Source organism: Mustela putorius, unplaced genomic scaffold, assembly GCF_011764305.1.
Source record: "Mustela putorius furo isolate JIRA1106 unplaced genomic scaffold, ASM1176430v1.1 tig00003834_pilon_pilon_pilon, whole genome shotgun sequence".
Classification (NCBI taxonomy): domain Eukaryota; kingdom Metazoa; phylum Chordata; class Mammalia; order Carnivora; family Mustelidae; genus Mustela; species Mustela putorius.
This window is the reverse complement of record NW_025421987.1, coordinates 110,943,989-111,066,510: the sequence shown is the minus strand read 5'-3', so window position 1 is coordinate 111,066,510 and position 122,522 is coordinate 110,943,989. Positions and strand designations below refer to the sequence as shown.

Sequence of the window (122,522 nt, the reverse complement as noted above, 5' to 3'; positions counted from 1 at the left end):
CACTCCATATCACTCACTAAAACCCGAGCTCCTTACCTTGTCATGGCTCTCCCTGGTCTAGCCACCTGCAGGTCTCGGATTTCGTGTCCCTGGCTCTCCAGAACCAGAGGCACGGTTTCACCTGGGGACCTCTACACACGAGGCTTCCGTGGCTGGAGCGCTCTTCCCATGAAGGTAGATGGGGTTCATTTTCTCGTTTCTCTCAGGTCTTGGCTCAAAGCGCCCTTCTCGAAGAGGCCTTCCCTATGACAAGGACCTCCACCTTGGTATTTAGCTCCAGTGGATTTCACTGTGACCTCAGTTTTTTCCCTGCTTCGGTTCCTATGCATTTATGTACCAACAAAAAAAATACAGGGAGTAGTACTATGATTTATTTCCCTTATTTTAACTTCTGAACACTACTGGGATTAACACTTTACCTGGCCCAGGTCTCCTAAAAATACGATAACAAAAAAAAGCCTACATGGATGTTTTAGAGACGTTTCCCCGTGTCCGTGGTGGCATTCTGAACCACTCAACGGCTCTTAGATCTGCGCTGAAATGGAAGCTCATTGGGAGGTTGTGGTTTATCTACTGAGAAGAGTCAGGGCTGACCTCACTCTTCTTGTTTTCGACCTCTGTCTCTCAGTTTATTCACAGCTAGGATAAACCTGCTCAGTAATAGGCTTCATCCAAGCCACTGGGGAAACACTGGTGAAAAATCAAACGCAGCTAGGTTTTTAGCAAGGGGTTTTAGGACCTTGCTCAGAGAATTGCAGGCTCTCCCTTGACTGTAAGTACGATGACTGTTTCCAAACCAAACTCAATGTGTGTGCCTGTGTTACCTCCAGGTGACAGAACGAATCTCCTTTCACAGTGGACCACAGTGTCAGCATGGGAAGGGGGGACCTCGCTGGGGGAGTAACTCACATCCCTCCCACCCCCCACCACCAATGTAGCCTCTAATGAAGCCAGGGTAGGCAGGTTTCCCAAAGGTGGCTTTCAAGATAGGCTCTCAGAAAGCTTTTTCCTCAAGTGAGTTTGTTCTCCCAACTAACAGTTGATGAGCCACAAGCCTGTGTAGAAAGTGTACACATTCTGCATTTTTGTAGTGGAGACATTAGTGATGGCCGCTGGCAGTGTCCTTGCCTGCTTGGCTAAGGTCATCTGAATTTGTGTTCACTTGACATCACAGTGGCCCTGACATTTCATAAAAGCACTTTGGCCTCCAGATGTTGAGTTTGCCAGGCAAACTCTGGCTCCCTCCTTATTCAAGGTGGGCAGGAAACCTTGCCAGTTCAGAAATCCTTGGACAGAGCCTGCCCACCACCAGGGGTTACCTCCGCTCTGGCCTGGGGAAAGCTGTACCCACTCAACCACATCCCCGATCACCAATGGATTGTCCTTGCTTCTTGGCTATTCAGTTAGGACCATGGCACAGCTATGAGAGTGTGGGTGTTTGGGTATGGAGCTCTGTCCAGCAGGGACCACCTAGCCTCTGGCCAAGGGCTCCAGGCGCAAAGCTGCACTCAGCTCCCCTCTTTGTACTTCTGGGTCTGTGTGAGCATGTTTCACTTCCCCGTTTTGGGGGAACTCTTCAGGTAGATCCATTTACCAAGGTTCACCCAAGGGGAGAAAGGTGTTTTAGAGGCATACAGGGATTTGAGGATCTTGAAACTGGTCCAGGGTCACTGAGTCCAAGCTTCTCAAGGTGACTTCAGACAGTGGAAATGCCCCAAACTTTCCTTCCATACAATTTGCTCTGGTTCAGGAGGGAGAGAGAAAGCTACCCCGAAAGCAGGGGGCCAAACGGTGGGTAGTTTGTGATCTGGCTGCTAAGTTGACAAAGGGAGGCGGCTCTCCTGGTTCAACCCCTTGAAGGTGTTCGCGGTGCTGGGGTTTTTGTGACGGAGACCTGGGTGGCTGACTGGGACTGGCGGCGAACAGTCACAGCGCCAAGGGCGGCCCGGCGGGGCGAGGGCGGAGCGGGCGCCGCTGCGCTGACAGCCGCGGCAGAAAGGGGGCGGCCGCGCCCATTTCCTCCGCTCAGCCGGGGCCGGCAGGATCCGCATCGGCGAGCGGCGACTCCGGACTGTGCCGGACTGGGGCGAGACGGCTCTGGCCGAGCCCGCGGCGGCTGCCTCCCCTCTGGACGCTCCGAAGTCTCCCGCGCCGTTAGCGTTCTCGCTGCCCCTATGGACGCGGCGCTGAAGCGGAACCGCCCGGAGGAGCCGGCAGAGCTCCCGCCGTCCGCCCGGGACTTGGAGGAGGAGGACGAGGAAGAGGGGATGGAACAGGGGCTGGAGGAGGAAGAGGAGGTGGACCCCCGGATCCAGGTAGGGCTCACAGGGGGAGGGGGGACGCCACCGAGGCGGGCATCCGCACTTACACCCGCCTCGCGGCCCCAGTGCCTGCGGTCCTGGCGGTGGTGGCCACATAGGTCCGGGGGCGAGAAGAGAGGGTCCGGATTTCCAGTTTCACAGGGTTCACGGGGAGGTTGCAGTGCCCGCGTGAATGCGGCCTGACTCTGTCGTGGGGAGCCCCTGCAGACTCCCGGCAGGATCTGGGGGTCGCCGCAGCATGCCCAGTGGTTCGGGCGGATGTGCAACAAAGGGAAAAAGGGGGCGGGGGCGCCATGCGTGTGGCGGGGTCCCCCCCGTCAGGCTCGCGGCGCAGCGGGCATCCCGCGGCCTCCGGGCTAGGGGCGGCGGGGTCGACCGGGCCGCTTGGGCGCTGGGCACTGTGGGCGTTGTCCGCCCCTGCAGCGTGGGCTGGCACCCGTGCCGGGATTGCGAGCCCTCACCTGGCGGAGGTGCTCGCCTGAGCCTTCCATCTTCCTCCTCGTCTGATTCATTGTTAGCGAAGGGCTTATTGTCGCCACTGGCTCAAACCTCCGCTTGGCTTCTAATGGTGGAAAACCCAGCTTTTCCTTGTTAGGAGGTCGGGGTGTGAACAGAAACCGGGGACAACTGATGCGCAAAGCTCATGCGGGGAGAAGGCGAGGGGATTGGCCTGGCTTTCTGTGCCTCCATTTCTGAGAGATGATTAAAAAACAATTTCTAAGCCAAGATCTAGGAGTGACAGCTTAACCTCCTCACCCTCCAGGCAAAAAGCACAGCAAATCCCTTTCCGAGACCCGTTTTTCTACCCTTTCCATAAATCATTTATATATCTATATATATGTATTCACACATTGCTTTTAATCGTGCTCTGCAATTTCTAGAGCCCTAATTGGTTTTTCAGTGCGCAGATCAATTAAAAGCCCATTTTAACTCAGCTGTTGCCATTTAAATGAATTGTTTTGGCAGATTAGCAAGATAAAGATCAGGTGGAAAAATCTTTGCATTAGGAATTCTATTAATTAAAATCACTACTTCAGACTACTAAATCTTGTTTTCCTGGTAGGGGAATTCTGCTTACCAGATCCTTTGTTCGGAGAGTAAAAAGAGTTAACTTCTCACTGGGTACTTTCTACAAAATGTCAGTTTATAAATGTTTATTTAAAGGATAAGGATTAAAGCTAGTTTTTGTTTTGTTAAAACAGGTAGTTTTAATTGACAGTGTGAAAAGATTTTCATTTCTAGAAAAATAACTCAATCACGAAGGAGTTAATGTCAGAATTCTGCCCTTGATTTAAATAATTTCACTTGGGTTTCTAGTTTCAGCTCGGTCTTATTTTCTTTTATTGTCTTTTCTGCAAAGTTCTTGCTTGGAGGCAGGAGATACTATTTTAATTTGACTCCTAAACCATTTGTAACAGGTGGCTTTACCTGAAGTCACATACCTGCAATAAATACTTGACTTTCTAAGAAAAAAAATTCTGGGACCTGACAGCATTTTTGAGAGACACCATCAACATCAAGAAAAATACTTCAGAAATACCCTACATTCATTTGCTCTTCAAGCCAGGGCTCAACTGTTGTCCTTGAGAACTAATAGTGACTCATCCCTCTTCCTACAAATTGTGCTGGAATACTTCTGCAGAGAGTGAGCTCAGTCGTATTGGAAACAAAAGACGAATCCCTTAAATCTTTCTTCCCTCTTTTTTCTTCACTAGGGAGAACTGGAGAAGTTAAATCAATCCACAGATGACATCAACAGACGGGAGACTGAACTTGAGGTACTGGAGTCTGGGTCCCTGTTTTTGGTGAGGTGGTGTCAATCCTGCTGACACCAGGCAGCTTGACCTTGTTTTAATAGCTGGAGGATGACTGCTGGCGTCCCCTCCGTGGAGTTGAGCAACAGCCCGCTGTCTGACGGAATGAAATATGCTGCTGAGCCCAGCGTGTGGGTGGAACACATGTGGATCCTATTTCACATGTTTTTCATCATGGGAGCTTGGTGGGGCCAAAATCAAGGGCTGTATGGAGCACTAAAGTTCACGCGTCTGCGTAAGAGCTTGGAAGGATTGAGGGGAGAATTAGCTGTGCTCTATAATGGAGAAAGAATGAATAGAGTTTACAAAAGCTCTCCAGTATCTTAGGGTGGCTCCTTACATTTGTATTTGGAAACACTGAGAATTTCCTTAGACTTATACAGTTTTTGACTTTCTGTCCTAAAAATTCACCCTCCTTCCATTTCCCTGCTCATTTCCTTATTGTCTGTTTGCGTGTCGAATGTAATGATCTTAATGGTAGCAGAAAGCTGTTTAGACTGGAAGGGCTTTCCTGCTGGGGAGAGGCACTTGAGACTAGAACTTGATTTGAATTTCATGAGCATCTTCCAACGTGAGTGTAAACAGATGAGCATTCTTTGCAGCTACCAATTAGTCCCCATCCTTCTTTAGTGGTGGTGGTTTTTACCATCCGTCAGCGAATCTGAACAAGCCCTACATGGGTCTGAGAGCCCGTGAATGACTCAGAGAACCGTAGGACTGCTTGGAGCAGTTGGGGAGGACCTGTTTCTGTAGCAGGAGAAGTAGTAGGGAAGGTCACCAAAAAGGGCAGGAAACATCTGGTCCCTAAGAATGAGGGTGTGGGAGATAATAATCTGTGCGGAGGACACTGGCAGCCTTGATTTCTGACTGCATGGTTAGGCCCTGGAGGCACTGAATCTGAGTGTGTGGGGGGGAAAAAAAGGATTGAAAGCATGTTTTCTGAGTTGTGTGTGAAGGTTATCGCTCACCCTTCTATTCTTATTGTATATATCCATGAACACTGGCTGACCTCTCCCCCAGGTGAAGTAAAACCTGCATATTTATTAAAAAAATTTTTTTTGACTTCTAGTGGATTGAGTCTCTTGGGACAATTGAAATCTCTCAGAATCTCGTATTTCTAATACATTAAACAATAGAACCCCTGCCATTTCTCTAGGGCTTTGGAGTTACAAAGTGATTTTTACAAGCTTTATCTCCTGTCATGGGAGCCTAGAACTGTGCTGTCCAGTATGGCAGCCATTGGTCATGTGTCACTCTTTACCTTTAAATTAATTGAAATAAGATGAGAAATTCAGTAGTCACATTTCAAGAGCCTAGTAGCCACCATATTGGACAGAATAGAGAACAGTTCTGTCATTGTAGAAAGTTCTGGAGAGCACAGTTCTGGAAAGTGGGCTCTGCTTCTTCTCCAGATGAGGTTGTTAGAGGCACATGGTCTCATGGTTCAGCGATGTGCCAGGGCCAGATCAACTTTCCACATCCCTTCTAGCTCCCTTCTAGCTCATGTTTTGCCATTTCAACTCTGCATAGACAATTCAGAAGTAGGCTTTTGGGCGGGGGAGGCATGAACAAGACGGCTCCACAGGGTGCTTACCTTCTGAGTCTGGTAAACTTTTAGCTCTGATTTCACAATCCTTCTTCTGAATACACTTAAGTGTGCGTGTGACAGGAAGCTGCAGGACAGGTGTTTCCAGCCTTGCTCTGGAGAGCACTAGGCTCTGCAGAGAGGTAGTCAGAGCGGGCTTGTGTTGCTGGCTGACCTTTTCTTGGTATTATTATAACCAAGGTGGACTCACAGAGGTATGACACAAGCTACCTAAGTCATGAAAACTTCCCTTGTGGCCACATTAAAAAGTAAAAAACAGCTGATATTAATTTTAATCTATTTTGTTCAGCTCTGAACACCCAACATAATATAATTTCAACATGAGATGAATACACAAGTAGTAAATTAGATGTTTTATGCATGTGTATATATATATATGCATATGTGTGTGTATGTATATTTTTTTAAGTCTTCAAATTCTTGTGCATATTTTACACTTAGAGCACATCTCAACTTGGACCAGCAACGTTTGTGTGCTGAATAGCACCATGTAGCCCCCGGTCTAGTATATGTTTCCTGTCAGACTCAGGAGCAGTGTCTTTCACCCTCAGTGCCAGTGCCCCCACGCTCGTCACACTGCCCAAGCCCCGAGGTGGGCGGTGTCCCTGCGGTCAAGCACCAGGCACCCACCTTGGGCTGGGCACTGGGTTGGCCAGTGCGGGTCCGTGGGTGAATAAGACAAAGGCCTGCCCTCAGGGGAGTTATGATTTTAGTTGAGGGTGAGGAACCAGGAGGTAGATAATAATTGCTGGTTGTCATCACTGCAGCCGAAGAGTGAGGTGACAGGGGTTCTGGGGGAGGGGTCACTGGAAGACACCTGAGCAGAGGCCCGCTGTGCGAGTGAGCGAGCGGGAGAGTCCCCGTGCAAAGAGGAGCAGATGGAGTGAGTCGTGGGGGTGGCGGAGGGGAGTGTGCCAAAAGATGTGGGACAGGAAACAGCCATTTTAATATCGGCTTGTTTCTCTCGTTATTTGTGGTGACAGTTTTCTGTAAAGTCACTGTGAACATTGAAGTAGGGAAGACGGAGCCATTGCTAGGCCTTATATTACGTCTTCCTCTGGGCCTCAGGTCATACTACTTTCATCTGCTGAGCAATCTGGTACCTTGTTTTATGCATGTTTCAGTTTAGAGCCATTTTCTTTCATAGACATCCTTGATTCGTTAATGTTGAACTCGCAGGCCAGTAGCCTGTGACTCAGGCCTGAGCCAAGCTTGCCTCGCTACCACCGCCCATTCTCTGTAAGGCCCATCCCAGCCTTCCTGGGCTCAGCAACGTTGGCCAGCCCTTCAGCCCTGGGCTTGGGGCTGCCTCCAACAGCCGACTCCCCAGCACAAAGCAAAAGTGCAAAAAGTGTGGCACTAGCTGGCCCATGAAAGGACGCTTGTTTACAGCACCAGAGCTGAAACAAGGCAGAACATGTCTCTTTGTTCTGCTTCACTGGGAACACGCGTGTGGGGCAACTCACATTTTGGCCATTCTCTGCCTGTCCGTGAGGGATTGGAGAAGCTCTGGAACTACTGATTTTGGAATTACACATACATTTTAGTGAGTATGGAATCTGCAAATAATGAGGATGGTTTGGCTGTAATTTCGGAGCCTCTAGAGGGGGGTCTTTTGCTTCTGCATTTCTTTTCCCTTTGCTTTTTAATTCTGACCTGGAGTGTCCAGTAGCCCTCCTGACCTTGACTGTGATTAAAGCATGGTGGTGATCAGGTTTGTGATAGCTGCTCCCTCCCTCAGGACATGGAATAATTGTGTCTGGGGTAGGCTGGGGTGCAGGTCTGATACACCTTAGGATCTATCCCTTGTCTCAGTTCTTTAACTTGGAGACACCAAAAAAGACTTTTGGATGCCAGCCACCTTCCATGTTGTCAGTTGGAAATCTGCCCCTTCCTGTGACCTCGGTTTGCCTCTGCCATTGTTTAAACAATGTCGTATTCCCTTTGCACTCTGATTTATATCAGAGGGCCAGTCCTTTCAAACTGCTGACAGGAGTAACCTTTTAACCGGAGAAGCCCTTGAATAGAAGTCTGATATTTCAAATTAAGAAAATAAATATTTTCTCACAGATGTGTGAGTTAGTCAGCTTTAATCATTGAGTATTGAGCACCAACTGTGTGTTGAGAACCATGAAGGGGAGAGAGTAGGGCAGAGAATGGGCAGAGAATTATAATTAAAGGACACACTAGGTTATGTGGTGATGTGCCCTAAGGAGGGAACCATGGCCAGGAGGGGCTAGCAGTGTGGGTGTTTGGGAGCCAGGAGGATGCAGCGTTACACGTAGTGGGTTTGAAAGGCTTCCCTTGCACCTTAGGGCCATGTGGGGGACAAGCATTCCAGTCAGAGGGAACAGTCAGTGCTAAGCTGAGTAAGGCCTGACTGAGCCCCTGCAAGAGAGGGCCCAGTGTCCCGGGGGGGGGGGGGGGGGAGCCATGGATAGAGGAGAGGAGAGGAGTCAGAGAAGTGTGTCATTCAATGTGTAACAACCCTGCCAAAGAAGTAAATGTGCTAATATACTTTTACAATACGTGTTCTATAGAACTAGCTTGTTTTTAAGTGTTCAAATAAGATGCGGCACAGGATTTCTAAAACATTGTAATCAAGATTGCAATATTTCCATGGCAGTTACCTACTTTTGACGATGATGTGCAGTGTTTTCATGGTCTCCCTTGCTTGCCTGGAAGGCGGGCTGTTCTAGATCCAAAAAGTGGTCAAAGAGAAGGAGGAAGGGGAGGAAGGCCACGACCAGGGCTAGTTACCCATGGACAGCCTTTCTGGCTCTGAGTTGTCAGAAGCGGACTTTTTCAGTCTGCCCTTACCCAGGGAGGGAAAGCCGTTAATTGTCAACACTCAAGCTCTTTCCCTCACTGCTTAGGTGGGGGTGGTTTGAAAAAGCGTTTGATTCTGATGCCAGCTGTGTTCCCTAAACTTGTGTAAGGCCTATACCCAGAATCTGCCTTTCTCCCCCTCCAGAAAGCAGCAGGCACTTTCTGTTTCAAAACAAAAACAAAACCAAAAAATTGTTTCATGCTTGGAACCTCGGGTGGGGGAGGAACAGCGGGGGTGGATTGGAAGTGGCCCCGGGTGACATGAGCTGCAGCCACTGCTGTCCTCACGGCTTTGGCCTGAAGTTTGGCCATCAGAATGGTAGGACTTAGGACTTCCTGCTTCAGTGATGCGCCCCCTCCTTGCTGCTGGGATGTCAAGCGACAGCAACTTTTGACCCAGTGGTTGCACAAATTTACCCAAAGGAAATAAGTGGGCAAGGGTATAGGTCCAATAATGCTCATTGCAGCATTGTTTAAAAATGTTGGAAAATTACGAATCCAAATGACTATCAAGAGGGAATTTGAAAAGTGAATACTGTGGATAGGAAGTGGCCGACAGCCTAGGCCTTAAAATGATGACATGGCCTGTTCTTAACCTAGAAAGATGTCTGAATGGAAAGAGATTCCAAAAGAGCATACAGTATGGTCTTATCCTAAAAAATATGTTTATGTGCATAAAAATGTCTGGAAAAGATCAGACACATTCTATCTGATGAGAGATGAGGAATATTTATTGTCTTTATACTTTCCTATAGTGTTTTGAGTTATTTGCATTGAATTTGTATTACTTTGTCATCAGGAGAAAAAAACCCCAAACCCAAAGTCACAGGGAAGTAGTGGGTTGAGGGAAGAGAGTCTTGGTATCAGGTGACATGGGTAGAACCTGAGGTCTGTTGACTTTTAGGGGCACTTGGCTCTTTGGAACCTGAGTCACCTCATCTATGAACTGGGGCAGTGATTCTTGCCCATGTCCTGGGTGGACATGGAGGACAAGAGGGAGTGCTTTGATAACCACCCAGCCTGGGAGAAGGAGAGGCCTCGTGCCTATGGGGCACCAGAAGCAGAGACATCTCTGATGGGATGTCCACTGAAGCCAGGCCTCTCACAGTCTCTGGCCATGGCTCCGTTCTCTTCCCCCACACCCCACCATGACATTTCTTTGTCAGAGACTGGCTCTGGGCAAGGGACCAGAGAGAGGGCTTCTACAGGTGGGCTGGACTTTGAAGTCACTGGAGCAACAGGGCTTTGCTCTGTGGCTGGTCTGCTGGGGTGTGGAGATCAGTTTCCTGAGCGAGCCCTCCTTTGTTAGTGTGTGTCCTCTCCTGGGATCTGTCTGGCAGTTTGTGGTGCCCAGTAGCCATTTGAGTGGATGAATAATAACAGATTGCCCTTCATGGCTTTGGGCAAATTACTTAATGTCCCCAGGCCTTGGTTCCCCCATCCCAGTGATGGTGCATAGTGAGCCATTAATAAGTATTATGGCTGTTCATAATGAAGCAGGACAGCTGTGGGCTGCTGTGTGGCCCCTGCTTGTAGGGGAGACTTCGGTCCATCCTGGGATGTCTTCCTTGCCTGTTTTTGTCTCCTTTAACTGCTCTTCGTGTCACCATGACAGCTAACATTAGTACCCCCTACAATGTGCCAGACCCTGTTCTAAACACTTTGTGTACATAAGTCCCCGAGACCTTGGACCAACATTGTGCAACAGATATTATCATCTCCATTTTGCTGATAAAAATGGAGGCACAGAGTTCAAGTGTCTTACTCTAGAGCAGTTGTTCGACTTCAGCTCTGCTTACATGGTGGGCTGGAGAATTCTTGTTTGCGGGGGTGTGGTGAGGGGGCTGCCCTGTGCACTGTAGTAGCATCTGCTCGCTGGATGCTGGCAACAGCATGCATCCCACCCCGAGCTGTGACAGACTAGCCACCCTGGACTTGCGAATTGTCCGCTGTGGTGCAGAATTGCCCCTGGTTGTGAACCCCTCCAAGTATGGCCGTTGTTGCACCAGCTGCCTCAGTGTGACATAGGATTTTGTTAGAATTGCCAAATCTTTTACTTTTTCTTTTTAAGTTTTTGTTTTGTTTTGTTTTGTTTTAGTAACCTCTGCACCCAGTGTGGGGCTTGAACTCATGATCCCGAGATCAAGAGTAGCTTGCTCCTTTAACTGAGCCTGCAAGGTGCCCCAGAGTTGCAGGATCTTGGGCCCTGCCCAGAAGTAGGGAATCAGAATTTCTGGGGGGGGGGGGGGGATGTGTGTGCCCAGAGCCTCTCTTAATCTTAATCTGTGCCTGTCTCATGCATATTCATAATTCCTATCACTTATTTACTTGTCTGGCTACCCCACTCACCCAGCCCAACGGGGAGGCAGGGATGGGGCCTCCTACCTCAGTGCCCCAGCATCCCCTGCAGTGCCTGAACATAGGTGCCATGCATGTCCGGATGGGTGGATGTTGGTTTGCAGCTAGGATCAAACATTCTTGTGGACTCCCGGCTCTTGGCCTTGTCATACACACAGGCAGTTCTCAGGTGCCTACTCTGGAATTGCATTTATCCCCGGGCTGTTCCTAGGCTGACCCTGTTACAGGGTCAACACGGGTAGAACACAACCTGTGTTCTCCCCAAAGTCCCTGGTTCAGAGAGGTCTTAGCTCACAGAGGCAGAAGATTCTGCCCTACTTGGAGATGCTACAGGTTGGTTGGTTTTTATTTGAGACACAGATGGTGAACAATATCTTGTTAGTTTTGGGAGTAAAATGCTAGGGTTTCAAGAGTGGCTTTTCTCATTAAAAAGAGATGGAATATGTGCATAGAGACAAAGGGTCGTGATCTATTTAGTGGGAAGAAATTAGGGAATACAAGTTAAAGTATACGTAAAACTATATGTAGACTGTATATAAAATGATACACAAAAACAGAATCTGTGCATCTGAGAGACAAAGGGTCTAGTGTGGCCCACAGACTATGAATTGCTTTTTACCTGTTTAGGTGAAGTAAATATAGCAATTGAGAGTAAGACTTTGGAAACTTTTTTAAAAATGCAGTTTGACCTTGCTGAGACTTCCACAAGGCCTTTCACTTTCCTAGCTTATTTTTTATTGTATTATAGTGTTGATTCACAGTGGGTGGATTATGGGGGTGGAAGATCCATTACCATATAGTTTGAGAAGCATGGCTCTAGAAAAATGTATCCTCAGATGTGACTAGTGGCTGTTGCTAGTTGCTAAAAATGTGGGTGACTTTTAGGTTTCATTTTTTTGGTATTTTCTGAATTTTTCACAATGACCGTATTTTATCATCTTCATAAGCAAGGGATGGGGGTGGAGAATGAAGCACTATAATAAAGAGATGTCTTTATGAGTCAAAGAAATGAATGTCTATGGAAGGAATTTTAGCAACTACGAAGGCTGGTGGGAAAAAATGTTCTGATTGGTAGTCCCTGCCTTCATTGTAGACCAACCCTGGTGTTAGTGGGTTTGCTTGGTGAATTACTGTATTGTTAGATAGTCATTGTGGTAATTCCTGGCAGCACAAAAAGTGCTGTGAAGGCATTTTAGGATTGTCTGTAGCCAAGAAGCCCTCATTTGTACACTTACTATAAACACAAAAATCACCAAGATACAATAGTGAGAAACATTTCAAGTATTAGGAATATTTAGATACTGAAACTTAGTTATGACATGAATTTGAGTTACTATATGAATTTTAAGCGGATGAGGACTGAGGGCACAGAGAGGCTGCCTTGCACCGTCTCACTCACTGGCTTTTCATTAGCAAACTTCTCTTAGTTTGGGCTGTTGGCAAGAACACAGAAATAGCTATCTATTGCCTTAAAAAAACAAATCAGATCGGTCTTCCCTTGAAGCTGTGAAGACCAGTGAGATGCTACATAGTCATCTGGAACCCATCTTAGGAACATAGGCACTTGCTGTTATGGTGCAAATGGAACTTTTCTGTTGTGATGTGACCGGATCCTCAGGTTTATCCGAGATGCTATCCCTCTGACTCTGAGGTGCCCCAAAGTGTCCCCGCCTCAAAAGACGACAGGCTGTGGGGTTGATGGATTCGTTGCTGTCCCGGTGGTGGATAGAAGCTTCAGGTCACCAAATTGTCAGAGCAGTGGTCCCCAGGGACTGCTGCTTTTTCCTGTAGAGCTGCTATTTTCCCCTCTGAGCATTGACTGTAGGGACTGGCAATGTAGTGGGGGTGTGTATGTGTTTTGGCTGAATGAATTAAATATCTACTGAACCTTATCCTTTGGCAAATATCCTGGTTCTCTTTGCCCAGCCCTCCTCTTTTGAGAGTGACTTAATCTGCCTAGCCTCACTTGGATGTGTCCAGCAGTAAAGCAGTCTATGTGGTGCGGGTCTCAGGATAATTCGCAGAGTACCTCTTGTAGGGCCCGGCGCATCAGCCTCTTTCATTTCCTTAAAGGAAGATGGAAAACAATTTTGTTCTGTTCTTGCCTGGTTCTTTCCCTTTGCTCTGTTTTTCTGGATTATCCAAGAGATATTAATATTTGCTCTGACAGAGAGAAACCGCTAACAGGGAGACAGTGAGAGGAACATCCGCTATTTGTTGTAACCGCAGACAAGCCCACTTCATGTAAACTCTTCTGTTGTTTGGCGTGAGGCTCAGCTGAGGCGTGACGAATGGGCTTTGGTCGTCTTCGTCCACCCTGTCCTTCTGCTGCTAGAATGCAAGGGTTCTGCTGCTTCCAGTTTGGTTTGAAGCCTGCATATTTGATATTTTCTTCTCCAGTTTTTGGCTTTATGGGAAGAACAGTAAAATGGGGGGTGTCGTCCTGCCTGATTGTCCTGTTGCTGTTTCTACCCAACAGATTGTCCCACAACTTCATTGCTCAGAACAGTGGCATTTTGCCCAGGACTGTGGGTCAGGAACCTAGGAGAAGGCTCAGGTGGGTGGTTCTCCCTGGCAGGGTCTATGCAGTTGCAGTCCAGTGTCAGCTGGGGCTCTGTTCATCTGAAGGCTTGGCTGGACAGGACATCTGAGGAAGCCCACTACAAGGTCTGGGAGCTCAGCCAGGGTCCTCAAGCAGAGTGCTGAATCTGAGCTTTCTGGCACGATGTCTCCGGCCCTCTGACCTCTCTATGGTGTCTGGCCCCCGCACTGTGAGCATCCCAGCATGACCCTATGGAAGCATCATGCGTGGCTTTTTCTCTCTAAGCCTTGGGAGTCCCATACCAGCACTTTTGTCACATTCTGTGGTCCAAGCAGGTCATGAGGTCACCCTCATTCAAGAGGAGGGGACAGAGATTCCATCCCTTGATGGGGAGCATTGCCAAAGAATCTTGAGCGACATTATTTTTTTCTTTTAAAGGTTTTATTTATTTATTTGGCAGAGAGAGACACAGTGAGAGAGGGAACACAAGCAGGGGAAGCGGGAGAGGGAGAAGCAGGCTCCCCCCTCCCCCAAACCCCGCAACAGGGAGCCCCACACAGGGCTTGATCCCAGGACACTGGGATCACCATCTGAGCCAAAGGCAGATGCCTAACGACTGAGCCACCCAGGTGCCCTGTGAGCTGCATTTAAAACTGCCATGCACATGGTGGTAGGGTACAGATAGGGACTCATTGTGAGGCCTGCAGGACATCCGTGTGCATTTACTTGGTAAACAACCACATTTCATAATGCCTGTTGAGTTGCTTTAATGGTTAACCAGCTAGCCAAGCAAGGACTTTAGTTAGCATTCTCTGTGACCCTTAAGCCAGCCAACAACAATAAAAGCAAAAGGGAACAGTTTTGTTTGTTTGTTTAAGCAATGCTGTGGGTCTTGTTCTAGGGAATTCTTTGCCACTGTGTCCATTTCTTAAAAATTGTGTTTAAGAGAAAATGATGCCATGGCTTCAGGTCCTATTAGGAACATTAGGGGAGCCTAAAGCTGAAAGTGCAGTGGCTAGGCTTTGTAAATTCGGGGGTGGGGAGGGAGGTTCTGAAGCTTCTTGGGCAGCTCTGGACATGCTGTTTCTTTCCTCGTCCCCAGTTTTGCTTGCATCCCCACTGGGGAAATAGACTCTTGGTAACGCATGCACTTGCTAGAAATTGGATCTGCTCCCCGAGCTGGAAGCAAACCACACTTTAATGTTATAAAACTTCGGGTCAAAAATGGATAGGGGAACTTGTTTTGGAGTCAACAGATGCTTACCAACTAGCACGTGATGGTGGCAAGCGTGGGCTTTGGGGTTCAGGAGGGCTGGATTTGAATTCTGCCTCTGCCTCTTCATAAGCTGAACCGTCTTGGCAAGGTTTTTTATTTTTGTTTTGTCTTGTTTTGTTTGGTTTGGTTTGGTTTTGCTCTTCTGGGTTTGATTTTCTCTCTGAAATGGGAAGGCAGGGCTTTCAGGGCTATTAAGGATGAAACAAGGGATGTTTATAAAGTGCCCAGGACGGTCCCTAGCACATAATGTTCAACTGTTGGTCCTTTCTACCTTTTGTCATTTATTGAGTAAGGGCACCTATATAAAAGACATTATTTATTGAAAGCTTACTACACATTCAGTGTTGTGGCAAGTGCTTTATATAGTTTACCCTGGTCTCACAGCAGCTCCTGAGGACATTGATGAGAAGCAGAGGAGCTGAAAGGTTGAGTCCCTTCTCCCAGGTCAGCAGGTTGGGGAGCCAAGATGTAAATCCAGGAGTCTGAGGCTGGAGGTCATGGCCTTAAGTAGTCTGGGATATGTGTTCTGGATGCCTACTCTGAGGTCCCCACCAAGACTGTGGGGGAAAGAATGCTGGTGTAGGATTTAGGAGACAAGGTGTTCAACCTCTGTTCTGATTCTCACCGGGTATACATCCTTGGGAGGGGAATTTACTTCCTCAGCTTTCAGTTACCTCATCTGTGAAATGGGAGCATCTGAGCCAAATGATCGGCCAAGTCCTGAGATCTTGACTTTAGCTATATGCAGAATGAATTATGAATCCTCCTTAGTCTTGATAATAGGGGTAATATGGAAGCTCTTTGGTCAACCTGTGCTGCTGGAAACTTAAAATTTTATTTTTCCTGAAGCACTAGTTGCACAGTGGTAAGGAAAAGCCCCTGAGAAAGTCATCTGCCCTCTTCCTTCCCATCCCCCTGTTTTATTCCTAGAAACAACCACATTTAATGCTTTTAGCTATTTCTTCTGGTGGATTCTTCCGTGTCTCTAAAGTGATAGCAGTGAATTTTGACTTTGGCTCTTTTGCAGCCTGTGCCTTCCTTTCTTTCCATTCTGATGAGCTGCAGGCAGGAGAAAGGTTATCCGAAGGAGGTAGGACAGCCAGCTTGCCTGGAATGCTGTGGTGGGTGGAATCATGCTTCTAGTAGAGGCTGCCCAACCTGCTCTCTTGAGCTTTCCAAGGTTACCTGAATTTACCATATTGCCCTGATTCTAAAACTCGTGTGAACTATAAAATGGACCTTGTATTGCATTCCAGCTTGGGTGTTGGTCAGAACACTACCCCTGAGAAACCTGCATATCAATAGTATAATCCATCCAAAATGTGATATATGCAAATTTTTGGAAAAAAGTGGGTCTCGAAGTTGAGCAAATGTGTTAAGCCTTTGGTTGTAAGCACGGAAATAGTTCACTTGTGGTTGAACTCAGAAAAATGCCATGGTTTCAGCAGTTCTGCCTCCTCTTACACAAAGAATCCTGTGGGTTTAAAAAAACCTATATCTGGCCATGAATAAAAAAGCAGTGGGGTCTGTCAGTCTTTCTAGGGGTGTGTGTGTGTGTGTGTGTGTGTGTGTGTGTGTGTGAGAGAGAGAGAAAGAGAGAGAGAGAGAGAGAGAATGAGAGTGAGTGAGTGTGAAAAATGTAGGGTTGTTATGTAACTTTAGTCTTTCCTCTAGGACTATCTAGGACTGACCCTTGTACCCCAAGATTTGAAGGGCCATGGGTTTTTTCCTTTGTGGTGCTTTGGACCTTGGGCTATTTAAATGTTCTGTTTTACAGTTGGTTAAATTCCATTCTCGTGGCTCGGGCACATGGAACATCAACAAAAAAAGATGAATTGAAAGTGAGTCTTTTCCAAAAGGACATTCTACAAAGTAACTGGCTCATATTATTCAAAAATATCAAGGCCATGAAAGACAAAAAAAGACTGAAGGACTGTTCCAGATTAAAGGAGACTAGAGAAACACGGCAGCTGAATGCAAGCTGGCAAGCCTGGATTGGATCCTCAAAGATTGTTCTCCTTTACTATAAAAGACAATAGTGAGACAGTTGATGCAATTTGAATAAAGTCAGAGACTAGTTTAATTGGTTGTGTTAACGTTCTGTGTAACTATCCGTGTTAACATTCAGATTTTGATCATTGTCCTCTAGTTATGTAAGAGAGTGTCTTTATCTTTAGGAGCTATGTACTGAGCTGTGTCAGGGTTAAGGGACATCATGTCTGCATCTTACCCAACCTTTTTTCCAAGTCTGAAATTATTTTAAATTAAAAATTTGAAAGGAGGATGCTTTTCCTCATTCCCAGTTTTGCCAGCCAGTTGCCTTCCTCAGTTTCCAAATGGCGGGACCTCCCTCGCTGATGGGATCTTTCACCTTGGCCAGAGCTTCAAGGGAAGCCGCGTGATCTGGGCTGGCGGGACAGCTCTGGTGGGTGGTGATGTCCTGTGAGAGGTGTTGGGTATCACCTGTGTGTTTGGAAACATTCTAGAGTCACATCAGAACTCTCGAACAGCCTTTCTGTATAGGAGGAACTTGGTTTTCTTTGGGCCCAAAGAAAGTTCTGAGACCTCTGTTAACCTCAGAAGAGGAGTACTTGTAGCAGGAAACCATACTGACCACCATCTTTTAGTACTTTCCTTTTTCCCCTCTGGGTGGATAATTGAGAACCGGGGCAAGTGGTGTGGTGCTGTGAAAAGAGGAAACAGCACCTGGCTTTGTCTCTGAGGCAGTCAAGCTGCACAGGACTTGCCCCAGGGTCTGGAGCTGGGCAGTGCCCAAGCTGGGTTTAGAACCCCCTACACTATGTATGGCCCACAGCCACTCAGCTTTAGTAGAAGGGAGGATATTCTGAAAGGTTGAAGGAATCTTTCATGGAACTCAAGGGAGGGAGGCACCATAGAGCCTTAAGCATAGGGAGCCCAAACATGCCAGTTGGCCGGACCTGTCAGTTTATGCCTCTTGTTCCAGCCTAGTTATTAATAGTGTTCCATCTCATGGTCAGAACTGCCTTGGTTTGACCAATAATTTATTTGGCCATGTAATTGCAGGATTAGAGCATGGGACCCAGCTAATCTCCCACAAGCCTTCCTCTGCCACCACCTCTGTTTTCTAGTTGGCCTTGGCTCACTGTCTGCCCTCTCTTTGTCTTTCTCCTCTGGCTTCCTCTGTTCCCTGAGAGAGGGTTTTTTTTTTTTTTTTTTAATATATTTTATTTATTTATTTGACAGACAGAGATCACAAGTAGGCAGAGAGGCAGGCAGAGAGAGAGGGGGAAGCAGGCTCCCTGCTGAGCAGAGAGCCAATGCGGGACTCGATCCCAGGACCCTGGGACCATGACCTGAGCCGAAGGCAGAGGCTTAACCCACTGAGCCACCCAGGTGCCCCAAAGAGAGAGGGTCTTGTAGCAGAAATCTGATGGCAAGGTTTTGCTTGATGAAGAGGAGACAGTGCGGGGGGACAGTCCCTGTGGAAGGAACTGGTGGGTTTGGCAGACCTCGCAGGAGGTCTCTGTGACTGAAGTCAGAGGCTGAGATGAAAAAAGAAAAGGAGTCAGAAGGGAGAGGGTTAGGCACCTGGCTCCCAGCAATGACTGGCTTCTTCCAGCTGGAAGGCCCAACGCTTGTCTCCCCCCCACCCCACCCTCATTCTTTTCCATGTATGTCGTCCTTCCTTTGGAGCTGTTCTAACCAGGTTCTCCTAGTTGGATGACACTTGCTGATGTGGAATTGAGCCTGCATGGTGATGGGGGATGTCTCAGGGCGGGTCTGGAGCCAGCTCCCTGCTACTCCGCTGCTGTCCCCACCTCCCCTCTCTACTTCTGCTTCCTCCTGGCTCCTGCGCACTCAAACCTTGGCTGGCTGGGTGGTCTTGGTAGGCCCGGGCTCTATCCTGGAGGCTTCTTTCCTGTTCTGCCTCTGCTGCAAAATTCCTGAAGGCGAAATGAAATCGTCCTGCCCCCCTCTTCTCACAGGGCTATGAAAGTCACTCCCTCCACAGGAGCTGGAACTGAGGAAAGGCGAACTGGGCCGCTGGAGGGCCCGAGGAGCGTGGCGTGACCTCGGAGTGGAAAAGTGGACTGAAATGCAGGGTCAGGAGCTAGCTTTGTGCCGTCCTGGGTAGCAACCATGAGCCACCATGTGGCTCATTAAGTTATAATTTAAACATTACAGTGTAATTAAAAATCTGGGTAGTTGCTCTAGCCACCTTGCACGGTTTCATTTAGCCACATGTGGCCAGTGGCTTCTGTGTTGGACAGACAGATATAGAACATTTCCATTCTTGCAGAGAGTTCTGTCAGACAGCCCTGGAGAGCTCTTACAGCTTTTCACCCTAGCGCTATGTCAAGTGTTTTCTTGAAAAACCACTATATCAAGTGTTTTCTTTGTGTGTTTTACTAGCTGCTACAAGTGCTTTTAAGAGATTGGAGGGGTGAAAGGAAAATGCGGTCTATAGCAAACTTAAAAACATTCCAGTCACCTTATAACTGGTCAGTAAGTCAGACAGTTTCCAGTGGTGCCTTTTGTCATGGAATTCTAGAACATTCATGCAAACGGAGACTTTACATGTCTAACTTAAGTTATTCTTCTGCCATTATCATAATTTTTGTCATATCCCAGTTCTGTATGTACTGTTTATTCCATATTTCCCTTTAAATCAACTCATTTTTATTTCACCTTGTTTGAAATGGAGACTTCATGACTGTAAGTGGAAAGCCATCAAAAGGAAATGTGTTTTTTTTAAAGTGAGCTTTTTGTTTTATTACATTTTAAAATTTTAATTCCAGTGTAGTTAACATAGTGTTAATTTCAGGTGTACAATATAGTGATTCAGCAGTTCTATACATTTCTCAGTGCTTATGATAAATGTACTTTTTAAAAAAAGATTTTATTTGACCAAGAGAGGGACAGTGAGAGAGGGAACACAAGCAGTGGAATGGGGGAGGGAGAAGCAGGCTTCCCACTGAGCTAGTGCTTGGTGCAGGACTCGATCCCAGGACCCTGGGATCATGACCTGAGCTGAATGCAGAGGCTTAATCCACTGAGCGACTCAGGTGCCCCTATAAGTGTACTCTTAAAGCAAGCTTTTTTATTGAATAATTTTACATGTATGTACAAATGCCCAACTCGTAAGGACATAGCATGGTGATTTGCAAATCAGTGCTGTTTCAATTCTAGAGGATTTATTATTTTGCTTATCAAATTCTAGCAGATCCTTTTCTCTGTGGAAGGCTCTGAGCTAGACTAGCTACCCCTTTCTTAACCCACTGAGCCACCCAGGCGCCCTAGCTACCCCTTTCTTAAGAAGGAGATTAGTGGGGCGCCTGGGTGGCTCAGTGGGTTAAAGCCTCTGCCTTTGGCTCAGGTCATGATCCCAGGGTCCTGGGATCGAGCCCCACATCGGGCTCTCTGTTCAGCAGGGAGCCTGCTTTTTTCCCCTCTCTCTCTGCCTGCCTCTCTGCCTACTTGTGATCTCTGTCTGTCAAATAAATAAATAAAATCTTTAAAAAAAAAAGAAGGAGATTAGCAAATATAAAGATGTGGGAAGGTGCCATAGAGACATAGTAGCACCCAACAGGGCCTTCTTGGACCAAACAGATGGATTTAAGAAAGACCTGAAAAGGAACAACAGTTTCACTGTTACTGAAAATACACTGGTGTTTCTAATTTGCAAGAGGTCTTTGCAGGGCAAGCCCAGGGGGAAGAGTGTGGCTTAGTCTACACAGCAGACTGGTGCTTTTGGCCTTAGGGTTCCCTTTACATTCTTGTAATCCAATCACCAAGGATTCCAGAGAGCTCTGGATTTTTGGGTAATGTCTATATTTGCTGTGTTAGAAAAATTAAAGACTTGTTTTATAGTCTTATAAACTTGTCTTAATTCATTAAAAATGATGCTAACAGACTTATTACATATTGATACATATTTGATTGGAAATAACTGTTTTTCCCAAATAGAAATTCATAAAAGGAAAGTAATCACTTGATAGTTTTTAGTTTGTTTTGTTTTTATAAGTATCTTCCAAGTTTGGCTTAATAGAAGAGCTGAGTTCTCTGCTACTGCATTCTGTCTCTCACAATGACATATACTGAGTAGTCTCTGGAAAACTCCACTGAACACTTATAGGAGAATGAAGGCAAAAAGGCAAATAAGTAAACTTGATAATGAAAATTATTTTGACCTTGATAATGAAAATGGTTTTGACCCAGTAAAGGCCTCAGGGACCCCCATCAGTGTTTCCTGGACCACTCTTTGGGAACCACAAGTGAAGTGAACCACGTCAGATGAAAAGACTCAAGTGTGTGCTTCTGTCTGAAGCCTGACATGCACTGGTGTGTGATCTGAGACACCTGCAGCCTGGGGACTATCATTCTTGCTAAGCCCATCTTACAGAGTCATTGTGAAGCTCAGTTAATGCCTGTGGTATCTTTCTACAAGCAGCAGTGTATTTATAAATGGCATTATTAAGGATCTTTTGAAGCATGGCAGCATCTGTAATTAGTAGGACAGAGTTTTTGTTTTGTTTTGTTTTGTTTTTGACAGAAGTAAGATTTATTGGTAGGCATAAATAGGGAGGGGGCAGTTGTGAGGTTCTCCTGAGAGCAGAGCCTGCCATTTGTCCAAGGGGCCATGATTAGGGACTTTTTTTTGACTCCACAGCTATCTGGGATGAGTGATTTTTTTCATCCAACATGTCTTTAATTTCATCCGCATTGTACATGGTAAGCCCCACTTCTTTGAAATGTGGATCTCCTCGTGGCCAGGGAACTTGGCCCTGCATAGAGCCTCAATCACATGCTCTTTGTTCTGTGGCTTGGTCCGGAGGGACATGATGATGACTTGGCCGATGCACCCTGGGGCTTTCCAAGGGCACCCTGCATCCCTGCCTGGAGCCTAGATTGGAGATAGCATGAGATCAGACATCATTGTCCACTAGAAAGGGCTGTCTCCAAGGTCCCTTAGGGCAACCCATACAGTCACCAGGCTGCACACACTACCAAGAAGGCTACTGTTGGCAGCCATTGCACACTGGGTCCCCACAGGGAAAGAATAAGATGGTTATTTTAAAAAACTGATGTCCTGTCTTCATGCTACTTGGTTCTAGAGACACCTTTGTGAAGGGGAAGGGCTGTCATTCTCAGCTTACAGGCACCATAACTGAGGCTTAGATGAGGGGACTGGCCAGAGAATAGAGGTTCATCCCCAGTGTGGTGACGCTGTTTCCAGTGCATTGGCGCTGGCTATTTTGCTTTAGCCAGAGTGCTTACCTGATACGGGGTGTATTTCTGACACACTGACACATTCAGACAGGGTTCTGTGCCGCCCTCAGCAGTCCTTGCTTGAATAAATTACCCTCAGTCTGAGTCACCTAATGGAAATGACACAGTTTTCAGATTTGAAGAAGTGAGGGATCCAAGCAGAGGGAGCCCTCCTAGAACTTCCTTGCCTGCCAGTCTAAAAAATTAGCTGGTAAATAGCCCCGGATGGTAAATGACTTGTTTTTCTTGACCGGGGAAAGGTTTGCTCATTTTCGGGAGATAAGTTTTTACGGAAGTGCATGGATCATTTACTGTAGGGAAAACAGTCAGTTCTCTCTCCTCCCGGGGTGTTTCTGGAAGCAACCCTTCACTCTTGTCTTGGGAAACACATTTTTCTATAATTGTAGGAGTTAGGAGAACCACGGTCCAGTCTTTCCTTGAACTAGGAACTAAGGCAAAAAGCACAAGTTCAGTTGCGGCAAGCTGTCTTTAAAGTTACAGCCAACTGGCATTATTATTATTTTTTAAAAATGTATATTATTTTTATTTATCTAAAGCCAATTCTTTTTTTTTTTAAGATTTTATTTATTTATTTGACAGGCAGAGATCACAAGTAGGCAGAGAGTTAGGCAGAGAGAGAGAGGAGGAAGCAGGCTCCCCACTGAGCAGAGAAGCCCCATGCAGGGACCCGATCCCAGGACCCTGGAATCATGACCTGAGCCAAAGGCAGAGGCTTAACCCACTGAGCCACCCACGTGCCCCGCCAACTGGCATTATGATGGATTTAAAGAAATGCTTTAAACAGGTTAGGTTGAATTAAAGTTCCAGATTCTGCTCCATAGAAGCATGGCTTTGCTGTCAGGAGAAAGAACCTTCAGTAGTTAACCATATTACCGTGCTTTGCCATGGTATGGACTATAGATTGGCCCATCCTTCCCTGTCTACTTTGATGACTACCTTAAGGCATCTTTCTCAATCTTTCTTTTCTTTTTTTTTTTTTTTTTAAGGTTTCATGGTATTGCAAATGACAAATCTATTTTCATCTAGCTTGAACAAAATATGAAACGGTGGTGACAGCTGGGTGTGTGTGTGCTGTGTTGGCCCTGGGGAAGGTGTTGTATAGGGTTAGACTGTGAAGCATTGCTGCGTCCGGAAGCTCAAGTGTTGCTGGGACTTCCTTCTCTCAGAGTCTCTTCTCACGGTGCCAAGATGGCTGCCATCTGCTCCACACTTTCATTCCATTCTCGCAGCCATCTCAAGGGAAAACAGTTCCTCTCACAGTTTCAGAGAAGTCCCAGGCTGAAGTCTCATTGGTTCTGATGGGTCACATGCTCTTCCTCCACAAACACCGAGAGGAGTATCTGAATCTGATTGGCCAGGCCTGGGTCACATGACCACTTCCAAGACCTGGGTGAGGTCCAAGAAAATCAGGGCTGTTAACATTGGGCGGGCAGGAGAGATTTTGGTTTTGGGCCCTCACGCTCCAATATTTGTGGAGAGTTGTTACTCAAATGGCTATGATTCTCTGTGGAATGGTAAAAGAACTGGGTCTGCTTTATCTTCTCAAGGAGAAGGCTGGCTTTGTGTTCAGCTTTTAATGCGTCTTGGATGAATAGGCTTGTTGGGGGTTGGACGCGAGCCAGTCGTGCGTCACCGTCCCCACCAACACAGCCTCATTGATAGGAACGATGGTGTCAGAGCAAGTCTCTTGGGTGCGATACCCTTTGGCCACACACTTACCCAGGCTGGTGGTCCCTGAACCTGTTGACCGGAATCACCTCAGGAACCGTGTTCGCCCTTTGGTAAAACCCAGCTCTGATCCCCTCCTGCCTCTGCTTAAAAATTCACCGTGGAATTTTACCACAATTTTTTAAAAAGGGGGAAACAAAGCAACAACAACAAAGAACCCTGCGTTAGTGTCCCATCCTTCTACCCTACTCCTATTTTTTTCCTCCTTTAGAGGCAGTGTAAGAGATAAGCTTAATGTACTTTTGCTGATTAGTAGTAACTTCCAGGGCTCTAAATAGTGGGCTCCGTGCTGCAGCTTGTTGATTTGTCAGTTTTAGTTACCATCTGCGGGCGTCCGACTTGGAAGATGAGATTTTAATCTCTTTCCTCCCTCTGTCCCCCCACACACTCCCCTTTCCAAACACTTCCTTTCCTCCCAACAGAGCCATGGTGTAGTCGGTATATGGCATTCACGTGATCCTGATCGCGGCTGTGGAAGTGCTTCACACTGGAGCCGTCCAGAAAACTACCATTCCTTTCCTTTGTGTGGTAGAACGCATTCTTTGGTCATTTCTGACAGGGGCATGGGAGGTCAATTGAGACTTATGTTTAAATAAAATCAATCCACCGTGTCTCCCACTGTGCGTGGGATAAAGTTCCAATGCCTTACCCTGCACACGTGCCTCCCTTTCTTCCATCCCCCGCCTGCCCCCCGCCCCCGCCTGCTGTTTCTTGCTCATGCTCCTCCCTCTGCTGCTAATGCCCTTGCAGCTCTGTCTGGGGGAAATGTGCAAATCCCCTTTCTTGGCCGCGTGCTTAGATGACGCTTTGGGTGGTCTTCACGGTTGTGTGTGTGTTGCACACGCAGTGTGTATACTGAGGTCTTGGTATTTTTTCATGTGACATTACACTTTACTGCTTGAGTTTAAATCTTGGTTCTGCCATTTCCTAACTCTGTGGCCTCAGGCAAGCTACCTTTGTGCCTCAGTTCTCCTCTTTGTAAAATGCAAAGTACAGCAATAGCGCTGCCTGCTAAGGTTGTTAGCGATTGCACAAATTGATGGAATGGAAGCATTTATAATAGTGTCTGCCACATACTAAATTGCCATCTGCCCTCTACTTCCCTCTCCCTCACAAAGACAGACTTGGGTGGGTTCTAGTCACCAGGGCCCAGAATAGCTCTTGGCAAATTAAGTCTCCAGGGGCTGGGCTGGGCACCTAAATGAGTGATGCGGCCCGGTGTGATTCAGGCACAGGGGTGCTGGGGACTGGAAGGGGCAATCTCTTTCTGAGGGGCATCTCCTACTCCACTTCCAGGCGGGTGTCAGGTAGGAATGAGGGCCCCGGGTTGTCAGATTATCAGATTCTTTTCCTTTACGAGAAGTTTTGAGAATCCACTTCTTTTTTTAATGGGTTTTTCTGGCATTCAGTACACACAGTATAGACCGAAGGCACTAAGCCTACTGGCCCACAGGTTGCTGGTCTGCGGCCCAATTCTCATTTTGCAAAATAGGTCCAGAGAGACAATGTGATCTGCCTTGGTTCACACACCAACTGATTGGGCACTCTGTTATCTCATTTGTCTGGTTGGGGACTGGAGGTGGGAGGTGTGGGAGGAGGATGGCTAGTGCTGGCACTGCCTCCCACGGTGGGGACTTGGGATCAGTCATGCGTGCCAGCGCATTTGCAAAGTCTCTGCCTACACTGCGTAACAGGTTGCACCTTCCATTCTTGTCAGCCCCACCTGCCTCAGAGAGATCTCCCTGGTGTTTTTTTTAAATGGGATGTGGGTCCCTTTTTATGCCAGGTGTTGGTAGGGGGAGGATTGGGTGCATTTACCGAGCATCTGCTGGGTGTCCAGGAACTGGTGGTAGTTTTACATTTGCATTCTCCTTTATTCCTTCTAACTGCCCTCCCTATGAGATGCAAAGTAGCTATTTAACTGGCAATAAAAATGATTAATAAAGAAGTTAGCTGATTAGAGCCTCACAAAGGTTTGGATGGGATTGGATTTATCATATATATATATATATGAATATATATATATATTCATTCATTCCCAGGCTTCAGACAATGTGCTACCTCCTACATATTGGCAGTTAACTCTGAAAGAAGCTTGGTGGGGCTTTGCGAGTCCCTGGATGGCCTTATGCACTGGTGCGTCTTTCTCTGGAGGACAAAGCTCGTGATGTTCATCTTTAGAAGCTGTAGCAGGTGGCTGTGGGCCTGGCTAGATAGAAGAGAAGCCAGAGAAGATGATGAAGATGACGACAATACAGGCCTGGGGGAAGGGACCAAAGCCAGTGTCAGCAGTGGGCTGGGGCTCAGGACCTGAGAAACTGACGTCCAAGGCAAAGGCGGTATCATCATATGTTGGGGGCTTGGCATCCTTTTCAAAACCATCTAGCAAGCCCTGGCACCATATGATAGAGGGGAATGAAATAGAAGTGAGGAGAGCCTCCTTCACTCCTGTGAGCCATCCCATTGGCCCAGGAGGCCCCCACTATCCGATGTTTAGAGATTTTAGATGGTTACTTGGGAAATGGGCCCTTTGCTGCTGGTGGAGCTCATGCGGGCACTATCAGCAGGGTGGCTGTTTGGTCTTGGGACAGCCCCACAGCTAGTGTTCATGTTTTGTTCCTTCTCAGAGTATCCATTTCCCCTTTTAAATGCAAGCCTCTCCCTCTGCCACCAACCCCCCCCCCCCCCCACCACCAAACATGCAAATGCTGAAGGGAAAGGAGTAGAGGGGTGGAAGCTCTGGGAAGTACTGATCCAACCCTTCAGCAGGTCTTCCTAGACATTGAGCTAAAGTCCCTTTAAAAAAAAAAAATTATTTATTTGACAGACAGAGATCACAAGTAGGCAGAGAGGCAGGCAGAGAGAGAGAGGAAGGGAAGCAGGCTGCCCGCCGAGCAGAGAGCCCAATGCCGGGCACTATCCCAGGGCCCTGGGGTCATGACCTGAGCCGAAGGCAGAGGCCTTAACCCGCTGAGCCACCCAGGTGCCCCTAAAGTCCTTCTTTATAATTGTATTTCCTCCTTGTAAAGTCCGTGGATCTGGGTTTGTTGACTTTCACAGCATGGTTAAGCTTGGAACGGCCCACCTGCCTGTTCCTCCCTTCCAGACTCTTACTGGGGGCCCAGGTTGCTCTAGCTGTCTCCAGGGTGGGTGGCCACCCTTATCTCTGCCATTCTTCACATTCCAGACTTCCAGCTTCTTTAAGGTTTTTTTTTTTTGGAAACCCCAAGCCTCTCCTTCTCTACTCTCTGCTGAATATGGCTCTTTGGCTAGGGGCTGGGTGTTTCCTCTCCCTCCCCCCAAGAGACCATTTGCACTTCTGGCTTCTGTGTAGATGTTACCCCTCTGGATGTTTTTTGCAAGTCTCTCTCTTGCCGCTCCCTCACGCCTTACCTGGCCTGATGAGGTTTTCCGCCGCTGGGTTCCGCAGCACCAGTTTTACCTTTCTCATCCTGGCACAAACTTTTCTGGAATGGGCTATAATGCCTGCCTCACCCACCAGACTGGAAGAGCCCTGGAGACAGGCACCAAACCCAAGGCCCAGCACAGGGTCTGGCATGTGGGAAGTTTCCACTCAGTGTTTAATGTGGACTAAATCATATGATTAAGGACCCCCTGGGAGTATAGGGAATGGGGCCATCATTATGGACTGAAGCTGCCAGGGGTGTCTTCCTCTGAGGACCCAGATGGAGCTTTTAAATCAAAACCTAAGGGATGCCTGGGTGGCTCAGTCGGTTAAGCATCTGCCTTCAGCTCAGGTCATGATCCCTGGGTCTTGGGATTGAGCCCCACTTTGGGCTCCTTGCTCAGTGGGGAGTCTGCTTCTCCCTCTCCCTCTGCCCCTCCCCTGCTTGTGTGCATGTGCTCTCTGTCAAATAAATTTAAAAAATCTTAAAACCCTTTCTTAGTAGTCACTAGTCACACTTATTTTTAAAATCTAAATAGATTTATTTAAAATTAAACAAATTAGAAACACATTTCCTCAGTGCCAGCCAGTTTTAAGTCCTCAATAGCCAGATGTGGCCAGTGCCTACTGTACTGGGCAGTGCAAGTGATAGAACATTCCCAGTATCTCAGAATGTTTCAGATGGTGCTGCTCTAGACACTGTCTTGTAGAAGTCTTAATTTCAGGGCCTGAAGGTTGTGTGCAGGCCCCCCTTGGTGCTTTTGGTTAGGGGAAGTAGATTTTCGTGGATTCCTTCTGATGTGTGAACTGTGTCCTCATTTTCTCCTCGGTGCAGGATGCTCGTCAGAAGTTCCGTTCTGTTCTGGTGGAAGCAACGGTGAAACTCGACGAGCTGGTGAAGAAAATCGGCAAAGCTGTGGAGGACTCGAAACCCTACTGGGAGGCACGGAGAGTGGCGAGGCAGGTGAGGTACCCTGCAGATCGTCTGCCCTTCCTGCTGCCCCAAACCAGGTCTGGGGTGCATCTTCTGACTTCCGTGTCCACCGCCAGAGGGTAGAAGCGTGAGCCCCTGGGATGCGGATGCAGAAGGACCGTGACTTTGTAACCATCTGCATATGAAGACAGCCTTTATTTTCCCCTCCCCCCATAAGCTGCTCCATTCCAGCTCTTGATGCTGTTAATAGAGTGTGGGCGGTGGCATTTGGAGGACCCTGTGAGTGGGTGCCGAGTTGGTGCCCAGATCCAGTCCCCAGGCAGCTGGGCCGTCTTGTGCGGTGTGGGACCTAGTTCTGGCTTCCCAGTGTATCTTCCTTCTCACTACTGATGTGGTACCGTGTTGTGCTTATGTCCCTCCCAGCCTCTGATAGCAAGGTCCCATGAACAGGGGGAGGAAAAGACCCCCACCCCCACAACTTAACATCCAGCAGGCCTCGGGGCTGGGGACTTTCGCATACCTTTGCCCACCCTAGCCTCCTAGTCCTGCGTCTCTTTAGTGTGACTCCCCACCTCAAGCAGACCTGAGCAAGGGGTCCAGAGTATGGGTTCTGTCCCTGGTGTGTGTTTGTGTTGGAAGCTGTGGTCTCTACTGGTATAAAAGTGTGAGTGACAGGTGTTTGAGCACCTGCTGTTCACAGGCAGGTGGTTGGGTGTTGAATGGGAGATCACGGGAGGGTGAACGCTTGGGCGGTGAAGCCCCAGAAATTGAGGAATGTGTTCAGGTCAGACCCATCGAGGGTCAGGGCCAGGAGTTGGGCATTCTTCCCCTTTGCCCTGTCTCCATGCACCTCTCTAGTTTCTCATCCTGGGATTCCCCTTGATGCTTTTGGTGGTTCTGGTGAGGTCCTAGGTATGTTTTTGGGTTTCACACTGTGAGCCCTGACTGAGATTTCTGTTCGGAACCTGCCGGATATGTTGCCTTATTCCTAGACAGAATGGCTGCCTGAACCCTGCCTCTTTCCCTGGCCAGCTGAGCGGGGTTGTACCACATCAAAGTGCCAATTATTCATTGGTCTGCAACCAGCTCTGAGCAGCCACCCCCACTTTCTACCTTCTCTGGGCCCCGCCCAGGCCTCTGGCTTTCCAGGGAGATGGAAAGGTGCTGGCCGGTCCCCAGAAGCTCCAGAACCCCAAGGTGCTGTCTATCAAAAATGCCTGTGGCCCACTAGCCTTTCAGGCACACCCCAAGTTGGGGATGTGTTGTTCGCCTTACTCCCCTACCCCTCGCCGCCATGTGGCCCAGAGTAGAAGTATTCTTGAAGTAAAATTGCAGAATGAAGGGTTTGGGTTGGGTTTGAGGAGAAATTTTGAAAATTTAATGTAAGCATTGATGAATACTGAGCAGGTTATAAACTCTCTTTTCCTGAAAGTCTTTAACACTTGAATTTATTGCCCTCTGCCTTTTTGGAGCCCACAGATATTTGTTAAAACCATCCACATGCTCAGGTCTCGGGATGATTAAGAGTGGATTATTAAAGCAAGCCTTCCCTTGGAGTTGTGGTAGACATTTTCCCACCTGGTCCCCGGAGCTTAGGTTTCAGCACAAACCTGGCTAAAGGATCTCTGCATTCAGGGGCCGGTGGAGGTTGACCCATCAGGTCACCAGCCCCAGCTGGTGGGACGTGTCCACCTTTGGCTGTACTCCTGTCACATGCGCTCTTAACTCAGAATCTTTGAACTTTCTGGTCCCTCTGCTTGTCCCTGTCTTAACCCTTGAACCTGTGTGGTCTACTCTCTTTGTCTTCAGGTTTCTGCTCCAGTGTCACTGTATCAGCAAGGCCTTCCTGGGCTACCATTGACATAACTGCCACTTGCCATCTTTAGCACCCCAGTCCCTCATTCCTTGATTGGCCATTTCTCCATAGCACTCTCTCCAGCTGACTTGTTATTGTTTACTTGTTTATAGTAGCGCAGCTCTGGGAGGAATACCCGCACAGATGCGTGGATGATGAGTTGGCAGGCCACCAGAAGAGCCTGTGCTCCTCCTGGCCTGCCTCTGGTGTTCTGAGCGTTTCCTCCATTGTCCCTTGACTCCCAGCTTACCTGCATGTGGCTGTGTGACCAGAGGGGTAGGAACACGGGTGGCAAATCCAGCTTTGTCTGGGTGGGGTTCCTTTAAATCTTATATGCTGGGTTGTCTGTGACACATATGGGATAGATTTCACACCACTCTCTTCTGTTCTGTACCCAAATCCTCTTTGATGGGGAAAGAGGTGGGAGGGAGCTGGCTTGGCAGGGTCCTGCTGCTGGGCGTCTGCGAACTGTGGCATTACTCCTTCCTCTCGTCCCTTCTTGTGGCTGGTGAGGACAATGATCGTGACAGTCGTGGAGTTCTGTGGGTGAGCCACTGAGTCATCAGGTCTCTGGAGATTATACCCAGACCCTGGGGATGACTGACTCACTCTCAGCTAGCAGAGGCCAAGATGACTGTTAAGGGAACCGCTGCCTTCTTGCAGGTGGGGCAGGAAGAAGAAGGGCGGGGAAGGCCCAGAGTGACCCCTGCCCCTCAACCCCAAGGGACCTTGTTGGTCTGTAGCCGAGGAACTGGAAGGACGCTCAAAGGCTAAGGCTGGGTGCGGATGTCCCATTTTGTCTGTGCACACGGCGGGCTGTTTGGGCTTGGGCCAGGTGGCGAGTCTGTTTGTGCACCCGCATCCTCTGACCTTCCTGATGGTGAAGGGGGTGGGGCACCCCTCCAGCGGCTGCCAAGTGGGCCTTCCTGTTTTCTTCCTCTCTTTTATTCCCACCCCCTTCCTGTCTGTATTTACGGACCCTCTGGCTCTGTACAGCAGGGATGGTCTCTGAGAGCTGGCCTGCTGAGCATCTGCTCCACGTGTGTATCATGCACGGAACCTGCACTCCCAGAGCCCCTGCACCCTTGTCTGTGCGACGGGGATGGTTTATGGGAGCAGCCCTGGCTCTCTCGTGATATTGCCTTTGGATTTAACTGAGGTATAATGTGTGTTTGACCACAGACTCCCTGCATAAGCTTAGGTTTCAGCTCTGAAAAAACCTTTGTCATAGAAAATTTTGAAAAGAAACGAAATGAAGAAAATAAGTTCCTGTTGTCTTCTGTTAGTATTTGATGTTTATCTCCTATTGTTATTATTATTTTTTTTAAATAAGAGCTCATCCCGTAGTGGTGGTTTTATATTGTCTGAATGCCAGTGTCCATCCATCCAGAGTCCCAGTGGAGAGGGGGACTTAAAGAGCTTGGTTTTCCAGGAGATTACGAAGGTTTATAATTGTTGGGCCAATAGAACTTCTATTTGCTTATCAAAATTTCACTAACTTTATTATTCCTGGTGTCATGTCAGATCAGGAATGAGTCAGATCCAGTCCTGTGAGGGTGAAAATGCAGCCCAAATTCTCCCAAGAGGAGGTAGAATCCAGCCCCCACAACGGCCAGCTGGGGTGGGGACAGGGAACTGGCTTTGATGGGTTTGAGGGTTTTTGTCCTTGAGCTGGCACTTGTTTGTAAGGCTCTGTCAGCCCATGTGGCCTTCAGTGTGTGGCGGGGGATATTCTGGCAAGGGGGTGGAGCTGTGTGACTCAGTAAAGCCTGAACAGCCAGAGTGTTTCTTGGTTGCTTTGCTCCCTGGGCTCTAACTTGTCTAGCAATGACCCTGAGCCTGTCATTTTTAGCGCTGCCACTCTCCATGCTTAGTATTACTATTTTTTAAAGAGGTGTGGAAACTGTACAGAACATACATTTTGCCATCTGAGCCATTTGCAAATGTGGAATCCCGCAGTATCAAGTACATTCATGTCATGGGCCCATCGCCACTGCCTTCCATCTCCAGAACTTTCTCGTCTTCCCAAACTGCAGCTCCATACTTACGAGATGTCCATGCCCCATTCCCTCCAATTCCTGTCCTTGACAACCATGGTTCTACTTTCTGTCCCTGTGAATAAGTACCCCATGGAAATGGAATCAGGCAGTATCTGTCCTTCTGTGACTCGCTTATTTCTCTTTGCCTAACATCTCCTGGGTTCGTCCATGTTGAAGCATGTGTTAAAATTTCATTCCTTTTTAAGAGGACCCACCACATTTTGTTCGTTCATCCATTGATGAACATTTGGGCAACTCTCGTTGGTTTTACATGGTTGCAGTGTGTCAGAGGACTTTGCAAGTCTGAAGAGTGACAGAAATGCAAAATAGGGTTACTCCGTGCTAGATGTTGCCTGTTTTGTGTTTATGGGGCTATGTAAGTCTGTGCCCCACATGTAAGCTCCTTCAGGGAAGTAAGGTGAGTGGGAAGGCATTTGAAACTTGTGGAGTGACTTAGCTGTAGGACAACTGGCAAAGCCTGGCCTCTGAGCCAGGGGCTATTGGCTCTGAATCCTAACTGAGATTATTTTTTTGGACACCAGAGGGGAGGAGCACTTCCTGGCTCTTTTTTTTTTTTTTTTTTTTAATTTATTTATTTTTTTCAGCGTAACAGTATTCATTGTTTTTGCACCACACCCAGTGCTCCATGCAATCCATGCCCTCTCTAATACCCACCACCTGGTTCCCCCAACCTCCCCTAAGGCACTACCCCCCCTACCCTGCCCCTTCAAAACTCTCAGATTATTTTTCAGAGTCCATAGTCTCTCATGGTTCACCTCCCCTTCCAATATCCCTCAACTCCCTTCTCCTCTCCATCTCCCCTTGTCCTCCATTCTATTTGCTATGCTCCACAAATAAGTGAAACCATACAATAATTGACTCTCTCTGCTTGACTTACTTCACTCAACATAATCTCTTCCAGTCCCGTCCATGTTGCTACAAAAGTTGGGTATTCATCCTTTCTGATGGAGGCATAATACTCCATAGTGTATATGGATCACATCTTCCTTATCTGTTCGTCCGTTGAAGGGCATCTTGGTTCTTTCCACAGTTTGGCAACTGTGACCATTGCTGCTATAAACATTGGGGTACAGGATGGCCCATCTTTTCACTACATCTGTATCTTTGGGGTAAATACCCAGTAGTGCAATTGCAGGGTCATAGGGAAGTTCTATTTTTAATTTCTTGAGGAATCTCCACACTGTTCTCCAAAGTGGCTGCACCAACTTGCATTCCCATCAATAGTGTAGGAGGGTTCCCCTTTCTCCCCATCCTCTCCAACACATGTTGTTTCCTGTCTTGTTAATTTTGGCCATTCTAACTGGTGTAAGGTGGTATCTCAATGTGGTTTTAATTTGAATCTCCCTGATGGCTAGTGATGATGAACATTTTTTCATGTGTCTGATAGCCATTTGTATTTTAATAGCCATGGGACTTTGATGGGTTATGGAACCTCTGTGCCTTAGTTTCTTCATCTATAAAATGGAGTCATTTATGTCCTCTTTTGCTGGGACATAAACCACCCCAAACTTAGTGGCTTAAAACCCTTATTGAGCTCATGATTTTGCTGGGCAGTTTTTTTTTGTTTGTTTTGTTTTTTTACTTCAGGCGTTGCTGATGTCATGCATATGTCATCAGTTGGTGGGTTGGCTGGGGGCTGGCTGATCTCCCATGGCTTTATATGTCAGGCACTTGGCCCGTGGTCAGCTAAGACTTCCCCGGGTGACTAGACCACATGTGTCTCATCCAACAGGCCAACGAGGGAGTCTTCACGTGGTATGGGGATTCCAGGAATAAAAAGGACAAGCCCTTTTCAAGCCTCTGCCCATGTCACATTTGTTCATGTCTTATTGGGTAGAGTAAGTCAGTCCAGACTCAAGAGGTGGGGGGAAGAACTGCAAGGTGCCCGCAAAGTATTGTAGCCATTTCTGCGACTTAACCACAGTGATAAAACTAACACTTGTAAAGCATTTGGATCAAAGAAAAAGAATCTAAGTTGTTATTCCAGATGTACTTTGCTATCAAATATTGTGTTTCTATGGTGAATCTGCTGCCTTAAAAACAAAACAAAGACCACGGCACTAGAGACTGCTGGATGGCAGAGGCAGGCCTGTGCCGGCCAAGAGGAGACATGTCAAATGTCAAGAATTTGAGGACAGGAGGGTGTCCCCAGGTACCTGAGTAAGTACTGAATTTCTTATGGGGGTAAAGTGTGCCGGAGGCTCACAAATGATGAGGGGGAGGGGTATCTGATGGACTTCTCCACTGATCGCAAGCACTCTGAGCCCTGTCAGACAATAATGTGGTAAGGGCCTTCAGTAATGGAGAGTCCTGTTTTCCATGAAATGAGACAGGTCAAGTGCATCAGATAATCCCTTGAGTTCTTATGTTAATCATAGAGTCACAGAATGTTGTAGGCTTTCTTTGTTGGGAAATTCTAGACATTGGTTTCGTTTGCAGAAGGCCCTCTGTAAGTGGAGGAGGAGAGGGCTAGGTTCCACAAAGTTGGGACATAAACTCAAGTATATGTCGGGCATGGGTTATTACTTTGTTTACCTGTTTGGGTATTTTTTTTTTCCCTCTGAATTTATCATTTTCTTTTACTCAATAGATATTTACTGGGTTTCTACTCATTGTCAGGCCGTGTTTTAGCCACTTGTTGAGAACAGAACAAAGAGCCTAACTGTGGAGCAGGCATTCCACTCTTAGTCTCATAAAGGAATGTGGGGTGGCGTGTTTTGGGCAAAAGTAGAATCTTGGTACTGATATTTAACGTGTGGGTCCCCTGCCATTTGAGATATAGAGCAAGACTGTGGATTACAGTGGGCTAGTGGATTGGTGAGTTGAAGTGTTTCTCAAAGTATTTTCTAAGTATCTCCCCTTTGTGCTGGCCATTGTGGAGCATAAAATGTCTGTATCCTCCAGGAACCCCTTCAGCACGTACAAGCAAGGTAGTTTTAGGACATAGGTAGTCTGTTGTCATTATTCACGAATTAGAGAGGCGTTCTATTGAGACATTGCTCCTAGGGGAACTAGAGTGTCGGGATCCTGAGAGCCTCTGGTCACATTTTCATCAACTGATCCATACATAACCTTCTTTCACGTACGTTTGTCTTTAAAGACACCTTATTTAGGGGCGTCTGGGTGGTTCAGTCAGTTGAGTGACAGATTCTTCATTTCAGCTCAGGTCATGAGCTCAGGGTGGTGAGATCAAGCCCCGTGTCAGGCTCCATGCTCAATGTGGAGCCTGCCTGAGATTCTCTCTCCCTCTCCCCCTGTGTGTGTGTATGATCTCTCTCTCTCTCTCAAATAAATAAGTAAATCTTAAAAAATATAAAGACAAGCCCTTTTCAAGCCTCTGCCTTATTTATTATATATTTCTTACAAGTAACTAGTTATGTATGGTATTTCCTTATAATAAGACACTAGCCAAGGAGGTTCGAACATTTTCCTAACCTGGGGTGACATCATACATTTGTCGCCTTTCAGCATCACACAGTGTTGCCCACTGTGCTTTTTTAACTGGTCACCATCTCCCATGCTTTGATAACAGATGGAGTCTGCAGATTAGCCACTTTTCTGTGGCTTCCTCATGCACTGACTATGGACTTGACTTTAGCACTTACTAGAGCAGCCGCTTGTGGGGATCTGCAAATTTCCTCCTCCTTTTTCTGGATGTTCCGCATTGTTGATTCACTAACATTAAACTCATGGCCAACAGCACCGTGACTCACGCCTGAATGAAGCTTCCGTAAAACACATATTTTTTCCATACGGCACATACATCGTAGCCTTCTTGCACTTTGGAACACTAGCCAGCACTTCAGCACCAGGCTTGGGGGCCAATTTGAGCAGCTGAATCTGACAAAAAGCACAGAAATGTGAGAAATGTGGCACTGAGTAGACAGGGATGGGCAGTTGTTTCCTGGGTGAGACCTTCAACAGGAAGGCAGAGAGTTGCCTTGTTAGGCTGTGGCTGGGAAGGCACACGTGGAGCGACTGAACTGCTTCGCTATGGTACTTGCTGTACTGTATTTATCCAGACACTGCAAGTGCTGTAAATACTGATTTGGGGGTTACAAAGAAGTTTTAGTGAGCAGGCAAATCTGTAAATCAGGAACCCGTGAATAATGGGGACTGTTTGTACTCACCCAAGGGGGAGGCTCATTTATTAGAGAACTGAACCCCACGGCCCCTGGGTAGACATCGTGTGGAAGAAGCCAGTGGGGTGAGGTCACTCTAGGGGGTGGGGGTGTGGGGGAAGCCTGGGCAGAAAGGCCCCCCGGAGCCCCAAAATGCAAGAGAGAGTCTGGGTAGAAAGAGGAAAGAGTCAAGATCTGAGGGGAAAGTCCATGTGGGTGTAACCTGGGATAAGTGTGTCAGCTCCAGGGTGGTGGAAAGGGAGCCTTATGGGAGCTGAAGGCCCAGATGGGGAAGGAGTGGTGGCCAGCTGAGGGAATACTGCCAGACTGGGCTGAGAAGCTGCAGAGAAACCACTGGGGGCTCTTCCGTGTGGGAAGTTACCTTGTTTAAGATGGTAATTAGACATGGTTGCTAAATATTGTGTCTTTGGTTAATGGCGGCACCATTGAGATCTACCTATGTCTTAGGCACCGTGTGTACTGCTGAGTGTGTGGATGGGTGGGGTGTGTCTTTCTCTTTCCTGTTCGTTCCCCTAGTACAGATGAGGAAACTGGTCTTGGAGCCCAGAGACCATCACTTGGGCCTTTGCATAAGCCCTTTTGGTGTCATGGCTTAATCTGAGAGGATGGGAAGGGAAGCTTTAACAGACTTCGTGGTTAACCAGTGGTCAAGAATGAGTCATAGGGAACTCCAGGGTTTTGACCTGGATACCCAGAATGCCAATAGGATGTGGACAGTGGGCACCCAGCTTTGGGAGAAGGTGGTGAGCTCGCCCTCCTGAATGTTAAAGCTGTCACGGGGTACCACAGTGGGAATGTCACAGACGAGGATGCAGGACCCGTTGGAGGTGGGGAGCTGGGAGTCAATATGGAGGTTACAGCTTACTGGGAGCCTGTTGTGTGGAGAGAATGGAGTCAGAGATTCAGGATGGAAGGAAGGAGGGAGAGGAGAGGAATTTGAGCAGTCTTTGTGGACCAGGCACTTTTCTAAATGCTTCACAAGCAGGAGGGAGGTCCTTTAAGTTCTGCAGGGCTGGAAAGTGAGGTTTAGAGAAGCTGAGTTCTTCAAGTGGCCCTCCATGTCCTTCCATATTGAGGATCTACAAGGTCCCCAGGCCTGTAGAGTTGTAGGTCCATTATGTACATGCTCTCATGTCTCCTTAGCAAACTTGAAGGTGGCATTCCTGTCACGATCAGATGGAGGGGATACTGAGTGAGGCTCGGCACCCCACATCACTCAACCTCGGGAGGAGAGGAGCAGAGATTTGAACTCGCGTCTGCCTGGTTCTGGATGCCGCCCAGTGCTTCCCCTTCCTGAGGCATCTTGTGACCACCGGAAAGCCTGAGCCACACCCTGACACGTCTTAGGGGGGCAGGTGGGAGCAGTCGTGGTTGTGGAGGGCTCAAAGGAAGAAATTGAGCTCATCTCTGTGGTAGTTTCCCTGCCTTTTCTGCCCTGGGGTGACTGTGAGGCTCTTTTTCCAAGCAGCCTGGGGCCCTTTGAAACTCCTTCCCCTGGTGGTGCGCCCTCCTAGTTCTCCTGGGACTTGAGCACAACCATCGTGCTCCTCCATGCATCCTCCATCGTGCCTCCCTTCCTCCCAGTCACTTTCATTTCCGCTGGGCCACTGGCCTGCCTGGGTGGCAGCTCTCACCTGGGACTCGGGTGAGGAGGTCCGGGTCAGTGACGTCCTTCCCCGTGGCCCTGAGCATGTTCCCACTGGGGGGCCCCAGGCCGGTTCCTGGGAACCGCGTCATCCCTGCTGCCCATGGTAAGGGCAGGCAGTGAGTGATGGGGCTCCTGTCCCAGAGCAGGGCCCCCGCTGATTTATGGCAAGAGAGGGCAATGGACAGTTAACTCTCCCTTGCCTGTAAGACTTTGTCCTGCCTTGTAGTCTTGCTTGGAGGTCGTGGCAAAGAAGCAGCTGCATTTTGGAAGCCTAGATGCCTGATCAAGTTGGAGTTAATGGAGGGGGTGTGGTTGGTGGCAGCTTCTGACCCAGGTCAGAGGCTCCTGACATGGGGGAGGTCTTGAGACTTCAATCTGGAGGGCTCACCTCGATGGAGCCTCTGCACTTCCTGCTTGGTTGGCCCTGCAGGGGGCATGGTCTGCTGGGGCTGGAGCAGGAGTGTTGTTGATCTTGAGGTTTTCTCTGCTGGCGGTGCACTGGGCCACTTGCTTTGACCCCTTCCTGCCTGGCTAGCAGTGGGCGATGGCCTGCAACAGGGTGTCAGCCAAACAGCATGGAGCTGGAGGTATTACTACCCCCCCATTACCTTGTAAGGTCGGGGTTTGTCAGGGTGGTTCCCTGTCCCTTGTCCCCTTTGCCTTTCACTGGGGCATGTCTAATGCCCAGTATGTGCCGCTTGGTGGGCCACATGCTGCCCGAAGCTGACAGACATGGTTTGTCACCGTAGTTTGGTGGTTAGTGGGGGATGTGGGGAGTTCTGTATCTGAAACTATGAGGCTCCTTGGATGTGTCTCTTCTTTTCTCTCCTTCCATCTTCAATAAAATGATTGCGTTATTAAGGATCATCCCTTCCTTCCCCCTCTGTAAACCAGCCTTGTTCCCCAGAAGGAGTGGCAGAATGACCAATTTCGCAGCTGAAGAAAATCAGAGTGCGGGGGGTGTATTTTTGTCACGAGTGTTGTCAACATGGCTAAGCCTTTCTATGCTGTCAGGTAGCCAGGTGTGTCCCCGACAGGTGGTGACATTTCTCTTGAGCTCTGTTGGCTTACCTTTCCATTCCCTCTCCTCACCTCGGGGATCCACCTTCTGCCCACCCTGCTTTCCTTCTTTTCTCTTCCATTTACCCCTCCCCTGCCCTCCCAGGGTGACTTCATATTCTACCTCCTTCCTTCTGTTAACATCTACCACAAAGAATTGGGTGGCCTTATTCACACTAAAAACTAGATGCGTGATAAGGCTTAGCTATTTACGGACTCTGGAACTTTGAGTAGTTCTGCTTTAGAAACCTTCTCCTGTCTTGGGATATTCTGCTTCCTGTTGTAGAATGCGGGTCCCTAGCTTGGTGTTTGTGGCCCAGCAGGAGCTTCTGGACAGGTGTGTGAAGGGATTGCACCCATTCCTGAAAGAGGGAAGTGCAGCAAGTTCAGGCGGTAGCCAGGGTGTTCGTGTGTGTGGTGGGATGCCCTTGTGGGGTATACATCAGAGCTAGGGGCAACAGATGGAATACAGGGTGTTCAGTGAAATTTGAATTTCCGATCATTTTTTTTCAAGGCTGTCTATGTCTCACACGATATTTGGGACTTACTAAAACTAAAAAAAATTGTTATGCACCTGAAATTCAAATTTAACTGGGAGTCCTGTATTTTTATTTGCTAAATCTAGTGGCTGTGTTGAGTCATCAGCCAGTTGGATAAAATTGTTTTGGAGTCTGCCGCCCCCTCTCAGGTTCCTGCATTTATAGCATGTGTTGTTGTGGAGGGAAGATTCTGGTCCCTCTGTGCCATTCCTTAGCCTGTAGCCTTGGGCTACAGGCAGGTACAAGTGAATGAATATGTAGGAGTATTGAGTACAACTGAAAGTATTCAACGTCTCACACCACAGTTCTACACTCCTAAGCCTAAACACTCCTAAGCCTGGAAACTCCTAAGTGTTTCCAGGAAGAAATGGAGTTTTTTAGAAAGAGAGTGCAAGCAGGGGAAGAGCAGAGGGGGAGGGAGAGAAGGGGAAAGGGACTCTCAAGCAGACTCCGTGCTGCCTGTGGAGCCTGACGCCAGGCTTGATCTCATGGCCTCATGAGCCTGAGCCTGATCTCATGGCCTGAGCCTAAACAAAGATTCAGACGCTCAACCGACTGAGCCACCCAGGTTCCCCAAAATGGGGTTTCTAAGAAAAGTGGTTGAGTCTGATCACTGCTCCCCTCAACCTTACCACCTTGATGGCTAAGAGCTGGTTGGCTCCTGACAGAACTCTGAAGGGCTCCGTGGACAGGCACATGAACTAGGTCTCTTCTGAAGGAGCTCCCTGACTTTGGTACCTCAGCCACTCTGCCCTGACTTATCCAGGCACCAACTAATGTCTGCCTCCCTCAAACTTCTCCCCTTCCCCCCATTCTTGAGTGGCTTTAATAGCTTGATCATTTACTCATGTTTATTTATTTAGTTTTCCATTTCAGACTTTGCCAGGCACTAGGGAGCTTACATTCTCCCAGCGGAAAGAATGCCTCTTTGCTGCACTTAGGGCAGTGATCAGCTATGTCTAGGAAGCCTCACTTTGTGTCCTTCACTTTGAAGAAGTTGGTAAAATGGAGGTACAACGAGGATACCATCTGTTCATCGGTTTGTTAGTACCCTAAAGCACATTCCCCAGCCCTTAGGCAAAGCACTGTAGTGCAGAAAGGATTCATGGATTTATTTCTAAAAGTCATCATGTATCAATCTCCTGAGTTTCTTTCATTCCTTGAATTCATGTTTCTTGGTTTCAGAGTCAGGCCAACTAAGTGAAGATTTTCTTTACACAGAGGAGGCAAGGCGGTCTGTTTTTACACTGACCTGAGCACTCAACCAAGGTGGTTGAAGGGACCTGTAGTGGGTTCTTGAAGAGCAAGTGGAAGGAAATCATAAGAGAAGGCACTGTATTGGGTTTCTGTCCATTCCTCTACTGTGTGGCCTCATCCCAGCACCTGAGTTCTACAGCCTGAAATTATGAAATTTACAATGCACAAGATGATGGCCTCTTCTAATATCAACCAGTAGTTGCATTTGGTTGCAAGCAACCGAGGACTCAAAAACAGTGGCCTGTGCACACTAGGATGTGTTCTCTCACCTGGAAGAAGACCTGAAGTAGGCAGTCTAGGGTAGTCTAGTGCTGTGACTCTGTGGTCACCTGAGACCCAGTGACCTATGTACTGCTCAGTCCTGTGAGTTCCAGCTCAAAGCCACCTCATGGTCCAAAATAACAGCAGGAGCTCCAGCTGTCACATCTGCCATTCAGAGCAAAAGGGACAAAAGAGAATGGGGAAGGGACATATGCCCCGTCTCTTTTTTTTTTTTTTTTAAAGATTTTATTTATTTATTTGACAGAGAGAAATCACAAGTAGATGGAGAGGTAGGCAGAGAGAGAGAGAGGGAAGCAGGCTCTCTGCTCAGCAGAGAGCCCGATGCGGGACTCGATCCCAGGACTCTGAGATCATGACCTGAGCTGAAGGCAGCAGCTTAACCCACTGAGCCACCCAGGCACCCGCCCTGTCTCTTTTGAAGAGTCTAGTTGGAATTCTCAGACAACACTCTGCTTCCATTCCATTGCTGGAACGTGGGTAGCTGCACTGGTGGCTTGGCTTAGAGTTTTTTTTCACTAGCGGGGTTGTTTCTAAGGATGAAGGGAGGGGAGGTATCAGGAGGCAGCTAACTAACTGTGCCATATGTGGGCTGTAATATCTTCTATCTTTTAGTAAGGCTGTGGGTTGGAAGGAGTTAGAGGCGGACAGGTGTGACCCACAGAGCAGGCCAAGGACTCCTCGGAGTAGGGAAATGCAGTAAACCCTGTTTCTCTCTGCTAGGTCACTTCCCTCTCTTTATGGCGTGTGGAGAAACTTCCTGTCCTTTATCTTGTGTTGGAGACCTATGAGGAAATCGTAGCTTCCCATGAAGGTGTAATTGTGTTGTGTGTGTTTTGTCAAGTCACAGAATCCATTCATACTTTCTTTTAACAATGCTAATTAAATGACTCATTTCCCATTTCCACCTCTATGGTAGAAGCCCTGACGTCAGAAGGCCTGACCTGGATGACTGAAATAGCCTTTCCATTGGTATTCCTGCCTTTTAGTGCCCTTCCTCCACCTGTCCCCACTGCCTCCCAACTGAATATTGCCAGAATCAGTTCTGACAGTTCTCCAAAAACTTTAGTTCACATAATGGTTAATTTTATGTGTCAACTTAGCTGGGTCACACAGAATGTTTCTGTGAAGGTGTTTATTGGATGAAACATTTAAACTGGTGGGATCTGAGGAAAGCAGTTTGTCCTTCATAATGTGGGTAGGCCTTGTATAGTTAGTTGAAGGCCTGAATGGAAAAAAGAGTGACCTCCTCCAAACAAGAGAGAGTTATTATTATTTTTTTTAAATATTTGTTTATCTGAGAGAGAGCAAGTGAGTGGAAGGGAGGGGCAGAGTGAGAAAGAGAGAATCTTTTTATTTTTAATTTTTTTTTAAAAGATTTTATTTATTTATTTGACAGAGGTCACAAGTAGGCAGAAAGGCAGGCAGAGAGAGAGAGGGGGAAGCAGGCTCCCCACAGAGCAGAGAGCCCAATGCGGAGCTTCATCTCAGGACCCTGAGATCATGACCTGAGCCGAAAGCAGAGGCTTTAACCCACTGAGCCACCCAGGTGCCCCGAGAGAAAGAATCTTAAGCAGACTCATCGCTGAGTGCAGAGCTTGACATGGGGTTCGATCTTACAATCCCGAGATCACAGCCTGCCTGAGCCGAAACCAAGAGCTAGACGCTCAACTGACTGAGCCACCCTGGTGCCCCCAAGAAAGAATTCGGTAGCAGATGACCTTTGGACTTGAGAAGTATCAGCTGTTCTCTGAATCTTTGTCCTGTTGGCCTACTCTTGCAGGTTTTGGACTTGCCAGCTGTCATGATTACATGAGCTGATTACTTAACATAAATCTCTTTCTCTGTGAACAGACATACCTTGGAGATCTTGCAGATTTGGTTCCAGACCACTGCGGTAAAGCAAATTCACAATAAAGCAAATCAAATGAAATTTTTTGTTTCCCACTGCATATAAAAACTGTTTCCCATATATTGTAGTCAATTAAATGTGCAATAGCATTATGTCTGGAAAGGTATATGCTGTAATTAAAAAATACTTCATTGCTAAAAAAAAAAAGTGCTCACTATCATCTGAGTTTTCAGCGAGTCATAATCTTTTTGCTCACTAGAGGGTCTTGTCTCTACGTTGATGGCCCCTGACTGATCAGGGTGGTGGTTGCTGAAGGCTGGGGTGGCTAGGGCAGTTTCTTAAAACATTTAAAGTTTGCCACATTGATTGACTCTTCCTTTCACGAATGATTTTTCTGCAGCACGTGATGCTGTTTAATAGCATTTTACCCATAGTAGAACTTGTTTCAAAATTGGAATTGATTCTTTCAAACCCTGCGGCTGTTTTATCAACTAAGTTTATGAAATATTCCAAATCCTTTGTTGCCTTATCAGCCGTGTTCTCAGCATCTGCACCAGGAGTAGATGCCGTCTCAATAAACCACCTTTTTCGCTCATCCCTAAGAAGCAACTCCTCACCTGTTCAAGTTGGATCATGAGATTATAGCAATTCAATATAGTTATGACAACATTTGAAATACGGTGAGAATTACCAAAATGTGACAGCGCTATGGAGTGAACAGATGCTGTGGAAAAATGGCGCCGGTAGACTTCCTTGAGGGAGGGTTGGCACAGACCTTCAGTTTATAAAAAACCACAGTGTCTTTGAAGTGCAGTAAAGTGAAGCACTGTAGAATGAGGTAGGCCTGAGTACATGTCCTTTGGACTGTTTTCTCTGGAGGACCCTGACCTGTACAGCCCATCTGTGTCCAGCGTGAGGCCCAGATCTGAGTGTAGCATGCAGGGCTTTTCCGTCTGGCTTTGCGCTCATGCTTTGGCCTCTGGGTACTCTGTGCCATGCCCCCGTGCGCCCCCTCCCTCACCCCACTGCCACCCCAGGTGCTGGGTACATCCTATCGCTATGCTCCCAGCTTCTGGAAACATCTTGGAGTGTTTTGCGTTGCTGTGTGTTTCTATTGGCCTGGGATGTTTCCCTCCCCACCCCGAGCAGCTCCGTGATGTTGGGAATGGTGGCCATTAGCCACATGTGGCTACTTCAAGACCAAGTCCAAAAATCCATAAAACTGGAAGTTCATTTCTTTGGTCTCCCCAGCCACAGTTTTAAGCGCCCAGTAGCGACACGTGGGCGATGGATACTATTTGAGGACAGTGCACTTAAAGAACATTTCTGTCATTTCAGAGAGTTCTCTTGGGCAGTGCTGCTTGGTTCTTACCCTTTGCGTGGTTGAAGTGAGGGCATGGGTCCGTGTAATTTCTGCCCTCGCCCTGCGGTTCCCTCACCTCACGGAGCTTCCCACCAGCTTTGCTTCTTGGAGAATGTGATGAAGGCTACGGACATCATCCTCCGAAAACCTGGGATGTGGGTGCATAAATCATAAACATGATCCAAAGGTATTCATCAGCTTCCCTTCAAGGTCACCCATGCCCTGTGTTAATAACTATGACTGAATAATGCTCATACTGCTTACAGCTAACGCTTCTGTGCGGTCTACTGTGTGCCTGGTCAAAGCACTTTGTCTGTGTTCGCTTGCCCCTCAGAGCAACTCCACACGGTAGCTTCTGTCATTGTCTACATTTTGTAGATGAGGAAACTGAGGCACAGAGAATTAAAGCACTTAGGGTCACCCAGCTGGTGAGTGGCGTGGCCACGATTTGACCTAGGCTATCCGAGTTCCAAGTCTTTGTTCCTAACCTCTACACCAAGGGCTAAAAACCCTGCCCTAGAAACCTGAGCTTCTTGAGGACAGAAATTGCTTCTTATCCTTTGCAGACCTTCACGGTGCACAGTAAAGGTGAAATGAATGCTTGATGAAAGGAGGGATGCTTAGGATTGAGTTATACAGGCTTAAGGCATAATCGTCTTGGCTCCAGGATGTTGGGATGAGACACTGAGTGTCTTTTTTTTTTTTTTTTTTTAAAGATTTTATTTATTTATTTGATAGAGAGAGGGAACACAAGCAGGGGGAGTAGGAGTGGGGGTAAGAGTGGGAGAAGCAGGCTCCCCGCTGAGCAGGGAGCCCAGTGTAGGTGTCCCAAAACACTGAGTGTCTTATGCTTTTACTTTCTTAGTTTTATTGACCGCAGTTTGTTCCTGACTGCTTAGAGCTGGGAGAGGCCCCGAGTCCGCTGAGCAACCTTGCTTGGCAATACAGGATGGGAAGGGGAGGGGGTTTGCCAGAGCCCAGGCTGCGTCGGGGCACCCCTGATGCACCAGTGGGTGCTGCCTCTGCCTCCCTGAGCTGGACGCCCAGCTGCCGCGGAGGTCCTGAAACAAGGCAATTCCTGTCTTTTCCAGAAACCCCTGGGTGACTCGAAGTGGCACGGGCTCCAGTGGCCAGAGGGACACCCCCTGTCTTGTCATGCTTCCTGACAGCCTGCTCCTGTGGGGTCTGCTGGGCATGGCCTCTGGGACATCTTTGTTCCATTTCACAGCTGACCCTCCGTCTTTTCCATATACTGAGCTAAGCAGGGAGCTATGTTGTGCTAATTCTTATTTATGGGAAGCCCTCCTTTTTGTTTGCATCCCCTGACCTTGAATTCCTTGGGAGATCTTACTACAGGTAGAAGTCAAAATTAAGCCAAGTCATGCTGCCCCAGAGGCAGAAGATGGGCTGGAGGAGGGGGTTTGACATTTCAGTGACTTGGTTGTTCCTCTGGCTGTACTTAAATGGGCCTGGCAGTGAATAGTGCCAAGTGACCCAGGAAAGCCTGGAACTCAGAGAAGGTTGCCCGGGGCAGCCAAGATCTTTGGCTTGAGCAGGGCTTGGAATTGTCCCTATTTCTAAGGGCACATTCTTCATAGTCCTAGTGGTAGTGACTCCCAGATGTACGGAACGTGATCACTGTCATCAAGGAGTTTGTAATCTCATTGAGAAGACCAAGTGAAGAGCAAAATAATTTGAGACGTGTCATCTGTGTGTTCAAATGTTGGGCAGTTTTCAGGGCATTTTTCCACATGCACTGTCTTACAATGTGGCAGACGGCTGAAATAAGTAGAGAAACGTGGTCCCGTGAATTCAGAGAGGGTAAAATTCCATCCAGGAATGCATTTTCTGAAGACCCGCTGGGACGGGTCTATAGCTTTTAGCTTGGAGGAGGCAAAGTAGAGTGGAAGGGGGTTTAGGTCTTGAGAGAATGGCATTCACGCCACACAATTGAATATAGACCATTAGGTCATTGTTCAAGTGAGTTTTCACATCACGTAAATGGGCATTTCCAAGGATAATTGTGCCCAGAGAGACATTAATCTGATTGTGTGAGCCACAGAAGGAAAAAACAATCACAAAGCACATTAAAGGATTGACCACGAGGGAGCTATTTGTGGCTTATCATTTGTAGCCTAGCTTGGTACACTAATTAAACACATATTTCTTAAACATCTGTAGTCACGGGGCACTAGGCTAGGTTTTGGGAATTAAATAATTCAGTAACACAGTCCCTACTCTTTTAAGTCCTGGATCACGGGTGATGCTGCTGTTGAGGTCATAGAAATTCCATGCACTATGCAGAGAGGAGACACTGTGGTTCCTGGCCCTTTTCTGCTGTTGCACCAACTTCAGGGGTCCTGCGTCTGGGGGACTGGCCAGGTGTCTCTCATCGCTTAGCACGTGGTGGTGGCTCTGGCGTTGAACTGTCCACTGTTTCCTGTCCTCCTTCATGCCCTTCACAGCCCCTCGGTGGGTTTCTCCTAGGCTTCTGGACAAAAATTGAAAGCTCTGAGAACCTTCTTCTCAGCCATCCATTCCAGGTTGCCGAGTGAGTTCGGGTTAATGGAGGTCACTTAGTCTAGAATGAGCGGGTCCTCTGCCGGTGTTAACGGCAGCCTCATGGGAGTGAAGCCAAGGGCTGTGGGGTGCTGGCTGGTGGGAGACCAGAGCTGGCCAATAGAAGGAAACTCTTCAATTGAGAACCTCTTTTTATGGATCCCAGCTGAGGACGAAGGGACTAACAACAGATGTTCCCATTATTTCTTTTATTCTGTGTCTCAGGGACGAGAGGGATGTTAAGGACTTTCAACCCATTTGTCTCAGTGGTTTAAGAAAGCAGCCTCCAAGTGGAGACAGAAGGAGCACAGGTAGCTCACGGAAGTTTGGCCCGTGATCCGTGCAGCAGTGAGGAGGATGCTGGAGCCCTGGCCAGCTCTGGAAGCCAGAGTTTGCCTCCCTGTGGTGATCAGTGATGTCTCTCTTTGTCGTGGGTTGTGCAGGTCACCTTAGATTTGTTTCTGAATGTGATTTGGATTAGTTCTGAATGCGATTTGCAGGAACTGGAGTCATTATTGTTTTGGCGATTTTGTGGGTATTTTGGGAACTGGTCAACAGTTCACAAAACCCATGTCAGCAGAGGACGGTCATGGCCTTCCTTGGCAAAAAGGGGCTACAGGAGCCAGCAACAGGTGATATAACCCAAGTGCCTGGGAGAGTGGCTTTGGGCTGGGATGTGTGTTCATGTCCGTGCTGGTCTTTGTGAGTGGTAAGGTATAAACCACAGTTCCCGCCCTCAAGAAGCTTGTATTTTTAAAACTTTTGTGTGCCCTGCTGCTGTTGGGCAGTACAGCTCAGTCTGAATGAGTTCTCCATCAAGTTTTGGGAAACTTATGAATGGGGGTTGAGAAGAGGGGGGAAATATGGAAGTTCTAGAAGAATAGGACTCTTCCCTCCAAGGAAGAGGCTGAGGGATGACAAGAACTTTTTTTTTTGCCTCTGAAGTGCCCTAAGAAAAAAGTTATGATTGTTTAACCAATGAACTTGGCATGCTATAGTGAAAAAAGAATTCACAGAAGATGGGGTATTTGAGATGGGTTTTAAGGGATGATTAGGAGTTCCATTGGAGAGAAGGAGGAAGAGCATGTTGCCAGTGGAGGGAATGGGACATAGAAGAGTGAGGAGTGTTGAAGGAATGGTGAGGGGTTGGGCCTCAATGGGTCGGTAGGAAGTGAGAAGCTGGGTCACTGATTGTGGCCTGATTGTATTGGGGGTGGGGAGAGTGTTAGGGAGTGACATCATCAGATGTGCTCTTCAGAAAGATTACCAAGTGTCCTGTATGCAGTTGGGTAGTCTAAATCGGTACCAGATGGAGTTTCAGTTGGCTCTGTGAGATTGGAAGCTAGGAGACGAGTTGGGAAGTTTGTAAAATAATCAGGGTAAGAACTGAAGCTGAAAATGTCTGCTGAGGTTTCCTTAGGGCACATTTGTTCCTTGGTGCAGAACTGGGGGAGGGAGTTTGGGCCAGGGCTTGTCAAGCCTTTGGGTGCTCTACAGAGAAAAGCTCTTGGCCATGGGGCTCGGCAGACTGGGTGTGCAAATGCGGTGGTAGAGATTGTTTTCCGAACTGAGAGTGCCCTAGAGGGTCCTGTGGTTTCTCATCCAGACCTGTTTTGTCAGCTTTATCACTGGAGAACTGGAACAGTATGGGACTCTGTGTGTTTGCTTTTCCTCCTCAGGTCACTAGAGTCAGAGCTTGAGCATGTGACCTTGGTTTGAGCAAGTGACCTCGGACCAGTTCCCTAACCTCTATTTCTTTGGATGAAAAATGGGTACAATAATAACTTAACCAGCAGGGCTGGCTGGAGTCCCAGATGCAGGGAAACCTGGCACACAATAGGATTTAATAAACTCACCTGCCCCAGTGCCTTTGTTCTTCCTCTCTCAGGGCAATAGAAGTGAGATGCAGGGAGGGGCAGGACTTAGGTCCCTCCAGTTGGGTTTCAGACCGCCTTGCAAGTGCTTTGTGGCAAGTGAGTATATGTGTTTTTTTCCTTCTCTGTCTCTGCCGGAGACCAAGAAAGCTGAGGGCTTTAAGTCATAGCTGAAGAGACTTATTGTTGAGAACCTATGGACAGCTAGAGTGCTTTGGCCACTAACAGGGTGTTGGGAAGTCAGTGTTGGACCCCCATGTTTTGACATATCTTAAATATGGGCAGGGCAGGCACCCTTTCCATGGAGACCTGTTCTTGCTTGGACAACATGCTGACTCAACTTTCCCTCCTTGGCAGTCTTACTGGTGGTTTTTTTTTTTTTTAATTCGTTTAAATTTTGCCTTTAGTGAGGACAACTTTTAACAGATACCTTTCCTTCCTCTGTCCTTTCAGTGAGTAGCATTTTCTTGAGTTTTGTGATTTTGTGGCAGGTAAATAGCCAGGTCTTCAAAAAACATTTCTTGACCACTTTTTATGATGGGATATTACAAATATATAGCAAGGTAGAGAGAATAATCAGTGACCTCTCCGCACCATCACCAGCATCAGCAACCAGCATCTTGCCAATCACGTGTCTCCTGTTTTAAAACTATTCAGATATCGTATAGCTTCAACCATAAATACTTACATATTTTATTTCTCCTAGATAAAAACCCCCAAGAAATCACATTTAAATTGAAGTTCTTGTGATATCCTCCAGTACCTAGTCCTTCTTCACATTTCCCTGGTTGTATTAAAAATGTGTTTCTTGGTATCGGTTTAAAGCATTTGACCTGACAACAGCTGTTCTGTGTTGACTTGACCGTGTGAACCTCCCCTCTGCCCTTGCGTTATGCAGTTGCCCAATCCAGGGACATAGTTTTGAGTTTACAGAAAGAACTCTCTGGTAGATAAGGAGCAAGATAATAGCTGACTGAGAAGCACCTCAAGAAGCGATTTTATTAACTTTATATTTTGGAAGATTTGCAAGCAAACACAATAAAAATGCTGATGGCAGAAGTGAAATAGCTCAGTGGTTAACTTGCCTGCTGACTGCACCTGTTGAAGCCAGACACAGCGTTCCAGGATGACCTTGTGAGCCCTGCTGTAATTATGTATCCTCAGTGCTGAAAGCAGGGCTCTCTGGGAGTTAGCAGAGGCCTTGGCATTCCAGACCGAGAAGTCTAATGACTTGTTCAAGGCTGTAGACCCAAGACAAGGGCCATCGTGGGTGCCAGGAATAGACCCTATTGCTCCCTGTTCCCTGCACGTAGCGTGCTGCCTCTCAGCGGCTCTGCTATGCCCTTCAGTCAGCTCTGGTCTGGGCAGGGCTCCGGAGGGTTTCTTTTGTTGGCACTGTGGTCTGTTAAGAGTTGGGGTCCCTGGGCATTGGAGAGCTGCAAGGGGGTCCTGGTGATCCACCTGGTTTCGGAGGCACAGCTCTCTGGAGAGCAGTCCCTGGAATAGCTGGCGACTCTGCGTGCAGCTGCTGATACAGAGGGCACCTGCAGGGACAGAGCCCAGTGTGATAGCCAGTCAGCCCCCTGCTCCTCCCCTGGAGAGGAAGGGGAAAACTCAGGAATCAGAACTTTGTTCCAGGAGCGCCTCATGGCTGTTAGCCTTTGACTCCCTGGCTGTGGCTGAAGGGAGGGAGATGCTGTCCCCAGTTCTGGCATCGCAGTGCTTCTTATGCCCACCTCTTGGCTTCTCCATCCTCTTCGCAGGAAACAGCTGCTCCCGACTAGCACAGAGAACTGTCAGGAGATGTAGTTACAGAGTCCGTGGAGTCCCCCCAGGCAGGGCATTCTGGCTCCCCTCGCCTCCCCACTGTTCCTCAGTGTAAGACAGCACTCTCCACCCCCTCGAGAGACAGGCGGTGATCTGCCCCAAGTCATGTCTCCTGTCGTGGCCCAGGTGTACCTTGTGTGTTTCCCTGGAAGGGATGGAATGGCTTCCCTGGTTGGTATGTGTCTCTCTGGCCTTCAGACTGGCCGCTGCTGATGCTTTGTGTGTCCTGGGAATGACAGTGTGGGGACCAAGGCAGGGAGGGAGACACATTTGAATGGACTCACGGAGAGGAAGGTACAGCTGTGCCGAATGTGGGGAAACCCTCCACAGCACAGGAACTCTGCGTTTGCACACGTTTGAAGAATTTAAGAGATGGGGTATGAGATTTATGCCCTTGAGCGGGCCATCCTACTCTGAATTTCCTTCCATAAAAGAAAACGATTGATTGACATTGTTTCCATCTTTTCGAGTCCTTACACTTGGTGATTTGATTCTGTGGTACAGGGATCCAGGCGGCTCCTGGAATGCTATTGGGTCCTGCAGGCCTTGACATTGGACACTGCTGCTGTCCCCCGTGAGTCAGGCCTCTGCCTCGAACCCGGCCCCAAACTTTTGCCAGCTGGTGGTTCTATAGCCAGCAGCTGCTGCACCCACCCAGTCAGTGTGTGTGTGTGTGTGTGTGTGTGCGCGCGCAAGAGGAAGCCAAGGAGGAAGTGGGTGTCATCCTTCTAGCTGGGGTAGATGGGGAAGGCTGGGCACCTGTTGTGTCCTTTCCACAACAGAATGGATTTGATCTGGGGGCCTGCTGAGGTGTGCCATGCATGGCTGGCAGACCGTGTGAGCTGCTGATAGCTGAATGGGGTAGGAGTGCATTGGAGGGGGAGGGATCAGAGAACTGCGCTCACGGACAGGCTCTGACATGCTGATTTGGATGAAATAGCCCCCGTGCCCTGGGGAAGTACAAGGCCTGTGCCTTCCTCCTGCCAGAAGTTTTCGGCCAAATTGGGGAAATTTGGGAGGGTGACAGATGGTGCCAACCTACAGCAGAGGGACAGTGGCCTGTGAGTGGGTGGGGATGCCCTTGGGTCCAATGTGGCTGTGTATGCTTGTGTCCCGAGGTGAGCTGTAGGGTGATGCCTCACAGAAGACCAGCCAAGGTGGACTCAATCCTGGATGAACCTCCTCAGAGCCCCCAACTGAAACCCTGGAGTTGGACCCCACCCCAGTCAGTGTGAGGTCCTGGATGACCACGGGGAGTGGGAGAGGGGCCTCTAGGAACAGAGTCACAGCATCCTGCTTGGTGGCTGGGCCTTCCCCACATCCAGGGTCTGGCCATAGTGTATCCTCCAGGTTCCTTTATGATGGGTTTTTAAATGCATGATTGTTAATCATCTAAGGTAGGAATGCAGGTGCTGTTTTTTTTTTTTTTTTTTTTTTTTTTTTTTTTTTTTTTTTTTTTTAAAGATTTTATTTATTTATTTGACAGAGAGAGATCACAAGTAGGCAGAGAGGCAGGCAGAGAGAGAGAGGAGGAAGCAGACTCCCTGCTGAGCAGAGAGCGCGATGCGGGACTCGATCCCAGGACCCTGAGATCATGACCTGAGCCGAAGGCAGCGGCTTAACCCACTGAGCCACCCAGGCGCCCCTGCAGGTGCTGTTTTAATGAGTGCAGCAAGTTCAAGACTCTGGTTGGTAGCTGAGATCTTTTGTTGCCCTTCATTTCAGGGTTGCACAGTATCTAGGCCAGTGCTGTCCAGAAGGACTTTCCGTGATGTTGGAAATGTTTTATATCTGCCTTGTCCAATGTGGAAGCCACAAGCCACGTGTGGCCGTGGAGCACTAGAAATGTGGCTGGAGTGACTGAGAAACTGATATTTTAATTTATTTCATTGTAATGAATTTGAATGTAAATAGCCACATGTGGCCTGTGCCTCCTGTACTAGACAGTGCAGTTCTAGAAAACCCTAAGGAGGTAATTGTAAACGATAACATTTTCCTTTTTACTTTGTATTATAAAAAACTTCAAACACAAAGTAGAGTGAAAAGTGTAACAGAGCCCCATATAGTCTTCATCCAGTTTCTAGGGTGATTAAGCCTTGGCAAATCTTACCCACGCCACTGCCCCCCCACCGCACCCATCTCTCCTCCTTTCTTGCTATGTTGTTTTAAACATTGACAATAGCTTTTTACCTTTTAATTTTAAACAGCTCATATTTAACCTCAGGACAGAACTTGATCTGATCTTGGTTTTTCTAATCCCAGGAGGTTCCTTTGACATTGGGATCTCCTAAAGAGCTCTGTGGTCTGTCCTCTGAAACAGCTGCGGGCCCGAAGTTCTGTCTCAGAACCGCGCACAGTCTTGTCATGATTTTCACAGATACATACTGTGGACCTTTTGTTTAATTTAGAATCTATATCATGTACTATATCCTGCATTATGCAGTTTACTGTTAACTGATTAGGGCTCATCCTATACCTGAGAAGAGTTGGGACTGAGTGAAAATTGTCCCATAGACTCAGCAGATTTTTAGGTGTGTACAAAGTTGCTCTAGGAAAGTTGAGTTTGAGAGAAAGAATGAAAAGCTGTATGGCACAAGCTGTAATTAGTAAAGTGTGACATGGGTGAAACCGTTCAGTGAATCAAATTTATTGATCTGAAGTAGAAAAGAATGGATTCTGATAAAAATAACTTTGACTAAAGAAAAACGAACAAAATTAGAAACACTGGAGATGAAAAATGATCAAGGAACTGAACGGGCCTCATGGAATTTTTTGTAGAAAATGCTTTCAAATGAAAATGTATCAACTGGGGTGATTCTGATGAAAATGTTTGTATCCAAAATGTCCTCGGGAGCTGAATGGCCTCGTCAAAAAGGCTGGCTCCTATCTCCGGCCACCCTTTGGTTAACCTCAGACTGAAGTTTGGTTGGGTGGGGGAGGGGGTGGGTGGAAGGATTGGAAGTGTTCAGAATTGAGAGGTTCAGACTGTCTGGCAGCTGCTGATGTCTAGGAGTGCCCAGAATACATGCAAAACAAACTAGAGCTTGAATCACACAGAGAATGGATGCCTCTGTTAGTTGTCCTCTTTGATGTTCGTCCTGGACATGCCTTCGTCACCGAGGCCAGTGAGGGTTTTGATCATGCCTTCAAAGGTTTTGTTTTTCTCAGATGGCCTAGAGAGGAATCTGGGACTTTTCTTCATGAGCTTCTAGATGGAAGATGGGTTCTTTCCAGCAGCGCAGACAACATTCACTATAAAGAGGCAAGGACAAAATCGTATCCAATTTACAAAGAAAAAAGTTGGAAAAGCAAGGACAGAGGCAGACAACACTCACTATGAAGAGGCGAGGACAAAATCCATATCCAGTTTACAAAGAGAAAAGTTGAAAAAGCAAGGACAGAGGGTCCCCTGCCAATGGTTGCTCAGTGCAGTGACCGTGTCCTGATGCCTGTGGGCGTCAGGGCCAGTCCAGCCAGAGCATGGACCCAACAGGAGAAGCTGGGCCTCCCTTTCCTTGGTGCTCTGAGACCCTATGTTTGTGGAAGGGTCGTCGCTGACCTCCTACTCTAGGCAGCCTGTGCTTCCCCTCAGGTAGGTGACTTTTCTACCCTCTTTAGAAGAAAATGGGGCATTCCCATATCTTCCTTTTCATGCACAGCACCCAGGGGTTTCTGGAAGACCGGTTGCTCTGTAAGTGCTTCCACTCCCAGGAGGGCCTAGACCTGGAATGGGTGTGTGTGATTTTTTTTTTTTTAAGATTTTTATCTATTTATTTGACAGAGATCACAGGTAGACAGAGAGGCAAGCAGAGAGAAAGGAGGAAGCAGGCTCCTTGCTGAGCAGAGAGCCTGATGTAGGACTCGATCCCAGGACCCTCGGATCATGACCCAAGCCGAAGGCAGAGATTTTAACCCACTGAGCCACCCAGGTGCCCCGGGTGTGTGTGATTTTGACACATGCTTCCCTGTGTCTCTTCCTTCTTCCTCGCTCCTCTGTGAGTGGGACCCAAATTGTTCCCAAGAGCAGATAAGGAAATAGCACTGGGCAGTAGGAGAAGTTCAATTCAGAGGGCATGCAGGATGAGCTTCTGGACCCTGCTGTCTGCAGGCCGGCTCCTCACTGCGAGCGCTGTGCTCAGACAGCAGTGACCCGCTCCTTGCGTGCACTCTGGGGGGAGCAGTGTGCTGTCCTTGTGGTTGACCTCTTTTCTCACTGCACGCCCCCTACCTATTTGGATCTCTCTAGCAGTGGCCTGCGTGGCCTTGATTTGGGTGTAGGGGTTAAGACCAAACTTAACTTGACATCTTTGTGAGGAGTTTGTAGTCCCAGCAGGTGGTATTTAATAGAAGTCCAGAATGAAGCCTCAGGCTTTGAGGCTTGATCTCACCCTTGTTAACTGTGTGATTTGGGGCAATTTATTTAACCTTTCTGAGTTTTGGTCTCCTTTATAAAGTAGGAATGATAACTGGACTGAGCTCACAGTGGAATTTTGAGATTGAAATGAGGCCCTGTATTCAGAATACCTCTCCTACGTTATTTGAGTCTGGGTCAATGCTCAAACAGCAACTACTGTCATTACCGTCTTACAACCATCTGTGTCCATCCTTTGGGATTTGCTAGTACTCAGGTACAAGACTGGTCTCATCGTGGGGGCACTCTCCGTGACTTGGAGCAACTCGCAGCTGGAGCATGGCTTTGAGAAGCCATGTGTGAGAAGACTCCTTTCCCGTTTCCTTAGCTGATGTGCCTGGTGAGCCACAGGTGGGAAGCAGCAGTCCCACACACGCTTTGAATTCTCATCTCATCTTTGCCCCCCTGATCATCTCCTCTTGATGTCTGTTAGTTACAGGTAGACTGTCTGATTGTCTGATGTTTATGTCCTTGCCAAAGTTATGCAGGTCGGAGGTAGAGTGATGGAGAGATACTATCTGGTTTCCATGGGTCAAAGGTAGACTGAAGTCTCCTATTAGAAGTAGAGCATAAATAGCCACGGTTAGGGGTCAGAAGCTCTGGTTTCCTGGCTGTGGCCAGGCATAAATAGCGGTGGGACATTCAGCAAGTTGTCTTGCGTTTTGGGTCATCTTTTGAAAAATGAAGGCCTTGAGCTGCGTGATCTTTAAACTTCCTTCTACCCTGACCCTATGTTGCAACCACTGCAAAAGTCCAGATGCTCTTGGTCTTTCCTGAGCCCAAATATGGACTGTGGGGGAAGTCTAGTAGCAGCTGGGATTGTGGCCTCTCCCTTCTCCTGGAAGCCTTGACACTGGTGGGCCTCTCCACTCTGCTCCCCTTTCCCCTTGTTGATGACACTGTGGAACACCCACACATGTGAGGCCTTCACAGTCACAGCTGACCCCAGGCCAGAGTCTAATGAAGGTTACTAAGCTAATTCATTTTTTCCAGCGAGCTATTTCCATGAAAGTTGTTAGTATCCATGAGTCATGAAGATGTTCGTAGTTGTCCTGTGTTGCACCTTGTAGCTAAACCCCAGCTCCCCCAATGTTTACCACATCAGTACTCTTCTAAGCAGAGCCTCAGCCCTTCACTTTGCTAACTGGGCTTTCTGCTAGGAGAACCACCACCTGATTTGTGTATACCAGGAGTAATCTATTAATACTAGGGCTTGGGTCCTTTCTTAGAGTTTGAAAGTAAAACTTGTTGGCATTGGTTGTGCCCAAGATTTCTGGGTGTCCTCCTTCATACATCAGTGAGAACCTGTTAACCAGCTCCTGTTGGGATTGCTAAATCAGCTTCTGATTTTGAGGTCATATGTCCCATTGGGACACTGGGAAACAATCTCGGACACTGGGAAGCAATCTCGGAGCTAAGTCCCTTCCGGTTAGATGTGTGTGTAAACTCATGGATGCCTCCTGTATTATCATGACCTGACCGGGTCCCTGACACCCTCTCCCTTGATGGGTCTTCCTGGGAAAACATTGACAAATCATTCTCTCTTCTCTATAATCCCATAGCACTTTATACCTCTGTTACTGTCACTGTCTATCTTATATTGAACATGTCTGCTTTCCTGATTGAATTGGAACCCCTAATTTTGGGGTGGGCCCCTCCCCTCCAGACATTAGTCTGCAGGAGGTTACTCAACAATGTTGAATGTACTACATCCAAGGGTACAATAGAATGCTCCCTCTCCTTGTGCGTGCACCTGCCTGGTCTTTCCTTGTGAATGTGGTTTAAAAAAATATTTGATGAAATGCCTTACAAAGAGGCCATGAGCTCTAAGATTCCTTAGGAATCTCCAAAAGGTTGGCTTTTCAGGCTTATTAGTAGTAAAATGGGCTGGGAGCAGCCAGAAAGAAGTTGAGGGAGGTTCAACCAGTCAATGCTATTGCTGTAGTCACTTCTGTGGGGTTTGCAGAATAGCTCAGCTGTAGAGAGAGGGAGATCTGTTATCATTTAGGTTTAGTTTGGCTGAATATAATGGAAAACTGGCTTAAATGTGCACCTTTATTTTTTCAGTCATTTAAAAACTCATGAGATAGATAATCCAGGGCAGGGACCTAACTTACTTTTATTCTATCCTTAGGAGGTTGCCTCATGACCCCAAATGGCTGTTGAAGCACCAGCCATTGTGTTACTATCAAAATGGAAAGACAAAGGAGCCCTCTTGGAAGGCTCACTCAGTGTCCATTTGTATCTCACTAGCTAGGAGTTAGAAGGGCACTAGCTTTCTTCACAGATGGGCAGTTCGGTTCTTTAACTGGCACATTGCCTCACCCTGAGACATACAGATTCTCTTCCCAGGAAAGATGAAGAGAACAGACAGTGGTGCTGAAGAGCCACCCAACACTTACTTGAATGAGTGAGTAGGTGGGCAAGCGATGGAGAGATGCTGTCGTTTTTGTGGGTAAAAGGTTGACCGATGCCTCGTCAACCTCGATATTAGATCGTTGATAAGACAAGGCAGGCACATTTCTGATAATACCATAGAGGAGCATAGGAGCCTCGTGGAAAATCCAGAAACTCCACTGACCCGACAGAGAGCATATTCTTCTAAAGGCCCTTCCGATGGGCCTCCGTTTCCCCCGTCTTTGTAGAGATCGGGCCCCTTTATTTAAACTCATCAGATGCAAGAGAGCAGGCGGGGTGGGGGCCGGGTCTGTGGTACAGTGGCCGCATTTCGACCTCTTTCTTTAATTTGTTTGAAGAAAAAAAAAAAGCTTCCTAATTTAGGCGGGGGAGATCTGGGGGAAGAGAGATTACCCTTAAATGTTGCTGAATTGAAATACTAAAATTTCCTAAGAAACACAAATATACATCCCACCTTGCAAAATGTTAGAATCCCCTGGGATTAATTATGGTGTCAATTCGAGGCCCGTAGGTGGTCTGTGGGGCAGGTGGTGGGAGCTTCGAAGCAACAAGTGCCTGTGTCATCCTACTTGCCCTGGAGTGCAGCTAGGCAGACCAAGAGCCCCACCAGGGCTGTCCTCTCACGGGACATCCCCAGCCTGGCCTGCAGGTCCAGAGGCTGGAGCGACAAGTCTTGTGCTGAGAGGGGGCTGTGCGTCTGTGTGGTCTTGTTCCCTTGTGGTGGGCTGGTCAGTTCTATAGGGCTGGGCCCCTTGTCCCCATCGTGTTGCAGAGGCACACTTGCATGGCCGTGTGGCCCGGGGCCACACAGCGGTCCACCGTAGGTGGGCAGGCTGCCTGGTTGAAGTGTTAGTCTGGTGTTCATTCAGGCCCACTCTTGATTCCTTTTTGAAGCCTTTTTTTTTTTTTTAATAGCAATATACATATTTTTATCTTTTAAATTTTATTTTATTCTGTTTTTATTTTAATTCCAGTGTGGTATTAGTTTCAGGTGTGTGATTCTCATCTTCATCAGGGTTTCCTGGAGACACTGTGGTTCACAAGACTGCTTCTTCCTGGCCCCCCACCGACCCTGCATTTCTCAGGTCCTCTTGTCCTTCAGTCCTCCGTTCCAGATCATCCTCTTTTCAAAGAAGTAGCCCTGAATTCCCTCTCCTTGAAGTGATTTGTCCTGCATACCCTCCTGCTGTCCGTTATCGCCCTCCCTCCTGCGGTGCTCTGGGGCACACAGCTGTGTGGGACAGATTCTGGGTGTCCTCTCCATGCCTGTGTCTGTGTCCTGACCATATCGTCCTCCCGGAGGGTCAGACACAGCCTGTGTCCACTGTTCCCTGCAGGGTAGAGAGTGGCACCCATGCTGTCCCTTGCCTTGGGGGCTGGTGTGTTCCGAGTCTGTTTTGTTTCCCTTAACCCTCTTTGTCTTGTGGTTCTCCAAGACTTCCTCTAAGTCACATGAGACTCTGGGGATGGATGGGGCTCCTGTTGTTCCCCTGGCTCCTGAGTCCCAGGGGCTTCCCCGTGGATGTCCCCAGGGTTTGTATAACTGATCGGGTTAGCTGAGGGTGGGTGGGTTGGATGCCACAGGCCAGTATTTCGTAGTTGCTTGCTCGTGCTCTGCTGGGAAGTTCAGAGGGAGGTGCCGGAGGGTTGTCTTGCTGATCCCTGATGCGATCTCATGGGCCGCTCTTGGGGCGAGATGTTTTACTCTCCAAAAGCTGTAGACTGGGAGCCAACTATGTAATTTCAAATTTTCTGGTAGTTACAGTAAAAAAAAAAAAAAAAAAAAGTCAAAACACATTGTTGAAATTAATTTTATTAAGATACTCTGTTTAACCAGGTACATCCAAAATCCTATCATTTCCCCATGTGATCATTACAAAAATTGAGATTATTGACAGTTCTCTTTTTTTGGTACTAAGTCTTTAAAATTTGGGGTGCTTCACACTCCATGCAGATCAAGGATATTTCAAATGCTTGCTAGCCACACGTGACTGGTGGCGGTCCAATGTATGGTCTGCTACGATTCACGTGCCTTCTCCCACTTGACGTTCCTGGAAAGCAGGGGCCGTGCTGTCACTGTTCAGTCCTTCCTGATCGCCATCAGTGAGTGTGAATTGTGTGAGGGCCTGGCTGGCAGAGTGACAGCACATAGTGGGACTTTGCAGTGCCTGGTGTCCGGTCGCAGCTCGGCTTCTCGCCCTCTCTGTGTGGCCTGGCTGGGTCTCTGGGAGTCACCTGTAGAATGAAGCCGTTGGATTTGTGATCTTCAGGGGCCCTTCTGGTTCTGACCTGATTGCACTGGGCCATGGATCTGAGCAGGGACGGCACTGGGGACCACTGTATCTGTCCACCTTGGCCTCACCAGCACGTGAGAGCTCTGTGAAAGGCCATGGGGGGCCATACCTGTGGTTTGCCATCTTCAACTCTGACCAAGAGCTGGTATGTTTATCTGGTCTCTTGGGTCCTGTGACTCCTCTGCTTGCCTCCCTGGCACCTGTCCCCTTGTCTTGCATTTACGAGACCCTCTGGCTACCAGGACTGTTCCCACTTGCAAAGGCACAGATGGACGGGGCAGGTCCCAGCCCTCAGGAAGCTCATCTCTTGGAAGGTGTGGTGGGCCAGAGGGGGTCCTTGCCATTTCCTGAGACCTCATGAGGGTTCTTTCTTGTGCAGGCTCAGCTGGAGGCTCAGAAAGCCACACAGGACTTCCAGAGGGCCACCGAGGTACTCCGTGCTGCTAAGGAAACCATCTCCCTGGCTGAACAGCGGCTGCTGGAGGATGACAAGCGGCAGTTTGACTCAGCCTGGCAGGAGATGCTGAATCACGCCACCCAGAGGGTATGAGTCACTGCCGGGCGCCTGCAGGAGGGGGTGGGGAGGGTTGCCTGGTTCGCCAGCATGTGTCCGTGTCTGCAGGTGTCTGCACGTGTGTGAGCATCGGGGGCCTCCCCCTCATGGGAGCATCCTTAATACTTCCCCTCATCCATGTGACCCACACTGCCCCTCTGGTCCTGATGAGCCCTGGGTTCCCCAGGGTTCCCTTTGGGGGTTCCCCCAAGCAGAGGAGACAGACACCAGGCTTGTTGCCTAGAAACGCTCCCTGAAAGTCACAGGTTGTCTTCCCGTGTGGTCTCTGCTGGCCTGGTACAAAGCCACGCTCAGAGTGACAGTCCCCCAGTAACGGGTATAGCTCTTCCTTCCCTGTGTCACTTGAGATCTGTCTGGTTCAGATGGTCCCTGAAGGTCTTGACTGTAGACTGGGCTTTCCAGAGGGAGCATGTTATTTTCCAGGGCCCGTTCCCACTAAGTTCCAGGGGAAGTGGCTGAGTTTAGAATCCCAGGTGGAAGACTTTCATTAACAGCCCCAAACCATGTGGGGCCTGGACTTGGGGTGTGTGTGTGCTGTTAGTGGAAGGTAGGGACCATGATAGATGAGGCCAGAATCGCCAGAATCCAGGGGGCACTCATGTCTGGCCTTTGGGCTGGGCTGGGAATGCAGCAGCCAGCATGGGAACCGGAAGTGGGCCGTGTGTGATCTTTACCCTGATTTGACTCCAGGTTTTATGCCATTATTGTTTGGCTTGTTACCAGCTCCCATGACCCACTCTCTGCCACATTGCTCAGAATCAAGACAGCTGCTTCACTCAGCTGGAGTTGTTACTTCTACCTAACTCCACTGGGTTTTCTAGGAGTCACCCAGAATATTCTTGAATACCTATCCACTTCTCCAGGCTGATTTGCTGCAGGGTGAGTGGCAGAGCTGATTCTGGCTTCAGCAGCTCCAGCAAAGACCTTAGATGGAGGAGCGATGTAGAGGGGGATTGGGAGCTGCAACCCCCCCCTGGGTCTTGCCCCCTGTGGGGCTAGAATAGAAAAGTCAGGAATTAATGATGCCAGCAGCCTCTCCCTTTTCAGTGTCACTTGCCACAGTGGCTCAAGTCCTAGGGGATCTGGTAATTAAAGCACGCCTTGTGCTTCCCTAAATAGAAAGCCTGACACACAAATGACTTCAAGTCACATCTTTGAACCACCTTACCCTGAAGCCCCGGATCCCCAGCCTGGCCTCTTGTGACTTTGGGCCTCCTGCCCCCTAGTGGATGTGATGCTCAGAGAGTCAAACACAGGCTGGAATAGCTTTTTTGGGTCAGCCTGTGAAAAACCAAAGTAGAAGCTGGAATTGAAATTGACAATTGATAAGTCTGACAGATGTGGAAAGGACCAAAAAAAAGGGTAGCTCCTTCCAAGGAATTAAATAAAAGGCCTGCTCTTCCTTTTGCCCTCCTTCCACGCCAACTGGAGATCTAAATCAGCCTTAAGAAATCATTTCAGAAACTCTTTATTCTTTAAAAAGGAACAAAACATGTCTATGACTGTTTTTTTTTTAACCTGTTTTGTAAGACCCGGGGCCCTAGTGTGGATGGTGAATGGTTGGTCAAGAAGAGGTGTCCCTAGGACCTGCACACAGTACAGCTCCTGGGAGCACCATTTATACCATCCTCTTTGAGAGTGATGCTTTTTGGGGTTGGGCAGTACACAACTTGTGGGGCTGTACCAGATGGTCCTGGGCCTCCTGAGGTCACCCGAGCTCCTAAGGGCCTGGGGAGGGTCCTCTGAAGTGTGCACTCACTGAGGTCACTGGAGGTTTCTTGGTAGTGGGAGGACCACTGCATTCTGGCTCACAAGCAGGATTTCCACCCTGGGGCTCCTGTTCTCTTCCCCAGATTCCTTCATGATTGCATAGGCATGAACTCCTGAGGGAGAAGCAGGGTTTGAAACAGATACCAGCAAGAGACAGAGCTGGTGGCCGGGCCTTCCCCAGCCATGTCCCTGCATTACTGAGAAACTTCACTCAGAAGGGGGTGCACTGAATCTGATGGATGGTGCAGACTCTCCTTTTGGGCTTGGCTATGGATCTCCCTCTGGATTTGGCATTTCCCCAAATGGGGCTCATGTTGCCTGCTCCCCGAACCTCATGGGGATGAAGATGAGGAGGGGTAGACTGTGTCTCCTGCCTTGTCTTGGCCACTGGATACTCCAGGAAGCCTGTTTCTTCAGAATAAGGGAACTAACTTCATCTCACCCTCTTCTTTCATAAAAAGTACCATACGCTTAATGGTCTGGTCAGAGAGCCAGAGCTCAGGAGGGTCTGGGCTGTCTTGAGGAAGCGGCAGTGGTTTGGGCTGTGTGATTCTCTCCCCCCTGGCACTGAGGAGGAATGGTGTAGTGACCTACCCTTGTTCCTTGTCCAGGGTCGTCTGTGTCTCCCTTTCATTCTCTTCAGACTTCTTATGGTGACGCTGGGCAGCCATACCCTAAAGCCATGGCTGGCACCAGCATCCTAGGAAACCATAGGCAATGTCAGGAGTCCCAGTGTCCTCTGTTATAGGCCACATGTAATGCCACAGGTAGAGACAAAGGGACAGTTCTCTGCTCGGTGCTAGGGTCAAGGAGTTAGAAGCCATAGCCGGTGAGGCAGCGCCAAGTGGGCTGAGCCTGCACTTGAGTGGCTTTCAGGGGACACAGGGCCTGGGGTCGCTGCTGCTCACTACTTGGGGGCTTTGGCAGCAGGGGCTCCTCCAGCCTCCAGTATTTTGGCTTTGAAGCAGCCTTTGTGGGAAGGTGATCACTTTTTGTCAGGAGAGGAGACAAGGCATCTGAGGAGAGAGGAATGGGCTCTTCTGCTACCTGTCAGAGGAGAGCAGAGAGAGGAAGAAGGAATGGGGAGGCATTACCTAGCCACAGACAGGCAGCAGGCGGCCTCTGGAGAGGAAGGGGCATGGAGCCAGCCTCTTGCCCTAGGTCCAGGGGCGTGGACATTGCCTGGCTGTAGGGATCCAAGGCCCGCTGCTGTGGCAGACATGAACTGTCGAGGCCAGCTTTCCTGACGCTGCTGGGTACTCACCACCCGCCTCCTGCATGGCAGAGAGAAAGCGGATTCTGCAGCAGAATCTGAAAACATTCTGAACCAGTGGCCAAACTTCTGAGAAGGCCAGGAAACTGCCTTCCCTGGGGACAGGAGGGCCCCGATTTCAGCTCAGGGACATCAAGGGTGGCTGGGCCAAAGGGCAATGGCTTGGGGTTTGCAGAGGAGTTGGGAAAGCCGGAACCCAGGGCTCTGAGGAGTCAGGCCAGTGCCAGTGCTGCTGGTGGCCTGGGGCCCGGCCAGGAGCCTCTGCCAGCCCAGTGAGCTCACCTGGTCAGTGCCTGCGGGATCCAGGCAGGAGGGCCTGGCTGTTGGAGCATCGGCGGTGTGCATCTACTGTGCACTGCTGTGGGTAGGGTCCCTGGGGCCTTTGGGACCCAGCTGCCTACCTGCCCTGGGCTTTCAGGAGGTGGCTGGGCTGGCACTCCTGGAGACACATTTCTCTCTGTCCTGCTGACCCAGGAGGAGAGGCAAAGACCTTTGTCTTCCCCTGGATCCTGAGCACAGGCAGCTGCTGGCCTGCATGCCCCCTCCGGGGCCCACTGCCCACTTGCAGACCCCTCCAGTGCTGCTTCTGGACGCTCAGGTTGAGCAGGCCTCAAACCTTGCCACTGGGCCCTTTCCCGGGGGTCAGTCCTTGGGCTCTTGGGACAGACCTTGAGGTGGGCACACCCAGAAGTAACATGGCTGGCGGGTCATCCTCAGAACAGGCCCTCTCTGAGGAGAAGGTTCTCGGCCATCCTGACGGAGTCCCAGACTCTCTTCCTGTTGGACGGTTAGCTCCCTTGGGAGCCCTCCAGCTCCAGGAGAGGCATCGGGAAGCTGAGCCCTGCCGGTTGTCCTTTGTTGAGTCCTGCCTGCTCACCCCACTGCAGGTGGTGGGTGGGGCTCTGGGACCAGAAGGTGGATGCAGGGAAGGGCTGCAGCCTCTGCTGATAAAGCCCAGTTCTGCCCGTCATGCTTCCTCCCCTTCATGTCCGTTCCCCCAGCCGCCCACCCTGAAGAAGCCACTCCCGTGCCACCTCTGCTGTCAAGCCCTCCCGACTGCCCAGAGTGGTGGTCACAACTGTTGGCTACGCCTGTGCCCGTGAGGTTGGCCACCCACAGCTTGGTCACCAGTGTGCTCTGTGCACACCATAGGTGACAATGATGGTGGGTAAAGAGAAAAGGCCATTGCAGAGTTTGGACTAGCTAGCTATCAAGCCAGGCTTGGAGGAGAGCAAGGGCGATGACAGTGTGTACCCCAGTTCTGAGTTGCCCCTGCCCGGAGTCTGGTTGCTCAGCCCAGCCTGGGGCTACCTTGAAGTGCTAAGGGACTACCTTGTTGCTTTCTTCTGTGGCTTGCTGGAGTTCTCTGTGGCTTTGGCCTTCCTAACAGAGCCCCCAGTCCTCGGCTGCCATGCTCCCATTTTCCTGCCATTGCTTGTGCCTGATGCTGGGCTTCAGATGGGTGGGGTTGGGGGATGCTCCTTGATTACCATGCAGCCACAGGGGTGGGCTCGGTGACTTTCTCCCTGGCGGCGGAAAGAGGAGTTGGGGGTTGGAGGGGTTTCTTGCAAGAGCTGGGAGTTGGTACAAATGGGGATGGGAGATGCTGATGTGGCCAGGTAGGGGTAAAGTGGGGGACGGTGACATACGCGGCTCCTCCTCGGTCTTCACTGGCAATATTGCCAAGTGCTTGGAGCTTCCTGGGTGTTTAACTTCAGACAGACGGGCTTCTTTTTGCAGAGTAGGGGCTGAGAGAGATGAGGGCCTGTGTGCAGCTGGTGTGGCTCCTGCTGCTTGTGGGGATTCTTCCTGCTCCATAGCCATGAATCCCAGCTTTTTATGCAAAGGTCTATTTAAAGTGCTCTCACGGGGCGCTTGGGTGGCTCAGTGGGTTAAAGCCTCTGCCTTCGGCTCAGGTCACGATCCCAGAGTCCTGGGATCGAGCCCCGCGTTGGGCTCTTTGCTCAGCAGGGAGCCTGCTTCCTCCCCTCTCTCTCTCTGCCTCTCTGCCTACTTGTAATCTCTGTCTGTCAAATAAAATAAATAAAATCTTAAAAAAAAAAATAAATAAAGTGCTCTCACACCACTCCTTAAAGAGGAACCCTGCATCACATCTGATCATAATGCAACAGTTTCCAATAGAAGGCTTCATCAGTCTCATAAGCTTGGAGTTTTGAGTTTTCAGGAAGGTCATACCAGCAAATCCTTAAAGCTTGAGATTTAAGACACGACTGAAGAGTTACTGCTGTTTCCCTAAGTGTCCAGGTGTGGGATGGTTTTCGTGTACTTTGTTTTGAAATTGTGAAATCTTTCATGTTTGAAGCAGAGGGAGAGGGTTTCTTAGCCCCTTGGACTTGGGCGAGAAGTCATTTCAGCAAGCCCATCACCTCACGCCAGCTTAGATCAGTTCCCTCGTACCTCCCTTCTCTGACACAGTTTTAATTCTGTTGTTTAAAAGTACCTCAAGCAGGGCGCCTGGGTGGCTCAGTGAGTTAAAGCCTCTGCCTTCGGCTTGGGTCATGATCCCAGGGTCCTGGGATCGAGCCCCACATCAGGCTCTCTGCTCAGCAGGGAAGCTGCTTCCCCCACCCCCTGCCTGGCTCTCTGCCTACTTGTAATCTCTGTCTGTCAAATAAATAAATAAATAAAATCTTAAAAAAAAAAATAAAAGTACCTCAAGCATCGAAGCCTTTGCTAAGATACATATATTCTTAAAAAGGTAAAAGCATAACTGATAACTATAAATGTAAAACATTCAAAATATTATTTAATTCCCTAATTAAAGAGGAAATCAGTAATAAGACAAATTGAAATGCACAGAGAGTCAGGCATGCTGACGTGAATTCACAAGCACGCAGAATGGGTCAGTATTTTCGGGGCGGTCCGTCCTGGAGCCCCTCTCCACTGGGATGCAGCTCATCTTCACTTCCAGGCTGAGACCCCTCTGCCCTACTGCCTGTGTTCTGACACGTACAGGGTTGTGAAACGGCTCCAAGACAGCGTAAGCCCAGGATGACTGGGAAGGGCACGCTAGCCAGGACACCTGGCAGTTTCTGATGCTCGTTCGAGTCTTTCACCATTTTCCCTAACACTTCAAAAAAATCTGTCTTACAAGTCAGTGCAGAAATAAGCTCTCTCAGGGCCGACTGGCTGTCGACTGGAGGGGGTTGGGAAAGCAGCAGCCGCCCCAAACTAAAGGCATGGCGGGGCCTCCCCGAAATTGTCCTGCTGGCGTCTGAAGGAGTGACCCATGAGCTCGGGGCCCTCTGGGCTCCTCTCCGGTGCTAGCCCGGCCTTGCCCCTGCCTCTCCAGTTCATCTGAGAACACGTGTGTGAGCTGTAACTACAAGACGGGAAGGCACTGGTGAGCTGGTTACGTGGCCCAGTCCGCCATTTGTCTCCTTCCTCCTCTCTCCTCAAGGCAGGCCTGTTCTGCTGTTTTCTTTATGTGACAGAAGAAAGGACCATCGTTTCCATGTGTCAGGGAGTGTGCCTTTCAGCCGCCTTGTTTTGGGCCATCGACAGCCCAATTGCTGGTTATATAAACTCATTTTTATCAACAGGCTCAGCGAAATGTCCCCACCACAATTTCCTGCCAGAACACTGACAGGTCTCCTGATCGTGTGTGTCTGTGAACCTCAGAATCTGACTTAAGTGACTTGATAGTCGTGTGTTTAAATGGAAAGTTTGCCCCTTCTGGATCCTGGATGCTTTTGTGATCCCCTGCCCCATTCCGGCTAATGCAGGAATATCTGGGAACGGGCCAACAAGCTGATGTGGGGATTGCCTTGCCATTCCGATGCGGTCAGGTCTGGCTGCGCGAGGTCTCCCCATTCCTCGATGTCCCTGCTGGGGCTGTTGGCCCATTTGTGTGCCCATCAGCCCCCGTGCCAGGGCAGGAGCCAAGGAGTCCACAGGGGCCATTTCGTGGCAGGAGGGCTGATCAGGAGGAAGTGGACATCAATTCAATCAGAGAATATTTCATTCTTCTCTGATTTTTGCTTTTCCTTGTTTTCTTTCCCAGGCATGGCCATGGCCAAACTTTTCTGAAACAGGTTCACAGAGAAGAGCATCCTCTTCTGTTTGGAATTTAGTTTACTCTTCATCTGCCCCCTGATTTCCTCAGAGTATTTTTATTTTATTTTATTTTTTTTAAGATCTTATTTATTTATTTGAGAGAGAGAGAGAGAGAGAGAGAGAGCAGAAGAGGGGAGAAGGTCAGAGGGAGAAGCAGACTCCCCATGGAGCTGGGAGCCTGATGTCGGACTCGATCCCAGGACTCCAGGATCATGACCTGAGCTGAAGGCAGTCGCTTAACCAACTGAGCCACCCAGGCACCCCTCCTCAGAGTATTTTTTAAAATGATATAGGAAATACCCTAACAAAAGACTGTCTGGCCAGGCTGACATCTACTGTCGTTTCAAGGTCATGGAGGCGGAGCAGACCAAGACAAGGAGCGAGCTGGTACACAAGGAGACAGCGGCCAGGTACAACGCGGCCATGGGCCGTATGCGGCAGCTGGAGAAGAAGCTCAAGAGAGCCATCAACAAGTCCAAGTGAGTCTGGGCGTGTGGGACCCCGAGGCCCTGGGTGATTGTCCTCCTCTCAGGCATCTTCTCCACCTTTTGTGTGCCATGCAGTCAGGGACCCACCTCCTCTGCATCCTCCAAGTTCTCTATAACCCTCCAAGGCAGGAAATGCTGCTCCAGCTGTGACCGACCTGGGAGACACAGAAAAAAGAATTTCAAAAGCGCACCATTGCATGGCTCATTGGCTGGGGCCTGGGGCTGGGCTTTGGGAGAGTCGGTGCCCTTGGCTCTGTCATGGACAGTGTGGATGAGCTGCGTCCTTCTGTCAGCATAATGGGCGTGAGCTGTGTGCACAGTACACGTTCTCTGTGGACCAAGAGCCAATGAGACAGTGCAAGACTGGTTGTAGTGGAGGCTTCTGCAAGCTTTACTCATGATTGCTATGTATTTTTATACAGTAATGATCTTGGGGACAAGCCCTCTGCTTCATTCACAGTCGCTGGGCCTCCATGCTTTTGAAGAGCTTCACAAGAGGTGTACAGCCCAAGAATAAAGCACTGGTCTTCTCTTAATGCTCAACACCAAAGTTCCTAAAAAGAGCCAGGGTCTTTTGACTGGCCAGGAAAGCGGAGACCAGTAGAATATTAGCATTTGTCCTCTCTCGCCCATGACCGGGCTGGGTCTGCAGACTGATGCCTCTGGTCCTGGGCAGAATCCAGGAGGACCAGTCTGAGCCCCCATGCTTTCGGCGATGGGTGAATGGTGCTTCTCTCCTCCCTGGGTGACCCCAGTAGAGGAGGGTGTGTGCTGAGGCAGCTCCTTCTCCTCATCTGTTCTTCAGTCTTGAGGGGGCCAATCTCCTCCTTAGGAGAAGGGAATCCAGGCTGCCCTGGCTGCTGGGCACACCCTGTATGGCCTTGAATAGCCCCCCAGGGAGGAAAGTGAACCAGGGTACAAGGAGTTAAGTGTTCACATATGTGGGTTCGGCGGATCTTGAGATGGGCCTTCTGTCAGCTCAGCTTTGACTGACGCCGGTATCCATCAGGCTCCAGAGGCACAAGTATCCTCTTCATCTCATGCCGTGGTTGGCGTTTACATCCTGGACGGATGGCCTGCTGGCCTTAGCTAGTGCCCCGGGTGTGCCCTCTGGTGGCCACTGGGGTCATTGTATTATGTCATCCTTACAGTTCTTCCTTGTGTCTTCCCCAGGCCCTATTTTGAACTCAAGGCAAAGTACTACGTGCAGCTTGAGGTACGTGTAGCCTTCTTTGGCTTTGCTGTTGATGGGATTTTTCTGCGAAGTTCCACTTTATGTGGCAGTGGGCTTTCTCATGGCATATTTGCTACAAGAGGAGAATGGAGAGAGAAGCACATTCTTTACTGAGTTTTCAGGCCTCAGAGTGGCCTTGGTTGGGTCCTCAATGGTGTCTGCAGTCTCTCAGTGTGCTGTTCAGTTGCTTTCCGCACTGTACCAGGGCAGTGGTTCTCGGGGGCTGCTGGGACCAGCATTAGCTTTGCCTAGGAAGTGCAGATTTCCCAAGCCCCACCCCATGCAGATCTACTGAATTAGAAACTGCAGATGTGAGCCCAGCCATCTGTATTTTCAAAAGGCCTCCTGGGGGTTCTGATGCACGCTTAAGTTTGAGAACCACAGTACAAGGGACCAAATGGCTAGAAAGTGGGACTTGTGTGTGAGTTTGACACCCATTCTTTCTCTGATGGGGTTTATCTTGCCAGTGGTAGTGTTAGGTTATTAGCATGAGTTTGTCACCTGGATAGGAGTTGGGGCTGGGAGTGTGGATCCGTCGTGTGGATAGCTGGTAAGAGAAATCAGGCCATCACTCATGTCTCGGGGAAGTCTTTGGAGTGGAGGGAAGGGCAGAAATTGCTTAAACTTGTTATTCAGAAACCTTGCAAGGCCAGTAGGGGCTGTCTCCACTTACCAGGCCTCCTGTTCTCTTGACCAGCAACTGAAGAAGACTGTGGATGACCTGCAGGCCAAACTGGCCCTGGCAAAAGGCGAGTACAAGACGGCCCTGAAGAACCTGGAGATGATCTCAGATGAGATCCACGAGCGGCGGCGCTCCAGTGCCATGGGGCCTCGGGGCTGTGGCGTGGGGGCTGAGGGCAGCAGCACGTCTATAGAGGACCTGTCAGGGAGCAAGCCTGAGCCGGATGCTGTTTCTGGTGAGTTCTGGGGGCTCGTGTGCAAGTGGGAGATGACACAGCTTGTGTGGTCTGCTTCCAGGGCTGTCTTGCCATCATGGAAGGGTCTCAGAGCTGGGCAGGCCAGAAAGGTGGTGATTTCTCGTGGCTTCCCACATTTTGTGGAATGCTGTATTTATAAAGGTGCTACTGAATGTTCCTCAGAGTCAGGGTTCTGCGGTGGATGAGTTTGGAAAATGTTACACTTTCACCCTGATGTTCAGAGTACATATGAGAACATTCAGGGCTCTGAGAAGTACTGCAGGAAGGGAGAGTTGCCTCTGGATAGGGACTGTGTGCACAGATTTGATTCACATCCTGGGTCCTCCTAGTACATGATGTGGGCAAGGGCTCAACTCTGTTTCTTCAGCTGTAAAGTAGGGAGTATGAGCACCTAGTAGCCACTGTGTAGGGGGGAGGCTGGAATTAGATGAAATAATGGCAGGCACCCAGAAGTCTGAAAATGGTGACTCTCACTGGTGTCTAACTATAGACACCTTTTTTCCCAAGGCCACCTGTTGGGAAATTGGTACATGTTTGCTGTGCCCCTCCCCCTTTATCATTTTATTTTTTTTCCTCATGATAAGTATACTCTTTAATTCCCATCTCCTATTTCCTTTATCCCCCCACTCCCTTCCCCTCTGGTAACCATCAGTTCAGTAGCTAAGTGTGTTTCTTGTTTTTGGGTTTTTTTCCTTTGCTCATTTGTTTCTTAAATTTTACATGAGTGAAATCATACGGTATTTGTCTTTCTCCAAATTACATCTCTTAGCATAAAACTCTTTAGCTCTATCCACATTATTGCCAATGCAAGATTCCATTCTTTCTGATGGCTGAGTAATACTCGTGTGTGTGTGTGTGTGTGTGTGTGTGTGTGTGTGTGTGTGTATCTCACATCTTCTTTATCCATTTGTTCATCAATGGACACTGGGTTGCTTCCATATCTTGTCTGTTGTAGATAATTCTGCTGTAAACATAGGAGTGTATGTGTCCCTTTGAATTAGTGTTTTTGTATTTTTGGGCAGTAAATACCCAGTAGTGGAACTTCTGGATCATAGGGTAGTTCTTTTAATTTTTTGAGAAACCTCCATACTGTTTTCCACAGTGGGTGCATCAGTTTGCATCCCCACCAACAGGGCACAAGGGTTCCTTTTTTTCCCACATTCTTGCCAACACGTTTTTTCTAGTGTTTTTGATTTTAGGCATTCTGACAGCTGTAAGGTGGTATTTCATTGTGGTTTGGATTTGAATGTCCCTGATGATGAGTGATGTTGAGCAACTTTTCATGTGTCTGTTGGCCATATGTTATGTCTTCTTTGGAGAAATGTCTGTACCTGTCTTTGACCCATTTTTAATTGGATTATTTGTTTTTGTGTTGACTTGTATAAATTCTTTATATATTTTTGGATACTTATTTTAATTGGATATGTCATTTGTAAATATCTTCTCCCATTCTGTAGGTTGCCCTTTAGTTTTGTTATTCCTTCACTGGGCAGAAGCTTTTTGTTTTGATGTAGTCCCATTAGTTTATTGCTTTGGTTTTCTTTGCCTCATGAGACCTGTCTCAAAAAATGCTGCTATGACCGATGTCACTGAATTACCGCTTGTGCTCTCTTCTAGGATTTTTATGGTTCCAGGTCTCACATTTAGGTCTTTAATCCATTTTGAGTTTTTCTTTGTGTTTGGTGAAAGAAAATGATCATTTTCCCTTTAGGCTAATCAAGAAAGCGTTTTCAGCACTGTCTTTGTACACTTCTTTCTCTCCTTTTCTGTGGAATAATCCCTGTTGGTGCTCTCCCAAGGTCCATCCTCCAGAGTTTTGAAATTCGGTCAACAAATGTTTAAGTACCAGGCCCAAAGGAAAGGAAACTAAAATTTGATCGTCAGTAATGTGTGAGGTACTCTAATACCCAGCCTCTCACATGGAGAGGAACATGAAGCTCAGAGAGGTTAAGTAACCTGACCAAGGCTACACAGCAAGGGAGACAGGATCTTAATTCAAATATAAGCCTGTTTTCTGTCCTCAGTATTACAGTACTTTTCACTGATGGTCCTCTAGGGGATGCTACCATGTTTTTAAAGATGAGGGAGGAGGGTGGGGGAGTAGAACAGGAAAGGTCTAATAAGCAGGCTTATGTGCAGGGTGAAGGGAAAAGAGTTAAAGGTGAAAGTGGCTTTCAGATCACAAGAATGGCCTGTCTTCTGGGCCTTAGTTATTCTGATCTACAAAATGAGTAAGGCACAAGCTAAGAGCGCTGTAAAGGAATTTTGTCCTTTTGCAGCAAATAGTGTGTCTTACATGCGATGGGAAGTTTTATGCAATCTGGAGATCACAGGATCCCAGCAGATACTCCATGCAGGACTGTTTGTTCTCGCAGCTCCTTCTGCTATGCGGAAGCAGCTGTCACATCTTACTAGCTTTGTTCGGCGAGCATCCCAAAGGACCACTCTCTTCCTCTGCACTTGCGGATCTGGGGTGGAGAAACGCCCCTGATCTGGGCTGATTTATCCTCGCCCTTTAGGTAGTCAACACTGACTTTCCAGAGGAGGAGTTAGAAAGTTATCGTAAGGACATTGAATATCCACGGGGCCCAGCTGCTTCCCTTCAAGTGGCTGGCCGCTCTGGCCACGCAGACTTGGGGGGGTCAGTCCTTTACTCAAGTGCACGCATACAGGGGCAGGGATTCTGCCGTCCCAAGGCCGTGTCTGGCTGCTGGCCAGGGGGGCACACTTCTGGAGGGGCTGAAGTAACAAGGTTGCTCCATGTCAGAACCTCTGACCAGTATCCTCTCTCCTCCTAGTGGCCTCTGAGGCTTTTGAAGATGATAGCTGTAGCAACTTCGTATCAGAAGACGACTCGGAAACGCAGTCGGTATCCAGCTTTAGTTCAGGGCCCACAAGCCCATCCGAGATGCCTGACCAGTTCCCTGCAGCTGTGAGGCCTGGCAGCCTGGATCTGCCCAGCCCCGTGTCTCTGTCAGAGTTTGGAATGATGTTCCCGGTACTGGGCCCTCGCAGCGAGTGCAGTGGAGCCTCCTCCCCTGAGTGTGAGGCGGAACGAGGTGAGTTACGGCCCTCTCACCAGTAGTGCCTGGGCCACATGATGGCACTGCGTCAGCAGCCAGAACACTGCACTGTTCAAGACCTTTGCCAGGTCTCGGCAGCCCCAGGGCTGTGTGACGGGGCCTCTGGGAACGTGCAGTCTGTTGATCATGGAGATGCCAGCCACTGTTCTGGGGGCTCCTGGCTCCGCTCCTGAATGGTTCTTAAAAATGGAGGTTTGAGTTCTCTCTTTGATCCCCAGCAGTCCTCTTCACAAGTCTGTGCTAGCGAGCTGTTTCCCCACTGTTAGGGTGGGACCAGTCCTCTCTAAAGATAAGGAATACCTAAAATGCCTTGCGCCATAAAAGCCGTCTGTCATCACGTGATGGAGAAGGCTCTGTGACAGGCATAGCCGGGCAATTTTGGGAGATTCTGGAGGGCTACAATGGCCTGGGCCCAGGCGACTCCTGGAATTGTCAGTACTCACCTGATATCCTTTACATTTCTCTAGGAGACAGGGCAGAAGGGGCAGAGAATAAAACAAGTGACAAAGCCAACAACAACCGAGGTCTCAGCAACAGCAGCGGCAGTGGCAAGAGCCAAAGTAGCACCGCCCGCGAGGGCCAGGCCTTGGAAAACAGGATGAAACAGCTCTCTCTCCAGTGCTCGAAGGGAAGAGACGGGATTATTGCTGACATAAAAATGGTGCAGATTGGCTGATCCATCCAAAGCCCTGGCCCAAGTGCATAGCAGTATTTATACACAAAACTGTATGGAGAACATTGTGCCAATAATCATTTAATATATGCCAAATCTTAAGCGTTTACTCTAAACTGCACTAATGAAGTTGTGACCTTGAGGGCTGAAGAGTTTTCTTCTGGGAGAGAGCTCTTGGGCTGATTTTTCAGAGCAGAGGCGTTGTTGCAGTGGACTGTGACCAGGGTCACAGCCTTTGTGGAATATTACCCGTAACAGTGTTATGGAAGCAATAACTAGTTCCTGTGAAAGAACCCAAGCCAGGAAAGGGGCTGGGAAGCTGAGCCAAACTGGGGTCAACAGCTTGCTTCTCTTTCCCTTCTTTTACCCTCAAATTGGGAAAATGGAGATGTGTCTCCTTTATATCCCAGGGGATCAAAATGAAAAAAAAGAAATTCAGAATACACCTTTCTGGGCCAGCGAAGGCTTAAAAAAAAAAAAATCCAAGAACACAATTTTCATCATCTCTGGTATTCAGAAGGGCTTTTTAAAAAAGCCTATATGCTGGTATGCCCATTAGAACCATTTTCTATAAACGTTACACCATGAACTGCACTTTTTGGGGTGGGAAAGGTGAATGCCAACGTGGGGGATGGGAGGGACGGAGGGTAGCAGGGACATACCATCGAAGGCGATTTGTGGCTGTGGGGGAGGAGAGTCTGTAGCATAAACCTTATCCCACCAGCCATGGGACTTAAGAATTAAGAGAAGTGCATGTGAAGAATGGTTGCCATTGTTATATCTAGATTGACAAAGTGTCAATTTCTCTGTAGGTTGTGACTTTAAAAATAAAATTATTTAAGGGTTATGCTGCATTAGTATTTCTTAGAGGGAATTGTTCCTTAAAGCTAGGAAAGGGAGTAGGCATGTGTTGGCACAGGCTGTTAAATAGAAGCAATGAAGTCTGTTATGCTAATAGTAGTATGTGTTAAGATTGCTTTCCTTTAATGTTTTCACGGTTACACATATTTAGAGCACTGTATTTTTTGTCCTTTTTTGTTAAGAAAACTTTAGCATTTCTAAAAGAAAAGCAACCCCATTTCAAGTTGTCTGTTCTGACACAGCTTGTATATTTTAGTCATTTGTAAATCTCTTCATACTGTCGTGTTTTCTCCTTTTTTAATGACTGATACAGTATCCTAATCACAAGGTTATTTTGTACTTGTCTTAATTTCTTGAGTGTAATAAAAAACAGTTTAAGAAAATGTTTACTTTTGTGTGTCTTCCAATAAGAAACCCTGATGTTGCCTAAATCTTCCATTCTAGGCAACCTTCTTGCCACAAGGAAGAGCATGGAATGCAGTGGACATCTGTTCTAACTTCCAGTTAAGGTCCTGGATCCTAATAATTTAAGCCCCAACTATGAAGGTTTGAGTTAGAATTCCGCTGCGACTAAAGCGCAGTAAGGAGAATGCAGCTTTAGGAGAATGAAGACAATGTGATCATGTCAGAGTGCTCCCAACCTCTGCTGCACTGCAGTCTCCCAGGAAGCTTCAAGAAGGCGGCTGTTCGCCGGTCTTAGAGCCTGAGATCATTTGGGGTACACCTGAGGTACCGAACTTTTAAAAGTTCCCCCAGGCGATTCTAATGTGCATCGGGTTGACATTCAGGCTGGTTTTTTCCTATCTATAGCGCCATATCTGGAGCTCTATTATAACAATTCAATATTAGATTAAACTCATATACGTTGGTCTACATTCGGTTTTTGAGGGTAGGAATTAGGTCTTATTTGTTTGCATCCTGTACAAATATCTTTAACATAAAATGTTCCAATTATGTGTTTAAATTTTTCTTTGAAGGGCCACAAAATGAATCCATCTAAAATTGAAAGTACTATATATTTACCAAAGTGGAATCACTGTTCTGAATATGAAACAGATTTGCTGAAGCCTGAACTGTCATGTAAATAATGAGTTCTTTTAGATGGAATGTACTAGATGAAGCCTTTTAATAATCTCTCTAGGTTATACTGTGCAGTTTCCATTAAGTATAAAGATTTTATTCAAATCAAGGTAGCAGAAATACAAAATAACTGGTGAAAATTATAAAGTAGAGACGACGAAAAATTCCACCTTATTTTCAGATGTTTAAAATCCTGAGCATCATTTTGCTCTCATGGATTTCTATGTAAACTGGGAATTTATACATGGCATTAGTATCTTGGCAGTTTTTCCAAATACAACCCCAATTACCATATACTAAATTTTCAATTGTATTTTTTTTCAGTGTTACTATAAGAGCAATTTTTAAAAGACCATACAAACTAAATTGTAATGTCTTCAGTGTCTCAGATTACTACCTTCATTTAGCCTGATAAAAGTAAGAAATGCAATAGTGAATATACCTCAGCTCTCCTTAAATGAGTTAATGGGAGACAGGTACCTAAGTTCAACCACTTTCATTGTAAACTAAGTTAAAAAATTTCTTAAAGTTTTATTCTTTCATAACATCTGGGCAACAAACATTAAAAATTGTAACACAAAATCTGTTATGGTAACATGATTCATTTGGTAATTAGCTGCCCAAGATGTAGAGTCACAACACAAGCAAGTTTAACTTACAACATGCTCTGCCAAAAGACAAATGTAAGTATTTCAGAATATTATTCCAGCCTACTGTTCCACCCAGTTGAGTGGATAAGTCATGTCCCTTATCCGGTCTCTATTCTCTTCTAGTAAAGGCACCATACAGTGCTGACTGAGCCTAACCTTTAATCCTCCACAGTCTGTTTATACAGTGGGGCCCCTCAATGCAAACCAAGTCCTTATACACACAAAACCATGTAAATAGTACTTCTGAGTGATTCAGAGTAATTCTGACTATATACAATTCTACACACTCTGACTTGAGCAGCACCAGATCCCACTGTAACATTTTGAGAGATTTAATTCTGTTCTGATTGTTTGGTGTCCTGAGGATTTCTGTCCTCATTTGAAGAGCTGATTTGGTAAGTATAAAATCCAGTAAAGCCGAAAGCTGCATCACTGAAGTTGCGTTGTCTTGATCGGGATAATACTATTGAAGTCCAAGAAAAAAGGTCCTTCTTGTTTAGGCAAAAAAGTACTAGGAATGATATTGTAGATCCCCGCAGGTATATTTTCTAATTCCAGGTAGCAAAACCCACACCTATATGCAGGGAAATGAGAACAAAGTTTACAGAAGATGATGCCACAAAAAATAAAGTATAAATCAGATGCAGTCAAAATGCAAACATTACCTATAATCACCACTAGACTTCCTCTGAAAGCCATGGGGACCAGGATCTCCCACCACAGACACTGTTACAACCTCAAATCCAACACTATATTGCCTGGCAATAAAAAGAAACAATTACTGTTGTTATTAAGTAGTCTCAAATACATACCTAAAAACAACTAAAGTGTAGATATATTATTAAATTGAGTATATGCTTTCTAAAGCTTTAGGAGGTGGAAACCACTGTGGAACACATGCATATACTGTTTTTATTCTTAATTATACAAGATGCCATTTATATTTTTATATTGATTTCATATTTTTTAATTGAAGCCATGAAGATTAATTAGTATTAAACTTTAGAAGAAACAGTATTTTTACCACAGGCTCTTGGAGAATACTGTCAAATTTAAATAATAAAATACAGTCTTTGCAGAAAAAAAGGAGAGAGCCTGAAATCTGAATTTACAGAAGTAATTAGCATATGGTAGACATGACATTCCAAATCAGTAGGGAAAAGAAGGATTATTTAGATGGTGAGGAGGTGACAAATTTAGGAAAAATAGCTGACACTGTATTCACACCAAATATAAAAATACATTCCATCTAGATGTAAAAAGCAAACCACCAAAGACCTAGAAAAAAATATGGTACAAATCTGATACTGGGGTGAGATTTCCTGCCCATAGCAAAATAAATCTGAAAAGGCAGATCGGATTACTTTAAAAAGAAAATTTTCTCTACATTAAAAAAAAAAAAAAAAAGTGATCTGGGGAAAAATACTTGCAAATATGTGATACGTGCCTAAAGTTAAGAAAACCATGACAATTCCAAGAGAAAAATGGGCAAAAGACATGAATAGGGAAAGCAAAAGATACACACTGTCAAACACTTTTATGTCAAATCCTTTTACTTCAATCTACGAATTGAATACAAAAGAGCAACAACTAGATAACCTTATTTCACCTACCAAACTGCAGAAAACTAGCTTAACCGTCTATAAAAGATTAGTGTTTGTAAAGAGGCAAAATTAAGGCTAATTTTACTTAGAAGTATTATTTTTATTGTTTTTTAAACCTTTTTAAGTTGAGAAATAGAACACAATGTACACACAACATACAGCCTACATAACACATAAAGTGAACACACAGGTCGTCACCACCCAGATCAACGCAACTCTCAACACCGTAGAAGTCCCTGTACATGCCTTTCTCATTACAGCTCCTGTCCCCAGAGAGCTAACATTTAACAATGTCCTACCTTCCTTTAAGAGCATGTTGACATATGTTAGTTTCAGATGTACAACAGTGATACAAGTTCTCTATGTTACGCTCACCACAGTGGGTGCACTCACTCACTGTATGGTGCAGCAGTATTATCGACTATATTCTCTGTTGTACTTTTCATCCTTCACTTATTTTATACTGGAAGTTTGTACCTCTTAATCTCCTTGACCTATTTCACCCATTTCCCAACCCCCTCCCCTACTTTCTTGCTTCTATATAGTCTGACAACCTAAGCACGCATCTTTAAATAGTAGTTTCATTTTGTTTGCTCCTCACTTAAGTGGAATCATATAGTTGATGTTCTATTATATATGGCTTCTCCTCAGCATTGTTTTTAAGACTTATCCATCATGTTGGGTAGCTATTATTTATTTTCATTGTTATGCAGTGCTCTATTTTATAATCTTCAATGCTACTGATGAACACTTGGGTCGTTAAAATGTTTGGGTCTTACAACAGTTTATCAGCCATTTTGGATTGTTCCTCTTACGACATGCCTATCCGAGCTTTCATTTTTTAAACTGTGGACTCTTTTTAATAACTAGTGTAGAGTATTTACAAATCCTTCTATGTGTTCTTTGTGTCTTAACTTTTTATCCTGAAGTCATTAAAATATCTCCTTTATTAACAGCCCAACTGCAATAGATTTTTAGATCTGATATGAGAAAGTGGTCTAATTACCTTTTTGGCACATGAATACTCCAACCATCCCAGCACATTTATTCAACAGCCTATCCTTCCCCTGGCTCCTCTGCAATGCCATCTTTTTCACTAATCAAGTGCCTATATATGCCTAGGTCTGTTTCAAAACCCTATTCTGTTCCATTAAACTCATGAAGATATTAACTTAAGAAAGTTACTTAATCACAAACCTTGGTCCTCTTAGCTCAATCAGTAATGGCCCGGTCTTTTCTATATGGAATTGGTAGATGGGGTTATTTCTGTGAGTTTCTTGGAAATTTCCACATCCTCCAGCACTCTGGCCACTCCACTTTCCATTAATCTTTAATAAAAAAAAGTTTTTGTATTAGCAAAACTTCCCATTCTCCAATTCTACTTTAAGGACTTCAAAAAGGGAATGGTGTCACCAAGATGGCAACAAAGGTTCCTCCTGCTTTGCTCCCGTTCACAGGGACAACTAACAGCTATTCCAGAAGAGGATGGTACTGAGAAATTCCTGAACATGGATGTGAGGCAGAAGTACCCTCCTGCACCACAGAGCCCAAGACAGGTTACATTAGAAGGACAAGAGAAGCAGCTACATGTTGACTGCACCATCTCCAGGCCAGCACCAGGTGGTGATGTCTCCCCAGAGTTTCTGATTCTTCAGTGAACAAGCTTCCCCTAAGAACTGTGATTTGCTTTACAAAAGCCCCTACCTGATCTCACACCATAAGGATTACAGGAGAAACAGCGACAAAGAAAAGGGTGGAGCTTGCAACAACCAGCATGGGGACCTCACCTCAGCAGGCTGAATTCATCATACCTGCGGCACCCAAGTAGTAATTGCAGAACCAAGTTAGGGGTATGCTTCACCCAGGAGCTTGGCGGGGTGCAGATCTGCCTGATTTGTATAGCCAAATGGTTTTGCTGGCCTTACAGCCTGGATTGCCCACATCAGGCAAGGAGCTGAATCACAGCCCCAACTGCTGTCGATGCTGCCTTCCAGCTCCATCTGACCAGAAGGGCTGGTGACAACTACTGTATGCTGTGCATTCCAGTGGCCAAGAGTAGGCAGAACCAAGAGTTCACGGAGCAAAGCCAGTGGGCCCTGTCTGGTTACAGCTTGGGGTTGTAGGTGGGCTTATGTCAAGATAACAAAAGATGCTTCTCCTGCTGAGCCCAGGCAGGAAATCTGATTTATAGGCCTGCTCATCACTGAATATAGCCTTCAGGTTCTCTGACCAGTGAACTGAACCAGTGCACACGGAGAACTGCATAACCCAACAGCCCTTTCATAGTGGCGCTTGAACAAAAAGCACAGCTTGTGATGGGGCGCCTGGGTGGCTCAGTGGGTTAAAAAGCACAGCTTGTGGGTTTGCCCTGTCTGCAGAGCAGAAGTGGTGGCCTCACCTGACTAGGGAATTCAGTACAGGTCCCCATACAAAGAGATGCACAACCCCTGGGTCCTGTCCTGTTGCCCTACCAAAGCAGGGAAACTAATTCATAGCCCCATCTACTACTGATTATAGTATCATGTCCCGACTTTGTAGTAAGTCCGACCAGAGAATCTAAGCAACTGTGGAGCCTGTTCCACAGCCTCATTTGGATAGGACCAAGCCAGCCAGCAGTCCTACCCAGCTGTTCTCAGTTCATGGCACAACCACCATTCCCATCCTCAGAGTCCTAACAGCGGCCTTGCCCCAAAACAGGCCATCATGGCAGGCCCAGTCTGCCCAAGGACAATACCAGCAGACACCCAGAAACCTAACTGGTTTAACTGTTAGTAAGCTAACTGGTGGAAAAAGTCCTGCCACAGCAAAGCTGGAAAGTTAGCCTAATCACTCAAATGTGCAGATTTACAAACCTAAAAATGAAGGATCACAAAAAATCAGGTAAATGGGACATCATCCAAAAAATGAGCAATGCTCCAATAACCCTAAGAAATGGAAATCTATGAACTGTAACACAAAGAATGCACAATAATCCTTTAGGAAGCTTAATGATCTATATGAAAACATACAATCCCCAGGGATGCAAGGATGGTTCAACACATGCTAATCAGTCCAATGTGGTAAGTCACAATAGATAGAATGCAAGAATCTTATTCTTCCATTAGAAGAATCTGTCCACAGGCACAGAAAAAGCACCTGACAAAATTCAATATCCATTCATGGAAGAAACGCTTTCCTAAGAAATGTGGAATAGAAGGAACATATCTCAACATAATAAAGTCCACATATGACAAGCTTATAGTTAACATACACAATGATGAAAAGAGAATGCCTCTCTTCTAAGATCAGGAATAAGACAAAAATGTCCACTCTTACCACTCCTATTCAACATATTCTGGAAGTCCTAGCTGGTGTAATCAGACAAGAAAAAGAAAATGTAGCAAACTGGAAAGGAAAAATAAAATTGTCTCTATTTGCAGATGACACGATTTTATATATAGAAAAACCTAAAGACTCAAACAAAAGACTGTTAGATCTTATCAACAAATTCAGTAAAGCTGAAAGATACAAAATTAAGATACAGAAATCAGTAGCATTTCTATGTTAACAATGAAGTTTCTGAAAAATAAATCAATCTCAAAATAACAAAAATAATAAGATACTTAGGAATAATTTTAAGGAGATAAAAGAGCTATCATCTGAAAACTACTATTAAACATTAATCAAAAAAATTGAAAATAACACAATAAATGGAAAGATATCCTATGTTCATAGACTGAAAGAGTTAATATTGTTAAAATGTCAATACACCAAAAGTTACCTATAAATTCAATCCAATCCCTATTAGAGGACTCCAATGACTTTTTTTTTAAACACAAAAAACACTTAAAAAAATTTTTTTAAAAATTTTATTTATTTGACAGACAGAGATCACAAGTAGGCAGAGAGACAGACAGAGAGAGGGAGGGAGATGCAGGCTCACCGCTGAGCAGAGAGCCCGATGCGGGGGCTTGATCCCAGGACCCTGGGATCATGACCTGAGCCGAAGGCAGAGGGTTTAACCCACTGAGCCACCCAGGCGCCCCACACAAAAAACACTCTTAACATTTACACAGAACCACACAAGACTCTGAATAGCTGAAGAAATCCTGAGAAAGAAAAAAGCAGGAATAACACACTTCCCGATTTCAAGCTGTACTATAAAGCTATAGTCATCAAAATATAGTACTGACAGTATAAAAACCACATATAGGCCCCAAAGAATAAAGAGCCTGGAAATAAACCCAAGCATACATGGTCAATTAATATTTGATAAGGGAGCCAAGAATTCTCCCTCAAATCTTCCTCTACAGATGACATCTAGCACACCCTGCAAAACCAGTCTCAAATTCTATTTTCAAGGTTCATTTATGGACGTCTGGGTGGCTCTGTTGTTAAACATCTGCTTTCAGTTTGGGTCAAGATGCTAGGGTTCTGGGATGGAGCTCTGTGGTAGGCTCCCTGCTCAGCAGAGAGACTACTACTCCCCTTGTCCCTCCCCCAACTCATGCTTGTGCACTCTCTCTGAAATAAATCTTTTAAAAAAATAAATATAAAATGAAGGTTCATCTACATGATGAATCCTTCCCTAATGACCAAAGTCTGCATAATCTTTTTACTTTGAGCCTTATTTCTTTTCACAGAATCACTAAATGTTGTTCACTGAAGATCTTGTATTCCAACCCAGACCTGAGGCCACTTACATTTCCGGTATTACTGTCAAGTCCAGAATGTTTTATTTTGTAAGAAAATTCTTAAATGTGAATAAAATGAGAAAAGGAGAAAAAGACCAGGGAATTCTAACCGTTCTCTGATATTATGACCCAGAGAAAGAATTCTTACCTGTTTTGATAAGGTGTACGGTGAAGGAATCTTTGAAAAAGTAAAGCTGCAGGCTGAATATACCTAGATTTTAAACAAAATTTATTGTATTGATAAAGTTTATAAAAAACTCCATAGTGCATTTTGCTTATAAAAACTCCATAGTGATAAAGAATATACTAGAAGACTGAAAAATCAGTTGGCATAAAAGTAATTATTCTGTACACAGGCTTAATCAACTAGGAATTGAGCAGCTAGGGATCTTTTTCTGGCTTTCTCTGCTCCTATGTGACACTCAGGACAATGTCCCTAGGCCTTGGTTTCTGCATCTGAACAAAAAAGGTGGGTAGAAGCAGCCACCCAATGTCCCTTTCATCACTAAAAATCTATTCAAGTTGAGCTCCCTTACTGATGTATGGGAAAAAACCTATGCAGAACAAAATTACAATAACCTTCTTCCACCCCAACCAACCAACTAACTGGCCCAGCTATAAGAGAGCAGTATGTTCATAGGCAACTGATTTCCTTTCAACAGAGTTCAAAGTTGTGTTTTTTAAGTCAATTAAAGTATTACATAGGATAAAGGAGTTCTTAACTGCTTGTTCTGAGATAGAATAATTTATTTCAGTGTATCACATTACCTCAGGACCAAACTATTATTCTGAAAATTAAAATGTTCATTCAATATGTCATTCAAAATAAAAATATTACTTTTCAAAAGCATTAATTTCTCTGGGAAGCATCGTAATTTAATGCTGAATTAATATAAGCATACATACACAAAAATTAATAGATAATTTTCAGAAATACATTTTTTTCTATAGCTAATCCCACTAAGAAGCAGAGCACATTATGTACTTGAAATTATTGTGTTCTGTCATTGTATGTTGGTTTACTCACCCGGACAGTATAATGGATTGTATTCTGCTTTTCATACTGAGAAACCACTAATGTAAAGGTATGGGTCCCAGGTGTGGTCAGCTTTATCTTAGTCAAATAATGAGGGCTGTTAATTCGAATGCCATCAATGTATGGAGGCGGGTCACCTACAAATAAGTAGGTTTACAGAAAAGAATACTTTAGTTTCTATACTTTTTAAATTAAAGTTTTATAGGTCATGATAGGAAAAAAAATTAAATGGATGGACATTCCTCCCCCTTGATTCCATCTTTAAAACATAATAGTACAAAGGAATTTCAACTTCAAACTTTATAATTAAAAATTTTAAATAACTGCTAGTAAGTAAAGACTATCTTTTGGAATACACTCAATGAGATAGAAGATAATACCTACTAGTCCTGTGCTGAATTTTCTCCAGTAGAGGATTTTAAAATCAAGATTGGTGCTTTTTTATTTTGAGGCAATATTTTTTACGATACAAAGTAGTATGTAAAAATATATCTATATTCCTCACCATTCAGAACTAAATTAAGATTTTTGGGAGTCATACTAGCTTCCTTATAAAACAAAGTCCCTTTTAAACACCACCCTTAGTCTCATTCTGTTCCACTCTGATGGGTTAATGGGCATCTTTTCTTTCTTTCTTTCTTTTTTTTTTTTAAAGATTTTATTTGACAGATAACAAGTAGGCAGAGAGGCAGGCAGAGAGAGGAAGGGAAGCAGGCTCCCTGCTGAGCAGAGAGCCCGATGTGGGGCTTGATCCCAGGACTCTGGGATCATGACCTGAGCTGAAGGCAGAGGCTTTAACCCACTGAGCCACCCAGGCTCCCCTGGGCATCTTTTCCGTATTAAACACACACACATCCCTAAAAATGAATGAGTAAATGTTATTTCTGTGGGTATATATCTAAAAAAAGGACACCATATTGTCTTATTTTAAAGCTTTCATCTTTTACTCAATGTTTTTTAGATTCACATTCTATATAGATACGGTTTATTCCTTTTAAAACTCTCTGTAAGAGATACCATTATATGAATATGACTTATTTATAACCTTATTAGTTATTCTGACAATCTCACAGATTATTTCCAGTATTTTGCTATTTCAAACAATGCTGCATGATATAGTCTCTGATGTTTTATTGCAATCAAGCCAATACAATAAAATTATTTCATGCATGTCAATTATTACATGTCATTTAAAATCAATGCTATACCGTTTAGCTTATTTAGGAATACTGAATACTTATATAATCTATTGAAAAAAATAAACATTTTAGTATCTAAACAGGTAATAAATATCTAATGCTTAGAGTGGTGTGATCTAGTGTGAGGAGAAAAACAAAAATCTTGGACAAGATTTTTAACCTTTCTGTGCCTCAGTTTACTCTTGTCAAATGGGAATGACAGAAGAGTGTTTTTTAATTCACCTGAGTGTTGTAATGAAAATAAAATTGTAAACCAGAAATTATTTTTTTCTGAAAAGGCAGTATCATTAAATGTTAAGAGGGAGCATTGTTTAAAAAAAGTCCAAATAAAAAGTTCAACAAAAATATTTTTAAGTTCAAAAGCCATATAAATATCTTAATGCTAGGAATAGCTACTCACAATATTTGTGTTTTTTTGGTTGTATAGTGGCCAACATAATGAAAAATGGGAAATTTGGCTAATTTACCTTTAATCCTTGAAATCGTATGTGCCATGCCCATTCTGGAATATCAAAATCTCTTGATAATGACTGACTGATAGGAGTCAGGGCCTGTCCTCCGCCTCCCCCCCTCACCCCGTGTCAGGGGGATGAATACCATGTTTTTCTCTCACTAAATAAAAATAAGACTTAACGAAACCACTTTCTTTTGCCCAGCCTTCTTGAAAGAACGGTCAATAATTGCTTCCTTACCTCCCAGTCTCTCCTCAATCCACTCTATTTGCGCTTCTAAGCTCACCTCTCTACCAACTCTGTTCTTGTTAAGGTCAACAATGACTACCAGGATGCTAAGTCCAATTATTTCTTCTCTAACCTATCTTACCTCTAAAATAACAATAGATGCATTTGTCTACTCTTTTCCCTCATGAAACACTGTCCTCACTTGGGCCATGTAAATCTTACTTTATTTCCTCAGGTACTCTGTTCTAATTTTTCTGCAGTAACTCTCTTCTGCTCAACCTTAAGCTGTCTGAATCCAAGGGTCAGGTCCTGGGTGTTCATCTCTGTACCTACAACTCTCTCCAATGGCAGTGTATACAGTCCTATCTTCAAAAGGCATCTGTATACCCCTGATTCTTCAATCTGCATCTATAACCCTAACCTTATCTCAGAACTCTACCCAAAAATCCAATTGTTTCTTTGGTTTCTATACCTGGATTTCTAATAGGTATTTTAAATAAGTAACAACAAAAAAAATTAACTTTTGCTTTTACTCCACAACAAAACTGCTTCCTCTACCCCATGCTCAGTTTTTGCCTATCTCAGTATATGTTATAACAGCTTTTTATGAAGTAAGCCTAAAAATGAATGCAGATTAAAATTCATTAATTAATTAAAATTGAATTAATTAATTCAAAATTAACTAAGATCCTGAAAATCCTATTGAAACCCAAATCTGCCCACTCCTCCTCATCTATACTCCCCTATTATGCTAAGTTCTTTCTCAAAATCACTAATTTTGGGGATGCCTGGGTGGCTCAGTTAGTTAAGCAGCTTCCTTCAGCTCAGGTCATGATCCCAGCATCCTGGGATCGAGTCCCACATTGGGCTCCTTGCTTGGCGGGGAGCCTGCTTCTCCCTCTGCCTCTGCCTGCCACTCTGTCTGCCTGTGCTCACTCTCGCTCCTCTCTCTCTGACAAATAAATACATAAAATCTTAAAAAAAAAAAAAATCACTAATTTTGTACTTTTCCATTTTTTGCCCCTGCCAATATAATTCTACAAAGAATGGTCTTAAAAAAATTTTTGTATCATGTCATTTTCTGGATCAAGGCTCTCCAAAGATTTCCTATTACACTTAGAACAAAATCCAAACCCTGGTGTGGCTTACAGAACATCTGTCATCTGAGCCTGCATACCTTTCTGACCTCTTGATACCATACCACCCTAGGCCTACTGGCCTTATTTTCGTTTCTAAAAAACACTCTTTCCCCCTCATTTTAGAGTCCCCCCACTTGTTATTCCCTCTACCTATAATGCTTTTGCCTTTATTTCTTTGCATGACTGATCCCCTTTTGTCATTCAGACTTCCTCTTACCCCTTCTCAAAAAGGTCTTCCATGGCCACCCAACCAAAGCAACCTATCAGTCACAAACATATAACCCTACTTATTTCTTTAGAGACACATCACTACCTGGTATTTTTCTTATTTCTGTCTCTCCAACAAGCACATAAACTAACAGTTCCTATGCTTAATATATGGTAAACTTTTTTTTTTTTTTAATGTGAAAGGAAAGTGATTTCAATATAGTATATTAAATGCCTCAGGAGCCCTACAGAGGGAAAGAGTCACGTTGCCTGGCAGAAAGGTTATCACAGAAAATAACATATAAGCTGGATCTTAACCATGTTTATTATATAGACTAGGGTAAGAGGAGTAAGTGGGTAGAGGAGAGGGAGGAGAGAGAGACTTGGGAGAAGAAACTGTATGAAAAGAGGGGAAGCAAGGGCATGGAATGTTCAGGAGTAATCAGTACCTCACTGAAGGCAGTATGAAAAGCTGTGGCCTGAGATAAAAGGCAACAGAAAGGTTAAGGTCAGAATATCAAAAGTCTTACAAACCATGCCAGAGTGCTTAGATTTTATCCAGGGGCCCACAGAAAATCACAGGATTTTTGATCAGATAGGATTTAAGTTTTAGAAATAAAACTCTGACAGCAATATGCAAGAATACAGGAATCTCAAATTCCTGAGGTCTCTAAATTAAAATCAGAACAAAACACCAAAGTAGCATAAATACCACCACGTCTGTTCGAATGGTTTCTATTAGCCTATCAGCATTATTTCTGTGTATTATCTACATAAAGTTTGTCATTTTAATCAGGCAAATAAAATTTTAATGTTTGTTTGAATGTCTGTCTACTAAACATACCTGGGTAATAAACTTTTTTCCCATCAGTCTTGTATACAACCATTGTGATAAATTCTCGATTATTTGCAAAATCATCCTGGAAGTACAAAGTATCCAATATAGTTAGGAAAATGGGCTCAAAATGCTCTTAGTAGGGAAAAAAAATTCTAATTTTAAGAGCATTTCAGCTACTTAGTGCTGTAAAAACTGCTTTTCTGAATTAAACTCATTTCAATGGATGACCACATTGTATAAAGTAATACATTAGATAAGACTCTGAGGCTATTAAGATTATAGTTATGGTTTACAGAATCAGGCCTAATGATTTAACATCTTTAAACCCCCTTCAGAGTATTCTAATGATAGTATTCTTAAGATCTACATAATCAAGCTCAAAACCCTGACAAAGCATAAACTCACATTCTTCTTCAAGATTTTAAGTATATAAATTTCCTTAGAGGCAAATACACATTTATGTAATACAACACTATCTTCAAGTCACCTATATAAATGAAACAGGCTGGTGACCAAATTACATATCTTATTCACAATGGTCTAATTATATTTTTTAAAGTTTCTGTATGGGACACATAAGAAGGTACCTTGTCTGTTATGTGTCTACTAAGCAAAACCCAAACTGCAGCACCCCCTTGTGGACACTGCACCTCCAGTTTGTACTGGGGGTTGTTGGCCAGACTATAGGCATCTTTCACAGGTCCTTGCTTGGCATCCCAAGTACTAAAAAAGAAAGTCAAGAAAGAAAACAGTAATTAAATTTTTCATTGAGCTAAAACAAACTATTTTAAAAATTTTTGTGTTTCCTAAAAAAAAAAAAAAATGTTTTGTGTTTCTAATACAACTAGGTTATCAGGATTTTTGTTTTATTGCTTAAATAATTTTTGGGATAACCAAAACAGCATATAAAGAAAATAACTATCACATGGCAGTCATTTGCAGGAATGACAAAAAGAATGCTAATCTTCATAAGTTAATTCTTATATTTTACATGATAAAATATAAAGCATATTCTGAAATATACAAAAAAATATACAAAAAAAGTTACCTATGAATACATGTTGATTCTTTAAAAAGACCTGGATTCCAGCTCAAATAAATCACATCATAATACTGGCAGAGATCATCCCATGAAATCCAAAATATTCCTGAAAATTAGATGCCTGTTAATCCATACAATATCTTAATGACAAATAACTTCAGTTAATACATTTCATATTATTAAAGCATGTTGAAGATTGAATGATATCAAAATTGAAAAGATGTATTTACCATTGTCTATTTTCTGAGCTGTTCGAGGATCAAAGTTTAAATATTTTTGTAACTCTGGGGTCCAGTTTTTTATATCATTTTCACTGTATCTTCCTTTCCAACGTAAATGACTCCAAGGATTTTTCAGCTGGATAAATCGCAGCCCCTATTAAGAAAAAAAAAAAAAAAGATAAAGTTGCAAAACAGTTTTACCAAATTTTTATTAGTTATATCATGCATTTTCTAAGAGAGGTTGCATTTTGAATACTGATCAATACTTTTCCTTCCACATCAATTTACAATATTCTTTAATCAATATTTTCACTACATAACTTATCTGATGCCTACCTATTCCCAAGAGCTATGCTGTCATATGGTAGTCACTACCCACAGGTGGTAATTAAAATTTTTTTTAAATAAAAAAATAAAAATCAATTCCTTAGTCACACTACTCACATTTCAAGTGTTCAAGGACCATGTATAGCTATCAGCTTATGCACTGCACAGATACTGAACACTTCCATCATAGTAGGAAGTTCTTTTTGACAGTGCTGCCTTAGAGCACCATAAATTGCCCACCCTTTCAAAGTCTACTCTACTCTGGCCCCACTTTACTTTCCAGTACTCATACCCTTGGCTCTAATCTAGTCTTTTCTCTCATCATCCCCACAAATAATCCTTATTTACCCATGCTGTCCCCCTTTCCTGGAAAGCCCTCTCTGATCCCTTGTAACCACCCTCCTCCCTTAAGATCCTTTCAGATACTCCTTAGCTTTTTTCTCCACTGATTCTCTCAATGAAGACTGCAGCAGTGAAGAAGAGAAAAAAACAACAACAACATGGACTTTGGAGTCAGAAAGAAATGGGACCAAATGCCAGCTCTATTAATTAGCTTTATGGACCTTTGGTGGGTCATTTACTCTCTGATCATTTGTTTACTCACACATAAAATGAAGATTACAATATCTCCTAGAACACTGTTGTGAAGATTAAATGAATTAACATATCCAAAATACGCAAAATATTTAGTAATTAGTAATGGTCTTCTTTTAATTACTACTACTTCTCTAAACTTTGTAACATTAATATTCTATATTACTTTAGTTTAAAACAATTAATATTCTATTTTGTTTCCTACTTGTATAAATGCATGAGTTTTGTCTCCCCAATGAGACTGTAAACTTGAAATGGTAACACTACTGTCATTTTTCAGAAGTCCTGAGTTTATAAAACAGACTATTAAGGTTATGGTAAGTGCTCAGCAAATACTGGGTGCGTCTACAGAACTCAGTACTTGAACTCAGAAAACCAAAAGAGCCTGTAAATCCAAAAGAGTGTTTGTCTTATTTCAAGTAGTCAAATTAGGAAATTGTATTCATTTCCTAATGATGTCAAACTATTTGGGGGACATTTTTGAAAGATACAGTCCTTAGCTATTTTAAATGTAGCAAATCATGGCCTGGGAAAGATGTGGTATCTGGACATTCATTTCTCTCGGGAATCTTCAAATTCCTTTTCTCAATTTCTTCTTACCACTTGTCCACTATTGCCCCTGCCACACAGATATTTAACTCCCCTCCCTCCCGCCATAAAACCTAGTTCTACATAAGTAGGATATCTGCCTCCTGATCCCAGGGTCCTGGGATGAGTCTCGCATTGGGTTCCTTGCTCAGCAGGGAGACTGTTTCTCCCTCTGTCCCTCCCCCTGCTCATGCTCTCTTTTTCTCTCTCTGAAATAAATAAAACCTTTTCTTTTTAAAAGATTTCATTTATTTGACAGAGAGAGAGACAGTAAGAGAGGAACACAAACAAGGTGAATGGGAGAGGGAGAAGCAGGCTTCCTGCTGATCAAGGAGTCGGATGTGGGGCTCAATCCCAGGACCCTAGGATCATGACTTGAGCCGAAGGAAGATGCTTAATGACTGAGCCACTCAGGTGCACCAATAAATAAAACCTTAAAAAAAAAAGTATATTCAGAACCCTAACACTTTTTAAAGAAGAAATATAAAGGAGAGATAATTGCTAAGCTCTTTTGGGGCAGGTCCCAGTCATCACTGACATTTTTAGGATGCTAAGAAGGAGCTATAGATTTTGTTTGAAGAGCCTGCAATTCAGAGGCCCTGAGTAGGGAGAAAAAATGTTAAGACTAAAAAAGGATCTCCTTTATGATAAAACATTCCATTTTCAAAATTATTTCCAAGGGGGAGCAAATGAAAAGAGTTGGACAGATTAAAAAAATCCCTTGGTAAGACATGTTGGACTTAGAGATGGCAGCCTGAAACTGAGATGCAGCTTCACAATAGACTATGGAACGTAACCTCAAGGACACAACAAAATGACCCAAAGGACTGCTGAGACTAAAAGTGTGAAGATCTTAAAATATTCAAGCTAGTTAGAGACAAACAAAAAGGAAACATTTGTATTAATAAAATCTTATTAAGTGAAGAAATTCACAAAACGTAGAAGATTGGCAATAGCTTTTGTCTAAGATTGGGTCTATGTGCACAACAGAGGTTCTAGAGATAAATGCCTAATGAGATAATATTTTTGGAAATATTTTAAAATTTAAGTCAGGACTAAGGAACTATCTCAAAATACAGACAGCAAAACTAAGATAAAAATGATGAACTAAACTAAAACAGCTACTACCTGAAATTCTTTACTGACATTCAGCAAGCTTTTAAATGTTTTGTTTTCACATCAAACCACAGGTGCCTATTTCACTCATAAGTTATTTGTTTGGTTTCCTTTAAGCAATCACAACAAACAGCCTTATTATTCAAAGTAAATGACACAATCTTCACAGAAAATTTCTTCAAATTTAAGCTTACTTCTATATTGAATTTCATTATCTAAATTTAATTGTCTTGTTATTACCTCACTGTTGATCACCTACCAGGATTTTTTTTAATTAACTTTTTTTTGAAGACTTTGTCAAAGAGAGAGAGAGCACAAGCACAAGCAAGGGGAGGGGCAGAGGGAAAGGGAAAAGCGGGTTCCTTGCTGAGCAAGGAGCCTGATGTGGGACTCAATCCCAAGACCTGAGCCAAAGGCAGGTGCTTAACTGACTGAGCCACCCAGGCATCCTGATCACTTACAAGGATGTTTTAACAATAAAATAACATACACATAGTATTAATGTGTATGTTACACAGCAAATGTTATGGCCAATATTTTGACTCACGTTTGTGGAAAATTCTAAAACACATTTCTATACCAAGCACAAATCTCTCAGCTTATTCAATTTCACATATTTTTTTTTTACTTTAGGTAATCAATTTTTATGTTTTTAAAGGAAAACACTATTTATTTTATACACAATGGTTAGGGATACGGTAGTGGCTGATTTAGAAAGCCTTGAGACTAAATAAATGTTGCAGCAGGTCCCTACTGCTTTCATACTTCATATAATTCCACATGCTATATAAGAAAATCAATCTAACACACAGCAGAACAATGTCATTGCTGATCGATCACTACTTCCTTCTGCAAGTTTAAGCAGGGGAAAGTGAACACATGGCTAGTTAAACTTTCCAGTGACTACACAGCTTAGGTACTCTCTATCATCAGGGATAAAGAATCCTCCCTTAACAATCTCTGTACTTTCGAATCCATAGAACAGATCTCTTTTTCATTTAAAAAGAGATAATCAATAACCCAAGAAGTAATAAAGTCAACTATTCCAACATTTGAGCAGAGAAAGAATCTGAAATGCCTGAGAGCATGTTAGGGCTGCTAGGAAGAGAAACATTTGCAAATCCATTGGCATATTTCTTATTCATAGATATTCCCTTATTTTTTTGTCCTTTCGTAAATATTTACTGAATGTCTACCATGCTCTAGAGCCTAATGCTGTGACTACCCCCAACATCAGCAAATAGCTCAGAACCTAGAGGGCTACGTGTTTACCTCAACAAATTTTGAGACAAATTTAATGACTTTAAAGAGGCAAAAGGCATTTCTGTTTTGTCATCAATATCTGCTATCACTGCCATTACATTTCCCATCTTTTTATTTCATAATTTCTAATGGTCAAGGTCAAATTATTTAATATAATAGGTAGAATGATTTTTAAAACTTCATCTGAGCCTTGATGTGTCAGTATTCAAAAGCTATTATACTACTGATGAGCACTGGGTATTGTATGTAAGTGACGAATCACTGAATTCTACTCTAGAAACCAATATTGCACTGTATGTTAACTACCTAAAATTTAAATTTAAAAAAAAAAAAAAAAAGGCCTATTACACTATTTGGGATCCTTGCAATATCTTACAATCAGGTATGAGAAAGAAGAAAAATATGTAAAGCAAAACCTTGAACTCTCTAATATCCAAAACAGCATATGCATGTGTGGGAACCAGACCCCACTTCTCTCCTTCAGCTTCAGTCATCATTCCAGTTGATGCAGTGATGAGGACATCCCCTTTGTGAAACCTGGAATGACCCCAATAGACAAATAACTAAAGGAAAACATCAGATTTATACCATCAGATCACACTATCTTTCCTTTAGTCTAATAGTTTACATGAAAATTTCCACAAATTTGACATCTTTTCTAAAATGGGATATTCCCAACACTCCTTAGAGAACAAGAACTACGCTTCTTTTCACAACATATCAGATAAATTATTACATTGCCCCACCCTTCTCCAGTTTTAGATAATTGTAAGGTAGAAACTTACCAATGAAGGAAAGCAAATGCTAAGTTTTCAAATGATTTACAAATGAAGTTGAAGATGTGAAATACACTTTGACAAATCTTCGAAATTTTCTAGTTTCACTACTGAATATGTATTACTGCACAACCTTCCCATCTCTACCTATGGATTATTCATTGAAGGCTTAAAAGCTGTCGTCTTCTTTATATTCTCATACTTCTCTTTTTCCACGTTCCCTCAAAGTAAGTACTTAAGAAGTATGAAACAATTTGCCCATATGACATATTCCAGATTCAAATGTTTTGGATTATTTATAATCTGGATTAATTGTCACTATCACTAAGGATGACTTAGGGCTGGCCATAGCAAGTACATAAAGTGAAGTTCATTTTCAAAACACAATTTCCTGGAGGTACCTAGCTTACTCAGTTGGTGAAGCATGTGACTCTTGATCTGGGGGGTCATGGAGTTTGAGCCCCAAGTTAAGTGTAGATTACTTAAACAAACAAAAACAAAAATGAAAACACATAAAACCAGAATTTCCCTAAATAACTAAAAATGCAGCCTCTGTATTATCTCTTCTAAAGGATGAATTTGTAAAAACTGCCTCTTTTACTATCAAAGAGAGAGAGGAAATGTTTACCTTTGATAAAGCATTCTGAAAGAATTATCCTTACTGAAAGTCTGGCTATCTGAATGCATAGCAATCCTTTCTGGTATCCACCCAGTCAGTGCATGAAGATCAATATTCTGCCAACATAAACACATTTTCAGGACTGTCAATATTGTTTCCAAGCTCTTTAATAAATCCCCATGGTAGCTATTAAATATCATCAATTGTTTTCGACCAGTAATACGTTTCTTATTTAACTCAAGTTTCTACCCCGATTTAAGCACAAGTTTATTCCTTATAATCTGTTGTTTTTTCTGAACACAACAACTGTCCTACTGGTAAATACAATGAAAACTAAAAGCTAAAAACATGTTACAGATAAAAGCTGCTTTAATAATGACACTGTCAGTCACTTAGTGAGTTCTTAGAACAGCCACTTTTCTAAAGTCTTACATATATTCTCATTCTTTCTCTCTCTACGCTGCACTGGGTAAATTAAAAGGCACTGAATTAGAAACTAAACTATAAATATATTTGAAGAACAGAACAATTGAGCATGTAGGCCAAGAAGATATTTTAATATCCTGTTACATTTAAGTATGACCTATACATTCTTTGCCTAGCATTATAAGAACTAGGAGTGTGAAGAAAGCCTGGTATTAGGTGGGAAACTAATCAGCTATGAAGGATGGATAACTTGCATACTTTACTTCATTTAATTTTCCCAACTCTGAAAGGTGGGTATTATCCTCATATTACAGACAAGCAAAGATGCTAGGAATGGTTACATACCTTTTCTAAGGCCACAGTCTGGTTAGTGTCCTAATTCAAAGTTATACTAATCTAATTTTTGGCATAAGCTCAGTCTACCTCATCCAACTAAAGGACACTGGCACACACCTTGATTTTGTAGGTTAAGCAGTGTTAAGACTGGGAAAAACTAAAACACAAACTCCTTGAACCTGAATTTATAATCCAAAGAATACACATAAGGATGACAATATGACACATCCCTTTGATCTGAAGAGACTTCTTTGGAAAGGTATGCTGTATCTAATTGGTCCTGTATCTCAACATGACAGCAGACTTGCATTTTAGGCTTCCCTGAATCCTTTACAATGCAGTATCCTTGTGAAAGAAAATAGTTTTCCTTAATAAGGTGATTGATTAACATTTTTCAGAGGTTCAGATTCTGTTTCATTTTCCTTTAAATAAAAATATCATCTATAATCTCTCACATTTAAAATAGTCATATTAGATAGCATAAGTCTGTGTCTGGATCCTCCAGATACTTACCGAATTGGATCCTGGGAAATCATATCCTCCCATGACCTTCATATATGCTTTTTCTATGAGAGAAACCCATAATTCACTTTTGTTGTTAGAATAAGAACAGAGCAATTCTCCCTTATGATCAACAGGTAATTGATCATCAATGATCACCTAGAGAAAGAAAACATTAATTTCCTTAAGTGGTACAAAATACTTTAAACCCTTTCTATCAAGGGAAAAAAATACCCTTTCATATAGATGAAATAAAAGACATAATATGCCCATTATTAAAGTAATGATAGCTTCATATTTCTAGAATCTGCTCAATTTATAAAAATTATAAAATAACTAAAAAATGTCTTTATTCCATTTTATAGGCTAATCTCTGTCATGTGATCACCTTGAGCCAACTGGTTAAATGGATCTATATCATCAAAATTATTACAGATTCTAGAAATGTACATTTTATCTAAAGTAATTATAAAAGGGCCTCACTTTTAAGGTAAATAATATTTCTACATATAATTTTAACCTAAAACTGCAAAAAGACTCATGTTATGTACAGTTGTAAAAGAAGAACATTATGGCCAAAAGATACATTTGAGTAATACAGGAAGTGATCACCACAAAGATACAGTTTCTAAGTCACACCAGAAAGTGATTTGGGAAATGAGAATAGGAAAAATTCTGATCTAATACTAACAAGAGGATTATGCAACTACATTTTCAAAGATTCTTTAAACAATGGGTTAAAGACTACAGAAAAAATCATTCCCAATGATTCCGCTTAATTTTTAAGTAATCATCTAGAGCAGCGGTTCTCAAAGGGTTTTCTTAGCAACACCGGCATCATCTGGGAACTTGTTAGAAATGCAAATTGTGGCCACACCCCACAAACTGAGGGGTACAGGACAGCAATCTGTGTTTAATTAAGCCCTCCACATGATTTTATACATACCAAAATCTGAATATTACTGAGCCACTGAGCAACTTCTCAGACTGAAAGTATCAGGGGATTTGTTTAAATATAGATTCTGATTCAGTAGGTTCAGGAAGGCGTTAAATTTTTCAATTCTAACAAGTTCTCAGATAAGTGCTCATGTTGATCCATGGACCTGAGCAGACAAGAGCTAGAGAATCCCAACAATGCCAGGCCATTACCTAAGTTCATAGTTCTTAAAAAAAGCAGTATAATTTCAGACTGTATATATTTCACAAAAGAAAACATAATCTGAAAGACTTCTTAGGTTTGAGGTTATGACTATATATATAAACTCTTGTGACCTTATAGTTTGCCCTATTTCCTTTCCCTTTTAATCAATTAAGAACTATCAGATTAAAGTTTAAGCATTAGTAATCATTAGCCCAATGTTACTTTTTGAAACTTTCTATAAATTTCCCAAAATCATCTTTAAAAAGACTTTCTTAATTTTTAATTATTAACATACGATGTTAATGGTAGCAATATGCATAACACCATAACATTTCTTAATGATTCTACTCAATATTCAAAGGTGGGGAAGGAGAGAGAAGGGGTTGGGGTGGGGAGAGATATTATTCACCTTTCTTGGGACACCATTGAGGTGAAGTTTTACCATATACTTTCCACATGGATTGTATTCTGGCTCACCATCCTTATTCTGAGGGTAAATTATGCTTTTGTAAGGAAAATAAATATTGAAATACCAAATTAATATTCATATAAACTACGCAGGATATTATATTTTCTTTAGACATATGCTATTGTCTTGGCAATTTTATAAAAACAAACAATATTTTTCTGTGATAGGCTTAGGAAAAGAATTTCACTCTAATCAAAGTGCTTATTTAATATAAAGAAAATATCTTATGAGATCATAGAGCAGGGCACAAATTTCACAATACTCTGAAAAATACTAAGTTTCTAATTATAAACTCTAATAAATTTTCTAATAAGTGGATATATTTTATGCCAGCTGAAATAATCTTCTCTCACTGGCTCAAGAGCCATTTCAATCAAGAACTAAGGCAACTAACTACAACTCTGACAGAGATAAAGTTAACACAATTCTGATAAAGCTACACAAAATTATTTAGTAAGACATTTGTATCAGTATCAATTATTTTTACACTATATATTATTTACTTATATAATCTATTTATCCAAGATGGCAAATAGCTTAAAACAAAGGTCTGTGTTTAATTTATCTTTGTGATCTCAGGACTTACACAAAAACCACTAAGGAAAAGATGCATGAAATATTATAATGCTTAGTTTGTATAATAAATGATCTTTAGCTAACAAAACTTTAAAAAATTGAGAAGAAAAACTATTTCAGTAACAGCAATCTAAAGCAGTTTTAGCCAAAAGAAAGATTTTCTGTTTTCCAGGTACCATATTAAAAGTTAAAAAGGTGGCATTTTAATATATTTTATTTAACCAAACTTATTTATTTAATATATTTTATTTAACCAAACTTATCCAAAATATTGTTTCAGTGTGCAATCACTATAAAAATTTGAGGTATCTTCCAATTTTATATTTTTTGGGCTTAGTTTTCAAAATCTGATGTATTTTACATTTACAGCTCATTTTGATTCAGATAGACCTTTTCAAGTATACAATATCCACATGCAGCTAGTGGCTACCATATAGCATAATATAATTATAAATATGATATGATTTTACTTTGACCAATTTTATTTCAAAACATACCTATTTCATATATATTAACACATGTATATACATTCTTAAGACTATTTTATGAAATCTTTCCACATTCACAAGTCATCTGTTTAACATACAATGCCACAATATTCTTAAGTGATATGCCTTCTTCACTTTCTATGCAGATAAAACCAAAGCTGTTAACTTCTAGTCAAGAAACAATTATATGAAAAGGGCCAAAGGGACAAATACAAAATTTTACCTGGTAATCAACTTCTTATTAAATCGTCTTTCATAAGCTGCACTGATAGCCAGTGATGCCACAAAGGAACAATCTGATACTATTGTCTGTTAATAAGAATGTGTTAATATATTAATTCATTCATGTAATTTCAACATTACAACAATATTTAAGCACTACACCTATGCCGCCTTTTTATACTGAGTTAACTGCTGCTTGAATACCAAAATGAACAGAAATGCTATATTGCAAACTATTTTCTTCAAATAAATTCCAGAAAAATTGAGTAAAATCCTTCAATAAAGTTAATTTAGAATAAATATGTATTTCTTACATGGATAAAAGCATACTCACTGAATCCACAAGTTTTTAATAATTTAAAGGCATTTTTAAAAAAGTTTATTATAATACGACCAACTAAACTGAATATGCACATCAAAAGATTCTTGAATCACAGTATTTCAGGACCATTACTTTTTAATTTTTTTAGGATTGTATTTACTTATTAGAGAGAGACAGTGAGCACAAGCAGGGCTGGAGGGTGGGCAGAGGACTTCCCAGACTTCCTCTGGGATGGGCAGAGGAAGAAACAGACTCCCCACTGAGCAGGGAACCCAAAGTGATCCCAGGACCCTGAGATCATGATGTGAGAGGAAGGCAGATGCTTAACTGATGAGCCACCCAGGTACCCCAGGATCATTATTTTTATACTAACTGGAAGACATCTGTATGTCAATGCAAAACTTAACTGAATAAAGTTTGCAATAAAGCCATATTGTTGTTACACCACTGAAGTTTTTTGAATAAGCTTAGTATCTTTCTTTTTAAAAAATACCTGTTTCTCGGGGTGCCTGGGTGGCTCAGTGGGTTAAGCCTCCTACTCTTGATTTCAGCTCAGATCATGAGACCAAGCCCTGTCTTGGCCTCCATGCTCAGCATGGAGTCTGCACGAAATACTCTCTCCCCCCATTCTTCCCTCTCCTCTCCCACTTGTGTTTGCTCTCTCCCATATAAAATCTTAAAAAAAAAAAAAAAAATCTATCCTCTTATTAAGGTGAGGCTGAGATCCTCAACTTTCTCATCTGCAAAAATATTCTGATAAAAAGGGTCTATATAAAAATCTGCAATTCCTCAAATCAGTTATTCATACTCATTATCTCAGTATGCAAAGTGTGCAGAATTTTTCCAATTATACTCATGCATCTTGACACATAATAAAAACTAAGAAAATCCCCAAATCTATATTCAAATTACTTCAAAATGTTAGCTTTCATATAAAAGCATATAAAATGTTTACCTGCTTTATGCTAAAACTGGACACAGTATAAATCATTGTAGGATTGTTGGTGAGGTCTTCTGGTCGTACCCATTTGGAAAATGTAGCTTTTTGTTTAGGTGATAATGGTAGCTTGCCCCATCTATCACTGAGGTAATAATAAAAATTAAATACTACTACTACTAAAATTAATCTTTAAAAAATGACACAAAACAAAATTAAGTTTCCTAGAGATTTATTCATTTATTTTTTTGGTATAATGATCATAGCTATTATATCATCCTAAAATAAAGCTCTGGTAAAATCTGGCTCTTTACACTTCACCATGAATCCAGTCAACGTGTTCATTCTTCTCAATTAAAAAAATATAAATTTATTACTGCAAACAGGAAAGAAACTTAAATTCACTCATATTTACTTTAAGAATATACTTTAAAAGTTTACATTAGCATATTTAAGAAATTCAGTTTCAGTAAAATGGAACTATTAACAATAATAAAAGCTGATTCAATTCAAAAGGACCTAGGAAGCTATAGATCCTTGTGATGGGTCTTGATAAACTCTTTTCTGCAAGGCTAACAATGAGAGTAGCTAATTACTGATTAATAATCATGTGCCAGATATCATGCTAAAGTATTTTATATATACTGTTCACTTAAACTTTAAGACAATTCCATTAAAACAAATATTTCTGGAAAAGGCTTAAAAGTGATTTAATAACTTGCCAAGGTCACATAGCCAAAAAGTGGCAGAACTGGCATTTGAATCCAGGTTTAGGGTGCCAGATCCACCATTCTTATCTATTACCCTCTAACTGTGTGTTGGGAATATGCTGTGTGGTATTTCTCGAAGACTGATGTATAGCACAAGATAAAAAACATCTACCTTTCCTCAAACCTATTCTAGAACAAGGGTAATAGTCTTGAGATTTCACAAGATTTCTAGGGTAATACAAAGTCTATGATATGCAAAATGAAGCAAATAAACATTTTTTAAAAATTTTATTTATTTATTTGACAGACAGAGATCACAAGTAGGCAGAGAGGCAGGCAGCCAGGGCTGGGGGGAGGGGGAGCAGTCTCCCTGCTGAGCAGAGAGCCTCATTCTGGGCTCATCCCAGGACCCTGAGATCATGACCTGAGCTGAAGGCAGAGGTTTAACCCACTGAGCTACCTAGGTGCCCCTATAACATGGTTTTTAAAAAAAATTACTGACACTGGGAGAAAGGTGGTTTTGTGGTCAGGTGTTATCTACAAACTCTTACACATTGTTTTCTTAATTAAAGGACATCTATAAATGTTTAATAAACCAAGATTTATGTAAATTTCTTAGACTATTATACACTTCTCAAACTTTCTGATGATCATTTCACAGAACCACTAGTGTTCTGGTCATTTTGGTACCTGTTTAGGAACAGTAGCTGACTAAATAGAAAGTAAGTTGAATGAATTCAGAAGAATTTAAATTTTAAAAAATTTTAGGTAAATATATAAAGTCAATTCAAATCTATAATTATATTGTATTATTAACCTGCTGTATAAGAATACAGATTCCTTAATATCTATTCTCTTAAAAGTCACCACTAAGTTATCAAATTCAGTGTTTACTTATAACTTTAATTTATTAAAAACATTTTATAAATATGATTTATATTCACTTTAGGATTTAAAAATACATGAACCGAATAGAAAAAAAAAAGGTTTAAAAATTACTCAATCTTTCTCACCAAAGATTCATAAATTGTGGAGTCCTTTTTTATCAGTCTGTTACCTTTGAGTTTTGAAATATTTACTGTTACTTTTTCTTCTGATTATCCTACTGTAAAATAATCTAGAAAAACAAAAATGGAAAAATCTTGCTAGAGTAATCTAGTATTTATTCTTGATTTTTCTCCAAACTTACTTAATTCAGCAAGTACTTACTGAGTACCTACTGGGTGCCAGACACTGCACTATGCACTGGAGCATAATTAAAACAGACATGTTCTATGTCCTTATGAAACATAATCCAGTGTGGAGGACTGGCACTAAGTAATCTTATATAAAACATATAAAATTCCAATTGTCACCAGTGCTATGACTAAATTAAAGGAGTTTGCATGGCATCGTATTTTACTGTTTGATTATGTTGTAAGCATTTTCCCATATTATTCAATTTCTCAAAAACTTGATTGTTCATGGCAGTATAGTATTATTCTTATAATGTTTTGTTGTACGAGCACGAAAATCACGATTTATCTTAATTTATTATACAAAGATTAGAACGACAGGTTTATATCCCTACTTGGATATAACCATTGAAGAATGTATTATTCTAATACATTCACACTTTCACAATTACAATATTATAATTTTACAATTACAATTGTAATATCCTGTATATACAATTGTATTGTAAATACGATTACAATACATATTGTAATATTACAATATTGATGACTACCTTTTATATATAAATCTTTGACTACATCTACGAACATTTTTTTGAATTGGTCTCCTGAAGTGAAATTACTGGTCAAAGGGATAAACTTTTTGTTCGCTTCTTGGTTTAAACATTTTTTCTTTCATTTCTTGTATTTATAGATAAGTAGAAAAAATGATGTAAAAAATGATGTATTTATCGATAAATAGAAAAAATGACACATCAGATATCTATAGTGGTTGTCTCCAGATAGCCAAACTGGGCGATTTTAACTTTTTTAAAATATTTCAAAACTTTTGCAATGAGCATGTTCTATTTATTAGAAAAAAATCAGAGTTGATATTACATACCAATTGTATAAAAAGAACATAAGGGAAAAGTAAAGAACAAAAGGGAAAAGTATTTGAAATGTACAAACTTTGTAATATAATTTAGAATTTAACAAGATAATTATTTTTCTAAGTTAATCCTTATTATATAACAATATAACAAGCACTACTAAATGCTTTATATATATTTTTTAAAGATTTAATTTATTTATTTAACAGAGATCACAAGTAGACCGGGGGGTGGGGAGAGGGAAGCGGTATCCCTGCTGAGCAGAGAGCCCAATGTGGGGCTCACCCAGGACCCTGAGATCATGACCTGAGCTGAAGGCAGAGGCTTTAATCCACTGAGCTACCCAGGCGCCCCTAACTGCTTTAAATTTTATTAATAGCAGTAACACTATGAAGTAGATTGTATTCTTATTTTAAAATCTGAGACAGAGGGGCGCCTGGGTGGCTCAGTGGGTTAAGCCGCTGCCTTCGGCTCAGGTAATGATCTCAGGGTCCTGGGATCGAGTCCCACATCGGGCTCTCTGCTCAGCAGGGAGCCTGTTTCCTCCTCTCTCTCTCTGCCTGCCTCTCTGCCTACTTGTGATCTCTCTCTGTCAAATAAATAAATAAAATCTTAAAAAAAAAAAATAAAATAAAATAAAATCTGAGACAGATTTAGTAACTTGCTCAGCATCATACAGCTTACAAAACTGGACAGTTTAGCTCTAGAATCTGTGCCCTTAGTATCGATCAATGCTATAGAGCTCCTCTGATATAAAAATTTCTTAGACTCTAATCAGTGACTAGCATCACATCATTGCCTGGGTGAAAATAATTAGGTTGACAACTCACTGGCTAGATGTCTAATTTTTGCTCATCTAAGAATAGCAAAACACTAGAAAATGAGAAAGCAGCTCTCTTGTTCTTTACAGAGCCTTTTATACAATTGGTATGTAATACATATCAACTCTGAATTTTTTCTAATAAATAGAACATGTTCATTGCAAAAGTTTTGAAATATTTTAAAAAGTTAAATCACCCAGTTTTGCTCTCTAGAGACAACCACTATAAATATCTGATGTGTACCTTTACATCATTTTTTCTATTTACCTATAAACATAAGAAATGAAAGAAAAATATACATATAACATCCAAATTTTCTATTTTTAGATTTACTATATTGAAAGCATTTCCCCTACATCTTTCAAAGATGTTTTTATTGGTAGCATACACACTTACTATAATAATATAGATGTGCCATTATTTATTCATTCTCATACTGTTGCCTATTTAGTTTGTTTCATTCATTCATTTCATTCACTGATGAATGCCCTTATTCATCTTTAGTCAAATTTTTATTTCCTTAGAATTAGTAGATGCTGGGAGTCATGAACCAAGTAACATTTTTAAGGCTTTTTTTTTTTCCCCCAAAGACTTTATTTATTTGACAGACAGAGATCACAAGTAGGCAGAGAGGCAGGCAGAGAGAGAGGGAGAAGCATGCTCCATGCTGAGCAGAGAGCCAGATGCTGGGCTGGATCCTAGGACCCTGGGATCATGACCTGAGCCGAAGATAGAGGCTTAACCCACTGAGTCTCCCAGGCACCCCCATTTTTAAGGCTCTTAACACAAGCTGCCACTGTCCTGGAAGGCTGTGCTAACCAACATTTTTCATAATTAACCCTTTCCTGAACTGGACTTTTTAAAAGTAAATAATGATACCGTTATCATTCTATTCCACTTTTCCATTCAGTTCTTTCTTTACTGACTTTGCTGTTGTGATTCAAACACTGATTCAACAAATATTTACTTTGTGTCAGGTACTGTGCTAGTGTAATGGTAGGCAAAAGAAGATCCGCATGTGCCCATTACCAAGCAAATGACCACACAGATACTCTTGCTATGCTGCCTTACGTTTTTCCCATAGCTGTACCTCTCTTCCAAACTCTTTTATTATAAATTTTGATTTCACGGCTATGAGCTAAATTGGATTTCAGAGTATGGAAAACTACTGAAAAATTAGAATCATCTTGGAAGTAAAAAGTACAATAGTGCTTACTTACCAGAAAGGCATTGGATAGGCAAAACGTTCCCTCAGATCAATACTCATGAAAGGAACATATTCTATACCATTTATTTTTGATGTTGTCCTATAAAATACAAGGAAAAAACCCTAAAGTAAATATTTAAGTTTACCTTAACTACCAATCTTATCTGAAATTTATATGACAAAGTATGGCACTATAATAACATTGACAATCTCATGTTGTTGATATCTTTATTTGAATAAAATTTTCACAAAATTAGTTGAATACCAAAAAATAAACAACTCAATTCAATTCAGTAAAACAGTCTCAAGGCTTACGTCCTTTACAACTAAACTATGGTCTCAAGATAAGCCTATACTATAGGTATTGGAAGTATCCTTGACACCAAGACACAAAATGAATTCTATCCTAAGCTCAAAGGGAGAAAGCAATTGCTTTAGTTACTTTGGGATTTAAAAAAACATGACAATTACAATTCTGGAAAATATGTTCTTCCTATTTTCTGGTTATGAAAATGAGGAATGTGTATTACAAGAAGGAAGCTATAGCTATATGACAAATTAAAGAAATGTGGCTTATAGTAGCTTTGCATGTTTTACATGTATGTTCAGTAGTATGTATCAACTATTTCCTTCTCCTACTTCTTTCCCTCATTTTATTTAGAAGTAGTTACAGGGTAGTTTCACAACTTAGCCTTTAGGTAACAATATTCAGTGAGACTGTGACTGACTTTGAGAACTAATTAATACAGAGAGCAACAGATACAATAACTGTGTATCCTCATTTTTGAGAGGATGAGAACTTTTCACCCGTATAAAGGATAGCCGAAATCTGTTAAGTAGAAATATTATTGTTTCATTGCAGCATGAAATTCAAATGTGTGTAGAAAGGAGCACATGGATGCTAAGTAGCCTCAGTGTTAGACTGGTACTGTCTCTCAGCTCTAAAATCTATTCGTCTTTGCCTTGCTGTGTGTTGTGGGGGGTTCATATGCAATTTTTCCAGGCAAAATGAGACACATTAGAAGAATTAAAATCTTCAGTAGGAAAAAAAAATGCCTTCAGGTGACTGCTACAAACGAAGAATCCCTTTCAACACAATTTTAGGATATTAAAAGTGAGAAACTACATGACTTGCACAGCACTAAGCAGCTTGATCTCCTCCAACTGAAGAGCAGCCACACTGGCTCAGAGATACATCCCATCTACACTGGCTCAGAATGCAATCAAGAGGATTTCCTCATCTTTGTTGTTTGCATTTATAATATACCCTGAGGCTGCTTCTAGACCCTGAGTTAGCAAATTTTTTTTATAAAGGACCAGATAGTACATTGCTTTGGTTTTGTAATGAGGTCTTTGTCACATATTCTTCTGTTTTGTGTTTGTTTTCTTTTTTTTATAATCCTTTAAAGAAATGTAAAAACTAGTCAAAACTTCAAGCTTCCCTTTGCTGACCCAGGCCTACACTATTTCAAGGTTAAGTTTTCTCCCCGTCAGGGCTCTGGTTACCAGCTACAGAGATGATAAGTGGTCCACCATAGCTCCGTTCTGCTGTTTGACCTTTAGTGTTCAATTTTGAAGTATGCCAGAATTTTTAGGAAAACACATGTCTGGTAGAAATGCTAATATTAAAATATACTATAACACATTTTAACTATTTCACATTAAGGCTATGTGACAATATAATTTTTAATTTCATAATAAAAGCACAACACACTATATAACAAAGATATGATTACAACTCAGCAAACCTAATGAAAATAAAATTACTTGCACTATGTTAACAAAATTATTCATTACAATGAATCATAAAATTATTTACCTGAGAACTTCTATTTCTTCTGCTGTATATCTCTGTCCCTGTGCATCACATGACTGTGGACTTATAAAGGGTTGAGGTCTTTCCAGGAAAGGACTAGTCCCTAGAGGAAAATGTGCTCTTGTTGGAGGTGGCTTTGGTTTGATATTTGTTGACTTGATTTTGCATAATGGTTTTGTTAAAGGCTCACTCAATGCTTCTGCTCTGTAACAGAAAGAGGTACAGAAAAACTGTTCTAGTTTTTCTTCTCACATTTAAGTTTTCCAGAAAATAAAACTTATTTCAAGAACCAGTCAAGCTCTCCTAATGTAAAATTAGTATAGAAGATTCATACATATCAATCAGCAGTTCACTTCTTAAGCTACTTCCAAAAATAAGTATTTCACAACTGATCTACAGCAATTGATAATATTGCTGCTAACATTAATTTAGCACAAACTGCATGTCAGAAACTATGGAAGGTAAGGGGATACAAGAAAGTATAAAATGCAATCTCTGCTCTTAAGGTGTTCACAGTTTTGAGGGGGAAAGAAAGACAACTGCATCTAAAGTGACAGATGCCAGAAGTACTGTATGTGAGTAACCATACAGGCAGATGGTATTAACTTAATGACGAAGAAAAGAGAGTCAGGGGAGGTTATTCTGAATCGATGCTTGAGCTGCAGAGAAGTTCATCTGGGGAGTAAGGGAGCATTCTAAGTAGAGAAGAGCATGTGCACAAGTATGAAACAGCATAGCGAGTTAAGATAACTTCAAAAAAAAAAAAAAAGGATGAAGGCCCTATGAAAAGTACAAACAAGAGGCAGAAGGAGAGGGGACCAGGGGAAAAAGTTGATCATGGAATGTCTCACATGATATTCAAGGGGATTTTGGCTTTGTTTTGTCAAAGGTTCAGTAAGCTAAAAAACAGAAGTTCTTAACTTGAGGTCCACATATGAACTCCAGGAATCTTGTGAACACTTTTGAAATTACATAAAATGCACCCAAAAGAAATTTTATGTACCTTTCTCCTAGAAAGACCACCCATAATTTTGAACAGACCCTCAGAGGAGCCAATGACTGACCCACCCCTCTGTGTTAAGTAAGGATGCACTCAGAGGCTACTGGATGGGTTATCCACATAGGTAATAAACATCACTTCTGAATCTGACTAGGGAATAAAGTGAAAATGGACATGATGACTATGTGTCAAGTGCCCATATCCTCATGAATCTGGAGAGACAAACTAAATGTTAGATGACAATGAAAAGGAAGGATGACTGTTAAACCTCCAATTTTAAAAAAAGGACTAGAGGTGCTACAGTTACCAGGCCAGACTCTCAAAAGGAGGTAATTTTATTAATTCACACTATAACTAAAAATGCAATTTCCATCTTTTTCCTTCACATGTAACACCCTTTAAGAGGTGTAATTCTCTTGTGCAAATCTGTTCATTCTCAAATACCTACTGAACACATACGGTATGTCTGGTACTCTGCTAGGTGGTTACAGCATTGACCAAAACAGACAAATTTCTCTGCACTCACAAAGTTTAAATGGATGGTTGGGGGTTCAAAGGGACACAGATATTAATAACAAACATGATAAACTGGTAACTTTCATATACCTTAGAAAGTGGTTAAGAGCTTTGGGAAAGAATATTATTAGAATGGATTAAGTAGAAGGAAACTAGTGGAGGAGATTCTATTTTAAATAAAATGTTGAGGGCAGGCTTTTTTGAAAAGTTGACAATTTGAGCAAAGAGTTGAAGGAGCTACATACACTGTATAATTTAGGGTATGTGAATGGTTCAAGGCCAGCTCACTCTCAATTTCTCTACTTTTAATAGTAGCTCTGGAAGGCTTTCTGGAAGTTCTCCCCAGAAATCTGGTATTACACAACAGAAGGAAGTCTTCCACTTCAAATATAATCATTGCTTTACACATAGCAAAAACTAAATAAAACAGGTCTTGGCTGATCTGTTATTTCTTGAGTTTAAAATAGGGAACTAGAGAGGAATAAATTCACCCAGAGGAAGAAGGTAGACTTGCTCTAGATCTCAGCTTGGAGATGGAGGTTTGTCACTATTAACTCTATGACATATTTAGAGAAATTTGTCAAATTTAAGTAAACACAGTATACTGCTATCCATGGATAAGAACTTGAGTGACCAAAACTCACCTATCTAGTGCCTGTCGAGCCAACTGTTTCAGTTTATTTTGCAGAGTTTTATCAGCAGTTTCATAAGACTTAAGAGAAAGAGAGACAGACATTCTGAAGCATAATTCTTTTCTTTGCTTGATCCATATTTCTAACAAAAAACTTATAATGCAATGTATTTCTTCAAATAATGAGAGAATAAACAAAGATGACAATTTGTTTTCATCCTTAAAGGTATATTTAAAATAGTGTTGAAAACTTCTCATTGAGGTAAACCTGAAGACCACATCATGTGATAAATGAACTACAATTTTAAGAACATGGTGCCATGGAAAAGCTGAGCAGCAGGAAACTGAGGAGACCAGCACTTACCTCAAAAACTCAGGCCAGATGGTTGAACAAAAAGGTAGTCCTCTGACAATACTGAGAACAACACTATCATTCCACCTCACATTCCTGTCAAATGCACTGCTCTTATGCACTAGATGACCCTAAACTTAGCTGTTCCAACCAGGGTCCTCAGGAAGCAGTAAAAGCCACTCAGCACATAGATTTCACATTGCAAATGAATAAAGCTCTTCCAAACCACTACCTTGCCCCCCCCCCCCACTACCTTACTTTTTTAAATGTAAGAAATTTTTTAAAAAGGGGAAGGTTTATTCTAAATTCATAGATTTGTAATGAATTCCTCCTGTGATAATTTTAGGTATACAGGTTTAAATAGGTTAAAAAAAATAATACCTATAATTTAAAAAAACACTGCCTAATGACTCAATATTACTACTGTTAATTTTTTAAGGGATTAAAATCCATCATTAGTTTTCTATTCTTCATCATCTTTTAATGAAGAGTAACTTATATTTATGATACAATAATTATTTTTCTTTAAGGAATTGAATAAAATTCACTAGTAAGAGAAATTTCTTGGCATAATTCCACCAAATTTAACTACTAGCTATACATACGGTTTTCAGACAGAGATCTACGGCTTCAGTATACAATTCTATAGCATCTTCAACATTCCCTTTTTCATCTTCATCAAAAGCTTGCGTAACAAGGAAATGAGCACGTTCTAAGTCCAACTGATGTTTTGATTTCAAAGGATCAGCACTCTTTGACTGAACTAGGATGGAAGAAAGCCATACAGATATTACCTATATATGTATTTTTATACCCAGGAAACAAGACACCATTTTAATACATTCAAGACACTCTTTATAAAAACTTCATAATCCTTAAAAAATGACTCTCTCCTTTCTATCTGAATTTTAAGGCCTAAAAAAAGTCCCCACTTGTTCAACTCATCACACAAGGCACATAAGAGACCAAAATACCAAAAATGTATTATTAATTTTTAAAAAAATTAAAACATTTCCCCTGAATTTCTCTCCTTACCAGCACTTTCTTCATTTAAAAAAATAGAACACCAGTCCTCCTCCCCAAAAACTCCACTCCCAAAAACAAAACAAAAAAAAACTTAAAAAATCTTAAGCCTAAAGAAACTCAATTATGTTTTAAGGTAATTAAAAATTTTTTTCAGTACAGACAATTGTGTAATATAATATTCTAGGCCCTAATGATAAAGTTCCTGTTGTTTCCTATTCATCTGAGTCTAGATTAAATAACCAAATATATTTACTGCGATTATTTGAAATAAGTATTTGTTTTCAATATAAAGGTATATATCAACAAGGAACCTGTATCAAGAATATACAAAGATCTCGAATGGATAAAAAAGATGTAGTATATATATACAATGGAATACTATGCAGCCATCAAAAGAAATGAAATCTTGCCATTTGTGACAACATGGATGGAACTAGAGGGTATTATGCTTAGCGAAATAAGTCAATCGGATAAAGACAACTATCATATGATCTCCCTGATATGAGGAAGTGGAGATGCAATGTGGAGGGTTTGGGGGATAGGAAAAGAATAAATGAAACAAGACGGGATCGGGAGGGAGACAAACCATAAGAGACTCTTAATCTCGAAGAACAAACTGAGGGTTGCTGGGGGGAGGGGGGTTGGGAGAGGGTGGTGGGGTTATGGACATTGCGGGGTGTGTGTGTGCTGTAGTGAGTGCTATGAAGTGTGTAAACCTGGCGATTCACAGACCTGTACCCCGAGGCTAAAAATACATTATGTTTATAAAAATATATATATATATATGTATGTATGTGTATGTATATATATATATATATATATATATATAAAAAGATCTCTTACAACTGAACAATAAATAGACAATTCCAGTTTTGAAAATGAATGTGGTGAATAATCATATCAACTTGTGTCAACTTTACTAGGTACCCAGATACTTAGCCAGCCATGATTTCTAGGTATGTCTAAGAGAGTGATTCTGGGGGTGCCTGGGTGCCTCTGCCTTCCACTCAGGTCATGATCCCAGGGTCCTGGGATCGAGCCCCGCATTGGGCTCTCTGCTCAGCAGGGAGCCTGCTTCCCCCTCTCTCTCTGCCTGCCTCTCTGCCTACTTGTGATCTGTCTGTCTGTCAAATAAATAAATAAAATCTTAAGAAAAAAAAAAAAGAGAGTGAGTGATTTTGAATGAAATTAACCTTTGAAGTGGTAGTAAAAGCAGTCTGTCTTCCCTTATGTGGATGGGCATCATCTAATACACTGAGGGATGAACAGAGCAAAAAAACAGAGGAAGGAAAAATTTGCCCTCTCTGCCAGACTGCCCTTTTTTTTTTGGTCTTTTCCTCCCCTTGGCACTGGGTCTTATACTATCAACTACCGTGCTTCTCAGGCCTTTGGATTTGGACTAAATAAACTATATCACTGGCTTTCTTGGGTCGTTCCTATATGCAGACTGCAGAGTTTGGGACTTCTTAGCCTCCATGATGAGGTTCCATTATAAGCCAATTCCTTATATAAAATCTCTTTATATATATCCTACTGGTTCTTTTTCTCTAGAGAACCCTGACTTACATAATGGGCAAAGGGTCTATAAACCATTTTTGTGAAGAAGATATTCATATGGCCAATTGGCCCATGAGAAGATGCTCAACTACATTAGCCATCAGGGAAATGCATTTCAAAACCCAAGATGTCATCTTTAGACCCACTTGGGTGGCTAAAATGACAAAAGACAGGAAATAACAAAGATTGGTAAGAACATAAAGGAAATGAAACCTCCATATATTGTCGATGGAAATGTAAAATGGTGTTGCCACTTTGGAAAACAGTTCATGGTTTCTCAAAAAATTACACAACAACCTATACATATGACCCAGTGATTTCACTCCTGGGAATGTATCAAAGAGAACTAAAAACACATGTCCACAAAAAAATATATACAAATGTTAAAACAGTATTATTCATAACAGCCAAAAGGTGGAAACAAGCCAATGTCCATCAACAGATGAATGGACAAACAACATATGGTATGATGGCATTATTATTCAACCAGAGAAAGGAATGAAGTATTGATACCTACTACAACATGGATAAATCTTGAAAATATGGTGTTACATGAAAAAAGCAAACACGAAAGGCCACGAATTAGATGATTCTATTTACATGAAATGTCCGGAATAGGCAACTCCAGGGAGACAGAAAATAGGTTAGTGGCTGTTAAGACGATAGAGGGTGGGAGGAATGGGGAATGACTGCTAATGGATAAGAGGTTTCTTTTGGACAACAAAAATGTTCTAAAATTAGACACTGGTGATGGTAGCACAACTGTGAAAATATACTAAAAACCACTGAATTCTACACTCTAAAAAGGTGAATTTTATGGTACATGAATTATATCTCAATAAAGCTGCTATTAAAAAAAAAACAACTTGACATTTTGTGTCTTAAAGATATGGCGGTGATCTTCTAGAACTTTAACTCTCAGAAACACCTCTCTGAAGTTTATGTGCTAATCCCATTTACAAAATGAAGACACAAAATCTCAAGAACATTAAAATATCTAGCCCAGGGTTTCTCTGCCTCATACTACTGACATGTTGTATGAGGTTAGCTGCATAATTCTTTGCTGTAGACTGGCCTGTGCACTGGAGGATTTTTAGTAAGATCCCTGGCCTCACCCAAATGGATTCCATTGTCTACTTCCTACTTCTCCCTTTAAACCAAAAATCTCTCAAGGTGCAAAACTTTTCTCAGTTGAGAATGACTGATGTAGACTAAGGTTTTGTAGCTATAAGCTATAATTTAGATCTTTTAATTCTAAATCTTGAGCTCTTTATACAACACTGGTGCACTTCAAACTGTGTTACCCTTCCCCACCCAGAAATCAACTTAATTCTCAAGAGTCTATCCGCAAAGTTTGTTTTGAACATTGTCTGAAATGCTAATTAAAGAAACCATTTAATTATCTACAAATTATACCCTATAGGTTGAACACAGCAGGTCAAAAAGCTGGCAATACAATTAAGGCATGCTATGCTTTAAAAATCTTTCCTGAACTTTATTTCTGTTTCACTGACAAGTCTTTGTTCCTCAAGCGATTAGAGCTGTCACATTCTGTGCCTAAATATCACCTCTATAAATATCTTATTTATAAGTGTATTCGGCTGGGAAAATGGAGTTACTTTGAATTACATGGTATTCTGGATACCTGAATCAATACAACTTTCTATCATTTGAGGCCCTGCTACAAAGGCAGTTCACTTTTCAATACACCCAATTTCTGGGCACTGTCTTAAACTAAACTACCTCATCCTTAAAGGCATTGTCCTAACAAGAAATCCAGTGATGGAATCTACTTTTTCCTAACGATGTGCTTATAACTGCTCTTATCTACTCAGAAGGAGTGGTGAAAGTAGCACAAAGTCCACCAGGCAATGTTGAATGAAGAGCTCTCTAAGCTGCTTGTGGATTTATTATACAGCCACAGAAAAAAAAGGGTTAAAAAGAACTCTTAGAAAAACGCATTTCTAAAACAAAATGTCAGTAGGTAATGATTTTTTTCTTTTCTACCCATGTCAATAGCAAATTTTGACCGTAGCCACATACCTCTAACAAAACTGATCACTAAGCCTGTGTACTTGTTTCACAACATTTACCATGCTGTTTACCAAAATAAATACAAGTTGTTCCAGGTCTCTACTTACACAATGCTTTCCAAGATACAGTTTAAAAAAAGAATTTAGCTAAGGTCTTGAGGTTGAGGATACTGATATAGAAGAGACCATGAACATACTGCTGAAGTCATTAACACTAAAGAGAAGTAAAGACAACTGCTGAACAACGTGGGGGCTTAGAGGCACTGATGAAAATCTGCCTATAACTTCTGACTCCCCCAAAACTTAACTACTAATAGGCTACTACTGACTGGAAGCCTTACCAATAACACAAGTTGATGAACACATATTTTCTATATTATATACCGTATTCTTATGATAGAGTAAGCTAGACGAAAGAAAATATTAAGAAAATCATAAAGAAAGAATACAGTTACATTACTGTAAAAAATCTGGTGCCTAGGTGGTTCAGTCGGTTAAGTGGGTGCCTTCAGCTCCCATCACGATTCTGGGGTCCTGGGATGGAGCTCAATGATGGTGGGCTCCCTGCCCAGCCGGGAGTCTCTTTGTCCTTCTTCCTCTGCCCCTTCACATCCTTGTGTTCTCTCCCTCTCTCAAATAATAATAAATAAAATCTTTAAAAAAAAAAATCTCCATTTAAGTAGACCTGCACAGGTCAAATCCCTGTTGTTCAGGGTTAGCTGTAGTCATTCAATCTTAGTATCAGGGAACAGCATATGACAGATATTTAAAAAGTAGACTTTAACAGAGTCCTAACCCTGACTCTGACAATGATACAGTTTTAATGTATATAATTCACTATCTCTGCACCCCTGGGAAATTAGGAGATTAGACTATATTACTCATATGTATCACTTCTTTCCATACTATGGCTTTTAAAGACATGATTACCAAAAAAGGAATGAGCAGCAAGAGTGAAGACTGACATCCAAAGATGAAAATGAAAAAGAAAGAGAAACAGAAGGGACTAATACAAACACCATATGTCAACTATATTTCAATAATAAAAATTAAAAAAAAGAGAGAGAAACATGGGGGAAAGGAAGTGATGAGAGGAAGACCAAAAAAAAAAAAGACAAGTTTAGTACTCCTTTACTAACCTGCTGAATGCAAAGCCTGAACTCTTTCCAGATACTCATTTATTTTTTCTTGAATATGTTCTAGGCTTGATCCTGCCATTTCAGCATAAATTAAGGCTTGTGCAGCTTCCTAAAAAAAACAAAAACAAAAACAAAAGGAATCTAATAGATGAATTACAATTTGAATTTTCTCTACCACTTTCTAACTCACTATTGCTATCTATAAATTACAAAATAAGAACGTCTCTAAGACAGTACTGAGTGGGTTATATAACCCTCCAACAGCTTTTCTTCAGTTCTCAATATTCTCAATTTTCTCATACTGTAGAAAATGTACAAACTCAAATACAAGAGATTTTCTTAGAACAGCTTTAGCTCACATGAAATTTCCTGCTTTCCCTTTTCTTTATGCAATAGGTCAGACTTAGAATCATATAACTTGAAAATATGAATTGAACCTGAAAAGCATTAAGAACAGGTATATAACAATAATACTTGTTACTATTGGTTAATAATAATAAAGAGTCAATTAGTGATAACATTAAATAAAATTAAATTAAATGCCAAAGGAAGATTATATGAAATTATAAAGGTTAGGGTGCCTGGCTGGCTCAGTTAGTACAGTATGTGACTCTTGATCGCAAGATTGTTAAGTCTGAGGCTCATGTTGAGTGTAGAGACTAAAAATAAAGTAAAAAAAATTGTAAAGGTTAAATATCTCACAGCGAGAAGAAAATCTTTTTCTCCACAGAAAATATTTCCAAAGGGTGACACATTTTAAAGCAGATTTCAGTTGTATGAAATCAACTTATTTTAATTAAGAAAACCTGAATTCATCGTCCAGTTTTTCTAATACTCCCACAGCCAGTTAGGCTGTGGCTAGTGAGGAAAGCCTCACTCTCCCCATCACCATTCCAGAATAACAGCTTATCAAGTTGCAGCGAGAAGGACCAAAGAGATTTCTCCAAAGTAACACCACCTTCTCAGCAATAACCTAAGCATGAATACTTCACAGAGGCTGATACCTAATTGTCTGGATCCAAAGAAGCCAGTCATCTGCTGGATATCCAACCTTTTTTAATCCAGTTGTTAGATCAGGAGTTGTTTCACGAACTTAACAAAATCAGTAAAGAGTCTGATATTGAATGAAATTAAATGAAAAGAAAATTCACTGAAAGGCTGTGGGAGTAGGAAAGATGATATTCTCAGATTCTGTAACTCAGACATTTCATGGGAGGAAAATATAACTTTACACGTAAACATTAAATATTTTATCTTAAAAAATACTTTATCTTATGTACTATTATTATCTAAATACTGATTGTGTGTGTGTGTATTTTTCACACCTCCATTTACATCCTGCATGTAAATACGGACATTCAAATAATTATCTTGCTTTAAAGAAATAAAGCCAACTAAAAAATTTGTTGATATCAGTTTTATTTTACTCATTTAATTTATATTTGAAAATGGCAATTAAGGAATCCCTCATAGAACAGTAATGAAGACCAAAAATGCTAAAGATGTGGTAAAGTTTATATAAACAGTTCCTAGAAACACAACCACTTTTCTGACTTTCTCAAGAATAAAAAAAAATCTTCCTAATGACATGCATGCAATCGCAGAGCACAACAAGAGGCACTGCCTAGTATTTTCTTTTGCTTTACACAAAGATATTTTATATGGCACTATTTTAACCTATGAATATTTGTCAGTTATTTCACAAAACTCAATCACATAGAATTTTAAAATACTACCTTCATGAAACCTTCCTCAAAAAGTCCAAAAGAAATGATTCTGAAACACCCAAAAGTCTCTAAATATAGATTATAAAATGAAGGCAACATAATCATCTGAGAAAAACAAATCATACATTATCGACAGCATATACGTTTATGTAAACAACAACAACAAAACACTCCACTCTGCTATTATCAAAGCCGGACTTTCCTTCTTTAAAAAGAAAAAAAAAGGAGGTGGGGGTAAAATATCACGAGGACACAGCTACCTCCACCAGGAAGCAACGGACATAGTTCCAGCTGGAGGGGTTTATTTGCAAATCCGCAGGACTGGCGAGCAGAGAGGACTGTGGAAGATCATATTTTTTAATAATTCCGCCCCCAATATCTTAGTCAAAAGAAACAGCCAAGAAATGTGAAAAGCATTAGTTATAAATATATTAATCAGATCAGTACCTACGATGCTGAAAAAATCAGAATGAGCCCGATGCCCATTAATGTGTAAATAAATTATAGTGCATTCACGTAATGGAAGTACTGCACATCTATTTGCAACTTCAGTGAGTCTTTAAAAGCTCAAATACAAAGAAAAGTTAAAAATCGTATAAACGGGGGATGCCTGAGTGGCTCAGTCGGTTAAGCGGCTGCCGTCGGCTCAGGTCATGATCTCAGGGTCCTGGGATCGAGTCCCACATCGGGCTCCTTGCTCTGCAGGGAGCCTGCTTCCTCCCTATGCCTCCTCCTGCCACTCTGCCTGCCTGTACTCTCTCTAGCTCTCTGACAAATAAATAAAATCTTTTAAAAAATCGTATAAACGGTACAATCCAAGCTTGACTTACGTAAAGAAAAGTTGAATCACTATGCTGTTCCCTCGAAACTAATGTACTATTCTGTGTCAACTATGCTCAAATTTTTTCAAAGCTGCGTATGTAAATACGCGTAGAAAAACAAGCACCGCTGTATTAAATTCCAAGAGACGTGTTATTTTTTTCCTAAACTTTCTTTTCTTCAGCGAACGTGCATTTTTTTAGTGTGTATCAGAACCACTTCCTACTAGCCATAAATCAGAGCCAAGTGACCGCGAGAATTAGCCACTAACTACCCATACCTAACGACTGCTGTCCTAAGTAGCTCAGCGGTGGACAGCTGCCATTCGAGACTGTAACCAGAGAAGTGGTGGCTCCCAAGCCGCGACCAAACCTCCCCACCGCCGCAGGAGCCGGGTCGCCTCTCCCCTGAAGAGGAGAGCAGCAGAGCAGGAAGGAAGAAAAGCAAAGCCCAGCAGGCCTGGCCGCCGCCGCACCTGGACCCGCCCCCTGGCCTCTCCGACAGCGCAGCAGTCCTCCGCCCTACCTTGTAGTAAAACACCGCCTCGGAGTAGCGACCTTCTTGGTCGCGCTGCACCGCCAGCCGGGCGAACTGCACAGCGTCCCGCTCCAGCGCCGTAGCGTCCATGGCGTCGAGTGCCCGCACCGGCGGAGAGAAGGAAAGCAGGCCTGACGCACGAAGGCTCTTCACCGACCGCGGCACCGCCGGGAGGCGGATCCGAGAACGCCGCGAAAAGAGCAGCAAAGTTTATTTTCGGTGGCTGAGGGAAGGAAGCGGGCCTTCCCGGCCAGGGCCCGCCGCAGCGCAGCGCCTCTACAGCGCCGCTCCGGCTCCTGGCCTGTGGGGCCGTCCCCCATCCCGGCAACCGCATTCCCCCGCCCCGCCCCGCCCACCGGCTCCACTGCGCAGTCGCAGCCTGCTCTTCGGGTGTTTCTCGGGAGACGGGGCGGCAAAGGCGGGCTGGTGGGAGTACGAGAGTGATGGGAGGGGCCTGGCCTGCCGGGTGCCGGCGCGCACGTGATCGCCATGACTCCCGGGATTGGGTAGGCGAGAGCAGAGTCAAGTCCGAGCAGCCGACCTCTCCGCGGTTTGCGCGGACGTGGCAAAGCGGTCGGCAGGGGCTGTGACTCCCAACACCTGACGGAGGCGGCGCCTGCGCCTTGCGGAGCCGTTGTTTCTGTTGTGTTTAAAGGGCAGGTATAAAGCGCCGAGGAATAACACTTTTCATCTGGACTGACTTTGAGAAGTAGGGGCGTAAAATAAGGATGTAAGATTCTTTCACGATACCCTTAAATAACATTTATTTCCCACAAATTAGATCGTAACCTTATACACCTCTGCCTCCCCAGTATATGGTATTAATTAAATTGTCAGCAAACAAGGTAATATATTTTCACTTGTACTTATCCTTTGGTTAACTTAATGTTATTATAATTAACCATTTAATTAGGTGATTGTTTAATATCTTTTCCCCTTAAAACTCTGAATTCAGCAATAATAAAAATGAACTAGTGATAGGCTCCACAATATGGCTGAAAGTCAATTGAATCATGAGACCTCAAAGCAGAAAGACATAGAGTACATACTGCATAATTCTGTTTATAAGAAACACTGTTAAAGACAAATCTAACCAGTGATGTTAGAGATCAGATCAATGGTTGAGGAGGGATACAAGGGAAACTTTTGTGGTAAGAGATATGTTTTATGTCTTGGTGATGATGCCAAAATATATACATTTGTGGAAACCCGTTAAATTCTACGTTTTTAAAAGATTTTTATTTTTATTGAATTTTTAAAAGATTTTTTTAAAAAATTGAGAGAGAGAGGGACGTGAGAGGAAAGAGCACAGGGATGGAGTGAGCGGGAGGGGGATGAATCTCAAGAAGATTCCCGCCTAAGCTGGAAGGCAGAGCTTGATCTCACACAGCCCCCCGCCACCCCACCCCCCCAGGGTCATGACTCCAGCAGAAAACAAGAGTCAGTGACCCAACTGACCAGCTTTCCAGGTGCTTCTAGACTCCACATTTTAAATTTGTGATTTAATTTTTTCTTAATGGTACCTTAAAAATTTTTTATTTTAGTCATGGTCTGTATTTATTCATTTATTTATTTATTTATTGTAAAAGATTTTATTTATTTATTTATTTGACGGAGAAATGGAGAGAGCACAAGCAGGCAGAGCAGCAGAGGGAGAGGGAGAAGCAGGCTCCTCACTGAGCAGGGAGCCCAACTCGGGGCTCCATCCCAGGAACCTGGGATCATGACCCCAGCCCAAGACAGTTGCCCAACCAACTGAGCCACTCAGGCACCCCCATGGTCTGTATTTAAATGGGAGTCTCATTTCTTAGTTTCTTTAACCCCTCACATTTAGTGAAATTAATAACAACTGTCTAACTGAACTGTTATATAAAAAAACAAACACAAGAATCTGACTTTGTGCCTGGTACAAAGATAGTTCTCATCAATAGCTATGATAGTTTTATAAGAGAAGCAGGGATGGTTTCTGTCTTTACCAGTGTTATGCTAGTATTGAATTCGAGCCTTGGTCCAGAGCAGGTGTTCAGTATTTTAAAACATGAATGAGGGAACTCTCCTACTAAATATATACAATGTGCCCTCTGCCATCTCCATTCTGAAGAATGAGATACAAATTCCTTAACACAGATTAGAAAGTCCTTCAGAAGATAAACTGAGGCCATATTCCAAAGCATTTATGGTCACTCTATCCCACAAACTGACCGCAAGCTAGCACAGACAAATGCAGGTTAACTTTTAAGAGGATTTCTAAGTCTGTTGTTCTTCCTTTCGTTACAGCTTATGGAATTCCTAGTCCATCTTGAAGGAAGCCTTTTCTAGCACTCCTACCTAGTTCTGATAGCTTCCCACACTTATTAATTTATTCCCTATACATTTAATCCTATTCCTTATTCTTTTATTCAATGACATTGGACACCTATTTGGTGCCAGGCACAGAGCTACACATTGAAGACACAAAGACAAGAGAGAGTGAGATAAGGCAGGGTAAAAGGAAGTTGAAGCTTCAAAACATCTGCAGTCTCAACAAAATGGAGTTTTATGGAGTTTTCTAACACATGAACAGAGTAAATGTCTTCATGTGCTCCAGTCTTCTTTATCTCAGTAGTGTTGCAGAGTGCACAGATCTTGCACATCATTGAATACATTTATCCCTAAGCATTTCATATTTTTATACTACTCTAAACTCCACTGCCTAGTTACAATTTTTTTTGATAATATATAGGAATAAAATTGGTATTTATATATTGACCTTGGATTGGGTAATCACCAATTATCCAGAAAATCCTTTTTCTTTGTTTTTATTATTTTTTACTTTAAAATTGTAATTTAATTAATTAACATATAATGTATTATTCATTTCAGAGATACAAGTCTGTGACTCATCAGTCTTATATAATATCCAGTGCTCATTACATCACACACCTGCCTTAATGTCCATCAATAAATTACCCTATGCCCCCACCCTTCTCCCCTCCAGCAACCCTCAGTTTGTTTCCTATGATTAAGAGTTTCTTATGGTTTATCTCCCTCTCTGGTTTTGTTTTGTTTTATTTTTTCTCCTCTTCTCCTATGATCCTCTGTTTTGTTTCTTAAATTCCACATATCAATGAGATCATAAGATAAATTATCTTTCTCTGATTGACTTATTTCAGTTAACGTAATACCCTCTAGTTTTATCCATGTTGTTGCAAATGGCAAGATTTCTTTTTTTCATGGCTGCGTAATATTCCTGTGTGTGTGTGTGTGTGTGTGTGTGTGTACACATCTTCTTTATCCATTCATCTATTGATGGACATCTGGGCTCTTTCCAAAGTATGGCTATTGCGGACATTGCTGCTATAAACATTGGGGAGCAGGTCCTCCTTTGCATCACTATTTTTGTATCCTTTGAGTAAATACCTAGTAGGGCAATTGCTGGGTCATAGGGTAGCTCTATTTTTAACTTTATTGAAGAAACTCCATACTGTTTTCCAGAGTGGCTGTATCAGCTTGCATTCCTAACAGCAGTGTAAATTGTTCCCTTTCTTCCACATCCTCACCAACATTTGTTGTTTCTCAACTTGTTAATTTTAGCCATTCTGACTGGAATGAGGTGGTATTTCATTGTCGTTTCGATTGTATTTCTCTGATGCCAAGTGATGTTTTCATTTCATTTTCATTTTCATTTTGCGGAGTGATTTTTTTTTCATGTGTCTGTTGGCCATTTGGATGTTTTCTTTACAGAAATGTCTGTTTATGTCTTCTGACCTTTTCTTTCTTCTTCTTTTTTTTTAACAGAGAGAGAGAGAGAGATCACAGGTAGGCAGAGAGGCAGGCAGAGAGAGTGGGGGAAGCAGGCTCCCTGCTGAGCAGAAAGCCCGATGTGGGGCTCGATCCCAGGACCCTGAGATCATGACCTGAGCCGAAGGCAGAGGCTTTAACCCACTGAGCCACCCAGGCGCCACCTGACCATTTCTTGATTGGATATTTGTTCTTTGAGTGTTGAGGTTGATAAGTTCTTTATAGATTTTGGATATTAGCCTTTATCTAATATGTTATTGAAAATGTCTTCTCCCATTCTGTGGGTTGCCGTTTAGTTTTGTGGACTGTTTCCTTTGCTGTAGAAAAGCTTTTTATCTTGATGAATTTCCAATATTTCATCTTTATTTTTGTTTTTTTGCTTTTGGAGATGTGAGTAGCAAGAAATTGTTGTGGCCAAGGTCAGAGAGTTTGTGCCTGTGTTCTCCTCTAGGATTTTGATGGATTCCTGTCTCACATTGAGCTCTTTCATCAGTTTGGAGTCTATTTTTGTGTATGATATAGAGAAATGGTCCAGCTTCATTCTTCTGCATGTTTCTGTCCAATTTTCCCAATAGCACTTGTTGAAGAGATTATCTTTTTTCCATTGGATATTCTTTTCTGTTTTGTCAAAGATTAATTGACCATGGAGTTAAGGATCCATTTCTGGGTTTTCCATTCTGTTCCATTGATCAATGTGTCTGTTTTTGTATCAATACCATACTGTCTTGATGATTACATCTTTGTAATAGAGCTTGAAGTCTAGAATTCTGATGCCACCAGTTTTTGTTTCCTTTTTCAACATTCCTTTTGCTATTCAGAGTCTTTTCTGGTTCCATTCGAATTTTAGGATTCTTTTTTCCAGCTCTGTGAAAAAAGTTGATAGTATTTTGATAGGGATTGCATTGAATGTGTAGATGCTCTAGGTAGCATAGACATTTTCACAGTATTTGTTCTTTCAGTCCATGAGCATGGAATGTTTTTTCCATTTCCTTGTGTTCTTCCTCAATTTCTTTCATGAGTGTTCTATAGTTTTCTGAGTGCAGATCCTTTGCCTCTTAGGTGGCTTTATTCCTAGGTATCTTATGGTTTTGGGTACAATTGTAAATGGGATTGACTTCTTACTTTCTCTTTCTTCTCTCTTGTTATTTGTGTATAGAAATGCAACTGATTTCTGTGCATTAATTTTATGTACTGCCACTTTGCTGAATTCCTGTATATGTTCTAGCAATTTGGGGGTGGA

The 122,522-nt window shown here is 43.5% G+C and overlaps 2 protein-coding genes and 1 non-coding gene across 4 annotated transcripts; 1 reads left to right on the top strand and 2 right to left on the bottom strand.

The window, feature by feature from the left end:
* Positions 1–1,941: 1,941 nt before the first annotated feature.
* On the top strand, positions 1,942–74,877 carry SH3BP5 (SH3 domain binding protein 5). The gene is made up of 9 exons (XM_004773570.3): positions 1,942–2,315; positions 4,037–4,099; positions 27,988–28,116; positions 59,903–60,067; positions 67,566–67,696; positions 68,879–68,921; positions 69,637–69,856; positions 72,676–72,936; positions 73,428–74,877. Exons 1-9 carry the CDS (start codon positions 2,175–2,177, stop codon positions 73,634–73,636), a joined length of 1,362 nt encoding a protein of 453 aa, XP_004773627.1. The 5' UTR covers positions 1,942–2,174; the 3' UTR covers positions 73,637–74,877.
* On the bottom strand, positions 21,680–21,816 carry LOC123394634. The gene has a single exon (XR_006609386.1). It is a non-coding gene; the product is annotated as a small nucleolar RNA SNORA70 (small nucleolar RNA).
* Positions 74,878–75,649: 772 nt separating the features above from the next.
* CAPN7 (calpain 7) lies at positions 75,650–117,858 on the bottom strand. Of its 2 annotated transcripts, XM_004773571.3 has the most exons (21): positions 117,491–117,857; positions 114,420–114,528; positions 109,270–109,427; positions 108,326–108,393; positions 106,169–106,369; positions 104,363–104,449; positions 99,583–99,709; positions 98,307–98,392; positions 96,960–97,053; positions 95,422–95,568; positions 94,156–94,262; positions 93,168–93,288; positions 88,873–89,017; positions 88,649–88,748; positions 88,188–88,323; positions 87,607–87,682; positions 83,529–83,674; positions 82,650–82,712; positions 79,026–79,156; positions 76,890–76,982; positions 75,650–76,798 (listed from the first exon to the last, which is right to left on the bottom strand). In XM_004773571.3, the coding sequence occupies exons 1-21, from the start codon at positions 117,590–117,592 to the stop codon at positions 76,654–76,656; spliced, it is 2,442 nt and encodes an 813-aa protein (XP_004773628.1). In that variant the 5' UTR covers positions 117,593–117,857; the 3' UTR covers positions 75,650–76,653. The 2 variants fall into 2 exon arrangements, with proteins under 2 accessions (XP_004773628.1, XP_044944864.1); XM_045088929.1 differs by lacking the exons at positions 83,529–83,674; positions 88,188–88,323 and having other exon boundaries at positions 117,491–117,858.
* Between the last annotated feature and the right edge of the window lie 4,664 nt (positions 117,859–122,522).

Bases quoted from the DNA above. Each gene is read 5' to 3' on its own strand.
- SH3BP5 (XM_004773570.3), top strand. From the start codon at position 2,175: ATGGACGCGGCGCTGAAGCGGAACCGCCCGGAGGAGCCGGCAGAGCTC. The intron at 2,316-4,036 runs GTAGGGCTCACA...TTTCTTCACTAG, and splicing joins AGGTGGACCCCCGGATCCAG to GGAGAACTGGAGAAGTTAAA. The intron at 68,922-69,636 runs GTACGTGTAGCC...TCTCTTGACCAG, and splicing joins AGTACTACGTGCAGCTTGAG to CAACTGAAGAAGACTGTGGA.
- CAPN7 (XM_004773571.3), bottom strand. From the start codon at position 117,592: ATGGACGCTACGGCGCTGGAGCGGGACGCTGTGCAGTTCGCCCGGCTG. The intron at 94,263-95,421 runs GTAAGTATCTGG...TTATGTTGGCAG, and splicing joins ATTTCCCAGGATCCAATTCG to AATATTGATCTTCATGCACT. The intron at 79,157-82,649 runs GTAAGAATTCTT...TTTTTATTAAAG, and splicing joins CGTACACCTTATCAAAACAG to ATTAATGGAAAGTGGAGTGG.